The sequence below is a fragment of the Hyperolius riggenbachi genome, chromosome 4, assembly GCF_040937935.1.
Source record: "Hyperolius riggenbachi isolate aHypRig1 chromosome 4, aHypRig1.pri, whole genome shotgun sequence".
In the NCBI taxonomy this organism is placed as follows: domain Eukaryota; kingdom Metazoa; phylum Chordata; class Amphibia; order Anura; family Hyperoliidae; genus Hyperolius; species Hyperolius riggenbachi.
In genome coordinates, this window is record NC_090649.1 from 46,692,943 (window position 1) to 46,837,121 (window position 144,179).

At 45.5% G+C, this 144,179-nt stretch overlaps 2 protein-coding genes across 2 annotated transcripts in view; one reads left to right on the plus strand and one right to left on the minus strand.

Moving 5' to 3' along the window:
• Positions 1-3,087, minus strand: part of LOC137504639 (allurin-like) — a 98,349-nt gene extending 95,262 nt beyond the window's left edge. The window contains exon 1 of the mRNA XM_068233220.1: positions 3,031-3,087. Coding sequence (XP_068089321.1) covers positions 3,031-3,087 — 57 coding nt within the window. The remainder of the gene's footprint in view (positions 1-3,030) is intronic.
• Positions 3,088-29,069: 25,982 nt separating this feature from the next.
• Positions 29,070-111,859, plus strand: LOC137570340 (cysteine-rich secretory protein 1-like). Its single transcript, XM_068278988.1, has 9 exons — positions 29,070-29,094; positions 36,345-36,425; positions 42,932-43,015; positions 50,699-50,833; positions 57,988-58,078; positions 64,290-64,432; positions 92,278-92,375; positions 94,021-94,115; positions 108,333-111,859. The coding sequence occupies exons 4-9, from the start codon at positions 50,822-50,824 to the stop codon at positions 108,461-108,463; spliced, it is 570 nt and encodes a 189-aa protein (XP_068135089.1). The 5' UTR covers positions 29,070-29,094; positions 36,345-36,425; positions 42,932-43,015; positions 50,699-50,821; the 3' UTR covers positions 108,464-111,859.
• Positions 111,860-144,179: the final 32,320 nt, after the last annotated feature.

A 144,179-nucleotide genomic window follows, 5' to 3' on the forward strand; every position in this document is an offset into this window, starting at 1 on the left:
CATTGCCAATCAGCAGGCAAAAGTTTGTAGCACTCGCTGTGCTACTCTGATAAGGCACATTAACTCTGATAAGGCACATTAACTCTGATAAGGCACATTAACTCTGATAAGGCATGTTAAGTCTGATAAGGCACAATATTTGTTATAGTGAATCAACCCCCATGTGTTTCCTTGGTCTCAGGATTACTTTAAGTTAAAGGACCACTCCAGCGACAGGTTTTGGACTAGTCCATGCCATCATGGGGGATTCTCAGGAATTTTTTTTGTAAATAGTAAGATACCAGCCAGCCTCCCTAATCACTGGTACACTATTTTGTCAGTCAAGACTGAGCAACTGCCATTCAGGAAATGCTTTTGAAAACAAAGAAAACTCTTAGAATCTCCCATGAGGAGATGGACTAGTCCAAAACCTGTCGGTTCTGTCACATTTAAATTTCTTGATTTTATCACTGGAGTGGTCCTTTAAATAAAGAGAAATAAACCATGAGTTAAGTAATTTAAGGAGAGAATACATTATTATTATTATTTATATAGCACTGACATATTCTGCAGCTCTGTACAGAGTATATTGTCTTGTCACTTAACTGTCCCTCAGAGGGGCTCCCAATCTAACCCCTGCCATAGTCATATGTCCATGTATATATTGTGCAGTGCATGAATCATAGTCTGGGGCCAATTTACGGGGACGCTAAATAACTTATCTGTATGTTTTTGGGACGTGAGAGGAAACCAGAGGGCTCAAAGGAAACCCACGCAGACACAGTGAGAACATGCAAACTCCTTACAGATGTTGACTTGGCCGGAATTCAAACTGGGGACCCAGCGCTGCAAGTTGAGAGCGCTAACCACTACACCACCACGCTGTCCAGAAATTGTTAATACTTACCATTTATCAATCAATTTAAAGTTACCGTTATACAGAAATGCTTTGTAAATCAACCCCTATGTTCATGGCAATGATTCTTAAAGGAAGGGAAACCACCCTTTAATGGGAACCTAAACTGAGAGGGATATGTTCCCTTTTAAGCCCCTTGCCGGTCCAATTCTTGCGGCAAGGGGGCAGCGCAGCACTGGTTTTTTATTTATTTATTTTTTAAATCGTGTAGCTAGCCTAGTGCTCAGGACGGCGGGTACCGGCAAATCGGCGGGTAGCGGCGGCGATGGCGTACCACACGTAGCTAGCAAAGTGCTAGCTGCGTGTAGTGAAAAAAAATTGCAAAAATCGGCCCAGCAGGGCCAGAGCAATTCTCCTGCGCGAGTTACCCCGAGCTCAGCTCGGGATAACCGGCAAGGAGGTTAAAGGAAACCTGAACCCTATAAAAAAAAGAGTTTCACTTACCTGGGGCTTCTACCAGCCCCCTGCAGCCCTCAAAGTCACTCCCGGATCCTCTGGTCCCCCGCCGCACGCTAGTTTCATTTTTGCCGAGTCGTAGTCGGCTGGCCGCCACACGTATCATTACACGCATTACCGCAGTTACAGGATGTTATAGCGGATGTCAACATGTACAAAGATACATGTTGACACCCGCTATAGCATCCTGTCACCGGAAAAACCTGTGCAATGATACGTGTGGCGACCCGCCGACTCTGAGTCGGCAAAAGCGAAACTAGCTGGCGGCCAGGGGTCAGAGGATCCGCGTGTGACATTGAGGGAACAGGCTGGCTGCAGGTGGCTCATAGAAGCCCGAGGTAAATGAAACTCATTTTTTTTAAAGGGCTTAGGTTTCCTTTAAACAATACCAGTTGCCTGCCAGTCCTGCTGATCTCTTTGGCTGCAGTAGTGTCTAAATCACACACCTGAAACAAGCATGCAGCTAATCCAGTCTGACTTCAGTCAGAGCACCTGATCTGCATGCTTGTTGAGGGGCTGTAGCTAAAATTATTAGGGACACAGGATCAGCAGGAGAGTCCAGCAACTGGTATTATTTGAAAAGGAAAAATCCAAATCCTTCTCAGTTTAGGTTCCCTTTAAAGTCCTTAAATGTTCAATATTAACTTAGTAGGTTAAACTATTTTGGTTCCTGGACATAGAAACTACGTCCAGGAACCATGCGTGCTACCGCGCGCTCCCGCGGCCGATCGCGCGCGTGCACGCGCACTCCCGGCCGCGGATTCGGTAGCCACGGAATCAATGTATTGGGCTATGGTGCCCGATCACTGATTCCTCTCCCTCGCTGAAAAAGCGACAGCTTCTCTCGGAAGCTTCGCTTTTTCTGGCCGTTCCCTCCCCGATGCGTCACTCTAAGCGTGTGTTACGCTTAGAGTGACGTCATGTAAACAAACTCATGGCCACCATCTTGTGGCCAAAAAGTAAAACTACAACAAAAAGTAAAAAAAATTAAAATCAACACACATTTACATTAAAAAAACTTTGGTTTACATCCCACCCTCCCAAAAATACCCACATAAAATGTTTAATATTAAAAAAAAAACCATTACAATAAAAAAAAACATGTAAATATTTACCTAAGGGTCTAAACTTTTTAAATATCAATGTAAAGATGAAATATTTCTATATATTTTTTTTTATTTTAAACATGTAAATAGTGATAGATGCAAAACGGAAAAAATGCACCTTTATTTCCAAATAAAATATTGTCGCCATACATTGTGATAGGGACATAATTTTAACGGTGTAATAACCGGGACATATGGGCAAATACAATACGTGAGTTTTAATTATTGAGGCATGAATTATTTTAAAACTATAATGGCTAAAAAATGCGAAATAATGAATTTTTTCTGTTTTTTCTTATTCTTCCTGTTAAAATGCATTTACAGTAAAGTGGCTCTTAGCAAAATGTACCCTCCAAAGAAAGCCTAATTGGTGGCGGAAAAAACAAGATATAGATCAGTTCATTGTGATAAGTAGTGATAAAGTTATAGGCTAATCAATGGGAGGTGAACATTGCTCAAGTGAAAACAACGGAACGCGAATGGGTTAAAAAGCCACACAAAAAAATAAATAAATAAAACCCTATTAAATATACCTAACAGAGAAAAATATCTGCCTATGCTAAGGTTACTTACGAGTGCAATAGTGAAGTGCAGGCAGATGGTCAGGTATAGGATATTTGTCGCTAGCATTGCTCGAGACATTTCAGACTCCCAGAAGGTCCGGTTCACAGAAACAAACGGCAATAAAGTAAAAAAGAAAAAAAAGTCTTTTTCTGGCCATTATAAAGCCACGAAGCCGCCTCTGATTGGCCGCCAGGCTTCAGATGCAGAGCGTGTAAAATTGGCCGCCCATCAAGCCTGTTTGTTTCATATGTCACTTTGATCACCGCAGCCTGAAACACAAGATAAAGCAAATTGTACAAGTGATGCAAACCGAAATCTGGAAGAACAACGGCCTGGCAAACACCGAGAGTATAGAGATGTGGTTTGCAAGTAGAGCAGAAACAGTGATCAGGTGCAGAATAAACTATATAAAGCTGATGTCAAGGCCCAGATCAAAATATTGTAACCACGGGATGGCATGCTAAGGAGAGCATCCAAATGTTATCCGCTTATATACAGCTTGTGCGTTTCCCACAGAGCTGAAGCAGCTCAGGTGGAGGAAAAAATCACTGCAGGCTCTATGGAAAGGGCTGATTGGCTCAGTATTATTGATATCATACAAACAAAACTCAGGCTCTCCTGATCTAGGCCACATGACGGCGTAGTTGACAGCGTTCTGCTTTTCAGCATTAGCATTTCTGGTAAGCTGAAGTGGAGAAGGGTCAGAGAAGGTCACAGGTGGGCCCCTTGACACCCACCAGGCACCTGCCTAGGCTGCCTAGTGGATGATTCTGCTCTGTAGGGATTAGATTGTGTTAATGATAATAGCACTTGAAAGGACTCAGAACTGATTATACACTCAGCTACAGTCTGGAACAGCCAGCAATGAACTATAACCATTGTTGCTATAAATACTTTCTAGGCATCTGTGTTTTGCAAGTTCATCATTGATATGAATGTTTGTTTACACATATTTTATACGCACCTGTATGTTGCAGCATCAAAACAGTGAGTGTGACCAGATTCTGGGGTGAGTCTGGAAGATGTCCAACCAAGCGGAACCCCAACCTCTTCTCTGTCCAGCAAAGAGCAATGATGGAACATTTTCCCCAGCCTAGCGTGTTGCATGAACCTTATCGCCTGACTGGTACGGACATAAGTTCTAACTCAACGGACCTGGTTTTGGGATTACTTGCTGCCCCTACTTTTTAATCAAGTTCCCCCAACATTCTTTTTTTCCCATCTGTTCCTCTTTTACTGGTGATGAAAAACATCACTGAACTTGACTCCACTTAGGCAAGGTCAGTGAGAAGCTAAAAATGTCAAGTTAATTGTGCCACTTCCAAGCAGGAACAAAAGGGGGAAGATAATGGAGAGGCCTCTAAAGCAGCCTTTCTTAACCTTTTTACCCTGGAGGAACCCTGAAAATAACTTTTGGATCTCAAGGAACCCCTGCAAATAATTTTTTTAACTTCAGGAGCCCCTGCATTTATTTTGCAGGAGGCATGGTCTTAAAAATAGATGAGGTTGTTTATTTCTCTACCTCCTATTACAGTGCCACTTTTTATAATGTCTCCAAAGTGCGTCTTTTTAATAAGCTAATTATTATTCTGACCCTCAATTTAGTGCTTCTTTTTTACAGTACCCCCTATCAGAGCAGGGACAAGGTCCTCCAGCACCCAAGGCTGAGACACCAAAGTGCGCCCCTCAATCCCTCCCACCCCAGCCATCACACCCTGATTGCTATTAGACTAAGAGGGCCACAGGGCCCACAACCTCCCCAACACCTTAATATCTAGTTATCTGGCTTGCAGTCACTGCTATGTATCCTCTTTTATTTCTTTTTGCTTCATACACAATTAGGAATGACAGCTGAATGAATTGTGCGCCCCCCCCCCTACACTGCGCCCTGAGGCTGGAGCCTCTCCAGCCTATGCCTCGGCCCAGCCCTGCCCCCTATTATAATGTGCTCTGTTATACTTCCCCCACCGATGGGTGGAAATGCCAAGGAACCCCTGCAGAGTCCTCAAGGAACCCTGGTTGAGAAAGCCTGCTCTAAAGTGTAGTTTATTTAGTGTAGAATGAAATGTGTATAATATGAGAATACTACTCACAAGGATGGGCTACCTCCAAGGCAGATGGGGAAAATATCCTGTCCCTTTCTGTAGTTTTAGAAAAACGGACAAAAACCCTTTCACCAGGGTGGATAATCGGAATTTTTGGAAACAGAGGCACCAGTATAGTATAAAATATCTTAGAAACACTTTAAAAAAAGGGGGGAGGGGAGGTTGTGGTGGACTTACCTCCTCACAGAAGACCAATCCTTTATTTATTACTCCAAAAACTGGTGCAACGCGTTTCCCGGGTCTACAGCCCGCTTCGTCAGGCGCCGAACACAAAGGGTGCAACTTAAAAATGTTTGTTTCATCTTGACAGATACAAAGTTGCTCCTTGTGTTTGCCTGAGGAAGGTATAGACCTGCAAAACCCATTGCAGTAATTTTTTGAGCAAGAAATAAATGATTGTTTATAAACTGATTAGGATCTGTTGAATTTTCTGTGGGGAAGTAAGTCTGCCACTACACCCCCCCCCTCCCCCCAACCAACACCACAATCCTTTTTTAAATTATTTTTAATATATTTTATAGTACCACTGTTTCCAAAAATTAAATTTCCAAGCAGCATATGTTTGCATAAAATTTGCATAGTTTCTGAAGTATTAGCATCTCATTAACCACCCCTGCACACCACTGTCTCTGTACTCCACTATTTCATTCTAAAATCTTGTACACATGCTAGATGTTTCTTGGTGGAGCATCAGGACCACCTACGGGTTTTAAGCAAGGTAGTCCGGCCAGTTGAGTTTTGCTTGGGGTGCTGCTGGGATCGGTGTGCTGACTGGTTATAACTCATTACAGGATCGAGTAGTTTTTACAGGTCACCAGAGGTTCGCATTATTAAGGGCCTATTCCCAACTTCCTGTACACAAAGAACATACTGCTCCCCTATAACATTCTGCCAATAAAGTACAATTTCATGAAGTAATTTGCTTAAAGGACTTACGAGGTCAAAATACGAAATTTTGATGATTACCTGTTTCATATTTGATTCCACGGGCGAGTTCCTCAGTGCCCTTCGTTCAAATGCGTCGCAAAAGTATCCTTTTTATTTTCCCCATGCTACGACCCGACCCCACTGTACGGGTCGTCTTCTATTCCCCTGCGGGTTCGTATCGCTCGCTGTGCTACTCTGATAAGGCGTGTTAACTTTGATAACGTGTGATATCTTTGATAAGGAGTGATTGTCATGAATGATACGGACGTCGAGACGATCAGCGATTCTGTATCATTCCGCACAGCAGAGCAGAATTTCACTTTCTGTTCAAAAGTACAACAGATGTCTTTTCCTTCTTTTCTGAGTGAAAGCAAACCCATCACCCACACCTCCCTTTCCTGGCCAGTGACAAAGAGGTTTGACACCTAGCCAGAATCCTGGTGTAATACATCAAAGGTTGTTCTAGCTGGTCACACTCAGATGATAATTAACACCCCAAAAGGTCCTTTCATCCAGGGGAAGCCAAAGGAAGCTAGCTCCCCAGGGGTCCACTGCCAACCTCAGACACATTGGCACCGCTGGGGAACAGATTTAAATGCATATGGTTTATGATTTTGGTCTGTTAAATGAAAACAGTGTATAGCACAGCTATGAAATAAAGATAGTCTTACTCATTAAAATTCATAACCATAACCCATCCGGTTATTGGTGTACGACCCTTCTCGGGGACAGGACAGCCTAATGCACTCATGCAAGATGTCATATTAATTGGTATTTTCTGACAATTATGAATCTGCTATCCATCTACATATGACATGTATAGTTTATGAGTTACAGTGTTTTACAATTTAAGCTCAAAATCCTCCTAGGAGGAGGTGAACTGTCATTGGTGGGTAATTCAGAGGAGGCAGGCGTTGCCACACCCCCAAACCAGTTTCGACAAAAGCACATTGCCAGCAGGCGGACTTTAGTCCCCCAAATCCCATCTTCACTAGAGATGGGCCGAACGGTTCGCCTGCAAAAGGTTCCAGGCAGGCTTTGGGTGGTTCGCGTTCGCCGGCGAAGGTGAACTTTTGCGGAAGTTAGGTTCGCCCCCATAATGCGCCATTATGGTCAACTTTGACCCTCTACATCACAGTCAGCAGGCACATTGTCGCCAATCAGACTACACTCACTCCTGGACCCCCTCCCCCCCCCCCCTTATAAAAGGCAAGGTTCTCCGGCCATTTTACTCACTCGTCTGCCTACAGTAATTAGTGAAGGGACAGCTGCTGACAGACTCTGCTAGGGAAAGCTTAGTTAGGCTCTTGTAGGCTTGTTAGCTTGCTCCTGGCTGACTGTTATTCCTTAAATAGCACCCCACAACAGCTCCCTCCTCCCTTCCTCCCCCTCCTGAGGAGGATCTTGTCTTCCAGGGTTTTGTAGGATGTCAAAAGCACACTCACATACATTGGCCAGGAATCAAACTCAGGTCAAGTGCTTGGAGAGCAGCTATGCTCACTACTATACTACCACCAACACTACAGGCTGAAGCCAGCCTAGCTGGCCTGGGAAGGATGAAAAGCTAGGTGGCCATGCAACTATTCCTGCTAACCTAAAGCTTACTTGTGTCTTACAACACATTGGCTTAAGACTTTACCAAATCCAATGCTCCAATATGGGGAAGCTTCTCTGTTTGCTGTTTTTTTTTTTTTTTTTTTAAGTGTGGTGTCACAGTTCACTCATCTCTTCAACTACAAGAAAGGCCCAGGAGTAGTCTTAGCTACCGTAATATCTATGTTACGGCAGGGCCCTTATTACACTTTCTCTTACAGGGCTATGGAAACCGTTTTGCCCATACGATAAAGCGAGGTGCAAAAATGAAATCATGCCTAGCAGATGATGGTTTTGATCCATCAACCTCTGTGTTATGGGCCCAGCACACTTCCACCGCGCCACTCTGCAGTCTGCTTACATTTGTATACAATCTTCAAGTTTAGGAACTTAAGAGAGTACATTAGTTGAAATAGTTACACTACAATCTATGTTACAGCAAGGCCCTAAAGACACTTTCTCTTAAGAGGCTATGGCCGCCATAGCCCCTCTGCTAGGTGTACTTTATTTTTTACAAAGCAATTTTTTACAAATAAAAATATGAGACTCTTTTAGTTGCTGCTAATGTTCTATTCATTATCCGTACTACAGCATGCATACAAAAAGGGCTGGCACCACAGAATAAAAATAAGCTCTTTATTGAAATGCCTTTAAAATGACATAATAGTCAAAAAAATAGGCTTTGGCGGCGACAGGCCGCTGTTTCGATAGCTCTTTCTCAAGCCACTCAGCCAAGCTATTCTGTGGTTTTCAACACCAGAACAACGAGCAAGCATCACTAAGTAACTAATGTTACTCTAAATGCCATAATAGGCTATATGGGGGAAAATAGGTCACCGACACAAAACAATATACTACAACAAACAAGGAAGCTAGAAATCCCCCTTAAGTATACTGGTAGCAAATGAGCGAACTACAATGAAACAGGATGTAAAGAATATACAAAAATCTTTATTTGTAAGCCAACCACAGATTTAAAAACAATTAAAAACAAAGCAGCCAGACCTGGACCATAAGCCTCTAGTTATACAATAATATGTGCAAAACCCTGCATATATAATACAAATATTATAGTATGTGGCTTGTCCAGGAGTCTCTACAAATAGATAATCAGGGCCACAAGCTTTATGTTTCAAAAAATGCAATGTAATGTGGCACTGTATTGCAGAAAAAATCCCTGGAGAGTCTCACACAAACATTTGAAAATAAGCCACTTTTGTTTGTTGTTTTCACCTAACATCCTATATCTTTATGGATGGTTATGAAGGGATCAGTGAATAATGGCGCACAGCGCCTATGCATAAAAATGGCGCACAGCGCCTATGCATAAAAATGGCGCCGCATTAAAAAGATACATTTATCGCTATTTATCGTTAGTACTGCATAATAATGGCGCACAGGGAAAAAAGAAGAAAAACGGTACACACTAACGTTATTTATCAATAGTGGCACACACTAACGTTATTTATCAATAGTGGCACACACTAACGTTATTTATCAATAGTGGCACACACTAACGTTATTTATCAATAGTGGCACACACTAACGTTATTTATCAATAGCGCCCTACATAAGCCAAACTGCAGACGTTATTTAACTGCAAAACTGTAAATGGATTTAATGTAACACTGTCAAGGTTAGGGTTAGGCACCACTGGGGGGTCTTAGGGTTAGGCACCACCAGGGGGGTCTTAGGGTTAGGGATAGGTACAGGGAGGGTTCTGTGTGAGAGTAGGGTTAGATTACGTATAGTTACAGTACAATATACACCACCAGGGGGGTAGTTAGGGTTAGGCACCACCAGGGGGGTAGTTAGGGTTAGGCACCACCAGGGGGGTGGTTAGGGTTAGGCGCCACCAGGGGGGTGGTTAGGGTTAGGCGCCACCAGGGAGTGGTTATGGGTTAGGGATAGGTACAGAGAGGTTTCTGTGTGTTAACGCTAAATAACGATAAGGCTTTTACGTTAAATAACAATAAGGCTTTAACGTTAAATAGCGATAAGCGGCAAATGGATTAGCGGCAACACTGTGCGCCATTATTCACAGGCGCCATTTTCAGATGGATGCGGTTATGAATTGTTGTATGCACATGCACCTTATTGTATTAGTGGCAGTCAGTAAATGTGAATGCTTATTTTCAAATGTTTGTGTGTGACTCTCCAGGGATTTTTTCTGCAATACAGTGCCACATTACATTGCATTTTTTTAACCATAAAGCTTGTGGCCCTGATTATCTATTTGTAGAGACTCCTAGGCAAGCCACATACTATAATGTTTTTTATCATATATGCAGGGTTTTGCACATATTATTGTATAACTAGGGGCTTATGGCCCAGGTCTGGCTGCTTTGTTTTTAATTGTTTTTAAATCTCCGGTTGGCTTACAAATAAAGATTTTTGTATATTCTTTACATCCTGTTTCATTGTAGTTCGCTCATTTGCTACCAGTATACTTAAGGGGGATTTCTAGCTTCCTTGTTTGTTGTAAGCTATTCTGTGGTGCCAGCCCTTTTTGTTTGCATGCTGTATGGGCCTCATTGGTACTGAGACCTTTGTCTTGGGCATGCATGAATTTCTCCTTATACAGAGTGCTCCTCCACTCCACGATTTTTGCATTATCCATACTACACAAACAATTCATTATCTCAAATGTTTTTTTTTTTTTTTTTTCATCATTTCAGGTTTGCTTTAAAATAATTATTTTTTTTTTACCTTTTTTGGGAGGCTTAGGTGTCCCTGACATCATTGCACAGATACTGTCCTCTGTTTGTTGTCCTAAAGCGTGTCACCTGATTTAAGCCTAATGATGCCTCTCTGCCTTTCTGGACAGCGTGGTGACATTCTATGACTGGAGGAAGGCCAACTCACACAGCACGGTGCAGCGAGTCTGTTTAACTAGAAGGATTATTCGCGCCTGCCTCCCCTCCTTAGCTAAACAAGTCTGTCGTTCCTGCAGGGAGTGCGCAGCGCTGTAATTACATTTCTTCTATTCTGGCACTCGCTGAAGGTCAGCACGGTATTTCACAGCACCTGCCTTTATTTTCTCTACTTTTATTAAGAAAAGAAAACTACTTTAGGATTATTAAACAAAAATAGTTATGGCCTTCTGTAAAGTGTTTCGGCCAAGAGATAGGTGCACAGGGGAGCTCCAGGTACTCAAGCAACTCTCCCCCTCCTTTTTGTGCCCCACTACCCTCGGACCTCCTCCTGTCAAGCTGTGCTCGGCTGCATGGTAATGTGGTGATATCTGTCATGTATACATTTTCACACCACGCATCTGTTGCAAAAATTGCCGATTACGTTAAGACGCATGCAAAAATGTGCAGAAAAACTTGCATGCAATAATCTGAAAATTTGCATATGGATAATAATTTGCATGTGATTTGAATGCCCTTGCAGGAAACTGGGCCTGAGGCATAGATCGCACTAGCAGCACTTTTCTAAGCACTTGTGTCTTTAAAAGCTCTTGGTTCACACTACTAGACCAGTGTAATTTACTTCTTAAAGAGAACCCGAGGTGTGTTTAAAGAATGTTATCTGCATACAGAGGCTGGATCTTCCTATACAGCCCAGCCTCTGTTGCTATCCCAAACCCCACTAAGGTCCCCCTGGACTCTGCAATCCCTCATAAATCACAGCCGTGCTGTGAGGCTGTGTTTACATCTGTAGTGTCAGTCTCAGCTGCTCCCCCGCCTCCTGCATAGCTCCGGTCCCTGCCCCTGTCCCTTCCCTCCAATCAGCAGGGAGGGAAGGGATGCAGGCGGGGACTGGAGTTCTGCAGGAGGCGTGGAGAGCAGCAGACTGACACTATAGACATAAACACAGCCAGCTCTGACAAGCTGTTTGTCAGCAGCGTGGCTGTGATTTATGAGGGATTGCAGAGTGCAGGGGGACCTTAGGGGGGTTTGGGATAGCAACAGAGGCTGGGCTGTATAGACAGATCCAGCCTCTGTATGCAGATATTCTTCAAACCCACCTCGGGTTCTCTTTAAAACAGAAGTTATTTTCAACTGTGAGCGACTGTGGTTTCCCATGATGCATCACTACTGAATATGCAAATTATGTCATTATGCCCATGAACAGAGATGAGCAAAAATGCTGATATTCTTTTCACAATAATAATCACGGAAATAATTAAAAATTCGACTTTCGAGCAAAAATGACACCAAAACCATTTATGTTTTTTGCATTTTTCACAAATTTCTGTACTAAAATAAAAACGATTTTCAACTCACTGCCCATATATAAAGGGAAAATGTTTTTTAAACTCAGAAAAATTACAGTTTAAAAAACATTGTTCCTTTGCATATTTAAAATCATTTTTTTTTTCAAATTGCAAGGTCTTTTTGAAAAAATTTTTTTTTGACTTGTATGATATCCACTATTCTCCTCGTTTGAAGATAATGGTCTGCACCACGTCCAAATTAAGAATCAGCTTTTTTTGAGGATCCATTAAAATGCTCTTTAGCAGCTACAGCCTGCTGTTTCGGGTTACATGCCCTTTTACAAGCAGATTAGCATTATGCTGAGCGGGCCGTAGCTGCTACACAGCATTTTAATAGATCGTCAAAAAAAGCCGATTCTTAACCATTTCAGCCGCCCGGACGTGATTATCACGTCCAGGCGGCTGCTCTGCTGCAGAGGCGCACTTCGGCGCGCTCCTGTGTCCCTGTGCTGTTCCACGGTAGCCCACCAATCTAAGTGGCCAGCAGAAAAACCGATGGTTTCTTATGAGAGACCGCAGTTTTTCTAAAAAAAAAAAAATTCTCCCGTCCACCTTGTGCTTCCGGTAAGCGAGAAGCACAAGGAGAAAAAAAAAAACTTAAGGTGGCCATCTTGTGGCCAAATAGTAAAACTACATCTACATACATTTTTCATGCCAATTTACACATATTATAACATTAAAAATTAACTGTTTTTTTCCCAACACCAAAAATTTACCCAAATAAAATTTTGAATGAAAAAAATAAATAAATTACAATAAATAAAAAAAAAAAAAAACTTAAATAGTTACCTTAGGGTCTGAACTTTTTAAATATGCATGTAAAGGGGGTATACTAGGAATATTTTTTTTAATTATAAGCTTGTAAATAGTGATGGACGCAAAACGGAAAAAATGAACCTTTATTTCCAAATAAAATATTAGTGCCATACATTGTGATAGGGACAAAATGTAAATGGTGTAATAACCGACACAAACGGGCAAATAAAATACATAGGTTTTAATTATGGTAGCATGTATTATTTTAAAGCTATATTGGCCGAAAACTGAGAAATAAATGATGTTTTTCAATTTTTTCTTAATATTCCTGTTAAAGAGCATTTATGAAAAAATAATTCTGAGCAAAATGTACCACCCAAAGAAAGCCTAATTAGTGGCGGAAAAAAAACAGATATAGATCAATAAATTGTGATAAGTAGTGATAAAGTTATTAGCGAATGAATGGGAGGTGAAAATTGCTCTGATGCATAAGGTGAAAAATCCCCGCGGGCTGAAATGGTTAATTGGATATGGTGCGGACCATTAAAGGGGCACTATGGCGAAAAATTGTAACATTTAACCACTTGAGGACCTACCCTTTACCCCCCCTTAAGGACCAGCGCTGTTTTAGCTGATCTGTGCTGGGTGGGCTGTGCAGCCCCCAGCACAGATCAGGGTGCAGGCAGAGCGACCAGATCGCCCCCCTTTTTTCCCCACTAGGGGGATGATGTGCTGGTGGGGTCTGATCGCTCCTGCCTGCCTAGGTGTTGCGGGGGGGGGGGGGGGGGCACCTCAAAGCCCCCCTCCACGGCGAAATTCCCCCCCCCCCCTCCCTCTCCTCCCTCCCTTCCCCGGAGATCCGAGGCTGCACAGGAACGGATCTGTCCCGTGCAGCCTCTAACAGGCTCCTGCCTGTCATGTGACAGCGATCCCCGGCCGCTGATTGGCCGGGGATCGCTGATCTGGTACAACGCTGCTACTGTTAGCAGCGTTGTACGAATGTAAACAAAGCGGATTATTTCCACTTGTGTTTACATTTAGCCTGCGAGCCGCGATCGGCGGCCCGCAGGCTATTCACGGAGCCGGCCGCCGTGAATTGACAGGAAGCAGCCGCTCAGGCACAGTGGTTTCTAGACTTTAAAGTCTGAAATTCCAGAAGTGAACAGGAGGCGGGGCCGGAGCATCGGTGAGTGGCTACGCGGGCACAGGATGTCTGCGGGGGACCATTAGAAGCCCCGAGTAAGTTCAACTCATTTTCCCCCCGACCCCGCTACAGTATCCCTTTAATGTATTTTACTTTGTTTTTCTTTTGTGGCGTCTACTGGGAGGGCTGGCAGCCAACAGTGTCTGAAATTAAAAGAATTTAATGATGTGTGAGGTGTTTTCATTTGTTATTGTTTGGCTGAGGATGTAATGTGTCACGTAAATCTCTGTTAATAAAGGATGAGGTGCGTTACGGTGTTTGTCGCAGATATATAAGTCTGCATCGGTAAGATTTTACGCTTTCAGTCTTCTGTTTACCCGCTATTCAATTAGGTGGCGAAAGGTAAGTTTTTCCTATGAGATTTTTGTTCACCTACTAGATATCCTAAAACACGCTCCCTCTTTCAAGCCCCATCTACATGATACGATTCTTTATACGATTCGATTACGATTCTATTTACGATCTGATTAAATCCAACATGTCCGATCGGGATTCGATTCGATTCAATTCGATTTGCTATTGCAAAACAATGGCAAATCGAATTGAATCAAATCGAATCCCGATCGGACATGTCGGATTTAATCAGATCGTAAATAGAATCGTAATCGAATCGTATAAAGAATCGTATCATGTAGATGGGGCTTTATCCCTCACATTCACTCCCTAACCAGCTCCTGTCATCTCCAGCTCAAAAACATATCTCGCATCCGACCTTTTCTCACTCAAGACACTACTAAATTGTTAATACATGCTCTTATAGTATCTCCTCTGGACTATTGTAACCAATTACTTTGAGGACTACCAACTAACAGACTGGCACAGCTCCATTCTGTACTGAACTCAACAGCTTGTCTCATTCTTCTTTACTCTCACTCTTCCTCTGCTCCTCCTCTCTGTCAAGCTTTTCACTGGCTAACAATTAACCAGAGGATGCAGTTCAAACTTTTAACTCTAACCTACAAAGCTCTCCACAATCTCTCTCCCCTGTACATCTCCTCACTAGTTTCCAGATACCAACCCAATCGCAATCTCAGATCTGCACATGAGCTGCTTTTGACCTCCTTTACAATTACCTCCTCGCATTCACGTAGACAAGACTTTTCACGTACCTCACCCCTCCTCTGGAATGCCCTTCCACAGCACATTCATCATTCTCCAACCTTTGTTACCTTTAAACGTTCTCTCAAAACTCACTTTTACCAACAAGCATATGCTCTCTTAGGCCAGTTCTCCTTCGACCTCGGGGCAAGTTGAACGCCCACTAGATATCCAAAAAGACACTGCCTATAGGTATCTTTTTTGTATACTACCCCACCTCTTGTTTCCCCCCTATTTCTTTAGATTGTAAGCTCACAAGGGCAGGGCTATCTCCCCCTTTTGTGTCTTGGAATTCATTATACATTTTACTCATTTTTGTTACTGTCATTACTATTTCTGTATTTTGTATCAATTCTGTATTTTGTCACCAACTCTGTATTTTGTATATTGGTATATACATTTGTCTGAATTATTATATACCCCATGTTCGTTTCTTACTGTGTACAGTGCCAAGGAATATGTTGATGCTTTATAAATCAATAATAATAATTATAATAATAATATATGGAAACTGTAAATTCCTCCCCTGGTTTTCGGGTCTTGTGTGAAACACACTTCGTTCTCACCTTTCTTTGGAATTTTTCTGTAGGATGTGGGTACCTGTTTCTTAATACATTATATTAATGTGTTTAATTTGATTTTTTTCTGTCTGATTTTTCTTGTAGAAAGTGCTTATACAGTGGCCTGATGAAGGGTATTGTATGCCCGAAACGAGCGTGTCGTTGCCAATACATTTTTTGCTGAATGCATTAAAGAGACTCTGTAACATCAAAAACATCCCCTGGGGGGTACTCACCTCGGGTGGGGGAAGCCTCGGGATCCTAATGAGGCTTCCCACGCCATCCTCTGTCCCACGGGGGTCTCGCTGCAGCCCTCCGAACAGCCAGCGACAGACCCGACTCTAAATTCAATATTTACCTTTGCTGGCTCCAGCGGGGGCGCTGTGGCTGCTTTCGGCTCCGAAGTAGACGGAAATACCCGATCTCAGTCGGGTCCGCTCTACTGCGCAGGCGCCGGAAACTTGTGCCTGCGCAGTAGAGCAGACCCGACGGCGATTGGGTATTTCCGCCTACTTCGGAGCCGACAGCTGTCAGAGCGCCTGCGCAGGAGCGGGAAGGTAAATATTGACATCATCTTGTACGGTGGGCTGCAGCGAGACCCCTGACGGATGGAGGACGGCGTGGGAAGCCTTATTAGGATCCGGAGGCTTCCTCCACCCGAGGTGAGTACCCCCCAGGGGACGTTTTGACGTTACAGATTCTCTTTAAGCCTTTGCTATTATTGATTATTGAAATTCCTGTGATTACTTATGCAAGTGAGGAGCAGAGACCTCTTTTTTTAAGGATTTTTGTATTTGTGTCAATACAGATTTTTGATATTTTTGTACCACAAAATTTGTAAGACTTTGTGCTTTATATTCATGCTGTAGTCCTTTCTACAAATACAGCCTAGATAACAAGAACCTCAGTTTTGTCAGCATTAAGTTTTAGCCAGTTGTTATTCATCCACTCCTGAAGCTCAGCTAAGCATGCGTTTATTTGTGGAGTAGGGTCTGTGACGCCAGGTTTGAATGACAAATCTAGCTGGGTGTCATCAGCATAGCAATGATATGTCAGGCCATGTTTTTGTATGATTTCTCCAAGTGGCAGCATGTATATGGTAAAAAGTAAAGGGGATATTATTGCGCTCTGAGGTACACCGTATTTTAGTGGTACAGGGTTGGAGAGGAAGGGCCCTAAGGCTACCCTTTGTGTTCTGCCAGCCAGGAAGGAGTTGAACCACCGGAGAACAATGCCATCTATGCCACAGTACTCTTGTAGCCTGTTGAGCAGGATTTCATGATCGACTGTGTCAAAAGCCGCTGAGAGGTCGAGCAAAATCAGGATGGAACATTGACCCTTGTCTCTTGCAATGAGCAGATCATTGCAAATCTGGGTGAGGGCTGTTTCACAGCTGTCATATTTCCTGAAGCCAGATTGTAGAGGGTCAAGGATGTTGTTTCTGGAGAGCCTGGCTTCAAGTTGGAGGTAGACAGCCTTTTCAATAACTTTTCCCAGAAAGGGGAGGTTTGAGACAGGTCTGTAGCTGTTTAAAGCATCTGGGTCTAAGGATGGTTTCTTGAGTAGTGGCCTGACAATTGCTTCTTTCAGAGTAGAGGGAAACCACCCTACATAAGTTAAGTTCACAGTGGGGGGTTGCAGTGAGACGCAACAGAGGCATTTCAACGCAAAGTCGCACGACCGGACAGTAGCACCTATGAGTCTGTCATCATGTCTGTTGTCATCTGTTCTTTGAATCTTACTGTTTTTGCCTGTAGCAATAAACCTACACTAAAAACAATATCTTGTTTTACAACACCATGTCGTGGTGCTACTAGGGAACCGCTAGTCCGTTATTAGATCATTTTGGTGGAGAATTGGAAATCATGGAGCATATTAATATTGCATAATATTGCATCTAAAACCTTTTATTATTTTACAGAGTAGGGACACCAAGAGCCAAATATAGTGTAGTATGTACTGGTAGTTGAAATGAAGTATGATAGAGTAATAAACTATACTCACAAAGCAGGGTTACCTGTCATACAGAGGTGCCTGGCTCTTCTACTGACCACATATGCTATGCCTCCGTTGTTATTGCCTGATGAAGTGGGATCAAACCTGCGAAACGTGTTGCATTGTCCCCTAAAGCATGTAAATAAACTTGTTGAATTTGACAAACACATTGGCAATTTTTATGTCTGCTTGGAGGTGGTAAGTCCAACACTGCCTCCTCATGTTTTAAACTTTTTAGATACTTTTACCTTTCTGGTGCCTCTGTATCCATATATGCTTCTATTATTTTAGTTTCAGTAATAATTTGATCAGTGTAGATGATTAGTAGGGATGGGACGACGAATCCGGCGAATCCACGAATCCCTCGAATATTAGGAAATATTTAAGATTCGTGGATTCGAATCCCGACGCCATTTTCCACTTTGCGAATCCGCCGAATCCCGACGCTGCATCGCCGCGCATCCGCCGCTCGCACTCGTTCTCCTCCGACCCCCCCCCCCCCCCCGCGTCTCCTCCGCCCGCCTCGCGCCTCCTCCGCCCGCCCGCATACATTGTATCAACTCACCTGTCCAGTGGAGCGCAGAGCGGCAGACCTCTCGCTCACTTCCTGGTTCCCTCTAGTGACGGCTTTTACAATGACGTCATCAGTAAAAGCCGGTCCGGCCACTAGAGGGAACCGAGAAGTAACGACGAGGTCTGCCGCTCTGCGCTCCACTGGACAGGTGAGTTGATACTTATGCAGGGGTGAGCGAGGAGGCACGGGGGACGGAGGAGGCCGTGGGGGTGAGCGGAGGAGGCACAAGGGGGGGAGGGGGAGCGACACCTACCTACCTACCTACCTACCTACCCCTATACCTACCTAAAGGCCCCCTATACGTACCTACCTACCTACCCGCCACTATACCTACCTACCTACCTACCTACAGGCCCCTATACCTACCTAAAGGATACGTACCTACCTACCACTATACCTACCTACCTACAGGCCCCTATACCTACCTAAAGGCCCCCTATATGTACCTACCTACCTACCTAAAGGCCCCTATACCTACCTAAAGGCCCCCTATATGTGCCTACCTACCTAAAGGCCCCTATACCTACCTACCTACCTAAAGGCCCTTATACCTACCTAAAGGCCCCCTATACGTGCCTACCTACCTAAAGGCCCCTATACCTACCTACCTACTTACCTAAAGGCCCCTATACCTACCTACCTACATACCTACCTATACTTAAGGCCCTATACCCTGCTACCTATACTGAAGGTCCCTTTAACTACCTACCTACCTACCTAAAGGCCCCTATACGTACCTACCTACCTACCTACCTACCTACCTAAAGGCCCCTATACCTACCTACAGGCCTCTATACCTACCTACCTACTTAAAGGCCCCCTATACGTGCCTACCTACCTACTGGCCACTATACCTATCTACCTAAAGGCCCCTATACCTACCTACCTACATACCTACCTATACTTAAGGCCCTATACCCTGCTACCTATACTGAAGGTCCCTTTAACTACCTACCTACCTACAGGACACTATACCTACCTACCTACTGGCCACTATACATACCTACCTACAGGCCACTATACCTACCTAAAGGCCCCCTATACGTACCTACCTACCTACCTAAAGGCCCCTATACCTACCTACCTAAAGGCCCCTATACCTACCTACATACCTACCTATACTTAAGGCCCTATACCCTGCTACCTATACTGAAGGTCCCTTTACCTACCTATAATTAAGGCCTCTATATACCCTGTTACCTATACTGAAGGCCCATACACCCTGCTACCTATACTGAAGGCCCATATACCCTGCTACCTATACTGAAGGCCTATATACCCTGCTACCTATACTGAAGGCCCATATACCTTTCTACCTATACTGCAGGCCCCTATACCTTGCTACCTATACTGAAAGCTACCAATATTGAAGGCACCCATACCTAGCTAGCTATACTGAAGGCACCTTTACCTCGCTACCTATACTGCGGGCAACTATACCACGGATCGCACAATTCTTATGTGCAGGATTCGTTAGATTCGGGATTCGAAAGGTTCGAGATATTCGAGAACCTTTTCAGATTCGGATTCGGATTCGAAAAAATTGTGGATTCGTCCCATCCCTAATGATTAGCCTTCAACATCCAATCCTGTTGGTAGAGCTGCCACCTAAAGCTTCCAGGCACACTGCTTTTCTGTTGGACTTTTTTCCTTTAGCCTTTAGAATTCGACTTAACGCAAGGCAGCGGTGCTAGTTTTGGTAGACCCTGGATAGCACTAGTATGTGCTATATCTAGCCAGCGTTTCTTGTTCTGTCACCCAAGGAGGCTTCTGATGGAAGACCAGCAACTACACACAGTCTTTACTTTGCTTTGGCCATCGTGTTCAGGGTTCCTGTCAGGACCTCGTGGCTACAGTAGCGGTTTGAGGTCTACAAAGTCCACCCCATATTTTACTTCACAAGAAATCCCTTACTTGACAATTGCCCAGGTCCCACCGCAAGGAGGTAGTGAGCTTGGAACCCCTTCATAATTTAAAGCTTTATTCTCTGGTTACTGTACTATTTTATGCTAGAATGACCAGCTTTGAAGTAAAATGTACTACTTCACCAAGTCTTCCTATCATTTGTCTCCTCACGCAATTTACCCTGACGTCATCTCTAGCATTGACTGACTTTATTGAGTCTAACGAAAAGGTTTCCAAAACAGTAATGTCCAGGAAAGATGGAGAGATAGGTAATGGAAAAAAATGGAACCACTATGCTAGATATAACCTGTCTTGATGTTGGTGTATATTGATAACTTGCCTTCATATTTGGGCAATATAGGATTCAGCATGGTGCAACCAACATACTGTAAGGCACATATATATGAAACCCTTTCCAATCCTATGTTAAACTATGCCCAACATTGGCCTTTCCCAATTTAAGAAAAATGGTTGCTGCTTGGTGGAGCTGTTGCCAGATAAAATCCAACATCATCAGCCCCTTTGGATCAAAGGGTTGGCCAAAGTCCTGTCCTCCGCCGCTCTGCCACATCATTTAAGTATTAGGCCTTTTTTCCACGGACTGGTGATAGGAAGGGAAATGCCTCTCAAACTCTCACAACTGCTCACTGCTGCCTGGTAACTGCTCGTTGCTGCCTGGTAACTGCTCACTGCTGTCTGGTAACTGCTTGCTGAGCACACAGCTCAACAGCCTTTTGAAAAGAGGCCTAACATGCACATTTGAGCTCACCACTAGGGGCAGTGTTGCCAGATCCAGTCCATCATAACGTCAACTTATGTGTATCAAAGTTTTAGACTAGATGTGCTCATTCAGATTTTCGCAACATTTCCGCATTTCCGATCGGAAATCGGATTCCTGCTGAAATACTGCATTACCGCAATTCGATCATTTTAGCCCAGCCACAGAACTTGGAAGCATTGGACCAATCAGAGAATTCAGAGTCAGCTCTGAAGTATTAGGCCAATCAGAAAATGCAAAAACAAAAAAAAAAATCCCACCACTTGGAAAACGGTAAACGGAGATCAGAAATCCACGCAATCAGTAATCGACATTGGTGGAAATCAGAATTGCCGCAGAATTAGAAATCAGCATTAGAGATGGCCCAAACCTCCGATTTTTGGTTTGAGAACCACAAACGCGAACTTCCGCAAAAGTTTGGTTCGCGCGAACTTTCACGAACCACATCAGACTTCAATGGGGAGGCGAACTTTGAAAACTAGAAACACTTATGCTGGCCAGAAAAGTGATGGAAAAGATGTTTCAAGGGGTCTAACATCTGAGTTTTTGCATGGATGAGTGGAATAGACGCCGAAAGTCCCTGGGGAAAAATCTGGATGTGACGCAAAGCAGCGTTTTAAGGGCAGAAATCACATTGAATGCTAAATTGCAGGCCTAAAGTGCTTTAAAACATCTTGCATGTGTATACATCAATCAGGGAGTGTAATTAGAGTACTGCTTCACACTGACAGAGCAAACTCACTGTGTAACGCACCGCAAAAAGCTGTTTGCGTAGTGACAGCCTTGCTGGACTGGTGTGTACCATGGCCAGAGTGCAGGCCATGGCGGTTTTCAAGCCCATATGGTCGCCGGGCTGTGGTAGCTCAATGATAGAACAACAGTGACTGTCCAGCTGATCAAATTTGGTCTGTCCACAATGAAGCAACAACCTTATTATCTTATTATCTTGAGTGTGCACTCCCCCTCCCCCCGGAATACTCATATAGCCGGCGGTCATTGCTTCATTGTGATTCACAAGCCCCTTCACCATGGCAAGGTAACAATCACGAAGGGGAATTGACACATGTACATGCCTTTTGTGTTGTTGCAGCTGCAGCCAGAAAAATTAGGCAGGCATGGGGAAGACCCAGCTGTCATGGTACACATTGGCACCAATGACAAAGTTAGTGGGAGATGGAAGGTCCTCAAAAATGATTTTCAGGTACTTGGAGATAAACTTAAAGCAAGGACCTCCAAGGTGGTGTTCTCTGAAATACTGCCAGTGCCACGCGCTACATCTGAGAGACAGAGGGAGCTTAGGGAGTTAAATAAGTGGCTGAGAAATTGGTGTAGGAAGGAAGGGTTTGGGTTCCTGGAGAACTGGGCAGACTTTGCAGTCGGCTACAGGTTCTACAGCAGGGATGGGCTGCACCTTAATGGGGAGGGTGCAGCTGCATTGGGGGAGAAGATGGCTAAACGGTTGGAGGAGATTTTAAACAAGGATCTGGGGGGAGGCGGGAGGATAAAGTCTCAATATGTAGACAAGATAAGGTAAAAAGACAGTGGGAGCCTAACATTATGGGGGGTGGAGACAGTGTAAAGATTAAGGAGGTTGGTAAAACTTCAAGTAGCCCATTTCGTGTAAACAAAATTAGTAAATGTGTTGGTAAAAATATAAAGTGCATGGTAACCAATGCTCGGAGCCTTGCAAATAAAATAGACGAACTAGAGTTCATTCTGAATGACAAAGGCTATGACATTGTGGGAATAACCGAGACATGGATGGATGAAAGCCATGACTGGATAGCTAATTTAAAAGGATACAATGTGTTTAGGAGGGATAGAACAGGGAAAAAAGGTGGAGGGGTTTGTCTCTTTGTTAAGAATTCTTTTACAGCTGTCCTCAACGATGAGATGGAGGAAGATTGCGAAGATGTGGAGTCCGTTTGGGTAAATATTCATGGTGGAAATAAAAGTTGCCAATTGCTTATTGGGGTATGCTACAGACCACCTCTTATTAATGAAGCTGCAGAACTGCGATTACTACAGCAGATTGAAAAAGCTGCAAGTAAAAACGAGGTCATAATTATGGGCGACTTCAACTTTCCAGACATTGACTGGGGTATTGAGGCTACCCATTCTGGTAAAAGCAGCAGATTTCTTGCAGCACTACAGGACAATTACTTGACTCAAATGGTAACGGAACCAACTAGGGGGAATGCGTTACTGGATCTGATCATTTCTAATAGACCAGATAATGTATCAAATGTGCAGGTTCAAGAACATTTGGGAAATAGTGATCACAACATGATAACGTTTGATCTGGTGACTGATAGGCCACGGGGCAGCGGGACCACTAAAACTATGAATTTTAGAAAAGCAAAGTTCAATCAAATTAGGCAGGCACTAAGTTTGGTGAACTGGGATAATGTACTACAAGGGGACGACACTGAAGGGAAATGGCAAGCTTTTAAACGTATTCTCAATCAATATTGTAGTATGTATATCCCATATGGAAACAAAATGTCTAGGAATAAAAAAAGGCCTCTATGGATGAATAGAAAGGTTAGGGATAAAATGAAGAGGAAAAAGAATGCCTATAAGGTCCTAAAACAGGAGGGGACTGAGGCTGCACTAAGCAATTATAAGGAGTGCAATAAAAATTGTGAAAAAGAAATTAGGCTGGCAAAGATCGAAGCTGAAAATCAAATCGCTAGGGATATCAAATCTAACCCAAAAAAGTTTCACAAGTACATCAACTCTAAAAAAAGAAAGGTTGACTGTATAGGAATCCTAAAGGATGAGGGTGGGAACTCAATGGTGGACGACCAAGGTAAGGCAGAGTTATTAAATGCTTTCTTTGCTTCTGTCTTCACAAAGGAAACAGCACTGTTGCAAATTACAGAGGCAGAAGAGTCTCAATCTTCTAACTGTAATATTAAATACTTAACGCAGGAAGAAGTAAAGGCAAGACTAAATAAATTAAAAATAGACAAGGCACCTGGCCCGGATGGCATGCATCCTCGGGTCCTAAGAGAATTAAGTTCAGTTATAGCTAAGCCCCTTTATCTTATCTTTTGTGACTCTCTTGCAACTAGCAGAGTCCCAGTGGATTGGCGTACAGCCCACGTTTTCCCATTATTTAAGAAGGGCAAAAAATCTGATCCAGGAAATTATAGACCTGTAAGCTTAACATCAGTTGTATGCAAACTATTTGAGGGGTTACTAAGAGATACTATACATGACTTCATAGTAGAAAATAATCTTATTTCTCAGTATCAACATGGGTTTACTAAAGACAGGTCCTGTTTGACTAACATGCTCAGCTTTTATGAGGTAGTGAATGCTAATATGGATATTGGGAATGCTGTAGATGTGATATACTTGGACTTTGCAAAGGCCTTCGACACTGTTCCCCACAGAAGTCTGGTGCAAAAGTTGAGGATGCAAGGACTGGGGAAGAGTTTGTGTGCATGGATAGGGAACTGGCTAATGGACAGAAAACAAAGAGTTGTGGTCAATGGATCGTACTCAAAATGGGAGACTGTTAGCAGTGGGGTCCCACAGGGGTCTGTACTGGGTCCAGTGCTCTTCAATTTATTTATTAATGACCTAGTAGATGCAGTAGTGAGCAATGTTGCTATTTTTGCAGATGATACAAAATTGTGCAGAATCATCAACTCTCAGGAAGATAGTGTCATATTGCAACAGGATCTGGATAGGATGGCTATATGGGCACATACATGGCAGATGAAATTCAATGTTGACAAATGTAAAGTCATGCATTTTGGTCGTACCAATGGTCTAGCACCATACAAAATAAATGGGATACAGTTGGGAACATCAAACTTGGAGAAGGACTTAGGAGTACTCATCGACAACAAGTTAAATAATCGTACTCAATGCCAAGCCGCTGCAGCTAAAGCGAACAAAATTTTGGGATGCATTAAAAGGGAAATAAAAACTCGAGATGCTAGCATAATATTGCCCCTGTTTAACTCTCTAGTAAGGCCACATCTGGAATATGGAATTCAGTTCTGGGCACCACATTACAAAAAAGATATTGCAGTTTTAGAGCAGGTGCAGAGACGAGCTACAAAATTGATACGTGGGATGGAAGGTCTCGCTTACCAAGAAAGGTTAGATAAACTGGGTTTATTTAGTCTAGAGAAAAGACGCCTTAGAGGAGATCTAATTAACATGTATAAATACATTAGAGGGCAATATAATAGCTTGGCGGATGAACTTTTTGTCCCTAGGCCTTCTCAAAGGACTAGAGGACATGAGCTGCGCATGGAGGAAAAACGTTTTAGCCATTTATTTAGGAAAGGGTTCTTTACAGTAAGAGTGGTTAAGATGTGGAATGCATTGCCACAGGAAGTCGTTATGGCAAACTCTATACCTGCATTTAAAGGGGGCTTAGATGCTTTCCTTGCGTTGAAAGACATCCATGGCTACAATTACTAGGTTATGCCTAATGTTGATCCAGGGATTTTATCTGATTGCCATCTGGAGTCAGGAAGGAATTTTTCCCATTTGGGGCTAATTGGACCATGCCTGGTGGGGTTTTTTTCGCCTTCCTCTGGATCAACAGGGGTATGTGGGGGACGGGCTGGAGTTGTACTTTGTACTGGTTGAACTCGATGGACGTATGTCTTTTTTCAGCCAAAATAACTATGTAACTATGTAACTATGTAACTATGTACACGCACGCACCAGAAAAAATATTATAGCGGCCACTGCTAGCAGCGGCCTTAAAAATTCAGGAATCCGCCTGGAGTCCTGGACCCTGTTGGTGGTGGTGGAGTAGGCAGTCAAGCGGCCTGCAGGCAGAGATGCTGTGTGGGAAGCGACTTAGTCTTGGGGCAGGCAGTCACACGGCGTGCAGGCAGAGATGCTGTGTGTGGGGACTGACTTAGTCTTCTGGTGGGCAGTAGCCTTCTGGGATCCATGCCTCATTCATTTTGATAAAGGTGAGGTACTGAACACTTTTGTAACTTAGGCGACTTCTCTTCTCAGTGACAATGCCTCCAGCTGCGCTGAAGGTCCTTTCTGACAAAACGCTTGAGGCAGGGCAAGACAGAAGTTGGATGTCCTGAGGTAGTGACAAAAAATAACAATATAGGAGGACTTTCGGGGTCCTGCTGTATATGAGACGAATCAATTTTAAATCCTTTAACGAGAATCTGTTATGGAGGGCAAGTCTGCCATCCATTCAAGTGAAAGGTATGCACTGACTGCCAAGTATAATACAATGTGCAGTCACAGATGCAGTGAAAGGTATGCAGTAACTGGTATTACAATACAATGTGCATATATATATATATATATATAATATATATATATATATATATATATTACACATACATCACTTCCTGGTTAGCAAACATGTTTTGTGTTTGTAAACACTGCCTAATGCTGGGAATACACATTAAGTTTTTACTTTAGATAGATGGGTTCGATAGATAAATTCCAACCTGTCGGATCTGGTCGATTCTACTTTCGTTTCGATTCTCCTCATTCAAGTGAATGTAATTGATAAGAAAAGATAAGGAATCGAGAGGGGAATCGAGCAGTGAATCGAGAGTATAATCTATCGAAAGCGAAAATGACGGCAAAAACGAACGCAAAAACGCATCGTGTATTCCCGGCATAAGACTGGCGATTAAAAGCCAGGATCGCGGCAGGGAGTGGCGGAAACAGCCAAGAGGGACCCACGAGATCACAGTGACTCGATTGGTATGTTTTTTATTGTACAAATCGGACAGTACAGATTCTCTTTAAAACACTCAAACAATTGATTAGATCTTTTTTGAAATTGTTTTAAAGATGAATAGTGTAAGACGATTGCATGTATATATCTATGCATATGTGGTCATCATTAGGGAGTTTTAGAATTATTTTATTGTGAGAGATCATTAAAAACAACCCACTGCTGATATGTATGTGTTTGTTTACAATTTAATTTATCTTTATTTTTATAAACAGACATGAAGACGTTTTCGAACATTCTTCTTGTTGCGCTTCTGACAACCTTTTTACTGCAAATCTCCCTGGAAGATGTAAGTTTGATTATAGGATGAGGCCTATTATGACAGTAGGGACCTAATGCAGAGATGAGTGAAATTGTCAGTATTCTTTTCGCACAAATTTTTGCAAAAATAATAAAAAGAATGATTTTCAAGCGAAAAAATCTAATTTGAAAAAGATTTTGGAACTGCAAGTTTTGAAAAAAATATAGCAAAATGTGTGCAGAAGCAGCACAAATGTGAAAACATGTTTGCAGACATACTCAGGGGGTTGTCTGTTGTCTGAGTGGTTGATAGTGGTGAGGTTCCTGGGCCAATAGTATTGCAAGGAATCATGGGAGTCCTAATATGGAGTGAAAGGAAATTGGTTTCTGTCTATTTTCACATTAGCAAGAACATTTTGAATATGGTGCTTATTTTCATTAAAGGACAACTGAAGTGAGAGGGATGTCCTATTTATATCCTTTTAAGCAATACCAGTTGCCTGGCTGTTCTGTTGATCCTCTGCCTCTAATAATTGTAACCACACCCTCTGAAAAAGCATATGCAGATCAGGAGTTTCTGACTTTTTTTGTCAAATCTGGCAAGATTAGCGGCATGCTTGCTTCTGGTGTGATTCAGACACTACTGCAGCCAAATAGACCAGCTGCCACAATATACCCCCCTTCAGGACATCATTTCTGGCTATCCCAGCCTGTATCGAACACAAGGGGTTAAAGAGGCTCAGGAGCGGAGACCCCACATCATTTGTGTTTTATTTCCCAGACTCTGAACATATAAGAAATATATACATCAATACATTTATTTACATGCTAATATATTATCTCTCATTTTACAGCATGTCAATTTAGAGTTGTTTCCTCTTTTTCCTGTTTTTTCTCCTCTTGTCTGTTAGTGATCTGACTTGTTCCATCTTCTCTCTGAGGAACATTTACCAGCTTACGTACAAAAAGGGCTCCCGGACAAAAAGGGCGCGGGGTGTAAACGCTAATTAATAATTAATTATTAATAGCGTATATAAAAATAGTGTGCTATATTTCGTTTACAAATAATGTTTTACAAAATTATAAATCATTAAATAATGTGTATGAAATCGGCAATTGTGAAAACGTTAATCTTCCCTGTTTCAAAAGTGAAACTTATAATTACGTTTATTAAAAAAATGATAATATATGTTTAATTGTTATAATTGTATATTATTGTGAATAACCTTCATTTATGGTTTGTTCTTATAATAAAATCTGAAAATATTCTTGATAACAATGATATAAATATAACTACGTTCGTAATAAGTGTTGTAAAACATTAGTAACTATTACAAACTATTATAAAATTTTACTAAAACTATACCTAAGCCTACTCTCACACAGAACCCTCCCTGTACCTATCCCTAACCCCAAGACCCCCCTGGTGGTGCCTAACCCTAAGACCCCCCTGGTGGTGCATAACCCTAACCACCCCCCTGGTGGTTTATAATGTACTGTAACTATACTTAACCCTACTCTCACACAGAACCCTCCCTGTACCTATCCCTAACCCCTAGACCCCCCTGGTGGTGCCTAAACCTAAGACCCCCCTGGTGGTGCCTAAACCTAAGACCCCCCTGGTGGTGCCTAAACCTAAGACCCCCCTGGTGGTGCCTAACCCTAAGACCCCCCTGGTGGTGCCTAACCCTAACCACCCCCCTTACTGATCGCTTTATTATGTGGATGATAATGTTTTACTAATTGTGGCTGCAAAAAAATATATTGCAATTTACGTTACGTACTGATCGCTTTATTTTGTAAATAATAATGTTTTACAAACAGTAAGGGATAAAACTTTAAATAATGTTTTAATTAGTTAAATAAGATAAATATGTTTAGTATTTTTATAAACGTTATTTGGCACGGGTGCATTTTATAAACGTAAATCACCACAAGCACAGTTATAAATCATTAAAAATCTCCGGGCGCCGTTTGTAAACGTTATTTATCTCCGGCGCCCTTTTTTCCTGCTCGGCGCCCATTAAACGTTATTTATTATGAGAGTGAATGGCGGCGCCCTTTTTGTCAACTAGCTGCCTGCGCCCTTTTTTCCCGCTTCCCATTTACCAGTGCCATAGAAATGTATAGTTACAATTATTACTTATGTGCCAGCTAATAGATATTTTTATAATAAATGCAGGCCAGGCTTGCTGGATGTTCTTTAGTGTTTTCAAGCTTACAAAAACTTCTGTTACTCTGGAATTCAGTGCCAGTTTGTGGTTGCAGTTTAACTGTCACACATAAGTAAAAGTGTATGTGTAAAAGGGGGCGCTGGAAATAGTCGCTAGCGGAGTATCTGTGAAATGACCCATATTCTACTATGTAATTATTACTATCACCTAACCTGACTCCATCCTAACTTGAACCATCCCTCTATCAATGTCTAACACTAACCCAGGACAGTTTCTAGATTAAATTGCTTTCAGGATGAGGGTGTAAAAATGTGTGCCTCCCCCTTCCTGAGCTGGAGAACAGTATTTTTGATGCAGTATTTAGCCCCCAGTATAGATAGTCAGGTATAGGTGCCTCCAATATAGGTATCCAGGTATAGGTGCCCCCAATATAGGTATCCAGGTATAGGTGCCCCCAATATAGGTATCTAGGTATAGGTGCCCCCAGTACAGGTAGCCAGGTATAGGTGCCTCCAGTATAGGTAGCCAAGTATAGGTGCTGTAGTATAGGTTAGCCAGCTATAGGTACCCCAGTATAGGATAGCCAGCCTTAGGTGCCCCCAGTATAGGTTATCCAGGTTAAGGTGCCAAAGTATAGGTTAGCCAGGTATAGGTGCCCAAGTATAGGTTAGCCAGGTATAGGTGCACCAGTATAGGTTAGCCAGGTATAGGTGCACCAGTATAGGTTAGCCAGGTATAGGTGCACCAGTATAGGTTAGCCAGGTATAGGTGCACCAGTATAGGTTAGCCAGGTATAGGTGCACCAGTACAGGTTAGCAAGCCATAGATACCCCAGTAAAGGTTAGCCAGATATAGGTGCCCAAGTATAGGTTAGCCAGCCATGTGTGCCCCAGTATAGGTTAGCCAGGTATAGGTGCACCAGTATAGGTTAGCTGGTTAGCCAGGTATAGGTGCCCCAGTATAGGTTAGCCAGCCATAGGTGCCCCAGTATAGGTTAGCCAGCCATAGGTGCCCCAGTATAGGTTAGCCATCAGCTATAGGTGCCTCCAATATAGATAAGCCAGGTATAGGTGTCCCAGTATAGTTTAACCAGCCATAAGTGCACCAGTATAGGTTAGCCAGGTATAGGTGCCCTCCCCAGGTTGGAGTATTACAGTGAAGGAGGGGGGAGCAGCGGCACACTCTCGAGGGTCCGACTCCTCCCTCCCTCTCCTCGTGTCCCCAACCCAGTGATCCCCCTCCATTGCAGAAATGTTCGGCAGAGGCAAGGGTGGTCCTAGTAAAAACTCACCTTCTGGGCTCCATACGATGATGAAATGCTGCAGTGCTGCTCTGTCTCCAGCGCTGCTCACTACTTCTGTAGATAATCCGCAAATAATCAAAATGAAAAAGACATCTTTTGCATCAGAAAATCTTTTTGTTGTTGTTTTTTTTTGTTTAAAGAGAACCCGAGGTGGGATTTAATTATGTTACTGGGGCACAGAGGCTGGTTGTGCACACTAACACCAGCCTCCGTTGCCCCATGGTGTGCCTCCAGGACCCCCCTGCGCGCCGCTATACCCCCCGCAGTGCTGGCGACACGCAGCTCGTCGGCAGCACAATGTTTACCTATGCGCTGTCAGTCAGCGCCGCTCCCCCGCCTCCTCCGCATCGGCGCTACCCGCCAATGTCCCTTCCCTCCCGCTGATAGGAGGGAAGGGACACGGGCGGGTAGCGCCGATGCGGAGGAGGCGGGGGAGCGGCGCTGACTGACAGCGCATAGGTAAACATTGTGCTGGCGACGCGCTGCGTGTCGCCAGCACTGCGGGGGGTATAGCGGTGCGCAGGGGGGTCCTGGAGGCACACCATGGGGCAACAGAGGCTGGTCTTAGTGTGCACAACCAGCCTCTGTGCCCCACTAACATAATTAAATCCCACCTCGGGTTCTCTTTAATAGCTAGCATAAAGCTGACCTTGAATGATGACACATCCACTAGGTGTCACTGTTGAACTAGAAGTTGCAATACACATACAGTATAAGACACACTAATACACAATTCTATAGCAAAATAATAATTCTGCCTTGATTGTTAAAATGATCACATCTCATTTGTTGTGTGAATTAGTTCCTGTACTATCGGTTGCAATGCTAGCGAGATAAAACGTTCTCCACCTGTGTTAGATATTTTGGTGGGTGCGCTGCAATACTGACTTTAGGTATGTTAGTGCTTGATATTATCATTTTTCATGTGAATTTTACATCTTTTATTTATTTTTATTTTTGTTTTATACTAGTGAGCTTCCACCTGATTACGTGTCATTTTATGCCAACTTTAGAAGTTAGTAACAAATCCCCCATACAAACTACCGTGTAGTTTTTGAGAAAATAGATTTTAATAATTAAAATAAAAATAGTTTTTAAACTGTGCAAAAATATTATTTTACCGAACTTAAAAAATATTTTCCCGTAACCACTTGAGGACCAGGGGATTTTTCCCTGCACTGTGCTGGGTGGGCTCTTCAGCCCCCAGCACAGATCGTGTTGTAGGCAGGGCGATCAGACTTCCCCCCTTTTTTCCCCAGTAGGGGGATGTCCTGCTGGGGGGGTCTGATCGCCGCCGCCTGTTTGTGCCTTGCGGGGGGGCTCCTCAAAGCCCCCCTCCGCAGCGATATTCTGCCTCCCTCTCTTTCCCTCCCTCCCCTTCTCTATACGGACGGTACAGGACAGCGATTCGTCCTGTACTGCTTCTGATAGGCTTCAGCCTATCAGATGCCGGTGATCCCCGGCCAATCAGAGGCCAGGGATCGCCGATCTCCTTGACGGCGCTGCTGCGACAGCAGCGCCATACGCTGTGAACACCGGGGATTTTTTCCCCGGGTGTTTACAATTAGCCTGAGAACTGCGATCGGAGGCTCGCAGGCTGTTCACGGAGACACCCTCTGTGAACTGACATGGAACGGCCGCTCGTTTCCATGGAAACCCACTTACGACCAGCCGCCACCTATCGGCGTTAGGCGGTCATTAAGTTTAAAATGTTTAAAATCGATTTTCTCAAACTAGAAGGTCTTTTTGAAAGGAAATGTTTTAACTTGTTCCCACTGTTTCCCTTAACATATGTAGTAATTTTGGTGACAATAGCATGTTGTATGGGGACTTTGCTATAAACTGCTAAATTTGGCACAAAATTAGGCATAATTGCAAAATTACAGTTCCTGATTAAGGTGGCAAAAAAATGAATGATTGTATGATGATGTAATTTTGCATTGGAATTGTGAATTATGATGCAAACTTACGTGTGTGCAATATGGAGAGGCAAAGACTGGCACTAGATGAAACAGAGGCAGTGGGTTCTTTATCTGCCTCTGAAGAAGCTTTCTTAGCGAAACAGCTGTCAGGCATCCCCTCACCCCCACTGTGTACCCCGCTGTCTGTTACACCGTGGATTAAAGGTACCATATATTTTTGCTACTACAGTGCCTCTTTCTCCTCCTTCTCATCATGATGCAAACTTACGATTATGTGAAGTTTGAGCTCATTGGTAGCGGTGATGCAAGTTTTTTTTTTTCTTCATTGTTTGTTTATTTATAAATTAACTACTTTGGGATCGGATGGCTCTGGCCCCTTTAAGACCAGAATCCTCTGTGCTCTTTTAAGACAAGTGATTGCTGTGATTGACTCACAGCAATCACTGGGTCAGGGCCCAATTAAATTGGGCATGTTCAATATACAGAAGCTCTTCTGTTGGCATAACAGCGGAAGGACACGGACAGCAGCGGGATCGGTGAGAGCGAGCTGATGGTGCTGTGGCCGTGATTGAAATCTACGTCCCGGCAGGAATATGTGGCCACAAAAAGGGTGGAGATTGCTGTCACTGCTGTCCTGAAGCGGTTAATAGAAACAAATATGGAAAATAAAAATCAAACTCAATCAGTGAACAAAAGTCTCTATACTGAGATGACTGAATATCTTAAAGAGAACCCGAGGTGGGTTTTAAGAACCCTATTAGCACACAGAGGCTGGTTCTGCATACAATGACCAGCCTCTGTTACAATATTGTCCACCCCAATGCACTCTGCAATCCCCCATAAATCAAACAGCCGTGCTAGCGACACGCACCGTTGTGAGCAGGCTGTTTACATGCAGACTGTTACTCTCCGCCGCTCCCCCGCCTCCTCTATAGTGCCATTTACCGCCTGCGTCCCTCACCTCCCTGCATCTGTAAGCTGATTGGAGGGAAGGGACGCAGGCAGGGTGCGGCGATATAGAGGAGGCGGGGGAGCAGCGGAAAGTGACAATCTACAAGTAAACACCTGGCTAGCGACATGCTGCATTTCGCTAGCATGGCAGTTTGATTTATGGGAGACAGAAGAGTGCAGGAGGGGGGCCTGGAAGGGAACAGTCTAGCAACAGAGGCTGGTCATTGTATGCAGAACCAGCCTCTGTGTGCTCTAATAGGATTCTGAAAACCCACCTTGGGTTCTCTTTAATGCACTGGAAGCTAGTGGTGGCATAACTCAATGTCAGTGGGTCTGACTAGCAAAACCTTGGAGGAAGCCCCACTTCTTGAAGAAGAAAAAAAGTAAGTCAGCAGAATGCCCCTCAACATAAATGGGCAGAGTCCCCTCCAAATCATAGTTTAACCGCCCCAATAATAAAAAGGCAGTGTCCCCTCCAAATCATGCAAAGTCCCTCCTCTTCTATCATAATTAGGCATAGCCTCCCCCTAAATCATAACTAGGCAGAGCCTCCTCCTAAATCATAATTAGGCAGAACCTCCCCTAAATCATAATTAGGCCGAGCCTCCCCTAAATCATAATTAGGCCGAGCCTCCCCCTACATCATAATTAGGCCGAGCCTCCCCCTAAATCATAACTAGGCAGAGCCTCCCCCTAAATCATAACTAGGCAGAGCCTTCTCCTAAATCATAATTAGGCAGAGCCTACCCCTAAATCATAACTAGGCAGAGCCTCCCCCTAAATCATAACTAGGCAGAGCCTCCCCCTAAATCATAATTAGGCAGAACCTCCCCCTAAATCATAATTAGGCAGAGCCTCACCCTAAACCATAATTAGGCAGAGCCTCCCCCTAAATCATAACTAGGCAGAGCCTCCCCCTAAATCATAACTAGGCAGAGCCTCCCCCTAAATCATAATTAGGCAGAACCTCCCCCTAAATCATAATTAGGCAGAGCCTCACCCTAAACCATAATTAGGCCGAGCCTCCCCCTAAATCATAATAAGGCAGAGCCTCCCCCTAAATCATAATTAGGCAGAACCTCCCCCTAAATCATAATTAGGCAGAGCCTCCCCCTAAATCATAATTAGGCAGAGCCTCACCCTAAACCATAATTAGGCCGAGCCTCCCCCTAAATCATAATAAGGCAGAGCCTCCCCCTAAATCATAATTAGGCAGAACCTCCCCCTAAATCATAATTAGGCAGAGCCTCCCCTAAATCATAATTAGGCAGAGCCTCCCCCTAAATCATAATTAGGCAGAGCCTCCCCCTAAATCATAATTAGGCAGAGCCTCCCCCTAAACCATAATTAGGCTGAGCCTCCACCTAAATCAAAATTAGGCAGAGCCTCCCCTAAATCATAATTAGGCAGAGCCTCCCCCTAAATCATAATTAGGCAGAACCTCCCCCTAAATCATAATTAGGCAGAGCCTCCCCTAAATCATAATTAGGCAGAGCCTCCCCCTAAATCATAATTAGGCAGAGCCTCCCCCTAAATCATAATTAGGCAGAGCCTCCCCCTAAACCATAATTAGGCTGAGCCTCCACCTAAATCATAATTAGGCAGAACCTTCTCCTAAATCATAATTAGGCAGAGCCTCCCCTAAATCATAATTAGGCAGAACCTCCTCCTAAATCATAATTAGGCAGAGCCTCCCCATAAATCATAATTAGGCAGAGCCTCCCCTAAATCATAATTAGGCAGAGCCTTCCCTAAATCATAATTAGGCAAAGCCTCCCCTAAATCATAATTAGGCAGAACCTTCTCCTAAATCAAAATTAGGCAGAGTCTCCCCCTAAATCATAATTAGGCAGAACCTCCTCCTAAATCACAATTAGGCAGAGCCTCCCCATAAATCATAATTAGGCAGAGCCTCCCCTAAATCATAATTAGGCAGAGCCTCCCCTAAATCATAATTAGGCAGAGCCTCCCCTAAATCATAATTAGGCAGAACCTTCTCCTAAATCATAATTAGGCAGAGCCTCCCCCTACATCATAATTAGGCAGAGCCTCCCCCTAAACCATAATTAGGCAGAGCCTCCCCCTACATCATAATTAGGCCGAGCCTCCCCTACATCATAATTAGGCAGAGCCTCCCCTAAATCATAACTAGGCAGAGCCTCCCCCTAAATCATAACTAGGCAGAGCCTCCCCCTAAATCATAATTAGGCAGAGCCTCCCCCTAAATCATAATTAGGCAGAGCCTCCCCATAAATCATAATTAGGCAGAACCTCCCCTAAATCATAAATAGGCAGAGCCTCCCCCTAAATCATAACTAGGCAGAGCCTCCCCCTAAATCATAACTAGGCAGAGCCTCCTCCTAAATCATAATTAGGCAAAACCTCCCCTAAATCATAATTAGGCAGAGCCTCCCCCTAAATCATAACTAGGCAGAGCCTCCCCCTAAATCATAACTAGGCAGAGCCTCCCCCTAAATCATAATTAGGCAGAACCTCCCCCTAAATCATAATTAGGCAGAGCCTCACCCTAAACCATAATTAGGCCGAGCCTCCCCCTAAATCATAATAAGGCAGAGCCTCCCCCTAAATCATAATTAGGCAGAACCTCCCCCTAAATCATAATTAGGCAGAGCCTCCCCTAAATCATAATTAGGCAGAGCCTCCCCCTAAATCATAATTAGGCAGAGCCTCCCCCTAAATCATAATTAGGCAGAGCCTCCCCCTAAACCATAATTAGGCTGAGCCTCCACCTAAATCAAAATTAGGCAGAGCCTCCCCCTAAATCATAATTAGGCAGAGCCTCTCCCTAAATCATAATTAGGCAGAGCCTCCCCCTAAATCATAATTAGGCAGAGCCTCCCCTAAATCATAATTAGGCAGAGCCTCCCCTAAATCATAATTAGGCAGAGCCTCCCCCTAAATCATAATTAGGCAGAACCTTCTCCTACATCATAATTAGGCAGAGCCTCCCCCTACATCATAATTAGGCAGAGCCTCCCCCTACATCATAATTAGGCAGAGCCTCCCCCTAAATCATAACTAGGCAGAGCCTCCCCCTAAATCATAATTAGGCAGAGCCTCCCCTAAATCATAATTAGGCAGAACCTTCTCCTACATCATAATTAGGCAGAGCCTCCCCTAAATCATAACTAGGCAGAGCCTCCCCCTAAATCATAATTAGGCAGGATTGTAGCTACAACATAAATGGTATATTGATAGAATTGACCAATCAAAAACATTTACCTGGATATATTTATCTTACAGGATGAGCAGCCAGCCAGTGATGGTGATAGTGACCATGACCATGGACAAGGGTCAGACAGCTCTCAGGAGTTGAGCAATGACGTAAGTTGCTTTTTCTAAAATAACTATCATGTCTGTAATATCTTCACCTGAGTGAAATCTCTAATTCCCCTAAAAAGATTTGTTATTGTCACTAGAGACATTAGTTCACCAGGGCACGCTTCACAACTGGGTAAATGTCCATCCCATAATGCCCAGTATGATCTTTGGCCTGAAGACAGCTGGCCAATAGGTATGGAGTTTGTCATGGTGATAGGGCTTCCATTAGAAAAGTCAGTCACATGACCCAGAAATCCCTCCAGAAAGCATGGTCCTGGCAGGGTATTCTATGTTTCCAAGCTATGGACCAGCTCTCCCTGCCCCTTCTCCTTCTACTTGTGTCTAACACTGTCTGCATCTACAGAACATTTCTGTTGTTATAAAATTCTGATAAGCTGCAGTGCTGGCCAGAAAGAGTTAATATCTCAGCAGCATAGCAAGGAGGTGGGCTGTAACTGGTGATCTGCGCTGACAGGAAATGCATAACTCCCAAATGTTCCTCTTTTGGAGGGACAGTCACTCTTTGGGAGCCCTGTCCCTCTGTCCTCCTCATTTGTCCCTCTTTCAGGACTTTGTCCCTCTTTCTATGTATATATATATATCCTACTAATATAATACATGGGAAAGTTCGGATGTTTGGATGTTTGTTACTCGATCACGAAAAAAACGGCTGAACGGATTTGAATGAAATTTGGCACACACATAGTACATTACCTGGAATAAAGTATAGGATATTTTTTATTCTCATAACCAAAAAGAGACAAATACAAATTTCACTGGAAAATGTAAACTGCAGCCATTCTTACACTGTTACACTGGAGGTGTGTTTAGCTTCTAAGGGTAGAATGGTTAATTTGCATATATTCAGCAGTGATGCACTGGGAGACATCTCAAGCTCATTCCAACCTGAATTATCGCAAATTATTTCTGTTTTAAGAAAGCAAACTTTTGTTTTTCTTAACATCTTAGTAAGGGGGCTTTTAGGACCATTGTAGTCCCTTACACACTCCAATGAGTTCTGGGTCACCATGAGCTTGCTGGTTAGTCTGTACCTTTCGGTGTTACAAGCCCTACTGCATAGAGCCAAATTAATCCATGCCATGCACTGATGAGGATCAAACAATCCAAAACAGTCTGTATGCATGTTGGATTTTTATGGCTCTGTACAAATTAACAATCTGACACATCATTGCATTCCAGCAGTTCTGGAGGTGTGTTTAGCTTCTAAGGGTAACAATGGTTAATATGCATATATTCAACAGTGAAGCGCTGGGAGACATTTTAAGCTCACTCCAACCTGAATTATCAAAAATTCTTTCTGTTTTAAGAAAGCAAACTTTTGTTTTTCTTACACTGTTAATGGTAGAGTTCTCAAACTTTGCACAGTTGGTCGATTTTCAAGGGGAATATTTCTGCCATTCTTGCACTGTTAATGGCACAAGCCTCAAACCTGGTATAGTTGATCATTGGGTGACTGGGGTTCAATTTCAGAAAGGGGGTGGAGCCACAAATAGCCAATCAGATTTGTTTCATTACAATGCAAATTATTGTTGCCAAACACCGCAAAGCTCACAAACTTGGTAATTGAGTAATTGATTAATTGTGTGTTAGGGTTAGGAAAGTGGGCACAGCCAACACCAGCCAAATACATAAGCGGGCAACGCAGGGTCATAAGTGGGCGGAGACAAATACAAATTCTACTGGGAAAATGTAAACAGCAGCCATTCTTACACTGTTAATGGTAGGGTTCTCAAACTTTGCACAGTTGGTTACTGGGTGACTGGGGTTAATATTCAGAAAAGTGGGTGGAGCCTACGAAAAACAATCAAAAATTACCTATTGATTTTCCAGGGGAATATTTCATTGCTGCCATTCTTGCACTGTTAATGGCACAAGCCTCAAACCTGGTACAGTTGATCATTGCGTGACTGGGGTTTAAATTTATATAAGGGGGTGGAGCCCCAAACAGCCAATCTGATTGGTTTCATTTTAATGCAGGTTATTTATGCCAAAGACCGCAAAGCTCACAAACTTGGTCATTGAGTAATTGAGTAATTGTGTGTTAGGGTTAGGAAAAGTGGGCACAGCAAACACCAGCCAAATACATAATCGGGCAATGCCGGGACATCTGTAGGCGGAGACAAAAACAAATTTCACTGAGAAAATGTAAACTGCAGCAAATCTTACACTATTAATGGTAGGGTTCTCAAACTTTGCACAGTTGGTCACTGGGTGACTGAGATTAATATTCAGAAAAGTGGGTGGAGCCTACAAAAGCCAATCAAAATCCACCTATTAATCTTTAAGGGGAATATTTCATTGATGTCATTCTTGCACTGTTAATCACCTGTACCTGGTACAGTTGGCCATTGGGTGATTGGGGTGCAAATTCAGAAAAGGGGTGGAGCCACAGCCAATCAGATTTATTTTATTTCAATGCAAATTATTGATGCCAAAGACCGCAAAGCTCACAAACTTGGTCATTAAGTAATTTTGTGTTAGGGTTAGAAAAAGTGGGCGGAGCCAACACCAGCCAAATACATACCTGGGCAATGCCAAGTCATCAGTGGGCGGAGACAAACACAAATTTCACTGGGAAAATGTAAACTGCAGCCATTCTTACACTATAAATTGTAGGGTTCTAAAACTTTGCACAGTTGGTCACTGGGTGACTGGGATTAATATTCAGAAAAGTGGGTGGAGCCTACAAAAAACAATCACAATTTACCTATTGATTTTCAAGGCAAATATTTAATTGCCGCCATTTTTGCACTGTTAATGGCACAAGCCTCAAACCTGGTACAGTTGATCATTCGGTGACTGGCGTTAAATATTTAGAAAAGGGGTGGGGCCACAAACAGCAAATCAGATGTGTTTCATTTCAATGAAAATTATTCATGCCAAAGACCACAAATCTCACAAACTTGGTCATTGACTATTGACAATTGTGTGTTCGAGTTAGAAAAAGTGGCCACAGTCAACAGCAGCCAAATACATACCCGGGAAACATTAGGACATCAGTGGGTGGAGAAAAATACAAATTTCACTGCTAGAATGTAAACTGAAATTTGACACACACATAGTACATTACCTGGAATAAAGTATAGGATACTTTTTATTCCTATAACCAAAAAGGGGGCGGAGACAAATACAAATTTCACTGGAAAATGTAAAATGCAGCCATTCTTACACTGTTACACTGGAAGTGTGTTTAGCTTCTAAGTGCACAATGGTTAATTTGCATATATTCAGCAGTGATGCACTGGGAGACATCTCAAGCTCACTCCAACCTGAATTATTGCAAATTCTTTCTGTTTTAAGAAAGCAAACTTTTGTTTTTCTTAACATCTTAGTAAGGGGGCTTTTAGGACCATTGTAGTCCCTTACACACTCCAATGAGTTTTGGGTCACCATGAGCTTGCTGGTTAGTCTGTACCTCTCGGTGTTACAAGCCCTACTGCATAGAGCCAAATTAATCTATGCCATGCACTGATGAGGATCAAACAATCCAAAACAGTCTGTGTGCATGTTGGATTATTATGGCTCTGTACAAATTAACAAACTGATACATCAGTTCTAGAGGTGTGTTTAGCTTTTAAAAGTAACAATGGTTAATTTGCATATATTCAACACTGATGCACTGGGAGACATTTTAAGCTCACTCCAACCTGAATTATCGCAAATTCTTTCTGTTTTAAGAAGGCAAACTTTTGTTTTTCTTACTCTGTCAATGGCAAGGTTCTCAAACTTTGCACAGTTGGTCACTGGGTGACTGGGATTAATATTCAGAAAAGTGGGTGGAGCCTACAAAAGCCAATCAAAATCCACCTATTGATTTTCAAAGGAGTGGAGCCACAGCCAATTAGATTTATTTCATTTCAATGCCAATTATTGATGCCAAAGACCACAAAGCTCACAAACTAGGTCATCATTGAGTAATTGTATGTTAGGATTAGAAAAAGTGGGCAGAGGTAACACTAGCCAATTACATACCCGGGCAACGCCGGGCGACCAGCTAGTATATATATCTCTAATTATATATATATTTCTCTACTTAAAAATGTGTTTGATTCATATCCTTTAAATTGATATATTACTAACTTTAAAATGTCAATATGATGGAAAATTAATCAGGAAAGAAAGGGCCAGTGTGGTTTGAATTATAAAACTACATAATTTTCTTATGAAATCTTTATGGTATGCGTGGCTAGGGGTGTGCCAGGAGCATGGTTATGGGTGTAGCAGGGGCGTGGCTTAAGTGTCCCTCTTTCTCATCTCAAAAAGTAAGCAAGCATGGGAAATGACTGGCTGCTGCCATGTCCAAGACTTTCTGATAATTGAATAGGAGGAGGAGTCTGACCAGCTTTCTGTCTGAATATTGCAGTGATATCGCAACAGAAAATGGTATATAGGATTATAGGCACTGTTACTATATTATTAGGGATAATGAAACCTACTGTATCATCTGCCTTGGGATGAGGCCTGCTGTACCATCTGATTAGGGATCATGTGGCCTCCTGTACCAGAATATTTGGAGCGATTAGGCCTCCTGTACCATCTGTCGAAGACTGGTGAGGCCTCCTGTATAGTTTGATCAATGCTGCCTCTGTTATCATCTCTGTAAGGATGATGAGGCCTCCTGTTAGATGCCTGCAGCGGGTCGGGTACCCGTGGGTAACCCAAAATGCGGGTCAGGCACCCGAATTGACTTTTGCTGCAGTTGCGGGTCGGGTGCGGGTAGCGAGTTACGGGTGCGGGTAGGGTTGCGGGTAGCGGCCTGCAGGTGTGGGTAGTGAGGAGGGGAAGCAGCGCCAGGAGGGGCAGTTGGGACAGCGACAGGGAGGGGGGCCAGAACTCCCTCACCTGGGTCCCCTCCTTCATCTCCCTCCCCCTCCAGAATAGCGGCGGCGCTGCGGGTGGTTGTCCCACCTTCTAACTTCCGTTCCAAGCGCTGGCAGCGTCCCCTCGTCACAGGTCTCCGCCTTCAATGCCACCCACTGTGCTTCCTGATTGGCGGAAGCACAGTGGGCAGCATTGAAGGCGGAGACCTGGGATGAGGGGACGCTGCCAGCGCTTGGAACGAAAGTTAGAAGGTGAGTAATCCTCCTCCCGCAAACCCGCAGGGAGAGAGGAGGGGGGGCTCTGGCCCTGACTGGGGACAACTATGCTAGCTACACTGGGGGGCAGCTATGCTAGCTACACTGGGGGACAACTATGCTGGCTACACTGGGGGACAACTATGCTGGCTACACTGGGGGACAACTATGCTAGCTACACTGGGGGACAACTATGCTAGCTACAATCGGGGACAACTATGCTGGCTACACTGGGGGACAACTATGCTGGCTACACTGGGGGAAAACTATGCTGGCTACACTGGGGGACAACTATGCTGGCTACACTGGGGGACAACTATGCTGGCTACACTGGGGGACAACTATGCTGGCTACACTGGGGGAAAACTATGCTGGCTACACTGGGGGACAACTATGCTGGCTACACTGGGGGACAACTATGCTGGCTACACTGGAGGACAACTATGCTGACTACACTGGGGGACAACTATGCTGGCTACACTGGGGGACAACTATGCTGGCTACACTGGGGGAAAACTATGCTGGCTACACTGGGGGACAACTATGCTGGCTACACTGGGGGACAACTATGCTGGCTACACTGGGGGACAACTATGCTGGCTACACTGGGGGACAACTATGCTGGCTACACTGGGGGACAACTATGCTGGCTACACTGGGGGACAACTATGCTAGCTACACTGGGGGACAACTATGCTGGCTACACTGGGAACAACTATGCTGGCTACACTGGAGGACAACTATGCTGACTACACTGGGGGACAACTATGCTGGCAACACTGGGGGACAACTATGCTGGCTACACTGGGGGACAACTATGCTGGCTACACTGGGAACAACTATGCTGGCAACACTGGGGACAACTATGGAAATGTGCAATTTAGAAAATTTGTTTTTTAAAAAGCGGGTCGCGGGTAGCGGGTCGGGTAGCGAGCCTGCGGGTCGCAGGTCGGGTGCGAGTAGCGGTTCTGCAGGTGCGGGTTGGGTTGCGGGTTTCAAACTCACCAAAAAGCGGGTCGCGGGTCAGGTGCGGGTAGCGGGTCACCGGTCGGGTGTGGGTATGAAAAAGTGGACCCGCGCAGGCCTCTACCTCCTGTACCGTTTTTCTCTTTAGCACAGTAGTGCACCTCCCATGATCAGAAATGAATGTGGACTAGATCACTGCACATAAATCCACAGCTAAGTCACACTGACAACTCATGAGGTTGACTTCTGGAGCCAATTTTGTTTGGCCACAGTCCATAAATCTCATTCTTGATTCCCTCAAACTCTCATAAGATTTCTAACACAGGCTGCAGTTACTGCTTTCTATAAGAATATTTTCACTCTGAGACTGAGGTCCAGCAAAAGCCACACTTTAAACTTGACTACAGTATTTTCTAGCAAGTATTTCTCTATATATTTATCTTACAGGGAGAATCGTCCGATGCACATGACTCTGTAGGTGGATCTGACGAACAGCAATCAGATTCAGGTGATCAGCATCAACCTGGTGGGGTATGTTGCACTTTGTAAAACTTGCTACCATACATTCTGTTAATTTTTGTTTTGTCTCGTAAGCTTAAAAAATAATCATGTTTTTATTGAGTCAGCTGAATGACTCAATCTTTTAGACACGGTCCACACTAGCACAAAACAGCAGATGCACTGTCACCGACCTGCATGGCATTAACCCTTTGTCACAAAGACTCTGTTCTGTTCTGTCTGTTCTGTCTGTTACAGACACATAGCTCTTAAAGAGGCACTGAAGCGAAAAAAAAATGATGATATTATGATTTGTATGTGTAGTACAGCTAAGATAAAAAACATTAAGATCAGATACATCAGTGTAATTGTTTCCAGTACAGGAAGAGTTGAGAAACTCCAGTTGTTATCTCTATGCAAAAAAGCTATTAAGCTCTCCGACTTACTTAGTCGTGGAGAGGGCTGTTATCTGACTTTTATTATCTCAACTGTAATTGAACTGTTTACTTTTCCTCTGCTAGAGGAGAGGTCATTACTTCACAGACTGCTCTGAAAGACTCATACTGATGATATAATATATATGTATGAAATTATAACCAATAGAAAGGGGAGCAATAAAGCAAAGAAGCAAGTAATTGACATTACGATTTGACTTAAATAAATACTACTACAAGCCAGTTGAATGATGGCTAGAACTTCACACATAAAATGGTTGATGTGGTTTGGATTACACAGAGCCGTTGGCATTGCAAGCGGGGGAATTATAAATATGACAAAGCTTGCTATCCAAACAAAGGCAGTGAGTCGATAACATACACTCCATCTCATGAGAATTGTATAACGTAGTGGATGACAGATGGCCACATAGCGGTCATAAGCCATGAGGGCAAGGAGCAGAGACTCTGTACCTCCCATAAGAAGTACAGTGAAGAACTGTATTGTACAAGCACCAAGAGATTGAATTATGACCAGTCAGAAGGTCGGAGAGTAAACGAGGTACAGCAGATGTTGAATTGCACAAGTCTACAATCGATAAAATACAAAGGAAAAAATACATTGGAATGTGTAACTGTGAGTTAATTAGGACTATGAACATTATCAGAATGTTCCCCAAAACCGAAATAAGATAGATAATCAAAAACAGCACAAAAAGTATAATATTTGTCTTCAAACTTTTTGAAAATCCGAGCAAAATAAATTCAGTCACGAGGGTTCGGTTGGTAGTCATTGGGCTGATCCTTTTAAAATCTAAAGTCAATTAATTGTTCACTGAAGAAGCTAATGTAAGATATTTTTTTTTTCTGAACAAGTCTGCAATGACTTGAAATGTTCAAAAATGTTGGTAATTTATCAAATGTTTAACTCTACTTGTGTACTTTGCTAAACTGATCTCATGCCTTGAAAGAGGTTTTTGTCTCTATCTTCTAGAGTATCTTGGTATGGCTATATTTATTGGCTGTCCCATCTATATTTCAATTGTACAAAGTATGCCGTACACATGTGTTTTCTTTTTATTGTGCTTGCTTGTCACAGAAGATGTTAGAAAAATAGTAAAAATAATAATTTCTAAAGAATTTATAATTCAATCCTAAGAATCAAAAAGTCAAAATAAAGATTGAATGCAGAGAAAAAAAACACTCATTTTGAATGCTGAGTGTTGTGTAATCTGCACATATTAGAGAATGATGCAATGTTAGAAAAAACACTATATACCTGAAAATAAAAATATGAGAATATTTTCTTTGCTGCTAATCTTCTAGTAATTATTCATAGTACACAACCAATTCATTATATCATATTTTTTTTTTCGCTTCAGTGTCTCTTTTTTTTGGGAACCAAATCCCTCTGTCGTTATTTCTTCCTCATTTGTCCCCTTTTCAGAGCTGATGTGCAAATTTATGAAAATATATGTATTTTTCTACTGAAAATTGTGTTTAATTGTCTCTAAACTTTATTCCCATACTTTAAATTAATATATTACTTATTTTAAAATTTTAAAATGAAGGAAAACCGCTAGTGCGGTTTGAATGATACAACTACACCTTTGGCTTTTAAATTCTTTGAATTCTTTGTGATATGCACGAGGAGGGGTGTGTTAGGGGTGTGGTTAGAGTGTCCCTCTTTCTTATCTCAAAAAGTTGTGGTTAGAGTGTGACAGGGGTGCAGTTGGCTGATGGTGTGATGGTTAAGGGCTCTGCCTCTGACACAGGAGACCAGGGTTTGAATCTCGGCTCTGCCTGTTCAGTAAGCCAGCACTAATTCAGTAGGAGACCTTTGGCAAGTCTCCCTTACACTGCTACTGCCAATAGAGCGCACCCTAGTGGCTGCTGCTCTGCTCTGGCGCTTTGAGGCCGCAAGGAGAAAAGCGCAATATAAATGTTTGTCTTGTCTTGTTTAAAGTGTCCCTCTTTCTTATCGCAAAAAGTTGTGAGGTATGCAGATGCGTGCATGAAAAAAGGGCGCAGTGAAAAAAGGGCCCGGCTGGATAACGAAATGGCGCTGGCTGATAACAAAATCTGATAACGATAAACATCGTTGTCAAACTTGGTTAACGATAAATACCATTGTAATTACAGACGGGAAATAATAATGAAAAGATATATTAGTGTTAAAAATGGTTACGTAATTCAACAATACAGCTTAAGCCAACCCTACCCTCACATAGAATCCTCCCCTGGTGCTGCCTAAAACTAACCACCCCCTTTAGTGGTGCCTAACACTAACCACCGCCCCGGTGTTGCCTAACCCTAACCCTCCTGGTGGTGCCCAGCCCTAACCACCCCTGTGGTGGTGCCTAAACCTAACCACCACCCCTGGTATTGCCTAAAACTAACCGTCACCCAGATGGGGCCTAACCCTAACCACTCCCCCTGGTGGTGCCTAACCCTAATCACTCCCTTTGCAGAAACACCCTTTTACACATAGAAACAATAATATCTTTGATAATGTAAAATCTGTACATATAAACGAAATGTGATAAAAATTATAACACTGCAAGCTTCTAAAACAAAAACTACTTCAAAAACTATAATGTTCTAATGACGTTAACGTTATTTTTTGCAGCACCTTTTTTTCGCCGTATTAACGATAATTGCATTAGAGTCAATGGCGGCGCCCTTTACATCCACCCTCAGCAGGCGCCCTTTTTTCCTGCTCCCATGTAGACTTGCCATACATAGCATGCAATGTATGACACATCTGTTCTTCAACATGTTCGTGTACCACACAACTCTGCAGTCCACTCATCGGAACGGAAGAGAATGGAAGCAGTAAACATGTACTGTATAGATGGATCCTATGCCTTCTGATCCAATAGAGCTATTAATTAGAGATGGGCCGAACCTCCGATTTTAGGTTCGCGAACCCTGTCGGTGAACCTACCGTGAAAGTTCGGTTTGTGCGAACTTTCGCGAATCGCAATAGACTTCAATGGAGAGCCGAACTTGGAAATTTAGAAAAAATTATGCAGGCCAGAAAAATGATGGAAAAGATGTTTCAAGCAGTCTAATACAAACAAACAAACACAGAACATTTATATCACGCTTTTCTCCTGGCGGACTCAAAGCGCCAGAGCTGCAGCCACTAGGATGCACTCTATAGGCAGTAGCATTGTTAGGGAGTCTTGCCCAAGGTCTCCTACTGAATAGGTGCTGGCTTACTGAACAGGCAGAGCCGAGATTTGAACCCAGGTCTCCTGTGTCAGAGGCAGAGCCCTTAACCATTACACTATCCTGCCACCACTATATACCTGGACGGAGACATGGTTGAGTGAGATACATGTCAAAAATCTCAATAAAAAACCTAGATTTGACGCAAACTACTGTTTTAACTAGGTCAGAAATCACATTGAATGTTGAATTGCAGGCCTAAACTACTTTACAACATCTTGCATGTGTATACATCCATCAGGAAGTGTAATTCTTCCTCCCTTTCCAGAGGAGGTTCTTGACTTCCAGGGATTTGTAGGATGTCAAAAGCATACTCACATACATTGTCGAGGAATTGAACCCAGGTCAACTGCTTAGAGGGCAGCTATGCTCACCACTATACCACCAACACTACAGGCTGAAGCCAGCCTAGCTGGCCTCGGAAGGATGAAAAGCTAGGTGGCCATGCAACCATTCCTGCTAACCTGAAGCTTACTTGTGTCTTACAACACAATGGCCTCAATTCACTAAGCTTATTTCCTGTCTTTAATAACTCTTCTAGAGTTGTTACCATGGTGATAAGGCATGTAGTATTCAGGAAACATTTTACCTCAGGCAAACCTAAAGTTAACTCTTCTGTCTTTAAGTTAACTCTTTAATCCTTAAAATAACGCCAGAGTTAAAGGCAGGCTGTTCATTAACTGCGTGTGAAAATAACTACAGAGGAGGTAACTTAACTACAGAGGAGGTAACTTAACTACAGAGGAGGTAACTTAACTACAGAGGAGGTAAATTAACTACAGAAGAGGTATTGTAAGGAATGAAGAGATAAGATAACTCTCTTACTGTGTGGAGGTAAGTTTTCTCTTGCCTTATTATCTCCAGCATGATCTTAGTGAATTGAGGCCATTGACTTAAGACTTTACCAAATCCAATGCTCCAATATGGGGAAACTTCTCTGTTTGCTGTTTTTTTGTTTTGTTTTGCTTTTAAGTGTGGTGTCACAGTTCACTCATCTCTTCAACTACAAGAAAGGCCCAGGAGTAGTCTTAGCTACAGTAATATCTATGTTACGGCAGGGTCCTTATTACACTTTCTCTTACAGGGCTATGGAAACCGTTTTGCCCATACAATAAAGCGAGGTGCAAAAATGAAATCATGCCTAGCAGAGGATGGTTTCGATCCATCAACCTCTGGGTTATGGGCCCAGCACACTTCTGCTGCACCACTCTGCAGTCTGCTTACATTTGTATACAATCTTCAAGTTTAAGAAGGGTACATTAGTTGAAATAGTTACACTACAATCTATGTTACAGCAAGGCCCTATTCACACTTTCTCTTAAGGGGCTATGGCCGCCGATTGGCCCTTAAAGAGACACTGAAGCGGAAAAAAAAATGATGATATTATGATTTGTATGTGTAGCACAGCTAAGAAATAAAACATTAAGATCAGATACATCAGTGTAATTGTTTCCAGTACAGGAAGAGTTGAGAAACTCCAGTTGTTATCTCTATGCAAACAAGCCATTAAGCTCTCCGACTAAGTTAGTCATGGAGAGGGCTGTTATCTGACTTTTATTATCTCAACTGTTCCTGGACTATTTACTTTTTCTCTGCTAGAGGAGAGGTCATTACTTCACAGACTGCTCTGAAAGACTCATTTTGAATGCTGAGTGTTGTGTAATCTGTACATATTATATAATGATGCAATGTTAGAAAAACACTATATACCTGAAAATAAAAGTATGAGAATATTTTCTTTGCTGCTAATCTTCTAGTAATTATTCATAGTACACAACCAATTCATTATATCATATTTTTTTTTTTCGCTTCAGTGTCTCTTTAAGTGCCCCTTGCATATTATTAAAATGTATTTAGAGTAAAATAATTCTTAGCAAAAAGTATCATCCAAAGACAGCCTTAATTGTGATGATGATAGTATGTATGGCGGCTTTACTATTAACCTCTAAAATGGACATAAAACTATTTGAAAATTGTGCAAAATTATGAACCGATTACATAAAATCAATAGATTCTCCAAATTGTAATTACATATGACCATGATTTCGAAAATGTACGCAAAATGTAACATACATCACTACAGCCACTTTCTAGGGGTGGTTGAGGCGGATGTCCACTTGGGGCGCAGTGAGGGAGGGGGAAGCAGCGGGCACAAAGGAACAGAGCAGAAGGGAGGGGGGCCCCGACTCCTCCTTCCCTCTCCTCAGGACCCTCTCCATTGCAGAAATGTATGGCCAATGGTAGCGGTCTTTTACTCACCTTTGGGTGCGAATGCGAAGATCACATGCTGCCAGGCTGCTCCGTCTCCAGCGCCGCATGACTTCCTGAATAGCGGAAGTAGTAAGTGGCACTGAAGACAGACAAGCCCGGTGTCACATGATCTTCACATAGAGCACGGAAGGTGAGTAAAAGACAGCTATCGCTGCCCACAAATTCCTGCTATGGAGAGTGGAGCACGGAGGGGGTCCTGAGGAGAGGGAGGGAGGAGTCAGACACCCCTCCCTGCGGCTGAGTCCCTATGTGCCTGCTGTCCCCCCCCCTGCATCTATACCTGGCTAACCTATACGGGGGGCAGCTATACCTGGCTACCTATACTGGGAAAAGTATACCTGTCTAACCTATACTGGGGGCACTTATATCTGGCTACCTTTAATGGGGTAAACAATACTTGGTTACCTGTACTGGGGTCACCTATACCTGGCTACCTATCCTGGGGTCACCTATACCTGGCTACCTATCCTGGGGTCACCTATACCTGGCTACCTATCCTGGGGGCACCCATACCTGGCTACCTATCCTGGGGGCACCCATACCTGGCTACCTATCCTGGGGGCACCCATACCTGGCTACCTATCCTGGGGGCACCCATACCTGGCTACCTATCCTGGGGGCACCCATACCTGGCTACCTATCCTGGGGGCACCCATACCTGGCTACCTATCCTGGGGGCACCAATACCTGGCTACCTATCCTGAGGGCACCTATACCTGGCTACCTATCCTGAGGGCAACTATACCTGGTTACCTGTACTGGGAGCACCTATAACTGTATACCTAATTTTTGGGGCATACCTGGCTACCTATATTGGGGGGCTAAATATTGCATTGCAAATAATGTTCTTGAAACTGCCCTGCATCACTATTTTATTACTATATTATTTTTAAAATAATTTTTCAACGGAAGGATGGCTTGGGACTCACATGTGCTTATGGGGCAGGAGGAAGCCCCGCATAAGTATGGATTCTTTCTTAACTATGAACTCTGGTTTACTTTATCCGCTACAGGACCGATGCAGTTGAAAGTTATGTCCTGCATGTGGCAGTGCAGATCTGACAGGATGTAACTTACAAAACCCGTTGCCGCGCGGTTTCACTGCTTCCGCCAATTGCCCCGCTTTTTCCCCACCGCAGTCGTAGATCAATCGCTCTGCCGTCTATATGACGGCAGAGCTCTATCTGTGTGCCGGTCAGGAGCCGTTTTCATTGCCTCCTGGCTCGGTCATTACTGTAAGCCAATCCCATTGGCTTACATTGATTGACAGGGTCAGGAGCCAATGAAAGCAGCTCCTGACCGGCACACAGTGCTCTGCTGTCATAGCGACGGCAGAGAGAGGAGCCTGCGGCAGGGAGCGAGCTGGGTGACCGGCGAGAGAGGCAGGACTGAGCGAAGATTCATCGGTAAACGGTGTTTTCGGCTGCTTTGCTTTACCAGCAGTCTCTGGTCCTTGAGGGGGCAGAGACTGCTGGTCTGGAAATTGTTAATGGCTGTGTGTTGAGTTATTTTAATGGGACAACAAATTTACACTATTTATACAAGCTGCCTACCGGCTTTGTGTCGATGTGTCCGATCTTCAGTGTTGTCCCATGAAAAGATAGAATAAAATATATAAAAAAGGTGAGAGGGATACTGAGGTTTGTAACATACTGCCGTGATACTGCCCAGGCTTGCTGGATGGGTGCTTTTTGTTTTTCAGGCAAACTATGCAGTTATATAACTGCAGTAGTAATGATAAATATAGACAAGCGTAACAAAATTGTTCCTATTTCAGGTCATTTTTCAGAGTGATATTGTGGATTGTGCAGACCTTTCAACAGATGACAGTGAGCACCGGGACCACATAGTGGACTGCCACAATGACCACAGGAGAAATGTGGACCCGCCAGGTGGCAACATGCTCAAGATGGTAAGGAACAAAAAAATCGAAAGTCACATCCAGTGCTAGAGATTAAAGCGTACCTGAGATGGGCTTACTGAAAGAATTTGATACTTACTCGGGGCTTCCTCCAGCTTCATAAGCACTGATGCCTCCTGTCCCTCGCTGTCATCCCGAGGACCTCCATTCTCCGGCTATTAGTCCCGGTAATCAGGCTCAGCTACGCTAGTCGGGCTCTTCTGTGCATGCAAAGAGTCGACTGGCATGACTGAGCAAGATTGCCGGGACTGATACAAGGAGGAACGTAGCCACCAGGGAGGACGCTCGGTGCTCATAGGGCTGGAGGAAGCCCCAGGTAAGTATCAAATTATTTTAGTAAGCCCATCTCAGGTTAACATTAATGAGATATAGACAATTGGTTTCTATTCAAGAACAGATCCGCCAAATTGGGCTCGATTCTTCATAAATCAGTAATGCATGAGATATGAGTGACATGGCTTGAAAACAGCAAACATTTAAAAATGCTGCACTCTAATTTGGGCACGGCATTTACTGAAAATAAATGTTAGGTTAACAGTGCATAATATAGCGGTGGTAGAAGAATATCGGTAAAGTTAACCAGTATTCTACTACTTAGAGAGAAACCGTGACCAAGAATTGAACTTCATCCCAATCAGTAGCTGATACCCCCTTTTCCATGACAAATCTATTCCTTTTCTCAAACGGATCATCAGGGGGCGCTGTATGGCTGATATTGTGGTGAAACCCCTCCCACAGGAAACTGTGAGGACCATTTTCCTGGCAGTTTCCTGTCTGTGAACCCCATTGCATTGTGGGAAATAGCTGTTTACAGCTGTTTCCAACTGCCATAAAAGCAAGCAGCATCTCCTTCCACTGACATCACCAGCCAGCAGTAAAAATGTCACCGGGTGATAAATGTCAGAATGTAAATCAGGGAGAGGGAAGCTTTTACAATGGGCAAACACTGACTAAATCCTTTATACATAATTATTGTGAAAATGAAGCACTTTTCCTCTTTAATTGATATAGTGAAATGCCGATAATATTTGCAGATATTTTACTATGACCAAACCTGTCCCTACTGTCAGACAGAGTCCTCCCCTTGTGGGCAACTAACAAACCCCCTAGACAACTGAGACATACCCCCCCCCCCCCCCCTTGAGCTTCACACCCGCTATTAACCTGCATGTGCAAAAGGGGTTTAAAAGTTACATGAGGAATGACTGGCCAATACTGACATCTTGTGGTTAAAGTGCTAGCTGCAGGTTATTATCCTTACCCTGGGAAATACATGTCTGGGGGCAAACTATGCTAAACATCAGTAGGATTGCCATGCACTTGTAGTGCAAATATGGTTGTGTAGTGTGCATTACCTAGGTAAGTCGTATTGCACCAGTTGCGTAACACATGATATTTAGACAGTGTTAAAAATGGTAAACTTTTTATTTCTATTAACACTGGGGAGAGAGATGGAACAGTAAATACTTTGTTACACACTGAGCAAGGAGGGAATGGATAAGACTCTGCCGAGCTGCAGAGCTGACTACAAAGAGGTGATCTCTCAGCAGCTCAGAGGAGGGGGTGGGGGGCAGCGCTGGGTTCACAGTGAAGGACTAGCAGATTAAAATAATCAATAATTTGATAATTGTACGAACCTGATGCAAATTTTGTTGCAATTTGAATGCAGCCTGGAACCAAGAGAATCAAAACTCAGCAACAAGCTGCATATCAAAGTTGTAAAAAAGAAATTAGGCTGGCAAAGATTGAAGCTGAAAAACAAATCACTAGGGATATCAAATCTAACCCAAAGAAGTCTTTCAAGTACATCAACTCTGAAAAAAGAAAGGTTGACTGTATTTGACTCCTAAAGGATGAGGGTGGGAACTCAATGGTGGATGGCCAAGGTAAGGCAGAGTTATTAAATGCTTTCTTTGCTTCTGTCTTCACAAGGGAAACATCTCTGTTGCAAATTACAGAGGCAGAAGAGTCTCACTCTTCCAACTGTAATATTAAATACTTAACGCAGGAAGAAGTGAAGGCAAGACTAAATAAATTAAAAATAGACAAGGCACCTGGCCCGGATGGCATGCATCCTTGGGTCCTAAGGGAATTAAATTCAGTTGTAGATAAACCCCTTTATCTTATTTTTTGTGACTCTCTTGCAACTGGCAGAGTCCCAGTGGATTGGCATACAGCCCATGTTTTCCCATTATTTAAGAAGGGCAAAAAAATCAGATCCAGGAAATTATAGACCTGTAAGCCTAACATCAGTTGTATGCAAACTATTTGAGGGGTTACTAAGAGATACTATACATGACTTCATAGTAGAAAATAATCTTATTTCTCAGCATCGACATGGGTTTACTAAAGACAGGTCCTGTTTGACTAACATGCTCAGCTTTTATGAGGTAGTGAATGCTAATATGGATATTGGGAATGCTGAAGATGTGATATACTTGGACTTTGCAAAGGCCTTTGACACTGTTCCCCACAGAAGTCTGGTGCAAAAGATGAGGATGCAAGGACTGGGGAAGAGTTTGTGTGCATGTATAGGGAACTGGCTAATGGACAGAAAACAAAGAGTTGTGGTCAATGGATCATACTCAAAATGGGTGACTGTTAGCAGTGGGGTCCCACAGGGGTCTGTACTGGGTCCAGTGCTCTTCAATTAATTTATTAATGACCTAGTAGATGCAGTAGTGAGCAATGTTGCTATTTTTGCAGATGAAATTGTGCAGAATCATCAACTCTCAGGAAGATAGAGACATATTGCAACAGGATCTGGATAAAGTGGCTATATGGGCACATAAATGGCAGATGAAATTCAATGTTGAAAAATGTAAAGTCATGCATTTTGGTCGTACCAATGGTCTAGCACTATAAAAAATAAATGGGATACAGTTCGGGACATCACACTTGGAGAAGGACTTAGGAGTACTCATCGACAACAAGTTAAGTAATCGTACTCAATGCCAAGCCGCTGCAGCTAAAGCTAACAAAATTTTGGGATGCATTAAAAGGGAAATAAAAACTCGAGATGCTAGCATAATATTGCCCCTGTTTAACTCTCTAGTAAAGCCACATCTGCAATATGGAATTCAGTTCTGGGCACCACATTACAGGAAAGTTATTTCAGTTTTAGAGCAGGTGCAGAGGCAAGCAACAAAATTGATACGTGGGATGGAAGGTCTCACTTACCAAGAAAGGTTAGATAAACTGGGTGCACGGAGATAGGCGAAAATAGCCAATCTCTGTCTGGTCCGCTCTACTGCGGAGGCGCAGGAGATTTTCTCCTGCGCAGTAGAGCGGGCCGACAGCGAACGTCTAATTCCGCCTATCTCCGAGCAGAGAGCCGATACTGCGCCTGCGCAGTTGCCGGGAAGGTAAATATTTACATCCCTGCTGTTTGGAGGGGCACAGTGAGACCGCCGTGGGACCGAGGAGGACGGCGGAAGCCTCAATAGGATCCGGAGGCTTCCCCCACCCCAGGTGAGTACCCCCCAGGGTATTTTGGTATGCTGGAGAGAGGTCAGAGAAGGTGGCAGGTGTACTCCTTGATTCCCACTAGGCCCCAGGTACCTGCCTAGGTTGCCTGGTGGATGATCCTGCTCTGACATGCACGGATGAAGGCTAGCACCAGTGGTGTAACTACAATTCATGGGGCCCCCCAGCGAAACTTTGATGCCTCCCCCCCAATGTCCACACCCCTTTCCTTGCCTCCCTTGGTACCCTTCAAGTCCTTGGGGCCCATCTCACAAGGGTCATAAAACAAGTGTGGCCATCATGATGAGCAAAAGTGTGGATAATCTATTCGCAAACACTTTCGCAAAAATAATGTTAAATTTGACTTTTGAGAGAAAAAGCATGTAGCAGTAAGGCCTCTTGCACACTGCAAGCAATTCAGATTCAGATTCCGCTTTTTAATCTGTTTTTACTTCCGATTCAGATTCAGATTTTCAGTTTGCTCCTTGCACACTGCAAATCTGAATCTGAATCGGAGGTAAAAACTGATTAAAAAGCGGAATCTGAATCGGAATCGCGTGCAGTGTGCAAGAGGCCTAAGATTGAGCATTTTCACGCTAAAAATAAACCACTCCGCACTTTTCGCAAATTTTCACTTCAGAAGGAAAAAAAGCTGTTTCCCTTTACCATGCTGTGAAAATACAGGGTACTTTTGCAGTCATTGTCTCGAAATAGAAAATAGCATTTTCGATGGGAAAAATTACTGGCAAAAATTCACATGCGAGTCTGGGCCAGATTTATCAAAGCATTACTGACAGTTTTTCCTTCTTAAACTGTCCTTGCCAGAAGGGGGGAGTGTTCTGCACGTTTGTAAGTAGCTTCCTAATGCTTTCTTAAGTGAAGGGAAATTGCGTCAGTTCTGAGAGTTTTCCTTAGATTAAGAACAGCGCAGAACTGTCCCTGAATAAGAAGTGGCTAATACCACTTCTTAACCCCGCAGAGCAGGTTTACAATGACACCTCATAGCTTCCTTTTTAATTTACTGCCATCTACCAACCTTCATTTGTTACTGAGGTGAACCCCCCTTCACCCTGGTGATGTTTATTTGTTTAAGAGAAGGAGGGGAATTGCGGACGTGTGTGTGTGTGTGTGTGTGTGTGTGTGTGTGTGTGTGTGTGTGTGTGTGTGTGTGTGTGTGTGTGTGTGTGTGTGTGTGTGTGTGTGTGTGTGTGTGTGTGTGTGTGTGTGTGTGTGTGTGTGTGTGTGTGTGTGTGTGTGTGTGTGTGTGTGTGTGTGTGTGTGTGTGTGTGTGTGTGTGTGGCCCAGAATCCCCCCTCAGACCAGGGTTGGTGCAGTGTCTGGGGACAGGCACAAGTTGAGACACCAGAATATCAGCAGGTATCCTGCAGCTCACAGCACTGCCCCCTTGGGGAACTTAACAGAATTAGGTATGAGCACAGCCCTGTGCCCCTGCTGTGTGAATGCTTCACTTTCCCCTTCATTCGCAATGTTGGCTGTCCTCATTATTATCTGTATCTAAACTGCTCCTGATCGATCCAGTTGTCGTTTGGGATCAGATCGGACATTTAGGAAATAATTGTCAGATCCTGTCAGTCGGATGGGAAATTGCATTAGGTGTACCCAGCATAAAGTCCCACTATATTATTATACTGTATTGTGCGTGGCTGAGGGAGACCTTTCAGGAATCCCCCCCTTGAATATCCTGGGTTTGCCCCTGATGGGGATTATTTAACCCTCCTGGCGGTTTGCAAAAATCCGCCAGGGGGCAGGCACTGATTGGCCAGGCAGCGCACGGGGTCTGGGGGGGGGCGGCTGCGGCGTGACGGTTAGCGGCGGATCGTCGGGTAGCGGCGGCGATCGGGCACTGCACGCAGCTAGCAAAGTGCTAGCTGCGTGCAGCAAAAAAAAAATTATGCAAATCGGCCCAGCGGGGCCTGAGCGGTGCCTCCCGGCGGCATAGCCCGTGCTCAGCACGGGCTTACCGCCAGGGAGGTTAAGAATGGAAGTTTAGGAGAGTAATTACAACCTGGGCTGCTAGTGTCCCAGATGGATAAACAAACAAGTCATCCACTGTTGTGTTTGTTTGTCTGAGACACTGTTCTAGCTTCTCCTCACTTAGAACAGGTTAGGAAGGGAACAGCACCATCTAGTGGCTTCTTAAAGAGAATCTGTATTGCTAAAATCGCACAAAAGTAAACATACCAGTGCGTTAGGGGACATCTCCTATTACCCTCTGTCACAATTTCGCCGCATTAAAAGTGGTTAAAAACAGTTTTCAAAAGTTTGTTTATAAACAAACAAAATGGCCACCAAAACAGGAAGTAGGTTGATGTACAGTATGTCCACACATAGAAAATACATCCATACACAAGCAGGCTGTATACACCCTTCCTTTTGAATCTCAAGAGATCATTTGTGTGTTTCTTTCCCCCTGCAGCTATCTTCCACTGAAGTGTCAGGCTGTTTCTTCCTGCAGAGTGCAGACAGCTCTGCCTGTATGTAATTCCTCAGTATGTGAAAGCCCAGCCAGATCAGAGGAGGATTTATCCAGCTTGTAAAAGATAATAAAGCAGAGAGAAGCTGCACTAATCTAAATAACACACAGCAGTGTGCAGAAAGGAGCCAGGAGGGGGGAGATGCATCACAGAACCACAACACTGAAGAACTTGGCAGCCTTCCAGACACAGGCTGACAAGTCTGACAAGAGAGAGATAAGTTGATTTATTACAGAGATGGTGATAGTAGAACGTGCTGCAGTAAGCCAGAACACATTAGAATAGCTTTTGGAACTTGTAGGATGATAAAAAACAGGATGCAATTTTTGTTACGAAGTCTCTTTAAGGTGCCTGAGACAGTTCTGCACGGAGTTCTACAAACCTACCAGCATTTTGTCTCAGACACTCTTGATAAATCTAGGCCTCTGATCTTTACACCTATAACAAGTGTAGAAACAAAAACACCTGATTTAAAGCAGAGCTAGTTTAGGGGCCCCGTGGTGGCAAACTAAATTTGGGGCTCCCCAGCGGAAAGCTTCCCTCCCCCACACCGCCATTACCCATCAGCTCCCCGGGGCCCTGCAAGTATAATGATTAATTACCTATTAGTCCCGGTGGGTGAGCGGACAGGCAGCGGCTGCACTCTGAGACGCTGTCTCCTTCGTGTTTACACATGACGCGCCGGGTCATAGAGTGGGAGGGAGGCAGAGTGTCTCAGAGTGCAGCATCTGCCTGTCCGCTCACCTGCTGGGTAATTATGGCTGCTATTATACCTGCAGGGCCCGGGGGAGCAGGCAGAATGTAGCAGGGTCGGTGTTGTGGGGGCCTCAGCAGAAGTCGGGGCCCCCTTTGCCTCTATGGTAGCGCCGGCCCTGATTTGAAGGATAGTCCCCTGTATCAGAGGAAGGGAAGGTTGATAGTTGCCCCCGCCCCCCAGCTCTGGACACCCTACATTTGCAGAGGCTGTTCCCCTTCCCCTGTAGTTAAGCCCCTGGTCAGAAACACCTGATCGGAAATATAGTCCACTGTATGCGAGGAAGGGAAGGTTGGTGGTTAGGCCCCCCCACAGCTACGGACCCCCCTGTGATCACAGGAGCTGCTCCCCTCTAGTTACTCCCCTGGCTAGCACTTTGCTACTTTAGTAACTTGACCCCTATAATCTCTCGTTTTTTTGCATATTGGAAGGTATGGAGCACAGAACTACAGAAAGCAGCACAACACTGGGCAGACCTTTGTTACAGAAACCACAGCCTTCAGGAACAAAGGCTACATAATGGTAAGAATATTAGTAACCACCTGCATTTTTTTAAAAGCTTTGTTCAATGATTTGATCTGCATTGCACAGGGTGTGGTTCTATCCTATTTTTGGTTCGCACGCATACATAGCCCCATCTGTATTTGCTCTGCCATGTTCTTGATCCAGAACCACAGGTACCACTGCTTGAGGTGCTCCTCCCAGCATGCATAGCTGTGGCTAAGGATGTGCGCTATTGCCACTGGTGCTTTAACCAGTGGTATTGCAAAGGAGTTATGGGGTCCCAGTGCGAGTTTTGCATTGGGCCCCAGTGTTCTCTCCAGAATTTTTTTTCCAGCCGGGTGGCATGAAAACGTAGCTGGGTGGGGCGAGATGAAAGAATGCAGGGCCAGTGATTCTGTGTGCCTCTCTGCTTACAGAATAGGAGGAGAGGAGCCGATGACAGCCGGGGGCTCAGCAAAGCTAAACGGGTGGAGCACCCGGCTAAAAGACCCTAGGGAGAACACTAGGCTCCTCCAAGCACTCTAAACATACAATTGATACGGTGCACCAAAACCTGCCAAGGACAACACTGTGTCAGAGGTGCAAGAAGGAGATGGGGAACAGCTAGTTAATGATTGCATGTAAGAAGAGAAAAAGTGAGAACCAAGAGCCTAATATTGTGTAGTACCTTCGATATTCACAAAGTATTAATAAGAGTGTTAAATTATACTCACAAATATGGGGTACCACATAGGCAACCACTGAAATCGCAGGTGGGGAGAATTGTTACCTGACCCCACTCAGGTTTAAGAAGTCGCGCTCTGTAGATAGGAAGAAAAATGGGGTAGCACCCCTCCACCCGGGGTGCACTAGACCCTAGGTTCTCAACGTGTGGTACGCGTACCCCAGGGGGTACTTCTGATGGTTCCAGGGGCTACTCGGGCTTCATATACTTAACCAAGAATAACATATTTGAAGTTTTAGAAAATGATAAATCTTATTTAAAAAACACCAAATTAGTGTTTTAGCTAATTAAAAGCAATAGTAAATGCTTGGAAATTGTTTAGAATCAATTATCATGTAATACGATTAAATATATATTGGTCAAGGGGTACTTGTGATAATGTTTATTATGTTAGGGGGTCCTTGGTGAGTAGAAACACAAAAGAGAGGAGGAGCGCTCTCTGGTGCATTAACCTTTTTTAATTATCCACCATTTTTTAATTAGACACCATCCCCTGGGCACGGTGATATACAACTTGAGTGTCTCCAGGAGACACCATCCCCTGGGCACGGTGATATACACCTTGAGTGTCTCCAGGAGACACCATCCCCTGGGCACGGTGATATACAACTTGAGTGTCTCCAGGAGACACCATCCCCTGGGCACGGTGATATACACCTTGAGTGTCTCCAGGAGACACCATCCCCTGGGCACGGTGATATACACCTTGAGTGTCTCCAGGAGACACCACCCCCTGGGCACGGTGATATACACCTTGAGTGTTTCCAGGAGACACCATCCCCTGGGCACGGTGATATACACCTTGAGTGTCTCCAGGAGACACCATCCCTTGGGCACGGTGATATACACCTTGAGTGTCTCCTGGAGACACCATCCCCTGGGCACGGTGATATACACCTTGAGTGTCTCCAGGAGACACCATCCCCTGGGCACGGTGATATACACCTTGAGTGTCTCCAGGAGACACCATCCCCTGGGCACGGTGATATACACCTTGAGTGTCTCCAGGGGACACCATCCCCTGGGCACGGTGATATACACCTTGAGTGTCTCCTGGAGACACCATCCCCTGGGCACGGTGATATACACCTTGAGTGTCTCCAGGAGACACCATCCCCTGGGCACGGTGATATACACCTTGAGTGTCTCCTGGAGACACCATCCCCTGGGCACGGTGATATACACCTTGAGTGTCTCCTGGGGACACCATCCCCTGGGCACGGTGATATACACCTTGAGTGTCTCCAGGGGACACCATCCCCTGGGCACGGTGATATACACCTTGAGTGTCTCCAGGGGACACCATCCCCTGGGCACGGTGATATACACCTTGAGTGTCTCCAGGAGACACCATCCCCTGGGCACGGTGATATACACCTTGAGTGTCTCCAGGAGACACCATCCCCTGGGCACGGTGATATACACCTTGAGTGTCTCCAGGAGACACCATCCCCTGGGCACGGTGATATACACCTTGAGTGTCTCCAGGAGACACCATCCCCTGGGCACGGTGATATACACCTTGAGTGTCTCCAGGAGACACCATCCCCTGGGCACGCTGATATACACCTTGAGTGTCTCCAGGAGACACCATCCCCTGGGCACGGTGATATACACCTTGAGTGTCTCCAGGAGACACCATCCCCTGGGCACGGTGATATACACCTTGAGTGTCTCCAGGAGACACCATCCCCTGGGCACGGTGATATACACCTTGAGTGTCTCCAGGAGACAACATCCCCTGGGCACGGTGATATACACCTTGAGTGTCTCCTGGAGACACCATCCCCTGGGCACGGTGATATACACCTTGAGTGTCTCCTGGAGACACCATCCCCTGGGCACGGTGATATACACCTTGAGTGTCTCCAGGAGACACCATCCCCTGGGCACGGTGATATACACCTTGAGTGTCTCCTGGAGACACCATCCCCTGGGCACGGTGATATACACCTTGAGTGTCTCCTGGGGACACCATCCCCTGGGCACGGTGATATACACCTTGAGTGTCTCCAGGGGACACCATCCCCTGGGCACGGTGATATACACCTTGAGTGTCTCCAGGGGACACCATCCCCTGGGCACGGTGATATACACCTTGAGTGTCTCCAGGAGACACCATCCCCTGGGCACGGTGATATACACCTTGAGTGTCTCCAGGAGACACCATCCCCTGGGCACGGTGATATACACCTTGAGTGTCTCCAGGAGACACCATCCCCTGGGCACGGTGATATACACCTTGAGTGTCTCCAGGAGACACCATCCCCTGGGCACGGTGATATACACCTTGAGTGTCTCCAGGAGACACCATCCCCTGGGCACGGTGATATACACCTTGAGTGTCTCCAGGAGACACCATCCCCTAGGCACGGTGATATACACCTTGAGTGTCTCCTGGAGACACCATCCCCTGGGCACGGTGATATACACCTTGAGTGTCTCCAGGGGACACCATCCGCTGGGCACGGTGATATACACCTTGAATGTCTCCAGGAGACACCATCCCCTGGGCACGGTGATTTACACCTTGAGTGTCTCCAGGAGACACCATCCCCTGGGCACGGTGATATACACCTTGAGTGTCTCCAGGAGACACCATCCCCTGGGCACGGTGATATACACCTTGAGTGTCTCCAGGAGACACCATCCCCTGGGCACGGTGATATACACCTTGAGTGTCTCCAGGAGACACCATCCCCTAGACACGGTGATATACACCTTGAGTGTCTCCAGGAGACACCATCCCCTGGGCACGGTGATATACACCTTGAGTGTCTCCAGGAGACACCATCCCCTGGGCACGGTGATATACACCTTGAGTGTCTCCAGGAGACACCATCCCCTGGGCACGGTGATATACACCTTGAGTGTCTCCAGGGGACACCATCCCCTGGGCACGGTGATATACACCTTGAGTGTCTCCAGGAGACACCATCCCCTGGGCACGGTGATATACACCTTGAGTGTCTCCAGGAGACACCATCCCCTGGGCACGGTGATATACACCTTGAGTGTCTCCAGGAGACACCATCCCCTGGGCACGGTGATATACACCTTGAGTGTCTCCAGGAGACACCATCCCCTGGGCACGGTGATATAAACCTTGAGTGTCTCCAGGAGACACCATCCCCTGGGCACGGTGATATACACCTTGAGTGTCTCCAGGAGACACCATCCCCTAGGCACGGTGATATACACCTTGAGTGTCTCCAGGAGACACCATCCCCTAGGCACGGTGATATACACCTTGAGTGTCTCCAGGAGACACCATCCCCTGGGCACGGTGATATACACCTTGAGTGTCTCCAGGGGACACCATCCCCTGGGCACGGTGATATACACCTTGAGTGTCTCCAGGAGACACCATCCCCTGGGCACGGTGATTTACACCTTGAGTGTCTCCAGGAGACACCATCCCCTGGGCACGGTGATATACACCTTGAGGGTCTCCAGGAGACACCATCCCCTGGGCACGGTGATATACACCTTGAGTGTCTCCTGGAGACACCATCCCCTAGGCACGGTGATATACACCTTGAGGGTCTCCAGGAGACACCATCCCCTGGGCACGGTGATATACACCTTGAGTGTCTCCAGGGGACACCATCCCCTGGGCACGGTGATATACACCTTGTGTGTCTCCAGGGGACACCATCCCCTGGGCACGGTGATATACACCTTGAGTGTCTCCAGGAGACACCATCCCCTGGGCACGGTGATATACACCTTGAGTGTCTCCAGGAGACACCATCCCCTGGGCACGGTGATATACACCTTGAGTGTCTCCAGGAGACACCATCCCCTAGGCACGGTGATATACACCTTGAGTGTCTCCAGGGGACACCATCCCCTAGGCACGGTGATATACACCTTGAGTGTCTCCAGGAGACACCATCCCCTGGGCACGGTGATATACACCTTGAGTGTCTCCTGGAGACACCATCCCCTAGGCACGGTGATATACACCTTGAGTGTCTCCTGGAGACACCATCCCCTAGGCACGGTGATATACACCTTGAGTGTCTCCAGGGGACACCATCCCCTGGGCACGGTGATTTACACCTCGAGTGTCTCCAGGAGACACCATCCCTTGGGCACGGTGATATACACCTTGAGTGTCTCCAGGAGACACCATCCCCTGGGCACGGTGATATACACCTTGAGTGTCTCCAGTAGACACCATCCCCTGGGCACGGTGATATACACCTTGAGTGTCTCCAGGAGACACCATCCCCTGGGCACGGTGATATACACCTTGAGTGTCTCCTGGAGACACCATCCCCTGGGCACGGTGATATACACCTTGAGTGTTTCCAGGAGACACCATCCCCTGGGCACGGTGATATACACCTTGAGTGTCTCCTAGAGACACCATCCCCTGGGCACGGTGATATACACCTTGAGTGTCTCCTGGAGACACCATCCCCTGGGCACGGTGATATACACCTTGAGTGTTTCCAGGAGACACCATCCCCTGGGCACGGTGATATACACCTTGAGTGTCTCCTAGAGACACCATCCCCTGGGCACGGTGATATACACCTTGAGTGTTATAAGCTTTACTGTTATTATACATTGTGAGTTTTATTTTTTACCTTGTGAAAGAGGCCTAATTAAAAATGGTTAATGCACCAGAGAGCGCTCCTCCTCTCTTTTGTGTTTCTGTTTTTCTACCAGTATTAATACTTTGGTTCCAGAGTATTTTGGAGCAGCACCTGGTGGAAACCTCGTGTCGTTGTGGCATTTCACTTAATCGAGCGCAGTGGAACTGTGTGTGTGGGTCCTTGGTGAGTACAGGGTTTTAAAAGGGGTACATGCCAATAAAATGTTGAGAAACACCGCACTAGACAATGTTGAACATTTTGAACACAGGCACCAAAATAGAATAAAAACATCTAAAAACAGTTTAAAAAGGGGGAAGTAGTGGACTTACCTCCCTCAAGGAAATACAGACAGGGATACATTATTTTATATCAAAAATAACATTTATTAAAAAAGCTCCACTCTGCAATGCATTTCACGGGCACAGTCCCGCTTCATCAGGCAATAATCGGAGAAACTCCAGAAAGTCTGTAGCGTGGCCGAGCGCCTCCTCCTTGAGGGAGGTAAGTCTACCGCTTCCCCCTTTTTGAACTGTTTTTAGACTTTTTTTTCTCTATTTTGGCGCCTCTGTTCAAAATTTTCAATCACAATTGCATGTGTGTATGAGCATTTAGGGGGAGACTAGTTGTATGAATTTTATAATATCAATGATGAGATGCCTTTAATCTTCAGCCTGGAACCCACTAGCGGTATATTACTAAGTCATGACTAAGCAGTTGTGATTTGAAGGGCTCTTGCTAGTGTAATGCTATGGGTGTGATCCCACTGGAGCGATGTGATTTTATAACGATCCCCCATAGCATGGCATTAGCAAGAGCTTTTTCAAATCACTAGCACTTAGAAAAGGCTGCTAGTGGGTTTGAGTTCTTCCTCTGCATTTATCTGTGTTTTTCCTTGAAGGGGAGCCTTGTGGAGAGAATATAGTGACATCACCGGAGTGTATACATTGGACCAGGGCCATTCAAGAGTGGATGGATGAGGCAAAATTCCTAGACTTTGGCAAAGGAATTATAGGAGATGCTGCAGTGGGACATTATTGCCAGGTACGCTCTGAATAGGACATGAATTTGTCACATAAATTTTTTTTTTAAAAAATGCAGTGTTGACCCACTGCAATGCAGAAATACACATTACAGTTCTTCAAGGAATACGAGCAAGGATGGGCGGTGACATTCTGATATCCTGAGTATCAGGCTGCTACATACAGTGCTGCCCATAATTATTCATACTCCGGGAAAATTTTGACTTAAAGTTACTTTTATTCAACCAGCAAGTAATTTTTTGACGGGAAAGGACATAGGTGTCTCCCAAAAGATAATAAGATGATGTACAAGAGGCATTATTGTGTGGAAAAAAACACATTTCTGAGCTTTTATTTACATTTGAGCAAAAAGTGTCCAGTCCAACATTATTCATACCCTTCTCAATAATCAATAGAAAAGCCTCCATTGGTTATTACAGCAATCAAACGCTTCCTATAATTGCAGGCCAGCTTTTTGCATCTCTCTACAGGTATTTTTGCCCATTCATCTTTAGCAATGAGCTCCAAATCTTTCAGGTTGGAGGGTCTTCTTGCCATCACCCTGATCTTTATCTCCCTCCACGGATTCTCAATTGGATTCAAGTCAGGACTCTGGCTGGGCCACTCCAAAACGTTAATGATGTTGTCTGCTAACCATTTCTTCACCACTTTTGCTGTGTGTTTTGGGTCATTGACATGCTGAAATGTCCACTGGTGCCCAAGGCCAAGTTTATCTGCAGACTGCCTAATGTTGTCTTTAAAAATTTAATGCATTGCTCTTTTTCATGGTGCTGTTTACTGTGATTAGGTTCCCTGGTCCACTGGCTGAAAAACACCCCCAAAGCATCAGGTTCCTACCACCATGTTTGACGGTGGGGATGGTGTTCTTTGGGTTAAAGGTTTCTCCTTTTTTACGCCAAATAAAGGAAACATCATTGTGACCAAACAATTCAATTTTTATTTAATCTGACCATAACACAGAAGATCAGAAGTCTTCTTCATTGTCCAAATGAGCATTTGCAAACAGGGCTGCTCGGATACCCCTTTTCAAAATCCGAATTGATCGGGATACACAGATGTCCAGGTCCGAATTGGATATCCGAATCCGAACTTTGTGGTATCCGAGTAAACTCGGATATCCGAACCCAATATCCTGGATATCCGGCCGGATTCGGATCTCTCTCTCTCTCTCTCTCTCTCTTTCTTTTTTGCCATTGAAGGTGATTTTGGCTTCTGCTCGGATATCTGGACTAACTATCCGCCCGGATTTCGGATTTGAGATGGGAAATCCAAGTTTGCTCAGTTAGGGCCTGTTTCCACTACACGCAGATTTTGCATGCAGAAAACTGACTCCAATGAATGCCTATGGGCCTGTTTCCACTGAATGTGATTTTTCTGATGCAGATTTCCCATAGGCATTCATTGGAGTCAGTTTTCTGCATGCAGAATCTGCGTGTAGTGGAAACAGGCCCATAGTCTATTCGGATTTTAAAAAATATCCGAATTGATATTCAAAGTTCGGATAGTGGAAAAAGTTCGTATTATCTGGGTAGTTCGGATATCCGAAATCTTGCTGAACACCACTGTTTGCAAAGGCCAAGCAATTTTAAAACATTTAGAAATGGCTGTGTAGCCCTTTCCTGACTTGTGAGCAGCCACAATGCACAGCCGAAGGTCCTCACTGAGCTCCTTTGTCTGTCTTAGCCATGACTGTCCACAAACCAACTGCAGAGAGCTGCTATTTTTCACCTGTTGAGTTGATTAAAACAGCTGTTCCAAATTAATCACGGTAATTATGATGTTTTAGAACAGCTTGGAATGATATAGAACTTCGGATTTTTTCACAGACTGTGACAGTTTGTGAAGGGTATGAATAATTTTGGACTGCACACTTTTTGCTCAAATGGAAATAAAAGCTAAGAAATGTTTTTTTCCCCCCACAATAATGCCTCTTGTACATTGTCCTATTATCTTTTGGGAGACACTTATGTCATTTTGCGTCAAAAAAATTAGGCAGCAATGTGACAAATAAAGTCAGCTCCTTGGCTCTGGCTACTCCCCCTGGCCACCTCCTATTCAGCTCTGGAAGCCGGGGACATGCGTGGCCCCCAGAGTCGTCCGTAGCAGCAGGGAAGCAGAGTGGAAGGCTTCTGCCGGCACCCGCTCAGCAGGAATGAACGGCACTATTCCCGGCCACTACGAACTACTTTAGGGGACACGTGTGTCCACAGCTGCCAGAGCTAAATAGGAGGTGGTCAGGGAGAGGAGCCAGAACCAAGGAGCCGGGTTCATTTGTCATTGGCTGCAGTGAGACGGCCGCTTCTAGACTTCGGGTTCTGGCCGTAACATATACACCAATTGGCCCAAAAATGAGAGACACCCCTTATTTGAAAGTAACCCAGCCCCACGATGATGTAGAGTGATGTAACAACTCAGAGTTGCTTATATAAGGAACGCTCAGCTTCAGACAACGGAGTTATCAGGGAAGTTAATTCCAGAGTTCTCCCGAAGACAGGCTGTTCTTGCACTGTGCATGCCTTAGCGCACTCTCGTGTGTACTCGCACATGCGCTGTATGAAGCCACCTCTCTTCGGGAGTACACGGGGTCCCGAAGCCTTCATAAGCCTCCCGTGGGAGCAGATTTAAATGGGGGCGACAGCGCTGGAGTGAGGGGACCGTGAGAGGAACGGGAAGGCTCTATAGGACCCAGGGGAGCAGGAAAAAAATGGCACAGAGAAAAAATGGCGCACTGAGCCGCTGCTAGTGTTTAGCATTTTAATGTTAAAACGATATTTAATGTTTTAACATTAAAACGCAAAATAGCGTTTTGAACACTTTAGTGGCGGCTCCTCCACTTGTTATTAAAGTATATAAATAAAAATAATAAATATTAATAATGTGTATATATGTATATATATATATATATATATATATATATATATATATATATATATATATATATATATATATATATATATACACTAGCTGGTCGCCCGGCGTTGCCCGGGTATGTAATTGGCTAGTGTTAGCTCTGTCCACTTTTTCTAATCCAAACACAAAAGTTTGCTTTCTTAAAACAGAAAGAATATGCAATAATTCAGGTTGGAGTGAGCTTGAGATGTCTCCCAGAACACCACTGCTGAATATATGCAAATTAACCATTGTACTCTTAGAAGCTAAACACACCTCCAGAACCGCTGGAATGCAATGATGTGCCAGCTTGTTAGTTTGTACAGAGCCATAATAATCCAACATGCATACAGACTGTTTCGGATTGTTTGATCCTCCTCAGTGCATGGCATGGATTAATTTGGCTCTATGCAGTAGGGCTTGTAACACTGAGAGGTACAGACTAACTAGCAAGCTCATGGTGACCCAGAACTCATTGGAGTTTGTAAGGGACTACAATGGTCCTAAAAGCCCCCTTACTAAGATGTTAAGAAAAACAAACGTTTGCTTTCTTAAAACAGAAAGAATTTGCGATAATTCAGGTTGGAGTGAGCTTGAGATGTCTCCCAGGGCATCACTGCTGAATATATGCAAATGAACCATTGTACCCTTAGAAGCTAAACACACCTCCAGAACCGCTGGAACCATTGTAGTCCCTTACACACTCCAATGAGTTCTGGGTCACCATGAGCTTGCTGGTTAGTCTAATCCTAACACACAATTACTCAATGATGACCTAGTTTGTGAGCTTTGCGGTCTTTGGCATCAATAATTGGTATTGAAATGAAATAAATCTAATTGGCTGTGGCTCCACTCCTTTGAAAATCAATAGGTGAATTTTAATTAGCTTTTGTAGGCTCCACCCACTTTTCTGAATATTAATCCCAGTCACCCAGTGACCAACTGTGCAAAGTTTAAGAACCCTGCCATTGACAGACAGTGTAAGAATGGCTGCAGTTTACATTCTGGCAGTTAACTTTGTATTTTTCTCCACCCACTGATGTCCTAATGTTTCCTGGGTATGTATTTGGCTGCTGTTGGCTGTGGCCACATTTTCTAACCCTAACACACAATTGTCAATAGTCAATGACCAAGTTTGTGAGATTTGTGGTCTTTGGCATGAATAATTTTCATTGAAATGAAACACATCTGATTTGCTGTTTGTGGCCCCACCCCTTTTCTAAATATTTAACCCCAGTCACCCAATGATCAACTGTACCAGATTTGAGGCTTGTGCCATAACAGTGCAAAAATGGCCGCAATTAAATATATGCCTTGAAAATCAATAGGTGAATTGTGATTGGTTTTTGTAGGCTCCACCCACTTTTCTGAATATTAATCCCAGTCACCCAGTGACCAACTGTGCAAAGTTTTAGAACCCTACAATTAATAGTGTAAGAATGGCTGCAGTTTACATTTTCATAATGGAGCAGCGTTTCCCCAAACAATTCGCATAATGGTGCAGCGTTTCCCCGGACGATTCACATAATGGCGCAGCGTTTCCCCGGACAATTCACATAATGGCGCAGCGTTTCCCCGGACAATTCACATAATAGTGCAGCGTTTCCCCACACAATTCACATAATGGCGCAGCGTTTCCCCGGACAATTCACATAATGGCGCAGCGTTTCCCCAGACAATTCACATAATGGCGCAGCGTTTCCCCGGACAATTCACATAATGGTGCAGCGTTTCCCCAGACAATTCACATAATGGCGCAGCGTTTCCCCAAACAATTCGCATAATGGCGCAGCGTTTCCCCAGACAATTCACATAATGGCGCAGCGTTTCCCCAAACAATTCACATAATGGAGCAGCGTTTCCCCAAACAATTCGCATAATGGCGCAGCGTTTTCCCAGACAATTCACATAATGGCGCAGCGTTTCCTCGGACAATTCGCATAATGGCGCAGCGTTTCCCCAAACAATTCGCATAATGGCGCAGCGTTTCCCCAGACAATTCGCATAATGGCGCAGCGTTTCCCCAAACAATTCGCATAATGGCGCAGTGTTTCCCCAAACAATTCACATAATGGAGCAGCGTTTCCCCAAACAATTCGCATAATGGCGCAGCGTTTCCCCAGACAATTCGCATAATGGCGCAGCGTTTCCCCAAACAATTCGCATAATGGCGCAGCGTTTCCCCAAACAATTCACATAATGGAGCAGCGTTTCCCCAAACAATTCGCATAATGGCGCAGCGTTTCCCCAGACAATTCGCATAATGGCGCAGCGTTTCCCCAGACAATTCGCATAATGGCGCAGCGTTTCCCCAGACAATTCACATAGTGGAGCAGCATTTCCCCAGACAATTCACATAATGGCGCAGCGTTTCCCCAAACAATTCACATAATGGAGCAGCGTTTCCCCAAACAATTCGCATAATGGCGCAGCGTTTCCCCAGACAATTCACATAATGGCGCAGCGTTTCCCCAAACAATTCGCATAATGGCGCAGCGTTTCCCCAGACAATTCACATAATGGTGCAGCGTTTCCTCGGACAATTCACATAATGGTGCAGCGTTTCCCCGGACAATTCACATAATGGCGCAGCGTTTCCCCAAACAATTCACATAATGGTGCAGCGTTTCCCCGGACAATTCACATAATGGCGCAGCGTTTCCCCAGACAATTCACATATTGGTGCAGCGTTTCCCCAGATAATTCACATAATGGTGCAGCGTTTCCCCGGACAATTCACATAATGGTGCAGCTTTTCCCCGGACAATTCACATAATGGTGCAGCTTTTCCCCAAACAATTCACATAATGGTGCAGCGTTTCCCCGGACAATTCACATAATGGTGCAGCTTTTCCCCGGACAATTCACATAATGGTGCAGCGTTTCCCCGGACAATTCACATAATGGTGCAGCGTTTCCCCGGACAATTCACATAATGGTGCAGCGTTTCCCCGGACAATTCACATAATGGCGCAGCGTTTCCTCGGACAATTCACATAATGGTGCAGCGTTTCCTCGGACAATTCACATAATGGTGCAGCGTTTCCCCAAACAATTCACATAATGGTGCAGCTTTTCCCCGGACAATTCACATAATGGCGCAGCGTTTCCCCGGACAATTCACATAATGGTGCAGCATTTCCCCAAACAATTCACATAATGGTGCAGCGTTTCCCCAGACAATTCACATAATGGCGCAGCGTTTCCCCAGACAATTCACATAATGGCGCAGCGTTTCCCCAGACAATTCACATAATGGTGCAGCATTTCCCCAAACAATTCACATAATGGAGCAGCGTTTCCCCAAACAATTCGCATAATGGCGCAGCGTTTTCCCAGACAATTCACATAATGGCGCAGCGTTTCCTCGGACAATTCGCATAATGGCGCAGCGTTTCCCCAAACAATTCGCATAATGGCGCAGCGTTTCCCCAGACAATTCGCATAATGGCGCAGCGTTTCCCCAAACAATTCGCATAATGGCGCAGTGTTTCCCCAAACAATTCACATAATGGAGCAGCGTTTCCCCAAACAATTCGCATAATGGCGCAGCGTTTCCCCAGACAATTCGCATAATGGCGCAGCGTTTCCCCAAACAATTCGCATAATGGCGCAGCGTTTCCCCAAACAATTCACATAATGGAGCAGCGTTTCCCCAAACAATTCGCATAATGGCGCAGCGTTTCCCCAGACAATTCGCATAATGGCGCAGCGTTTCCCCAGACAATTCGCATAATGGCGCAGCGTTTCCCCAGACAATTCACATAGTGGAGCAGCATTTCCCCAGACAATTCACATAATGGCGCAGCGTTTCCCCAAACAATTCACATAATGGAGCAGCGTTTCCCCAAACAATTCGCATAATGGCGCAGCGTTTCCCCAGACAATTCACATAATGGCGCAGCGTTTCCCCAAACAATTCGCATAATGGCGCAGCGTTTCCCCAGACAATTCACATAATGGTGCAGCGTTTCCTCGGACAATTCACATAATGGTGCAGCGTTTCCCCGGACAATTCACATAATGGCGCAGCGTTTCCCCAAACAATTCACATAATGGTGCAGCGTTTCCCCGGACAATTCACATAATGGCGCAGCGTTTCCCCAGACAATTCACATATTGGTGCAGCGTTTCCCCAGATAATTCACATAATGGTGCAGCGTTTCCCCGGACAATTCACATAATGGTGCAGCTTTTCCCCGGACAATTCACATAATGGTGCAGCTTTTCCCCAAACAATTCACATAATGGTGCAGCGTTTCCCCGGACAATTCACATAATGGTGCAGCTTTTCCCCGGACAATTCACATAATGGTGCAGCGTTTCCCCGGACAATTCACATAATGGTGCAGCGTTTCCCCGGACAATTCACATAATGGTGCAGCGTTTCCCCGGACAATTCACATAATGGCGCAGCGTTTCCTCGGACAATTCACATAATGGTGCAGCGTTTCCTCGGACAATTCACATAATGGTGCAGCGTTTCCCCAAACAATTCACATAATGGTGCAGCTTTTCCCCGGACAATTCACATAATGGCGCAGCGTTTCCCCGGACAATTCACATAATGGTGCAGCATTTCCCCAAACAATTCACATAATGGTGCAGCGTTTCCCCAGACAATTCACATAATGGCGCAGCGTTTCCCCAGACAATTCACATAATGGCGCAGCGTTTCCCCAGACAATTCACATAATGGTGCAGCGTTTCCCCGGACAATTCACATAATGGTGCAGCGTTTCCCCAGACAATTCACATAATGGCGCAGCGTTTCCCCAGACAATTCACATATTGGTGCAGCGTTTCCCCAGATAATTCACATAATGGTGCAGCGTTTCCCCGGACAATTCACATAATGGTGCAGCTTTTCCCCGGACAATTCACATAATGGTGCAGCTTTTCCCCAAACAATTCACATAATGGTGCAGCGTTTCCCCGGACAATTCACATAATGGTGCAGCTTTTCCCCGGACAATTCACATAATGGTGCAGCGTTTCCCCGGACAATTCACATAATGGTGCAGCGTTTCCCCGGACAATTCACATAATGGTGCAGCGTTTCCCCGGACAATTCACATAATGGCGCAGCGTTTCCTCGGACAATTCACATAATGGTGCAGCGTTTCCTCGGACAATTCACATAATGGTGCAGCGTTTCCCCAAACAATTCACATAATGGTGCAGCTTTTCCCCGGACAATTCACATAATGGTGCAGCGTTTCCCCGGACAATTCACATAATGGCGCAGCGTTTCCCCGGACAATTCACATAATGGTGCAGCATTTCCCCAAACAATTCACATAATGGTGCAGCTTTTCCCCGGACAATTCACATAATGGCGCAGCGTTTCCCCGGACAATTCACATAATGGCGCAGCGTTTCCCCAGACAATTCACATAATGGCGCAGCGTTTCCCCGGACAATTCACATAATGGCGCAGCGTTTCCCCGGACAATTCACATAATGGCGCAGCGTTTCCCCAGACAATTCACATAATGGCGCAGCGTTTCCCCGGACAATTCACATAATGGCGCAGCGTTTCCCCGGACAATTCACATAATGGCGCAGCGTTTCCCCGGACAATTCACATAACGGTGCAGCGTTTCCTCGGACAATTCACATAATGGTGCAGCGTTTCCCCGGACAATTCACATAATGGTGCAGCGTTTCCCCGGACAATTCACATAATGGCGCAGCGTTTCCCCGGACAATTCACATAATGGTGCAGCGTTTCCCCGGACAATTCACATAATGGTGCAGTGTTTCCCCAGTCAATTCACATAATGGTGCAGCGTTTCCCCGGACAATTCACATAATGGCGCAGCGTTTCCCCGGACAATTCACATAATGGTGCAGCTTTTCCCCAGACAATTCACATAATGGTGCAGCGTTTCCCCGGACAATTCACATAATGGCGCAGCGTTTCCCCGGACAATTCACATAATGGTGCAGCGTTTCCCCGGACAATTCACATAATGGCGCAGCGTTTCCCCGGACAATTCACATAATGGTGCAGCTTTTCCCCGGACAATTCACATAATGGTGCAGCGTTTCCCCAAACAATTCACATAATGGTGCAGCGTTTCCTCGGACAATTCACATAATGGTGCAGCGTTTCCTCGGACAATTCACATAATGGTGCAGCGTTTCCTCAGACAATTCACATAATGGCGCAGCGTTTCCCCGGACAATTCACATAATGGTGCAGCGTTTCCCCGGACAATTCACATAATGGCGCAGCGTTTCCCCGGACAATTCACATAATGGTGCAGCGTTTCCCCAAACAATTCACATAATGGTGCAGCGTTTCCTCGGACAATTCACATAATGGTGCAGCGTTTCCCCGGACAATTCACATAATGGCGCAGCGTTTCCCCAAACAATTCACATAATGGTGCAGCGTTTCCCCGGACAATTCACATAATGGCGCAGCGTTTCCCCAGACAATTCACATAATGGTGTGTGTGTGTGTGGGGGGGGGGGGGGTTTACAGACTGCAAAATGAGAGGGGAAGAGAGGACTACATGGCAGAGAGGGGAGAGGAAAAGACTATGATGGGACAGAAAACAGTGTAGACTAGAGAGATCAGAGGGACAATAATTGCAGAAATGCAGACTTTTAGCTGCACTGTTTGTTTTGGTGGTACCACTGGGAAGAAAAGACAGTCAGCAGCAGCCCCATCCCCCTTCCCTCCCCTAAGTGAGCTTATCTCTAAAGTAACTGAGGGCAGGCAGATATCTTTATAACTGCTATTACTTGTAAAATAAATACCTGGCTGGCTGCCTGTGACAGGTTCAAAGCTTCACTGGTCACAGCGCAGCTCTCCAAGATTTGAATCTCCAGGCAGTGAGAGTATAGCAAGCAGCCCGGAGAAGAAGGGGGCGGGGCTGCAGAACACACAGCTCCGTTACAGGGGGAGAGGAGAGGGAGGACTCGGCGACAGGCTTCAGGTATAGACGTCACTGGGAACAGCCTGCAGCCAGGTCATCACCTCCCACTGCCTCGCCTCCTTACATCCCCGACAGCCAGACCTGTGTCCGTGGCCGCCCGCAGCTATAGGGAGCAATGAGCAATCTCTGAAGCAGGGCGGCCCGATCGGGTCTGGCTGGCTGCACAACACACTGCCCTGTGTTACCAGTGTTCAGTGGTGTAAGTGCAGACTAGTGCCACAATGCAGCCAGCAGCATCTGTTTTAAACAGAGGAGAGACACAGATATGTGGCTCAGTTGATGTCCAACTTTAATATCTCATATCTCTATCAGCATAATGCAATGATATACAGACTAGAAAAACCAATAGGCTGTCACAGTAAAGAACAAGTATATTCTATCTAGACATACATATTCTGCCTATAGTTATAAGAACTAGCATAGACAAACCCATAGGCTAAGACTGGGTCCACACTAGACCCAGTTGCAGGACGGATGCTGCAGTCCGTGCTAAGGGGAACTCCCGCGGACCGCAAACGGATCCGTTTTACCAAAAAGTGCATCCGTTTTACATCCGTTTCCGGTCCGTTTTTAACCCCAAAAAACGGACATAAAACGTTTCTATGCTTTTCAATGGAATTTAGGCCAAAAGGGAGGAGTTTTGGGGACAATAATCAATCAATTTGAATGGTAATTCAATGGGCAGGACATGGGTGTGGTCAATTCAGTGGGCAGGACATGGGTGTGGTTAATGTTTTCCAAAAAAGGTTAATTAACCTTTTTTGAGCATGGGGAATGTAGTTGAGGTGGCTGTGGGAGTGGATTTGGAACAATAGCCGGGAAGTGGGAGTGGTTTTTCTGTAAAGAAAGTAGATTAGCACCATGTAAGGATATTTTTAATGTACAGGGGAGTGTTTTGGGAGTGGCTTTGATGTCTATTGTGTGAAACACCTGTTTTCAGCACATTCCAGCAGGAGAGCACTCCAGCCACTCCAGCACTGCTGCCCACCCAAGGCCATGGACCCCATTGTCTTTATGTACTGGCTTAACCTAGCCTGGCTGGGTGTCCTGCTGTACTATGCCGGAAACCTCCTGGAGTCAAGTCGGAGACGGTGGTGGGTGCATCCCCTGTTACAAGAGAGGGAGAGGAAAGGGCAGTTCTCTCAGCTCTACAGAGACCTCAGACGACACCCACCAAAGTTCTTCAACTACTGCCGGATGTCTGTGAGTGTGTAAGTACCCTTGATTAGCAATTTTACCTATACTTTACCTTGTCCTGTTCCCATATTTGTCACATTGCTAATGGTGATATCCCTTTCTTTTTGAAGCTTTGATAAACTTCTGGAGATGTTGAGGCCCCATCTTCAGAAGAAAGACACCAGGTTGCGGAAGTCCATCACCCCAGAGGAACAACTTCTGATCACCTTGCGGTATGTAATGTCTGCTTTACCTATACCACTTTTCATTTTGTATTGATGAGGAGACAATTTTGTAAACAAACAAAAACTTTATTTTTTTTTGAGTTTTTATTGAAAAACTACCAACATGGTAGGTTATAAAGTTCTCCTTCCAACCTGGAAGAGACAGGTTTAGAAAATGTACTTGCTGTTCAGGCATTCAAGTCTTTACATTTGTCTTTGTTTTCCCCTTCCCCCCAGAACACATGTCTTGCACATTACCGGGGTCAGCCCAGCTTGGACAATAGACAATTGTCTTTGCTATCTGCTGTTCAGGGAGAAAGATTCGCTCTATTGACCCAGGGGGTGTGGGACAGTGGCCATGAGCAGCAAACATCTGTAGTGCAAAGTAATTTAAATGCAGTAGCTAGAACACATCTTAAAATTTCTATAAAATGTAAACAATGTTGCTCACAAGGTGGATCCCACACACTGCCTGCCTCAGTAGATTGAGCTACCTGCCATTGAAGGCCTAGGATCATCATCATCCCTTTGTCGTGTTGATGGAAAGCTATGTTGGGCATGTGTTGATCACAAGGCCTTCAAAGGCAGGTAGCAAATCTAGTGACCCAGGGGGTGTGGGACATTGGCCATGAGCAGCAAACCTCTATAGTGCAAAGTAATTTAAGTGCAGTAGCTAGAACACATCTTAAAATTTCTATAAAATGTAAACTATTGCTCACAAGGTGGATCCCACACACTGCCTGCCTCAGTAGATTGAGCTACCTGCCATTGAAGGCCTAGGATCATCATCATCCCTTTGCCCGTGTTGATGGAAAGCAACGTTGGGCATGTGTGGATCACAAGGCCTTCAAAGGCAGGTAGCAAATCTAGTGACCCAGGGGGTGTGGGACAGTGGCCATGAGCAGCAAACATCTGTAGTGCAAAGTAATTTAAGTGCAGTAGCTAGAACACATCTTAAAATTTCTATAAAATGTAAACAATGTTGCTCACAAGGTGGATCCCACACACTGCCTGCCTCAGTAGATTGAGCTACCTGCCATTGAAGGCCTAGGATCATCATCCCTTTGTCGTGTTGATGGAAAGCTACGTTGGGCATGTGTTGATCACAAGGCCTTCAAAGGCAGGTAGCAAATCTAGTGACCCAGGGGGTGTGGGACATTGGCCATGAGCAGCAAACCTCTATAGTGCAAAGTAATTTAAGTGCAGTAGCTAGAACACATCTTAAAATTTCTATAAAATGTAAACTATTGCTCACAAGGTGGATCCCACACACTGCCTGCCTCAGTAGATTGAGCTACCTGCCATTGAAGGCCTAGGATCATCATCATCCCTTTGTCGTGTTGATGGAAAGCTACGTTGGGCATGTGTGGATCACAAGGCCGTCAAAGGCAGGTAGCAAATCTAGTGACCCAGGGGGTGTGGGACAGTGGCCATGAGCAGCAAACATCTGTAGTGCAAAGTAATTTAAGTGCAGTAGCTAGAACACATCTTAAAATTTCTATAAAATGTAAACAATGTTGCTCACAAGGTGGATCCCACACACTGCCTGCCTTAGTAGATTGAGCTACCTGCCATTGAAGGCCTAGGATCATCATCATCCCTTTGTCGTGTTGATGGAAAGCTACGTTGGGCATGTGTTGATCACAAGGCCTTCAAAGGCAGGTAGCAAATCTAGTGACCCAGGGGGTGTGGGACAGTGGCCATGAGCAGCAAATCCTACTTTTTAGGATCTTGTTCAGGGAAAAAAGAGTAGTTTCCACCTATTTGCTGGGAAGACGTATTAGGGGGGCTGGGTTGCATGCCGCCACCTAGCTGAGTATAAACGGGACGTTCTTCTGCTTGAGAGGGAGGGAAGGAAGGGCCTTGCTGATAACTCTGGTATGACTGAGAGGGAGATGGACCCTGGTATGGCTGAGTGTGAGAAGGTTGCCATGCGCTAGGTGGCCTACTTGGTGCAGTTGAGAATTCAAAATGACTTTTGATACACTCAAGCAAACTACACTGGCACTGTATTAAACGATGTCGCGGCACTTGTTCCATTAAAGGCAAAAGTGACATCACCGAGTAGTACACTTGGCTGTTCTGGTGTTGCATTATCCGGTCAATCTCGTGGCGATGCTGCATGTGTAGAGATTGAATCTGCTCCTGAAACATCTGCCTTTCCTTTTGGAGTACTTGGTTGGATTCATCTAATTGTTTTTTTAGCATTTCTATGTGTTGCAAATATTGTTGTGATAGACCAGAACTTGTATCCTGTAGTCTTCGTGAAACCATACTTTCTTGATTGCGCATCATTCCCACCAAACTTGAAACAGCTCCAGCCATCTGAACATTAGCTGTTCTGCTCTGTCCACGAGCAGTTGTAGGGCGAGCAGCTGGTCGTCTGGCTTCTGAACGAGTGGTTTCAGCATTTGCTTTGTCGGTGGCAGGTTGTGCGTCTGGCCGTGGAGTAGATGTGGAAGGGGTTGGTGACTCAGATGTCATAGAATCATCCTCTGCTATGTCATCCACGTTGATGGTTGTCAAGTCTTCAAAGGAATGTTCAGGAGATGAATCCCTATTTGTCGCGGCAGGTGCTTCATTAGAATCATCCATGAGTGCGTCAAAGTTATCTTCAGTACTGTGGGTAGAAAAGAAACAGCAATGGTTACATGTGTGAAAAGTAGAGGCGCATCGGTGTTTACAAAAAAAAAAAAAGGAACTAGAAAGATTAAACTGTTGTGGGAGAGCATACACATAACAGCAATTTCAAGTTGCAAACGTCACTCACTCACCCTCGCGCTTGTACGAGTGGTCGTAAGAATGAAAGAAGACGAGTGTGGCAATATGGAGTCCTTTTCGATGCACCACTTCCACTCCTTTGTTCATCTTTCTCCACCTTAAGTTCCTTGACAAAACTGTCCCGTATACTTCGCCATTTTGTCTTCATTTTTTCAACTGTGTAAACAACAAACAAACAATATGTTGTCATTTCATTTCAGGTTCCTTGCGACGGGACAAAGCTATGCAAGTCTACATCTAACATTCAGAGTGGGCAAAAGCACCGTCGCCAACATCGTGAACAGGACAAGCCGGGTGATCTGGAGCAAGCTCGTCGAGAAGTACATGCCGGTTCCCGACTCTAAAAAGTGGATGGAGGTTGCTGAACTGTTCTGGGATAGGTGCAACTTCCCGAACTGCCTAGGAGCCATTGACGGCAAACATGTGAGGCTACAGAAGCCAGCGAGGAGCGGGAGTCTGTATTTTAATTATAAAAAGTACTTTAGTTTGGTACTCCTTGCTGTAGCCGACGCAGACTACAAGTTTGTCTACGTCGACGTTGGCTCCTACGGCGGTTCAAGTGACTCGGGGATATTCCAGCGCTCCAGGTTACATGGACTACTGAATGAGGACCGGCTGGACATCCCCGGGGACAAGCCATGGCCTGGAAGAACATCGCCCAGCTACCCCTACGTGTTTGTTGGCGACGAGGCCTTTGCCTTGTCACACCATGTCATGCGGCCGTATGGGATGAGAGGCCTCGGCCGCCAGCAACGCGTGTTCAATTACCGGTTGACAAGGGCTCGTAGGATGGTGGAGTGTACATTTGGCATCATGTCGAACAAGTGGAGGATGTTCCACTCGCCAATACAGCTGAGCCCTGCCAACGCCACAGCTGTAGTTAAAGCAGCTTGCATCCTCCACAACTTTGTTCGACAGGAGCAAGGGTACAATCTCCAGCATGCCGCCATGGACTACTTGCCCCAAATTCGCCGGTATGCGACTAGGGGTAGGGTTCAGGCCCAGAGGAATCGGGATCGGTTGGCACAGTACTTCTTGTCGCCGGAGGGGTACTTCCCATACCAAGACATTATTGTGCCTCTTTAAAGGAATACTTAAGGCAAAAAAAAAAATGACATTTACTCACCTGGGGCATCCCTCAGCCCCCCGAAGCTGGATGGTGCCCTCGCAGCCCCGCTCCGATCGTCCTGTCCCCGCCGGCGGCTACTTCCGGTTCGGCGACAGCTGCCGACAGGCTGGGAACGCGGCTGATTTTCCGCGTTCCCAGCCGCTGCTATCACCCTCTATGCTTAAGTATTCCTTTAAGTGGACATTTTTGTTGCTGTACTTGTTTTGTTTTTTTTTATTGGGGGGGGGGGGAAGATTACGCTGTTTTTAGTTATAAATTTTATATGTACATTTTTAATTGTATCTTTCTTTGTTTAATAAACTTTTTCTAAACTTTTTACAGATGAGTGTTCTTATAAATGCAACATGTGTGGCACTGGGGAAGGCAGTTTAGGAGACACTTCAGGGGGGCAGAGCATTTTTGAGACACTGAGGGGGCTAGATTGAGGGGGGGGGGGGGACGGTGGGGGGCAGAGAGTGGCAGTTTAGGAGACACTTCAGGGGGCCAGAGCATTTTTGAGACACTGAGTGGGCTAGATTGAGGGGGGGGGGCTAGAGAGTGGCAGTTTAGGAGACACTGGAGGGGGGGGCAGAGAGTGGCATTTAGATTACTGAAAAACATGTATTTCAAACCACAGAGATATGTGGGGGCACACTTACGTTCCGTGGCCTGCTTCCTGGCTGGAAACTTGTCATACTCAGGAACAAATTGTTTTGTGATCTCCTCCCATACCCTCCTGGCATGCTGTAGGTCACTATAGAGGTCATTCTTCTTATCATACAGCTCTGGCCGCTCTTGGACGGCCATAATGAAGTCCTCCACATTGATGAAGCTCCTGGGCATGATGGCTGCACTCGTGTCTCTCCCAACTCGTAAACAGGAAGCTGTCAGAGATGACGTTGAGGGGAGGAGAAGGAAGTTCAGGCTTTCCGTTTTGTCATCCGTTTTTGGTGCTATTTTGCCTGTGGAGATGGAGTTGCGTTTTCCCATTGCTTTTCGCTACCCATCCGTGTATCCGTGGTCCGTGAAAATGCAGCAGATCCGGACCTTCCGTTCAGGTTTTGAAAACGGGTCCCCGCAAACGCAGACGGATCCGTTTTTTACTTGGGTGAGGCTGGATGCTATTATCAACATTAGTATCCGGGACTCCGTTTTTCATCCGGTTTGAAAAACGCAGGCACGGATACGTTTCCGGACCTAGTGTGGACTAGGCCTAACATAGCAACAGGAACAAATATATCTTATCTAGACCTTAATATTCTGCCTATAGTTATCAACACTAACCTGTTTTAAACAGAGGAGAGACACAGACATGTGGCTCAGTTGATGTCCAACTTTAATATGAGCCTCAGGCCCTGGATCTCCTCAGAACATTGCAATCCTAGCAGAGCTCCATCTAGTGGCAGCCTTATTATTGTGCTGTTTGGAGGTCTGAGTTTAATCCTGTCACACACTCCCCCTCTTTAAATAAATGTCTCCTGACATTTCATGAATGGAATTTAATCATAGTTCAGATCATAGCAATCTGCATATGTTCCTGGCAAAAAGTATGAACATGAGGGCATTGTTAAAGGTATATCGATAGGCCTCTCTGTCTCTGGGGGATTACAGTGCTGTTCGATCACATTTGCATGAACATTCCATTTTTGAAAAGAGGGTTTCCCAAGGGTCTCATATGTGAGAATCTCCTTTGGTTTCCTTGTTCTTTGGGGATAGTCTGATTGTCGTGGAGGACTGTCATTTCTCTGTTCTTCAGGGACATTTGGTGTAACTGTGTCCTCGTCACATTGTGAATCTGCTTTTTGTAAAGATGGTGCTCTAGTCCCTTCTGTTAATTCTACAGGCAAGTCTTGGATTTCCTTATCTGATAGGCAGTGGCTTTCCAGCTGTTCTTCTGTAAGTTCCAGAGGCAGGTCTTGAACATTTTCCTCTGGCAATTGATGGTTTTCCAGCTGTTCTTGTGGGGTATTATGGTCCCTAGGATAAAATTCTTCAGCCTCAGCTCGTAACTGAGGAGTAACACATTGCTCACTGTATTGGAAAAGTTCAGGACAGTAGTAATAGCCTTCATCTGAGGAATCTGACTCTGTGCTCTCTGAATTGTTGTTTACTTTAACTCTAGCTGCTGGCCTGGTGTGAGTTCTCTTCTGTGATTCCTTTGGTTTGTTTTCTAGGGGTAAATCTCTGACAGGAAGCAGCAAATGCGATGAATCACCCTTGTTGGTTTATTACCTTTCTCTGATTCAACTTTATAAATATGTTCTGGGCCTATCTGTTCAATTACCCTGCATACTTCTTTTTCCCAGTAGGTGCGGAGTTTCCCTGGCCCTCCCCGCTCTGACAGATTTCTTACAAGAACACGGTCACCAGGCTGCAGAGCAATTCCTTTGACATGCCTGTCATAGTACCTTTTCCCCTTTTTAGATGACTTTTGGCTATTCTCAGAGGCAATTCTGTAAGCTTCCTTCATTTTTAACGCCCATTTCTCAGCATAGTGTTGAGGTTCTCATCATCCAGGTCAAATATTAAATCTATTGGTAGACGAGGTGCCCTACCATATAGCAGGTAGTAAGGGGCGTAGCCAGTAGCATCATGCCTGGTACAGTTATATGCATGGACAATGTGTGGTAGATACTCTTTCCACTGAGCTTTCTTCTCTTCTTCTAAAGTCCGGAGCATTTGTAAGTGTTCTGTTCAGTCTCTCAACTGGGTTGCCTTGTGGATGGTACGGTGTTGTCCTAGAATGGGCTATTCCAGACAACTGTCTCAACCTTCTAAAAAGGTGGTTCTCAAATTCTTTACCTTGATCATGATGTAATTTTTCAGGATATCCAAATATAGGGATGAAATTGTCGAAAATCTTCTCTGCAGCTGTTTTTCCTGCTTTGTTTCGAGTAGGATATGCCTGGGCAAAACGGGTGAAATGATCCTGACTACCAGTATGTATTTATAGCCACCTCTGCTCTTCTCTAGGTGAAGGAAATCCACAGAGACAAGTTCAAAAGGAGCACTTGTGTTGATAGAACCCATAGGTGCCCTGTCCGGTACTGTCGGGTGCTTCTGTTTGAGGCAGCTACATCTTTTAGTAACATAGTCTGTTATCTGTTTCTGTATGAAAGGCCAGTAGAATCTTTCTCTTGCCAGCTGCATCACTTTGTCTGCTCCACAGTGGCCCATGTCATTATGTAAGTGTTTCAACACTATCGGAGTTAATTTCTCTGGAACCACTATTTTCTTCTGTCGTAGTAAGATGTTATCTTTCACACTCAGTTTGCCCCAATCATGTATGAGTTGTTTTCCTCTCCTGTCCAGGCCCCTTTTGTCTTCCTTTGAGGGAACTTTCTTCTTCATTTTTAGATCCATTACCACTTGGATAGCTTTGTCTTCTGACTGAGCACTTCTGAGCTTATCTTTGTAATAATTTCCTGAGTGTCAATATCTTGAAATTTTTCTTCAACTTGTGGTTCTAGGGCTAGTGACATGGCCCAAAGATCTGCTTCATCAACCCCTGCCTTGCTTCCTTTCCATATAGCAGAGATAGTCTGTGGTGTCATCACATTTATGAATTCATCTTCATCTTCAGCAGTGTTTAATGGCATTCTAGACAACCTATCAGCATCTGCATTTTTCTTACCTGGACGATATTTAATATCAAAACGAAAATCAGCTAACTCTCCTACCCATCGGTGTCCCACACTATTTAGTTTTGCTGAGCTGAGAACATAGGTCAGTGGGTTATTGTCTGTAAATACAGTGAAAGAGGGTGCATAGTACAGATAGTCCCGAAACTTATCACAAATGGCCCACTTCAAGGCTAAGAATTCCAGCTTCCCTGAGTGCAGGTGATAATTTTTTTCAGTGGGCGTCAGTGTCCGTGAACCAAATCCAATAATACGTAGTTTATTCTCCTGATGTTGGTAAAGCACTGCACCTAGCCCATCTTGTGATGCATCAGTATGCAAGATAAATGGCAGATTAGAGTCTGGATAAGCAATAATTGGAGGTTTGGTTAATAACACTATTATCTTGTCAACAGTTTCCTGATGCTTTGCTGTCCACTGAACTGAAGTTCCTGAGGGTAACTGCTGTGTTCTTCCTGCCTTCACATGCTGTCTCTCATTTGCTAATTCATTTTTACTTATTTTCTTAGATTCATTCTTTGTTTGCAGCAGGTCATACAGAGGTTTAGCAATTCGGGAGAAGTTTTGTATAAAGGAGCGGTAATAACTCAGGAACCCTAATAGTTTTCTCACATCTCCCACTGTCCTTGGTGTTTTCACTCTGACTGCCTGAATTGCTTCTGTATCCTTTGGGTCCATTCGGATTCCATTGCCTGACACAAGTCTTCCTAGGAACCTTACTTCCACTTATTTGGTCTCAACTTGATTCCATGTGCACGCATCTTCTGAAATATCTTTCTTAGAACTTCAATGTTCTGGAAATGTCTTAGAATAACACAGAACATCATCTAGATAGGGGGAGCAACATTCATCTCTCAGACCTTCCAGAGTCTCTTCCATGCACCTTTGAAATGCTGCTGGGGCATTCATCAAGCCAAAAGGGATCCTTACCCATTCATGTAACCCCCATGGTGTACTAAATGCTGTCATGTGCCTTGATTCTTCAGAGATAAACCCTTGATGGTAAGCACTTCCCTGATCCAAAATAGAGAACCATGAGAATCCACTCAGATTATCTAGAAGATCTTGAACTCGTGGTAGGGGATGCCTATCTGGTACAGTCTTCTTATTTAACTCCCTGAAGTCGATGCACAGTCTCAAGCTGCCATCTTTTTTTCGGACACATACCACAGGTGAGGAGTAAGGTGATTTTGACTTGCGTATCCACCCCCTCTTCATTAGCTTCAGTATATAGTCTTTTACTTCCTGATATAAGGGTCTTGGTATGGAGTTGTAGGACTTCTGCACTGGGATCTTGTCTCTTAAATTAATCTGCAGATTCAGATTAGGAATACACCCAATCTCTCCCTCCTCTCTTGCAAAAATGTCAGATTCCTCGAACAACATCTGCCTAGCAAGTGTCTGCTCTTCTTCAGTGAGATGCTGTAAATCTACTGGAGGATTCAATTTCTTGCCCTGGGAGCTTTGGGCCTTTGCTTGCATCATGGATACTGCATTCTTACTTCTTTTTTGTACCGCTTGTTTTGCAGATTTAATATCATTCACAGAGATCTCTTCCATAATTGGGTAGATCATGCCTAACACAGTCCTTGGTTGAATATATACAGTATGCTTAGTGGTGTTCTGAACAGGAATCTTTATCTGTTTTGTTCGCCCCCTGTGCATCTTCACAAGTATAGGGAACGCTTCCAGACCCTCAGGACATTGACTGGGCAATAGTGGCTCAAACAGCACTGTATCCTCTCCAGGCCAGGAATGAATATTACACAGAATCTCACATGATTTTCCTTTCAGAACCCTAATGCTTTGGCTACCGGTATATATGCTACGTACTGTGATGATTTGCTCAGCTGCCTGTGCAGGCAGGCAGCTTTTTGACCATTGTGTAGGTTTGCATGCTGCAGGACTCTGGAAAGAAGAGCTTCTGTCAGTTTTGCAGCTTGTGCTTGCAGAGGAATTTGCATACGTTGTCATGCAAATAGCCTGGCCACATTCATTGGAGGCGTGTACTATAAGTACTATGTCTTTCCCACAATGCTTGGCTGTTCATAAGGAGACTTCCTGTGAAACACTCTGGAGAGTGTCAGCCATGCTCTTTGTTTAAAGATCAGCTTAGAGTATTCCTGGAAAACTGCACTAGGCAGGTTTCCCTAGTGCAGTTAGGATTGTTTATCTGTTTGTTTGTTCTGTTGCTGTTGTCCCTTCCCAGTGGTGGTCGACAGGAAATGGTTCTGATCTCTGTTCTTGGAGTATAGCTGGTGCAGCGGTTGCTACCAGCTATCTCTTCTGTTCTGTCTCCTGGGATCGCGCTAGCCACTTTTCGCTAGCGCTGTGGATCCTTCTGTTCTGTCTCCTGGGATCGCGCTAGCCACTTTTCGCTAGCGCTGTGGATCCTTCTGTTCTGTCTCCTGGGATCGCGCTAGCCACTTTTCACTAGTGCTGTGGATCCTTCTATTCTGCTACTCTGTACCTGGATCGCACTCGCTTCGCGCTAGTGCTGTGGATCCTTCTGTTCTGTCCTCCTGGATCGCGCTAGCCACTTTCGCTAGTGCTGTGGATCCTATCTCTCGCTTGTCCCTGTTTTCGTGTGTCTGTCTTGTCTGCTACGGACGCTTGCTGGAGGCTCGGTGAGGTAACCGTTAAGCAAGCGTTCGCGTCTTCTGTTTCATGTTTGTCTGTCGATGGTTAGTTAGGCGTGCTTGTCTCTATTGTGCTTATCACGTGGAGACCGCGCATAACCGCGTGCACTGTTGCGAATGAGTGCAGTGTTCGCAGTTAGCTAGCGTTTGTTATTTTCCGTATCTCCTCATTGTATGATTTGCTGTGCCTTTGCTACTCTCGTGCTCCGCCTTGCTGTAGCCTTGTGTCACGTCTGGCGATCGCACCTCTCGCGATCGCGTTCCTGCTTCGTATCTGCTGTGGTGTGTGCACAGTCGCAGGTTGGCGCACACACATACAAATCTGTCCCTTTGCTCGTTCTCATTCGCAATCGCTTCTCTTGCGATTGCATTCTGTGCTTCGTACAATTCCTGTCTGGCATTTGTGGAGGTACAGAGGATAGGTTCCTCTGCACTCCTCAGCGCCATCTGCCGACAGGAAATTCCCTCTGCAGGTGCATTGCACCCACTGCTGGGTTCCTGCAAATTTATACGCTTGTGGAGGAAATCCGCCGTGTCAGCACACGTCTGGTGCGCTGACCACGGAGACGAGTCCACATTCGTTACACGTACCAACTTATTATCTTTACTAGTGGATGACAATACAAGACCCACCAAAGCATTTGCTTTACATTTCCTTACATGCAATGCCTCACTTAATAGTATTGTGACGCTACTTTGATCAGAGTTACGACTGTCAGCATTTTCTTTAATAATTTCTTCAATTGCATTAAACCCTATGATTGGGGTGAACGAGCAGTGTTCGCTAACTAGCATGGGTACAAACATAGTTACCTTTTCCCCATTATTCTCAATATTCAGTTCAAGCTCAACCCACCCATCATAAGGAACAACAGAACCATTTGCAGCTTTAATTGTTAAGCATTCATTTTCTCCTAACAATTTTTCAATAGGCTGTACTGTAGTGTGCTTTTGGTATTGTTTTATCCAGCTTGCAGCCACAATACTTATTTGGGACCCTGTGTCAACTAGTACTTTTGTGGACACACCTCCCAAACTACAAGTAAGCAAGCATTTATTTCCTATAAGCCTGGCTACTTTTCTTCTGTCCCAACTCTTTGGTGGGTGAGGCATTTCACTGGGTTTTGTACTGATTTGGGACTTGTCTTGAGAACTGGTCACTGGTTGTCCCTCTCCTGTGACCATTCCTCGTTTCCCAAGAGCCTTTTCTGTTTCATGCAGCCACGTGCACTATGACCTTCCTGACCACATTTAAAACAGTGCCAACATTTATCTTTCCCTTCATGCACACATTGTTTACATTTATACACAGTCTTGGTTTTAACACTGTCATTTAAAACCTTCACAGGTCCAGGTTCATTCTTTTTTACTGCACCTGCCTGTAGCAGAGATTGTACATTCTTTGTAAGAGCAGCAACTTGTGCTTTTAATTCTACCAATGAGGTTTGATTGTCACTAGCATGGTTTATGGGCTCTCTTACATCCTGTGCCTGAATGCCATTTGTGGTAGTCAGCTTGGAACTGCTTATGCCACTTAATCTGACTTGCCTCTCTGCTTCTATTCTGGCTAGTTTAGTGACAGTTTCTAGGAGCACATCATCACTTGTCGATAAATCTGAAATATACGGCTTAATCTCTCTTCTAATGTCACTATATTTCTCACTTAACCCCTGATATAGTGTGTGCAGAAACACTCCTTGCACCAAGTTCTTGTCATAAGTAACTGCAGCACCAACTTGTTGAGAAGACCACAAAACTTTCTGCTTTAGTCCCATAATTCTATACACAAACTGCTGCGGAGTTTCTTTATCATGCTGTTTAGCATTCATCAGTTCCTGGAACAAATCAGTGCTGTTCCTGTCCTGGAGATGTGAGCGCAAAAACCTTTTAAGCTCTGCAACAGAAAGATCCTCCTTGTTTACCAACATTTCCTTAAAAGTTCCTGCTTTCACAGCTTTCAGCACAGTTCTGATGATTTCTGACTCTGAGTATCTTTCTTGTATACCTTCATCAATCTGTTTGCATACACTGCTATATGTAAGTTCAAAGTCCCCGTCTGAAATCTGACCACCATAAATTTTAAATTATTTTCTTGGCAGGTAAGCTGCTAACATACCTCCCAACTTTTTGAGATGAGAAACTGGGACACTTAAGCCACGCCCCCGACCACGCCCCCAACCACACCCCCTGACACACCCCTAGTCAAAAAATTTATATATATATATATATATATATATATATATATATATCTCGCCATACAGGGGGACACTGGGGGGCACATTCGGAGGGAGGGGGGACAAGCTTGACCCGCATCCCGCACACCACAGCCGCGGCTGGCGCCTCGATCCTTCTTTTTTACCGTTTACCTCAACACCCATGGGCACCCTCACCCTTCTCCTATATATATATATATATATAGATATAGATATAGATATATATATATAGATATATAGATATATATAGGAGAAGGGTGAGGGTGCCCATGGGTGTTGAGGTAAACGGTAAAAAGAAGGATCGAGGCGCCAGCCGCGGCTGTGTTGTGCGGGATGCGGGTCAAGCTTGTCCCCCCTCCCTCCGAATGTGCCCCCCAGTGTCCCCCTGTATGGCGAGATACGAGCGCAGCAGAGCGGCAGTCTTACCATTCCTCTTCGCATATGGGCATCTCGTCTTCTCCGGCCGCTTCCTGTGACGTCACAGGAAGTAGTTGGAAGCAAGAGATGCCAGTACGCGAGGAAGATGGTAAGACTGCCGCTCTGCTGCGCTCGTATCTCGCCATACAGGGGGACACTGGGGGGCACATTCGGAGGGAGGGGGGACAAGCTTGACCCGCATCCCGCACACCACAGCCGCGGCTGGCGCCTCGATCCTTCTTTTTCCTCCGCTGCCTCCTCTGCTGCCAGCCGGGACAAAGGGGGGCTATCCCGGGACAGCGGGACCCCTCCCCCAACCCGTGACGGTCCCGGCGAAATCGGGACGGTTGGGGCCCCTGTGCTAAGTCCTTTAATGTAAAGCCACTTTCTGTCATTTGCAGTGTTCTGTCTTTTGTGTGAATTATGCTGTGCTCTCTGTCCCCACTTACAGGAGGAGTGTCAGAGTTTATTTCTCCTAGCAAAGACTCAGACAGTTCTTTTATCTGCAGCAGATATGCCTTCCCACTGTCCTCCATGCTGCACACTGCTTCTCCCTGTAAGTGTTCCAGAATGTACTCATAGATCTCCTGCTCACTTGAACCTGTAGCTTGGGGAACTTCTTTTCCAGCATCTCCCTGAATCTGCACAGCAAGTGAGAGCAACTGATCCTCAGACAAAGTGTGCAGAAGCTTCTGGATCTGCCACTGCAGCTTCTTCACTGGAGTAGTGTCAGCCATCTCAGAGCCTGTGTAGCTTGCTTGAAGCCTTCCCTCTCACTTTACTGTAATGGCCAGCTTCTCCCTGTGACTGTCTTGCACGATGATTACACCACCCCAGGCCAAGCCCCCAAATGTTACCAGTATTCAGTGGTGTAAGTGCAGACTAGTGCCACCATGCAGCCAGCAGCATCTGTTTTAAACAGAGGAGAGACACAGACATGTGGCTCAGTTGATGTCCAACTTTAATATCTCATATCTCTATCAGCATAATGCAATGATATACAGACTAGAAAAACCAACAGGCTGTCACAGTAAAGAACAAGTACCGTATATACTCGAGTATAAGCCGACCCGAGTATAAGCCGACCCCCCAACTTTTCCCTTAAATTCCAGGAAAAAGTGATTGACTCAAGTATAAGCCGAGGGTAGGGAATACAGCACAGACCATATAGACCGTGGGGGCTGAAAGAGGCCCAGGTAAGTAAATTGCAACGTTTTGGTGGTGCTGGCAGACTGTAGCAGCGATGCTTGATCAGATTGGTTGCTGTAGGCAACATTCAGAATGCAGTTTTGATGAATAAGGTCCACAGTGCCTTTACATCTTCTAATGTGGAGTGGCCCTGACATACGGTATGCAGAGCGGTGGCAGGCAGAGTGTAAAACTGATCATTGTGACTCGCAGAATTGCATTGCAGAATGTGCATAGGGAGCTGGGCTTTCACCTTTAAGCTGACGATTCATATTACACATTCATGCCCTCATCGCCATGACTCCCCCGAGTGCCACCAGGGCATATGCAGAGTGGTGTGGGCAACACAATTAACCCCCAGCACATGTAGACAGTGCACAGGGAGCTGGGCTCCTTTACTCACATGTCAGCACAGCGCGCCTGGTTTGCTCATCATCACCATGCCTCACTCAGCCACGGAACAAATCACACTCTGCCGCTGTGTAGTCACAGGTGTGGGCAGCGCAATTGACCCCCAGCATATGTAAATAGTGCACAGGGAGCCGGGCTTCCTTACTCACGTCAGCACCGCACGCCTGGATTGCCCGTCATCACCATGCCTCTTGCCAACCACGGAACAACACAGCGCAAAGACCGGAGCCAATCAGGAAATCCCACACTCTGTCGCTGTGTACTCGTCACATAATGAGAGATGTTATCAGCTGTGAACGCAGTTCGGGCAATGCTTTCCCTTCAGAGAGCGGGACGCATCTCCTAGGTTTCAGTTTCGTCACGCGGTATGTTCCCACCCTTCAGGCACCTGATTGGCCGGCTGTGTTGCTGACAATACAGCCGGCCAATCGGGAACATGCCTCGTGACGAAATTTGAAACATAGGAGATGCGTCCCGCTCTCTGAAGGTAAAGCAATTTCCCGAACTGCGTGCACAGCTGATAACACCTATCTTTATGTGACGAGTACACAGCGGTAGAGTGTGTGATTTCCTGATTGGCTCCGGTCTTTGCGCTGTGTTGTTCCGTGGTTGGCAAGAGGCATGGTGATGACGGGCAATCCAGGCGTGCGGTGCTGACGTGAGTAAAGAAGCCCGGCTCGCTGTGCACTATTTACATATGCTGGGGGTTAATTGCGCTGCCCACACCACTCTGCATATGCCGCGGTGGCACTCCGGGGAGAAGGTGACTCGAGTATAAGCCGACACCCCCACTTTTGGGCCACTTTTTTGGACCCAAAAAGTCGGCATATACTCGAGTATATACGGTATATTCTATCTAGACATACATATTCTGCCTATAGTTATAAGAACTAGCATAGACAAACCCATAGACTAACATAGCAACAGGAACAAATATATCTTATCTAGACCTTAATATTCTGCCTATAGTTATCAACACTAACCTGTTTTAAACAGAGGAGAGACACAGACATGTGGCTCAGTTGATGTCCAACTTTAATATGAGCCTCAGGCCCTGGATCTCCTCAGAACATTGCAATCCTAGCAGAGCTCCATCTAGTGGCAGCCTTATTATTGTGCTGTTTGGAGGTCTGAGTTTAATCCTGTCACACCTGCATACCGACAGGAGCTAGGCTGAAATCCGGCCAAGTCTATGAGAGGGGCTGGCGGCGGGCGGCATCGGGGAACAGGCACAGAGCGGAGTGGAATGTATACACTCCGCTCCCTCTCCGTCATCCCCCGCAGCCAGCCTGGTCAGCAGCACTGTGAGGCGGGGGCGCAGGCATCGTGACCACAGGGGGGGAAGGCGAGCAGCCAGGCAAAATAGTCCTACTCCTTGCGCCCGCAAAGACTGTCAATGACTTCCGCCCTGAGGCTGGAGCCTCGTCGGCCTCTGTGTCGGCACGGCCCTGGTCACTCACTCACTGGTCCTTCCTACCTTCAGCCTGAGACTCCACCCCTTGGAAGATCTCAGGCTGCTGGTAGGTTCTCGTGCTTCTCAAAAGAGCAGTGTTGCCCACACCGCCAAGGACCACCTGCTCATCAGGTGGATTACTCAAAGTAAATACTGTTGCACCAAACACTCACGATATATACAGGTGTCCAGAGGTTAGTACTATATCTGTATTATTGGTGATTCTGCAGATCATTAATAATCAGGTATATATCTGTATTCTTGGTGATACTGCAGATCACCAATAATCAGATTCTCTCTGTGTGCTGACACCGATCGTTACAGATATGGAGGCTGCCATATTTCTTTTCTTTTAAACAATACCAGTTGCCTGGCAGCCCTGCTGGTCTATTTGGCTGCAGTAGTGTCTGAATTACAACAGAAACAATCTTGTCAGATCTGACGATAATGTCAGAAACACCTGATCTGCTGCATGCTTGTTCAGGGACTGTGACTAAAAGTATTAGAGGCAAAGGATCAACAGAGCTGCCAGGGAACTGGTATTGCTTAAATGGAAATAAATATGGCAGCTTCCATATCCCTCTCACCTCGGGTTCACTTCAACAGTGCTTGGGGAGGGGAGCCAGACAAGTAACACATTCTTGCAGGCTGTCGATAGAGTACAGGGAAATCACACTGACTATCTATAATGATAATAAAAACAAAAAATCATGCCTTGCTATTAGCAATGTTAACAATAAAGTTTTTCTCTTACAGGCAATGACTGATTACACCTTTCAGGTCGGCTGCGGCGTGAGCAAATGCAAAACTGGCAGCCAAGAGGAAATGTTTTACGTCTGTCGCTATTTCCCTGCGTGAGTATTTTCTCCCTGCATCAGTGTGTCCTCCCTGCGTCAGTATGTCCTCCCTGTGTCAGTATGTCCTCTCTGTGTCAGTACGTCCTCCGTGCATCAGTATGACATCCCTGCGGCAGTATGTCCTCCCTGCATCAGTGTGTCCTCCCTGAGTCAGTATGACCTCCCTGCGTCAGTACGTCCTCCCTGCATCAGTACGTCCTCCCTGCGTCAGTCTGTCCTCCCTGCGTCAGTGTGTCCTCCCTGCGTCAGTGTGTCCTTCCTGCATCAGTGTGTCCTCCCTGCGTCAGTGTGTCCTTCCTGCGTAGTGTGTCCTCCCTGCGTCAGTGTGTCCTCCCTGCGTCAGTGTGTCCTCCCTGCGTCAGTGTGTCCTCCCTGCGTCAGTGTGTCCTCCCTGTGTCAGTGTGTCCTCCCTACCTTAGTGTGTCCTCCCTGCATCAGTATGTCCTCCCTGCGTCAGTATGTCCTCCCTTCATCAGTATGTCCTCCCTGTTTCAGTATGTCCCCCTGTATCGTTATGTCCTCCCTGCGTCAGGCTCCTCCCTGGGCTAGCTGCCTCCACCTTTAAAGAGACCTCTTACCCCCATCGCACATTTGTATTGGATGGCTCCTCCTTCCTGTCTTTTTAATCCTCCAGGACAAATCCATACAAACGGGGTAACATCAGTTCCACAATTTGTGGAACGCAGCGTGACCAAGCGTCCTGTTGGACGCGAAACGGCCGTCGCCGATCCCTTCACACCCTAGGCACCCACCAGACCACTGCTACCAGCACCAGTATGTATATGCAACTATACTAATGTGTACACTGATGTTACCCCGTTTGTATGGATTTGTCCTGGAGGATTAAAAAGCGAGATTCACTTGAGGACATTAGTGCACGCTTCTGCTTCTTTATGTGTATTGTTGTTATACCCTTCCTTCTATGGATATTGGCGGAGCACATGTCTTAGCATTCCTCGGATCCTTTTAAAGGGGTATTGGTAGCAAAGAGGTCAGCAGCTTCATTGTTTTCTCCTGCATACTGGTCACATCATTCAGGGAGTGCCACACTGAACTGCTTCTTTATCTCAAATCCTCCTTCCTGTCTCTCTGCACCACATTTACATGCCTCCCCCCCATGGTTTGGAGACCCATTTGCCAGGGGTCATATAAGAAAACAAGTGTGGCCACCACAAATGTTCCCATCCCATAACTGTATTGGGGTCCCGACATCCTTCCTGTGCAGTAACGCCTCTGCTGTACTAGTATGTGTCTTCCTAAAGGCCTGTACCCACATCACAATTTTTTTCGACAACCAAAGCTTTTTTTAGCGATTGTTTCCACGATCTAGGGATGAGGGTACAGGCGTGCGATTACATGAACGACGTTTGATGACGCGCTGCGTTAACAACCGTCACGGTGGATCTTTAAGATCCCCGATGTCAGTCATATGACATCTCGTGTTCCTGCCCGCAGGAGTATGGATCAGGGAATGCTGGTTGCCGAGGAACGTCGCTGGGATCAATCTTCCTGGGTCATCAGGTGAGTATTCAATTTACAATCATAGAACAGCAATCAAGATCCACTGCAAGATTCAGTGTTTCTAAAAAAAACTTTATAGTATATATGTATATTTTACAGATATACTCTCTATGTATTCCAGAGGGAATCGGGAAGAGTCGTTATACACGCCTTATGCTGTAGGGGAACCTTGCAGCATGTGCAAAGAGTACTGTGACACCAGCTTAAACCTCTGCAGTAAGTAATGGACCAAAATAATTGCCTTGATTCTGCCTTGACCTAAGCTTATGCCTTGATTCTTCCCAGGGGCAGACTGACAACTCATGGGGCCCCCGGGCAATAGCAGATTATGGGGCCCCGTACCAGTGTCGCCCACAGAGTAAGATCTAATAATTTACTGCTGACAGATATTTTATGCTGATAAAAAAAAAACAACCTGTGCCGCGCGTAGCGCGTCGCACTGAAAAATGGGTGTGGTCACACAACAGAATGTGGGCGTGGTCATGGGTGGGACAAAATATACATGACCTTGGCAGTGGTGTAAAAGGTCTGTCGGGGAAGTTTGAGCTCTGCCTTAGGGCCCTTTTCCACTAGCGCGTTTGCGCTAGCTGAATTGCAAAACCGCAAACTGTTCGCTACGGTTTGCTTTTTAACATAGGAATCGCGGTAGGTCATTTCCACTACCGCGATTCGTTTTTTACTTGATCGCGATCGCGCCGCGGAGCGACTTTTGCCGCGATTTTGCTATGCACTGCATAGCATAGCAAAATCGCGGCCGCAAACGTCGGGAAAACGGCGGAATTTCGATTCAGCAATCGCTAGCGTTCAGCGCGAACGCTAGCGACTGCTAGTGGAAAAGGGCCCTTAGTGTTTCCCTCCAAAATACATGTAATCTTGCAGCAGTGGTTCCCCCAAAATACACATAATCTGCAAGCAGCGGTTCCCCCAACATTCACAATCTGGCAGTGGTTCCCCAAAAATACACATAATCTGGCAGCTGTTCCCCAAAATACACTTAATCTGGCAGCAGCGGTTCCCCAAAAATAGTTAATCTGGCAGCAGGTACCCCAAAATAGGTGCCCTCAGTATAGGTAACAGGTCTAAAGGTATCCCCAGTGGAAGTAACCAGGTCTATAGGAGTCCCCAGAATAGATAACCAGGTCTATAGGTGTCCCCAGTTTAGATAGCCAGGTCTATAGGTGTCCCCAGAATAGGTAGCCAGGACTATGGGTGTCCCCATAATAGGTAGTCAGGTCTATGAGTGTCCACAGTATAGTAGCCAGGTCTACAGGTGTCTCCAGAATAGGTAGCCAGGTCTATAGGTGTCCCCAGTACAGATAGCCAGGTCTATAGGTGTCTCCAGTATGGATAGCCAGGTCTATAGGTGTCCCTAGTATAGCCAGGTCTATAGGTGTCCTCAGTAGAAGTAGCCATGTGTATAGGTATTCCCAGTATATGTGGCCAGGTCTGTAGGTGTCCCCAGTATATGTAGCCAGGTGTATAGGTATTCCCAGTATATGTAGCAATGTGTATAGGTGTCCCCAGTATAGGCAGCAAAGGTCTTAGGTGTCCACAGCATGTAGCTAGGTCTATAGGTGTCCCCCAGGCGGGGAGGAGCGCAGTGAAAGGAAGCGGTGTGCAGAGCGTGGGGAAGGGGGGAACTCCCCCCCCCCTTCCCTCACCTTGGGGTCCCCCTTCCTGGCTCTCCCCTCTGGTAACTCGGCGGCTAACAGCGGTCAGCGGGCAGGGACTTACCGCCGTTCTTCCAGCAGCCGGAGGGAGCTCTACTCTGTGCGCAGCTAGTCTGGTCTACTGAAGACCAGACTAGCCGCGCACAGAGCAAAGCGTCCCTTGCGGCTGGAGGAATGGCGGTAAGTCCCCGCCCGCTGTTAGCCGCCGAGTTACCCCCTGACCACAGGCTCTCGGTCCGTGCCCCAGTGCCGAATGACCTAAGCTTGTGCCTTGATTCTGCCCTGACCTAAGCTTCTGCCCTAACCTAAGCTTATGCCTTGATTCTGCTCTGACCTAAGCTTATGCCCTGAACTAAGCTAATGCCTTGATTCTGCCCTGACCTAAGCTTCTGCCCTGACCTAAGCTTATGCCTTGATTCTGCCCTGACCTAAGTTTATGCCTTGATTCTCCCTGACCTAAGCTTATGCCTTGATTCTGCCCTGACCTAAGCTTATGCCTTGATTCTACCCTAACCTAAGCTTGTAGCAGAGTGATTCCAGAATGGAGAAGAGCTTGTACTCTGGAAGGAAGTACCTCCTTAAGATGGAGGGGTCAGACTCCTTTAAGAAAGCAGAGAGGGGTGGGAACAACTCCTGAGGAGATAAAAGCTTCCTTCTCCCATCCCCACGTGTCCAGAAGTGCACAGGCTGATGAGAGAGTGGGAGTTGAGGCATGTTACACTCCTCCAGCCAGGCTGCACTTCCCAGCTAAGAAGCGTGCTTTCGGCTTCTGGACAAGACAGGGGGCAGCATTACTGAAGACCTCAACTCCTGATTCCTGCTTGGCAGCTCATCCAAGTGCTGTCTACAAAGTGGGGTGGAACTCCAGACAACAGGCCTGCCTGGAGACTAGTGTTGGGCGAACAGTGTTCGCCACTGTTCGGGTTCTGCAGAACATCACCCAGTTCGGGTGATGTTCGAGTTCGACCGAACACCTAATGGTGTTCGGCCAAACCGTTCGGCCACATGGCCGAACTAAGAGCACATGGCCGAACGTTCCCCGAACGTTCGGCTAGCGCTGTGATTGGCCGAACGGGTCACGTGGTTCGGACCCGAACGCGCTCTGATTGGCCGAACGGGTCACGTGGTTCGGGTAAATAAATACCCGAACCACGTCATTTCTCCGCCATTTGCCTGTGGGTTTAGCTTTGGGTAGGCAGGCAGGGTAGTTCTCTCTCCAGCCAGGCTAGCCAGGGTCCCCCCAGTCATTGTGTCGCTGCTGGGAACAGTAGTACACCGCTCACCCACACTATATAGCATTGTGTTTACTGCCACTCTGTGTACACCGCTCACCCACCACTGTATAGCATTGTGTTTACTGCTACTCTGTGTCTGCTGGGAACAGTAGTACACCGCTCACCCGCCACTGTATAGCATTGTGCTCTGACTCGCTGCTGGGAACAGTAGTACACCGCTCACCCACACTATATAGCATTGTGTTTACTGCCACTCTGTGTACACCGCTCACCCAGCACTATATAGCATTGTGTTTACTGCCACTCTGTGTCTGCTGGGAACAGTAGTACACCGCTCACCCGCCACTGTATAGCATTGTGCTCTGACTCGCTGCTGGGAACAGTAGTACACCGCTCACCCACACTATATAGCATTGTGTTTACTGCCACTCTGTGTACACCGCTCACCCAGCACTATATAGCATTGTGTTTACTGCCACTCTGTGTCTGCTGGGAACAGTAGTACACCACTCACCCGCCACTGTATAGCATTGTGCTCTGACTCGCTGCTGGGAACAGTGGTACACCGCTCACCCGCCACTGTATAGCATTGTGCTCTGACTCGCTGCTGGGAACAGTAGTACACCGCTCACCCACACTATGTAGCATTGTGTTTACTGCCACTCTGTGTACACCGCTCACCCAGCACTATATAGCATTGTGTTTGCTGCCCCTCTGTGTCTGCTGGGAACAGTAGTACACCGCTCACCCGCCACTGTATAGCGTTGTGCTCTGTGTCGCTGCTGGGAATAGTGGTACACCGCTCACCCGCCACTGTATAGCATTGTGCTCTGTGTCGCTGCTGGGAATAGTGGTACACCGCTCACCCACCACTGTATAGCATTGTGCTCTGACTCACTGCTGGGAACAGTAGTACACCGCTCACCCACCCTATATAGCATTGTGTTTACTGCCACTCTGTGTACACCGCTCACCCAGCACTATATAGCATTGTGTTTACTGCCACTCTGTGTCTGCTGGGAACAGTAGTACACCGCTCACCCGCCACTGTATAGCATTGTGCTCTGTGTCGCTGCTGGGAATAGTGGTACACCGCTCACCCACCACTGTATAGCATTGTGCTCTGACTCGCTGCTGGGAACAGTAGTACACCGCTCACCCACACTATATAGCATTGTGTTTACTGCCACTCTGTGTACACCGCTCACCCAGCACTATATAGCATTGTGTTTACTGCCACTCTGTGTCTGCTGGGAACAGTAGTACACCGCTCACCCGCCACTGTATAGCATTGTGCTCTGTGTCGCTGCTGGGAATAGTGGTACAACGCTCACCCGCCACTGTATAGCATTGTGCTCTGTGTCGCTGCTGGGAATAGTGGTACACCGCTCACCCACCACTGTATAGCATTGTGCTCTGACTCGCTGCTGGGAACAGTAGTACACCGCTCACCCACACTATATAGCATTGTGTTTACTGCCACTCTGTGTACACCGCTCACCCAGCACTATATAGCATTGTGTTTACTGCCACTCTGTGTCTGCTGGGAACAGTAGTACACCGCTCACCCGCCACTGTATAGCATTGTGCTCTGACTCGCTGCTGGGAACAGTAGTACACCGCTCACCCACACTATATAGCATTGTGTTTACTGCCACTCTGTGTCTGCTGGGAACAGTAGTACACCGCTCACCCGCCACTGTATAGCATTGTGCTCTGTGTCGCTGCTGGGAATAGTGGTACACCGCTCACCCACCACTGTATAGCATTTCTGTACTGCCACTGTACTGCTGCCAGTCAGCGTGTACTTTAAGGATAAGTGAAATGAGGAAGAAATCCGGTGAAAGAGGGAGGGGCAAGGGAAGAGGTGTTTCCCCTGACAGTTCACGTACAGGCCACAGGGGAGCACCGAAGAAAACCCACTCAATACCGCCCATGTTGTCCAGGACAACAACCCTCACAAATCCAAAAGAACAGGACCAGATAATTACTTGGATGACCTCTCAAGCATCCAGCAGTGGGTTAAGCAGCACCAGCACATCACGCACGAGGTCCGAGTCCTCAGCCAGTTACAAGGAGCCAGTGGGCACAAAGCTGACACAACCGGCAGCGGCACCACGCACACAACTGCCAGATAACCAGTCCGAAGAATTACCTCAGGACACAATGGGGTATTCGCAGGAGCTATTCCCAGCCCAACAAACTTCCACCTTTCAAAGGTCAATGGAACAGCCAGAAATTTTGTGCCCGGATTCACAACCATTAACTGTGGGAAATGCACCGCGCACTGAAATACAAGGCGAGTCCGAGGACTTTGAAACCCAAATCCCAGAGCAAGTTGGGCAGGAGGGGTTGCAATTGCAGGAGGTCGTCCGAGAAGATCTGGAAGACGACGTTGGAGTGAGCTGCGCAGAGGTTGTTCTGGGGAGCTCTACTCCACGGCGGCGGCCCCCCACAATGAAAAATGACGAGTTTGAGGAGATGGAAGAGGAGGGTATGGACAATGTGGACACAGACCCAGATTTGTATGTGAAGGAGAACCGTCGCCGTCGTAGCAGCACAGATGAGTCTGTTAAAGAACCCACTGCTGCACGAGTTCGCCTTGTGCCACAAGGTGGGCGGCGCGAAATTTCAGGCACCACAAGCCTGGAAGTTCCTTTGAGACGCAAAAGAGGCGCAAACAGAAATCACCAGCAAGGCAGGTGCTCCAAAGTCTGGGCTTTCTTTAAAGACTGCACTGAGGATGGTACTATGGCGATTTGCAAGGTGTGCAAGACCCGCCTGAGCAGGGGGAAAAGTATTAACAACCTCTCCACTACCAGCATGCGCCGCCACATGCTATCCAAACATCCCACTCTGTGGGCAAACGCGGCAGGACAGGGTACCAGCAACACTGCCTCCCTTGGGTTCACCAGACTCACCACCAGACCCGCCTCAGCAGCAGCAGTAGCCCAGCCATTGCGTGGTTCACAACATTCACAAACATCAGACGACGCTGACACTGTCACTTTCCGGACTAGTGCTCTTGAGGTCTCCCAGTGTTCTTCAAACACAACAACCAACAGCCCTTCAGTGTGCAGCCCTACGGTTCAGTTGTCTGTCTCGGAGATGTTTGAGCGCAAGAGGAAATTGCCAGCAAATGACCCCCGGGCCGTGGCAGTAACAGCCAGCATAGCCAAGCTTCTGGCCTGCGAAATGCTGCCATATCGAGTGGTGGAGACAAACAGCTTCAAGAGCATGATGTCAGTGGCCATCCCACGTTACGTGGTTCCCAGCCGCTACCACTTTGCGCGCTCTGCAGTGCCTGAGTTGCATGAGCACGTGGTCAGCAAAATAACCCGAAGCTTGAAGAATGCCGTTGCCTGCAAGGTTCACCTCACCACTGACACCTGGACGAGTGCGTTCGGCCAGGGTCGATACATCTCCCTTACCACGAACTGGGTGAACCTTGTGGAGCCTGTCAGCGATTCCTCACCTGCTACGGCGCGGGTGTTGCCCACGCCGCAAACAGCTGCACCGCCGTCCCTCCCACTGGATAACAACAGCAGCACCTACCTCTCTGACTACTTCTCCTCCAACGCATCTCAAAGCTGTACCTCATCCGGAAACGCTAACCCAGCAGCAGTAGGATCGTGGAAGCAGTGCAGCACAGCTGTTGGCATGCGTCAGCAAGCGTTGCTGAAGCTGATCTGCCTTGGGGATAAGCAGCACACAGGGGAGGAAATTTGGAGGGGAATAAAGGAACAGACGGATTTGTGGCTGGCACCGCTGGACCTGAAACCAGGCATGGTTGTGTGTGATAATGGGAGTAATCTCATTCGCGCTTTAAGGTTGGCTAAGCTGACACAGATCCCTTGCCTGGCGCACGTGATGAACCTAGTAGTTCAGCGGTTCCTGAGGACATACCCAGGCGTGGCCGATCTTCTGTTGAAGGTGCGATGAGTGGCCAAACATTGTAGAAATTCCAGTACTGCTTCGGGGGCACTCGCCAAGATGCAGGAGCGCTTCAATCTCCCCCACCATCGCTTGCTGTGTGATGTCCCTACGCTCTGGAATTCTACACTGCACATGCTAGCCCGCTTTTGCGAGCAGAAGAGTGCAGTGGTCCAGTACATGACGGCGCAGTACCGAGGCGCATCCGGACAGCTGCCAAGCTTCTGTGGATCTGATTGGGCCAACATGTTGGACCTCTGCCAAGTCCTCCAAAATTTTAAGCAATCCACATTGCTTGTGAGCAGTGACAACTCTTCAGTCAGCATTACCATACCACTGCTGTGTTTACTGAAGAGGTCAATGTTGAAAATCAAGGAAACACTCCAGGACCCCAACCAAGTAACATGAACAATGAACATCTGTGATGGGTTAGCGTTTCCGGTCCCTGTTTATTGAACCTCTCATCTGTATTACACTTATGACTGCATGGCGGCAAAAAGCATTGCTATATCCGCACGCTTTTTGTCCTCATGCAAGGCCTGGGTTGTTGTGTCTCAAAAAGCGTGGCCTTCTCCTCCTGCGCCTCCTCCTGTTCCATCACGTGTGCTGCTGCTGCTGCTGGGTTAGCGTTGCCGGTCCCTGTTTATTGAACCTCTCATCTGTATTACATTTATGACTGCATGGCGGCAAAAAGCATTGCTATATCCGCACGCTTTTTGTCCTCATGCAAGGCCTGGGTTGTTGTGTCTCAAAAAGCGTGGCCTTCTCCTCCTACGCCTCCTCCTGTTCCATCACGTGTGCTGCTGCTGCTGCTGGGTTAGCGTTTCCGGTCCCTGTTTATTGAACCTCTCATCTGTATTACACTTATGACTGCATGGCGGCAAAAAGCATTGCTATATCCGCACGCTTTTTGTCCTCATGCAAGGCCTGGGTTGTTGTGTCTCACAAAGCGTGGCCTTCTCCTCCTGCGCCTCCTCCTGTTCCATCACGTGTGCTGCTGCTGCTGCTGGGTTAGCGTTTCCGGTCCCTGTCTATTGAACCTCTCATCTGTATTACACTTATGACTGCATGGCGGCAAAAAGAATTGCTATATCCGCACGCTTTTTGTCCTCATGCAAGGCCTGGGTTGTTGTGTCTCAAAAAGCGTGGCCTTCTCCTCCTGCGCCTCCTCCTGTTCCATCACGTGTGCTGCTGCTGGGTTAGCGTTGCCGGTGCCTGTTTATTGAACCTCTCATCTGTATTACATTTATGACTGCATGGCGGCAAAAAGCATTGCTATATCCGCACGCTTTTTGTCCTCATGCAAGGCCTGGGTTGTTGTGTATCAAAAAGCGTGGCCTTCTCCTCCTGCGCCTCCTCCTGTTCCATCACGTGTGCTGCTGCTGCTGCTGGGTTAGCGTTGCCGGTCCCTGTTTATTGAACCTCTCATCTGTATTACATTTATGACTGCATGGCGGCAAAAAGCATTGCTATATCCGCACGCTTTTTGTCCTCATGCAAGGCCTGGGTTGTTGTGTCTCAAAAAGCGTGGCCTTCTCCTCCTGCGCCTCCTCCTGTTCCATCACGTGTGCTGCTGCTGGGTTAGCGTTGCCGGTCCCTGTTTATTGAACCTCTCATCTGTATTACATTTACGACTGCATGGCAGCAAAAAGCATTGCTATATCCGCACGCTTTTTGTCCTCATGCAAGGCCTGAGTTGTTGTGTCTCAAAGCGTGGCCTTCTCCTCCTGCGCCTCCTCCTGTTCCATCACGTGTGCTGCTGCTACTGCTGGGTTAGCGTTTCCGGTCCCTGTTTATTGAACCTGTCATCTGTATTACATTTATGACTGCATGGCGACAAAAAGCATGTTACCTGTGCAAAGAACATGACATTTTCCGCATTTAAAAGACAGTTTTTCCTTTGAAACTTTACAATCAATTTTCTCAAAAACTATACGCTCTTTTTCAAATATTTTTTTTCCTCTTGTACCCACTCCCAAGGTGCACATACCCTGCAAATTTGGGGTATGTAGCATGTAAGGAAGCTTTAGAAAGCACGAAAGTTCGGGTCCCCCTTGACTTCCATTATGTTCGGAGTTCGGCGCGAACACCCAAACATCGTGGCCATGTTCGGCGAACGTTCGCGAACCCGAACATCCAGGTGTTCGCCCAACACTACTGGAGACTCCTAGAGCTGCAGAGAACTGTGTGGAAGCTGTGTGCCTCAGGGAGAAAGTAGCAGCAAGTCCAGAGTCTGCAGCCCCAGTGACTGTATCACAAATGCAAGTACCTGGGAGATTCATCTCCACTCTTGAACTGCCCAGATTTAGGAGTAAATCTGTGTTTTGTAAATCTAGCACAGTCAGTGGATTAGTGAGTCAGCATTTTGCAGCTTACTTTTGTAGCTTTAGCTTCTCTAGCAAAACTATTTGCATCTAGAAGTTATTTTCAACTATTTTGCCATATTGCACTGTTATTTTTGATCATTGCACATAAATACTTATTGGTGCAGTGAAACTGTTTCACTTTCACTTTCTATTCCATATTCATAGTCCCCAACCGTCCCGTTTTCATCGGGATTCTCCCGATTTTGGGGGGCTCTCCCGCTATCCCGGTAAGAGCCCCCCAAGTCCCGGGCGGCTGTCAGTATTGACAGCCGCCTGTAGCAGGAGGAGAGCAGCGCAGTGGAGGGAAAGCGATGGGCAGCGGCGGAGAAGGGGGCCATCTCCCCCCCTTCTCTCACCTTAGGTGCTCTCCGTCACTCGCTCTCTCCTCCGATGTGTGTGTGGCTGACTGGCGGTGGCGCTTGGCAGCGGGCAAGACTTACCTTCCGTGTCGCTCCAAGCGCCGGCCAGAAGTTCTGGTGCCGCAGCCGCTGCTCTGGTCTGGATCAGGCCAGAGTAGTGGCAAATCATCCCGCGCCGGCGACGAGACCAGACGGAGGACACGGAAGGTAAGTTCCGCCCCTCTGCCAGCCACCGCACTTCATTCTGGAGGGGACAGCGAGGGAGGGAGAGCACCTTAAGGTGAGAGAAGGGGGGAGATGGCCCCCCTTCTCCACCGCTGCCCACCGCTCTCCCTCTTCTCTGCTCCCCTCCTGGGGGGGGGGGGGGGGGGGCACCTGGCTAACTATTTTTGGGACATATACACCCTGGCTACATATACTGGGGACATATACACCCTGGCTACATATACTGGGGACATATACACCCTGGCTACATATACTGGGCAAATATACACCCTGGCTACATATACTGGGGACATATACCCCTGGCTACATATACTGGGGACACATACATCCCTGGCTACATATACTGGGGACATATACACCCTGGCTACATATACTGGGGACATATACACCCTGGCTATACTGGGGACATATACACCCTGGCTACATATACTGGGCAAATATACACCCTGGCTACATATACTGGGCAAATATACACCCTGGCTACATATACTGGGGACATATACCCCTGGATACAAATACTGGGGACACATACATCCCTGGCTACATATACTGGGGACATATACACCCTGGCTACATATACTGGGGACATATACCCCTGGCTACATATACTGGGGACATATACCCCTGGCTACATATACTGGAGACAAATACATCCCTGGCTACATATACTGGGGACACATACATCCCTGGCTACATATACTGGGCACATATACACCTGGCTAACTATTCTGGGGACATATACACCCTGGCTACATATACTGGGGACATATACACCCTGGCTACATATACTGGGGACATATACACCCTGGCTACATATACTGGGCAAATATACACCCTGGCTACATATACTGGGCAAATATACACCCTGGCTACATATACTGGGGACATATACACCCTGGCTACATATACTGGGCAAATATACACCCTGGCTACATATACTGGGGACATATACACCCTGGCTACATATACTGGGGACATATACACCCTGGCTACATATACTGGGCAAATATACACCCTGGCTACATATACTGGGCAAATATACACCCTGGCTACATATACTGGGGACATATACACCCTGGCTACATATACTGGGGACATATACACCCTGGCTACATATACTGGGCAAATATACATCCTGGCTACATATACTGGGCAAATATACACCCTGGCTACATATACTGGGGACATATACACCCTGGCTACATATACTGGGGACATATACACCCTGGCTACATATACTGGGGACATATACCCCTGGCTACATATACTGGGGACATATACACCCTGGCTACATATACTGGGCACATATACACCTGGCTACATATACTGGGGATATATACACCTGGCTACATATACTGGGGACATATACCCCTGGCTACATATACTGGGGACATATACACCCTGGCTACATATACTGGGAACATATACCCCTGGCTACATATACTGGGGACATATACCCCTGGCTACATATACTGGGGACATATACCTCTGGCTACATATACTGGGCACATATATCCCTGGCTACATATACTGGGGACAACTGGCTGTCATTATGTGCATTTACTGGTGAAAAGCTGTCTCTTATTATGTGCATTTACTGGTGAAAAGCTATCTCTTATTATGTGCATTTACTGGTGAAAAGCTGTCTCTTATTATGTGCATTTAGTGGTGAAAAGATGTCTCTTATGTGCATTTAGTGGTGAAAAAATGTCTCTTATGTGCATTTAGTGGTGAAAAGCTTTCTCTTATGTGCATTTAGTGTTGAAAAGCTTTCTCTTATGTGCATTTAGTGGTGAAAAGCTGTCTCTTATTATGTGCATTTACTGGGGAAAAGCTGTCTCTTATTATGTGCATTTACTGGGGAAAAGCTGTCTCTCATGTGCATTTACTGGGGAAACACTGTCTTTCATTATGTGCATTTACTTCATATTTTTTTTATGTAACTACATTAGCTGGTACTACATTACAGTTAGCCCCACCCACGGGCAGGGTATATGAGGGATATATTTATTAAAAAATATAAGGGCATCAATATTAAAAAAAAAAAAATCTTCAAAAAACTTTATAGTAGGCGTGACTTGGGGGTGTGGTTAGGGTGTGGTTAGGGGTGTGGCCTGTGTCCCGATTTCTAATTTTAAAATGTTGGGAGGTATGCATATTAAAGCATTACTATTCTGGTGAACAGTTTATTTGTCTGCGTTCCTTAACACATAGACCTGCTGTTACAAGCTTATGCCTTGTTTCTGCCCTGACCTAAGCATATGCCTTGATTCTGCCCTGACCTAAACCTATGCCTTGATTCTGTTTTGACCTAAGCTTCGCTCTCACTATCTTTTCTTTACCTTGTTCTTTTTAAATCTTTTTTAACGTTGTTAGTGGGGTCTAGTCATTCTCAGTGTGGGCCATCACGTCACAGGGAGAAGCTATAAAATGGCTTGCCCAGTTCCTAAAAAAACTCTGGGCCCGCACTAATTCCCCCTCCGAGTTGTAGCAACTCAGGGGAACACCTAATTTAGGCACCAGCTGTTGCTGGCGGCCAAATTACTCTTGTTTTTTTTTTTTTTTTACTAAATTGTGCAGCGCCTGCTGAAATTGAGGGCGCCCAAATCAGACACGCAGATAGACAACCATTGGTCGATCAAAATTAAATGTGTGTAAGCATTTTTAAGCCTGGTGCACACATCCAAGAGACTTCCCACACGGACCCCGGAAACATATTTGACAAGAGCTGGTCAGATATGTTACATGGCAACACGAGCATGTCCTTGCTACAGCACAGGCGTGGCCTTATCCACGTGGGTACAGTACTGCCACACTAGTACATGGAGAGGAGTGCAGCTGCAATCTTCCAAAGGCTCACAGGCAGCGGAGGTAAGGGTGAGGAGAGTGCAAAAAGCCTCTGGAAAATCCACATTCATACTTATAAGAAGTAAATTTTTCCCCAGTGTAAAATGCACCGTATATTACTCTTCTCCTAAATGGCTGTAACTTACAGAAGGCACTACAGATCTGAGAGATTTTGGTCTAGTCCATCGCCTCATGGGGGATTCTTAGTATTTCCTTTATTCTTTAGAAAATCACTCTGTGTAAAGGATCTATAGAATCTATAGATCCTTTATGCTCTACCTCTCAAGCCCGCCGTCTGGGTGTCACCCTGGACTCCGCACTCCCCTTCACTCCCCACACCCAAAACCTCCCAAAGTCCTGCAACTTCCACCTTCGTAACATCTGTAATATCCGCCCTTTCCTGACCTCTGCCACCACCAAACTCCTCATCCATGCCCTCATAATTTCCCGCCTTGACTACTGTAATGCCCTTCTGTCTGGTCTCCCTATGACCCGAATAGCCCGCTGCAGTCCATCATGAATGAGGCAGCCAGAATTATCCACACCTCCCATTGCTCCACCAGGGCGGCGCTGCTCCCTGAATCCCTCCACTGGCTTCCTATCCAGTCCAGAATCAGATTCAAGATACTGGGCTTGATTCACAAAAGCACTATAGCTGCTAGCATGGCCGTTATCACGCTATCTGCCGCGCGCAAAGGATTACGTTCGCATGTAAACAAAGGGTTGCGTGCAATCACGTGCACTTTTGCGCGCGTTATCGCGAGCAAACCTTCATTTTCATGTGAGCATAATCCTTTACGCAAACACGGACCGATCGATTGATTCCGTCAATATGCCCAGGTGGAAAATTTTGCTGGATCGCTGGCGGGTTGGCGTGTGTTGTTAGCAGCGTTCGATACAGAAATGACTGATGCAGCAATACATCACCTGTCTGGCCGATGTGAGTCCCCGGGTCCCTGCAGTCTCTCTTCAATTCCTGTCTAGTCCTGTGAGAAAGTGAAGTTCAAACAGTAGAGGGCGCTCTACTGTTTGAACTTTCTGCTTGTGACAGGAAGGGGAACTGACAGGAAGTGAAGCAAAGATGGAGGAGACTGCGGGGACCCGGGGACTTGCGCCGGCGGACAGGTAATATATTGCGGCTGACCAGGGGAGCACACGAGGAGCAGGCGGCAGTCGAAGTTCCACAGGTTGTGAATCGATTTCATGCTGAAATTGATTCAAAATTGGTTTTTAGTGTATGGGTAGCCATTAGATCCCTCAGATTCGATCAGAGAGGGATCTATCTGTTGGTCGATCTGGTGGCAATCGAGCAGTGTATGGCTGCCTTTACTCTTCATACATTTGGACTGTTCATACTTTTCCATTGTTTGTAAATGAAAGCTGCAGATAATGAGGACAATTAAAGCGGACCCAAACCAAACATTTTTTTAATTAAAAATATTTAGTTGCACCACTCTGATACATACAAAGATAAATAAACACTCCTTCAAGCGTATGAGCATTTCAGTGCATGCTTTCCACCCTTCTCTTTTTATAGCTAGGGTTATACTGGGGGCAGCCATTAGCAATTCCTCCATTGCCAGACACCATCTACTCCTCCAGTCTGCCGGATTCTGTCCCGGCAATATGAAAGGAAGGGAGGGGTTCCTCCAATAAATGTAAAATATTTTATATTAGTCATCATGCAGCTGAAAAAAGGCTGCTATTTATTATTATAATTTAGAAAATAGATTTTATTTTTGAAATCTTGTATTTTTAATTTGGGTCCACTTTAATGACTATCTCTGTTTCCCAACAGCTAACTTCTGTGAGCACACCGACACGTTCCAGAACTGTGAGGAAGTGGCGAAATACCGGAAGGATTTATGCTCCGGTCCGGATAAGGACGGATGTAAAGCTAAATGTTTGTGCCCTAACAGAAGGTCGTAACTGCTGTCCGTGTGACTGATTCACTCATCTCCGATCCCTGCATGCAAATAACTACACAAACGCAGGCATACCTCCCAGCTTTTTGAGATGAGAAAGAGGGACAGTTAAGCCACGCCCCTGCCACACCCCTGATCACCTAGTGCCCCAGTATACTTGCCTGGTGTCCGCGATTCTCTCTGGATTTCTCTTCTGTGTTTGCACCCCACATGATTGTCTAAGTACTGCATATGGGGCACAGCTGTGACATCATTAGTGATGATGAGCTTAATGACCTAATCACGATTACACAAAATTTTGCATAGTTCGTAAAATTATGATTATGGCCGTCATCATAAAATCGTAATTTAGCAGAATTACGCAACATTTTGTGTTTACTAAAAATGTTGTAATTCTGATCATTTTTTGTAATTACGATCGTTTCCGTTACAGAAATGAATCGGAATTTCGTGTTTAACACGGAAATTCTGCCGTTCTCGAAATTGTGTTCCAGTCCAGAACCTCTTGATACATTTAAAGTGACAGCACATGCAGGGACCTTTCCATTATCAGATATTGCAAGGCCCAAAACCAAGTGTCTCAGTATGCATGACTGTTAAGTTCACCTTGACAAAGAGCACCTGTCTTAGAAGTGGCTGCAGGTACAGCCTCCTGATACATTTAAAGCGACAGCATGTGCAGGGGCCTTTACATTATCAGATACTAGCTGATGACCCAGCGTTGCACAGGTATGTATTTTACTGGTTTGGGCTCCGGCCACTTTTTCTAACCCTAGCACACAAATACTCAATGACCAAGTTTGTGAACTTTGGGGTCTTTAGCATCAATAATTTGTATATTCGCATAGTAATTAAATCAGATTGGCTGTTTGTGGCTCCTCCACTCTCCAGCATTTGAACCCCAGTCACCCAATACCGACTGTAGCAGGTTTGAGGCATCTGCTATTAACTGTGTAAAAATGGCAGCAATTTAAATATTCCCCTTAAAAATCAACAGTTGAATTTTGATTGGCTATTATAGGCTCCACCCACTTCCCTGAATATTAATATCAGTCACCCAGTGACTATCTGGGTAAAGTTAGAGAACCCTGCTATTAACAGTGTAAGAATGACTGCAGTTTATATTTTTCCAGTGAAACCCTTTTTTTGGCTCCACCCACTTTTTGTAACCTGGACACAAAGTAACTCAATGACCAAGTTTGTGAGCTTTGGGGTCCTTGGCTTCAATAATTTGTATTTTCCCAGTGAAATGAAACAAATCTAATTGGCTGTTTGTGGCTCTGCCCCCTTTTCTGAATTTGAACCCCAGTCACCCAATGACCAACTGTACCAGGTTTGAGGCTTGTACCATTAACAGTGCCAGAATGGCAGCAATTTAAATTTTCACCTTGAAAATCAACAGGTGAAAAATTGATTGGCTTTTCAGCTCCACCCACTTTTCTGAATATTAATCCCAGTCACACAGTGACCACCTGTGTCAAGTTTGGTTGCAGTTTAAATTTTCCAATTTAAATAGTTAGTTGTTTTTGGCTCCGCCCACAATTTCTAACCTTGACATACAGTCACTCAATGACCAAGTTTATGAGCTATGGGGTCCTTGGCATCAATAAGTTACATTTTTCCATTGAAATTAAACAAATCTAATTGGCTGCTTGTGGTCCTCCCCCTTTTCAAAATTTAAACCCCAGTTTTCCAGTGACTGACTAAGAGTGTAAGAATGGCAGCAATGTAAATATTCCCCTTGAAAATCAATTTGTGAATTTAGATTGGCTGTTGTAGACTCCACCCACTTTCTGGAATATTAATCCCAGTCATCCAGTGACCAACTGTGTCAAGTTTGAGAACCTTGCCAATAACAGAATGCCTGAAATCTATCTACCAAGTATGATTGGCTGTTTGTGGCTCCACCCCCTTTAGTGAATTTGGACCCCAGTCACCCAATGACCAACTGTACCAGGTTTGAGGCTTGTGCCATTAACAGTGCAAGAATGTCAGCAATTTTAATTTTCACCTTAAAAATCAATAGGCAAATGTTGATTGGCTTTTTTAGGCTTAACCCACTTTTCTGAATATGAATCCCAGTCACTAACTGTGCAAAGTTTGAGATCCCTGCCATTAATAGTGAAGAAGTGCTGCAGTTTACATTTTCCCAGTGAAATTTGTATTTGACTCCACCCACTTTTTGCAACCTTGACACACAGTCACTCAATGACCAAGTTTGTAAGCTTTTGGGTTCCTGGCATCAAAATTGTGTGAATGGAAACAATTTATCCAGCAAACAAATCTGATTCAATGTTTGTGGCTCCACCCCCTTAGTGAATTTGAACCCCGGTCACATAATGACCCACTGTAGCAGGTTTGAGGCCTCTGCCGTTAACAGTGTAAGAATGGCAGCAACGTAAATATTTACCTTGAAAATCAATAGGGGAATTTTGATTGGCTGTTTTAGGCTCCACCCACTTTTCTGAATATTAATCCCAGTTACCCAATGACCAACTGTGTCAAGTTTGAGAACCCTGCCAATAACAGAATGGCTGAAATCATTATAACTAATATGGTTAGCTGTTTGTGGCTCCACCCCCTTTAGTAAATTTGGACCCCAGTCACCCATTGACTGACTGTATCAGGTTTGAGGCCTCTGCCATTAACAGTGTAAGATGGTAGCAATGTAAATATTCCCTTTGAGAATCAATCGGTGAATTTTGATTGGCTGTTGTAGGCACCACCCACATTTCTGAATATTAATCCCAGTTACCCAACAGTGTAAGAATAGTTGCAGTTTATATTTTCCCATGTAAAAAAAATGTAGTTTGTTGGCGCCGCTCACTTTTTCTAACCTTGACATACAGTCACTCAATTACCAAGTTTATGAGCTTTGGGGTACTTGGTATTAATAATTTGTATCTTCCCATCGAAATTAAACAAATCTGATTGTCTGTTTGTGGCTCTGCCCCCTTTCTGAATTTGAACCCCTAGTTGTCCAGTGACCAACTGTACCAGGTTTGAGGCATCAGCTGTTAACAGTGTAAAAATGGCAGCAATTTAAATATTCCCCTTGCAAATCAACAGGTGAATTTTGATTAGCTGTTGTAGGCTCCACCCATTTTCCTCATTATTAATCCCAGTCACCCCGTAACCAACTGGGCAAAGTTTGAGAACCCTACCATTAGCAGTGTAAGAATGGCTGCAGTTTATATTTTCACAGTGAAATGTGTTTTTGGCTCCGCCCACTTTTTGTAACCTGGACACACAGTCACTCAATGACCAAGTTTGTGAGCTTTCAGGCTCCTGGCATCAAAAATGTGTGAATGGAAGCAGTTTATCCACCAAGGACATCTGATTGGCTGTTTGTGGCCCCGCCCCTCTAGTGAATTTGGACCCCAGTCACCCAATGACTGACTGTAGCAAGTTTGAAGCTTTTGCCATTAAAGTGAATGGGAAACGCATTTAAAAAAAATGAGGCAAATACTTACCTAACGAGAGGGAAAGCTCTGGGTCATATAGAGCCTTCCGTCTCCTCTCTCGGTGTCCTCTATCTTGTCCTGACCCCCCCCCCCACCCTCCCCCGTTTCAATCCCCTGCCTAAAGGGTATTTGGAGGTCTTTGTAGGCGTGTCCTCCCGAAGACGTGCTGCTCCATACTGCACAGACGTGAGCGTGCAAGAGAGCATGCTTGCGCAGGTGCAGTACAGGGCCGCCCTTCTTCAGGAGCACTCGGGCTCCCTGAAGACTTCTGAAGCCTCCTTCGGCCGGAAAAGCAGTATTTGACTAATTTAGTCAAATACTGCTACCGGGCGAGCCAGCACCAGAATGAGGGGACCAGGAGAGGAGCGGGAAACCTCTATAGGACCCAGAACCTTCCCTCTCCTTGGGTAAGTATCTGTCTCATTTTTTTAAAATGTGGTTCCCATTCACTTTAAGAGTGTAAGAATGGCAGCAGTTGAATTATTTCCCTTAAAATCAATAGGTGCATTTTGATTGGCTGTTGTAGGCTCCACCCACTTTCCTGAATATTAACCTCATTTACCCAGTGACCAAGTGTGCCAAGTTTGAAAACCCTGCGGTTAACAGTCTAAGAATGGCTGCAATTTTCATTTTCACATTGAAAATTAATGGCTGAAATGTGATAGGCTGTTTAATGATCCACCCCCTTTTCCTGGATTTGTAACCTCGATCACCAAGTGACCAACTGTGCCAAGTGTGGGGACTCTGATTTGATTACTGTGAGAATGGCAGCCTTTTACATTTTTTCCATTGACATGAATGGGTGAAATCTGATTTGCTGTTTGTAGCTCCGCCCAGCTGTGCAGGGGGAACGCGAGACCCCCAGAACATATCATCCCAGGTAGTAAGGGATCTGTATACCAAGTTTTGTTCAAATCGGTCAAGCCGTTTGGAGTGATCGCGGCACATACACACACACATACATACATACACACACATCCGATTTTAGATATATAGATTGCAAGGCCCAAAACCAAGTGTCTCAGCATGCATGACCGCTAACGCTAAGTGCACCTTGACAAAGAGGACCTGTCTTAGAAGTGGCTGCCGGTACATCCTCCTGGTGCATTTAAAGCGACAGCACCTGCAGGGTCCTCTGCATTACCAGTAATTGTAATCAATGAGTGACTTTGCTGAGTTTAGTAATTACTTAAATTTGCATAATAACTATTAGAAACAAAATTACGTCCATTTTCATAATTAAAATAACTTTGCTTCTGCAGAAAACACGAAATTACAATATTTCGCTTTAAACACAAATTTGAGGCGAAATGTGAAATTACGCAATGGAAAACTACTCTTATGGAATTCTGAATTACGGTTTGTATGGCAATTATGAAATTACGAATTTACGTTGTAGCGGCAACAGTCACATCCGTAATTACGGAAATGCAAAATTACGTAAATTTTGGCTCAACACTTAACGTCACACACTCGCCCCGCATGCAATGAGCCGGCAACCATGTGGGGCGAGAACCTGGAAGAGGAGTGCGGACACATTGGGGGATACCGGACATGTAAAGTATTAATGTAGGGGCACTGGGGGGTTCGTGTACATTAGGGGGGACAGCAGCCAGGGGATTCCATTGCGTTCGTCCTTCGCAATAAACGCACACCATTACCGATGTGCACCTGGTCTAGCATGTCACCCCAAGATTCTCCAGCTTGTCTGATTGACTCTTGCGACCAATTTCAGCCTGAAATTGGTTGCATCGTTGATCTGGCATGCTTTTGCCGACACAGATTTTCATCCAGGTCAATAATAAATATCAGATCAGATGGACGATCGGCCACCAAATCTACAGATGTATGACCACCTTTAGGTTTTCATGTCAAAATTATTTTTTTCTAATTAGGAATCTTATAATATAAGATCATTTTCAAATTGACTACTGTATTGTATTACCACCTTTAGGCCAGCAGGTGGAAATCTAAACAAATATTGTATTTTACTAGCTGGTGGCACGCACTGCGCTGCGCAGGCCAGGAGTGCATGGTCCATCTCTCTGGATGTTTCCCACCACCTCAGATTGCATGATTGGGCTTATCAGAGTGGACCAATCGCATTGCATGATTTGATTGATCAGATGAAACTAATAAGATTTGATCAATCACATTGCATGAAATGAGGAAGTGCATTGGACCAATCACATTGCATGATTGGATCAATCGCATTGCAAAATATTACCAATCACATTGGACCAATCACATTGCATGATTGGACATATCACTTTGCATGAGCAACACTGAGATTTACTACTTTGAAAAGTTTCAGTGAGATTTGTTGTTCCGTTTAGATCACTGAGAGTTGGTGCTATGCAGAGATGCCATTTAGTACTCTATGGAAAGACACTGAGATTTGGCACTCTGTAAAGATTCACGGAGATCGGGTGCTTTAACCACTTGATGACCTAGCCTTTACCCCCCCTTAAGGACCAGCGCTGTTTTAGCTGATCTGTGCTGGGTGGGCTGTGCAGCCCCCAGCACAGATCAAACACCAGGCAGAGCGACCAGATCGCCCGCCTTCTTTCCCCACTAGGGGGATGATGTGCTGGGGGGGTCTGATTGCTCCTGCCTGCGTGGGTGTTGCGGGGGGGGGGCACCTCAAAGCCCCCCTCCGCGGCGAAATTCCCCCCTCCCTCTCCTCCCTCCCTTCCCCGGAGATCCGAGGCTGCACAGGAACGGATCTGTCCTGTGCAGCCTCTAACAGGCTCCTGCCTGTCATGTGACAGCGATCCCCGGCCGCTGATTGGCCGGGGATCGCTGATCTACTACAACGCTGCTACTGTAGCAGCGTTGTAAAAATGTAAACAAAGCGGATTATTTCCGTTTGTGTTTACATTTAGCCTGCGAGCCGCGATCGGCGGCCCGCAGGCTATTCACGGAGCCCCCCGCCGTGAATTGACAGGAAGCAGCCGCTCGCGCGAGCGGCTGCTTCCTGATTAATTAGCCTGCAGCCAGCGGCGCAGAACTGCGTCGCTGGTCCTGCAGCTGCCACTTTGCCGACGCGCGTTATGAGTGCGCGGTCGGCAAGTGGTTAATGAGATCACTAAGATTTCATACTATACAGAGATTCACTGAGGGTTGTTACAATGCATCTATTTACTGATATGCCCAACTCTTCAGAGATTCACTGAGATTTCATACTGAACAGAAATTCACTGAGATTTGATACTCTGCAGAAATTCACTGAGATTTAGTGCTCTGCGGACATTTATTGAAATGAAGAAATGGCTTTGTAATATTTTAAAGAGATTCATTGAGATTTGGAACTCTACAGAAAGACATTGAGAACTGGCACTCTACAAAGAGTCAGTGAGATGTAGTGCTCTACAGAGATTCACTGATATTGGTACTCTGCCGAGATGACTTTGGTTTGGTGCTCTTTTTTTTTTTTACAACTCAGTTTTTATTGATTTTCAACTTAACAAAAACAAGTACAGATTAGTACAGTAGAGAGAGGCAATAAGTCATCATCCATACAGCTTATAGGGAAATACAGGGAGTGAAATACCAACAGTAGCAAATTGGAATTGAAATATAAGCTTGTACACAGAGTTATATCATATGTTGGCGATCAGCCCATAAAACAAAGATTAGACATGTGTCATAAACACTTGACTGACATTAGTTAGCTCCATATAGTTGTCGTTGATTCGAGCCAAATCGATAATTAGAAAATTAAGGTTGAGTTAGAGAAGAAGAGGAAGAAGAAAAAAGGAGGAAAAAGGGAGAGAAGGAAAGAGAGAAGGAAAAGAAAGAATAGAGAGAAAGAACTCCGGCGCACGCCTCCATCCCAGAGGATCTACCTTTGGTTTAGTGCTCTTCTGAGATCATTGAGATTCATATTTTACAGAGATTCACCAATATTTGGTTCTCTACAGAGGTGAACAGGAAATGAAGTACTTACTACTTACTACTCTGTGGAGGTTCTTTGAGAGATGGGGTTTATCTACAGAGATTCAATAGGAATCGGTACTCTACAGATTCACAAAAATGTAGTACTCTACAGAGATTCATTCAGATGTGGTGCTCCTCAGACCTACACTGAGATTTAGTACTCTGCAAGGAATTACTGAGATTTGGTGCTCTATTAAGATCACTGAGATGTAATATTCTTTAGAAATTAAGTGAGATTTGGGTATTCTTTGGAGATTCAATGAGATTTGATACCCTACAAGGGTTTGCTGAGATTTGATGCTCTGCAGAAAATCACTGAGATTTGGTGCTCTGCCGAGATTAAACTCCAAAATATTGGAGAAGGTAGTGAACATGAACAATGGGGCCTGGAGAAAAATTAACCCAGGGGGCTCCCTGACAGAACCCCCCCCCCCACACACACACACACCGATAGAAAAGGTGGTGTTAGGGGCCCTTTGTTGCAGATATATTTTCCCCCAGAAGATAAGAAAGAAGGCGAGCGGCTGGTGACGTCAGACGCACAGCCCGGAAATAAAGCGAGGCTTTGATCGAGCGCAGTTCACCGGCCTCTCTGCACCCCCGCAAAACCTCTGATGAGACAACCGATGTTGTGAAACAGCTGTCAGGTAGGGGGGAGCGCTCTCCACCGGGGGCCTCCTCTGCTTTTACCATCTGCCGCCAATAAATGTTCTTAAGGTAAAACGAGCACCAGTGCCCGCCTTCTTTCTTATCTTTTGGATGAATAGCAATGCTTGGGCAGGCTGCACGGTGTATGTGTACCTATGAAAATTAATGAATACCCGGGACATTTACAGATCATTGTTGTGCCAGTCATTTCTACCTTTTTGTTGCATATTTTCCCCCAGGCCCACCTGAGCCAGCTTCCAACTTAACTGTGCTCCCCGGAGCCCTGCAAAGTTTTAGGCAGAGTAGTATCTCACCTCCACCTCTTTATGCAATTAAAATTCAACTTCAATTTTAACCTACAAGCTTGTGCATCCTTACACGCTGCACCAGCAATTACTTGCATGTATGCACACCACCTACAAGTGCACTTCACAACAATTAACCTCCTGAGCGGTATGTCCAACACTGTGTCAGGCATGCCGCTCAAGAGGTATTGCTGGCCTCAGGAGTCCCCCAGTATAAATCTATTAGGTTATGTGGCTGCACAAGATGTTAGCTAGCACTAGGCTAGCTAGTATAGGTGCCCACCACCCCCGATCACCCCCATACAGCCGCTATATACATTACCTAGCCTCTATCCAGCGCTCGCCCGCACAGCCTCCCCGCACAGCTCCGGTCTTCTCTATGGGGAGGATCGGGACTGCGCATGATGTCATGACGTCGGTGATGTCATGTTGTCACGTACGATCTTCCCCATAGTGAAGACCGGAGCTGTGCGGGGAGGCTGCGGCAATCGCTGGATAGAGGCTTGGTATGTACAGTATTAGGCGGCTGGATTGGGGGTCATCCGGGGATTGCGGGGATGGGGGGGCTCTCCCCGGTGACCTGGCCCATGTTTCTGTGTAAGAATACGCCACGGGTCGCAGAGAGGATACAGCCAGCGAAGGATGAAGATGGGGAGTACGGAGCTACGGACGGACACGAGTGCGGCCACTGGGACAGGTGAGACTCTACTCTGCCAAAGACATTGTAGGGGCCTCGGGGAGCACAGTTAAGTTGGGGGAGAGAGACACCTTGGGGGCCCCTACAGGTTCTGGTGCCCTGGGGCATTGCCCCCTTTGCCTCTATGGAAGGGCCAGCCCTTCTTGGGATCGAGATTGTCCTGCATGCCCTATCAATACTTTTGACCGATTTTGGACGGAAATCGATCAACATGATAGATTGGGTATCCATGTTGCGGCACTGATATCTGCCGGATTCAGTCGTTATGATATTATGCAAAATTACGGATGAATTATGCAAAATCAATTGCATGTACAAACCGTAATTACGTATGGCTGTAATTGCAAAAATGATGCATAATTTCATGTAATTGTAACTAGCAGATTACAGTCATTGCTACCTAAGCGTAATAACACTGTAATAAGGCAGTGGGTGTTTTAACTTTGCAGAATTCATTTTGGGTGGACCTTTTACATAATATTAATACTACTACTACTTCTATTACTACTTCTATTACTACTTCTATTACTACTTCTATTACTACTACTACTACTACTACTACTACTACTACTACTACTACTACTACTACTACTACTATTTCTACTACTACTACCACCACTACTACTACTACTACTACTACTACTACTACTACTACTACTACTACTACTACTACTACTACTACTACTACCACCACCACTACTACTACTTCTACTACCACCACCACTACTACTACTACTACTACTACTACTACTACTACTACTACTACTACTACTACTACTACTACTACTACTACTACTACTACTACTACTACTTCTATTACTACTTCTATTACTACTACTATTACTACTACTACTACTACTACTACTACTACTACTACTACTACTTCTATTACTACTTCTACTACTACTACTACTAATAATACTAATAATAATAATAATCATCTAATAATAATAATAATAATAATAATAATAATAATAATAATATAACTTTATTCACCACTAACATTTTAATCGTCACATTGTGGCATTAGTGTACATTAAATTATACATTTCAAAATGTATTTGGGCTAAAATAGTTGTTAATAATAATAATCTTGAATCTAGGTTGATATGTCTATTCAATGTTAATGTAATATTTGTTGATTTGTATAATACATCGTCATGTATTTTCTTGAATAATACACAAATAAAACTATTAAACTCAACAAATTCTTGTTATTGTAAATTATTTATTATTTGATTTATTATTTTGATATCATTCAATCCTTTACATTCTTTGTTTTGAGTTAAAATAAAGTGTCTCAGACATCTAGGGGGATGGCAATTATATCTGTTTCTTTGAAAAATGTATAATGTAAAGCAAAGCATGATATAATGAATTGTATGTGTAGTGCGGATAATGAATAGAACATCGGTAGCAAAGAAAAGAGTCTCATATTTTTATTTTCATTTATATATAGTAGCTTTTTTTTATTTTTATTTTTTATAACTTTGCATCATACTGTTACAGTTCTAAAACCACACTCTGTATTTTGAGCTATACAAAAAGCAGAAATAATGACCCTTTGAACTCCCCTGCAGTAAAACCTTATCTCAAGCTGCCTCTCACTGTTTCTTGTCTGTTCAAGTGCTTTAGAAAACAGGACTGTATTCCACCCAGTGGCTCATAGACACTCTTTTGCATAGATAATAACTGATTTTTTTTTAACTCTTCCTGTTGTGGAAAACAATATGAGATTATTTTCTTTGCTACTCATGTTCTATTTGTTATCAGTACTACACATACAATTCTTTATATTATAATTTAATGTGCTTCAAGTTTGCATTAAAATGAGAGAAAATTATATCCTCATTGCTTTGGTCTGTTAAGTTACTTTTTAAAAATTCAGTTTTATTCCTCATGGAGGAAAATATCTTTCACTCAAACAATGGTGCTAGGCTGCTTTCACAGTGGGATGTTACAGGCGCACGTTAGGCCAGCCGGTAACGCAGCCCAACGCACAGCAATGAAAAATCAATGCGCTGTTCACAGTGCCCACGTTGCGTTACAGTGTAACGCTGGACGTTCTATGAAAGTGCAGCATGCTGTGCTATATGTGGTTTTAGCTGCCTTAGACTGTTTGCACATGCTCAGTAAGGGGAGAGTCCGCTATTGTTCCTAGCCACATGGCTAATTAATATTCACTGCACTGTAGTGTTGTCCAGATCATGAACGATTTGGTTCTTTGATCCGGATCTTTTTTATGAGTCGAATCATCCGGATCATCACAATGAAGGATTTGGTTCACAGTGGATGCCTGGAAGAAACAGGAACTGCAGCTCTTGTGCCCAAGCACAATCTTCCTGCTGCATATCTTTTTTCCCTATTAGCTACCTCAACGTGCCCTCATTCTCCTGCACCTCTCACTCTGCTGCACCCCTGCTTCCTGCTTCCCTAGTAAAATGGATTCAAAGATTCGGTTCAAAGATCCGGATCTTTTCAATGATCCGATTCAAATTTTCCGAATCATTGAAAAGATCCGGAATTCCCAGGATAGCACCAAGAGCCTCATAAGGCGGCTCAATCTAACGTCCAACTTCCACACCACCATGCGTTGCATTAGGGGCACGTTATGCGACCTTAACGTCCCCTAAAACGCAACGTCTTGGTGTGAAAGAGGCCTTGGCTGAGAATCATTTTCAGCAGTGGTGAAAGTTATTTTGGTCTAAAATAAGAATAGTTGTAGGCTCCATTGGACTTCCAACCAATGTTGCTATGTATTGCGCTATTGGTGACATAGAAAATATGCAGTGCAATGTTTCAGGCATGCCACTTAAAGCGGAACTGTAAATACTTTTTCAACACGCTGTTTCACTTACCTGGGGCTTCTGTAAGCCCCCAGCAGCCGTCCTGTCCCGCGCCGGTCCTCCACAAGCCTTCGTTCTCCTGCCACCAGCTACTTTCGGTTTCGCCACACGTATCCTTTCTTCAAGCTCCCCGCTATTGCAGAGGGGAACGCAAAGAAAAGATATGCTTGGCAGGGGCTGCGCTGGCCTCGACTTACAAGTCGAGGTACAGAACAGAGCAGTGGCGGGAGAACGGAGACTCGTGGAGGACCGGCGCGGGACAGGATGGCTGCTGGGGGCTTGCAGAAACCCTGGGTAAGTGAAACAGTGTGTTTAAAAAGTATCCACAGTTCCGCTTTAAGAAAGGACGGCTACGCCAGGAGTGTCACATTCAGTACATTCTGTGTAGCTGTGCAACTAATATGAGATAAAAAGTAACCCGCTGCAATTGGCGTGCGTTTGCGTTAGTACATGTTGGTAGTGGTACGCGTTTTTTCCAAATGTAATAGAAAACCTATTTGTTACAATCCCCACACGCTGGCATCTGCAAAAAAGAGTACAGTCCTCTTTTTTGCAGATGCCAGCATGTGGGGATTGTAACAAATAGGTTTTTGATTACATTTGGAAAAAACCGCGTAGCACTACCAGCGTGTACTAACGCAAATACATGCCAAATGCAGCGGATTAAGTGTAAAAGGAGCCTGACTGTTTGCAAAACAAGCTGAGCCTGTGACTGTTCAAAAAATATATATAAGTGGGTGCATCTAACGTATCATGCTAGCTCCTAACTGTAAAAACTCTCCAATATTTCGTTTGGTCTATAGGAACACTTAAAGAGCGTCCCAATCAGTAGCTGATGCCCCCTTTTCTAGGAGAAATCTTTACCTTTTCTAGAATCAGGGGGATCTGTCATCTGTGTGGCTGATATTGTGGTGAAACCCCTCCCATAGTGTGATGTCATGACCATGGTCCTGACAGTTTGCTGTCTGCAAAACTCATTGCACTGGGGAAAATAACATCTGTTTCCAACTGCCAAGCAAGCAGAACCACCTTCTGCAGACATCACCTGCTAGCAGTAAAGATGTCACCACCAGTGATAAATGTCAGAACGTAAATCAGGGAGAGGAAAGAACCACTAAATAATTCATTTTTTCTTATTTTTCCTGTTAAAACACTTTTAGAATAAAATAATTCTTAGCCAAAAATACCCTCCAAAGAAAGTCTAGTTGGTGGTGAAAAAAAACAAGATATAGATTGTTTTGTTGTGATAATTAGTAATAAAATTATAGGCGAATTAATGGAAGGATCGCTGACAGGTGTAAATTGCTCTGGTACAGAAGGGGAAAAACCCTTGGAGGTGAAGTGGTTAATCATTGCTGGATTCTGGGATCTCCTAATCCTCCCACCCCGCCCACATGTACCAAGCAGGAATGTAATTTGATCTCCTAGAGTCCTCTGGGGCAGAAGGCTGCATGACATCATAGCCTAGGCTAAACCTCACTGGGAGGTTGGGTTTACTTACTATTTTTTTTAATATACATTCACAGCACTTGTGTTGGCACACTTTTGCCCCCCAAAAAATGGAACCCTCCTTACTAGTGCTACGTTGTTCTAATTGCTGCTGTACAATGTGATGTTTTCATTTTACATTGCACATCTTTTTAGGCACTGTTAAAACAATGTTACAAGGAACTGTTAACTCGTGCCAACTGGCTGCAGGCAACCTGCCATTTGCCATTCACAGTATAAAGTTCTGGCTTGTCTCCCTAGCAGGATCAGCTGTAGGCAAACCTTCTGCACAACTGTAATCCTGGTAATAATGTTGTAAACTGACTTGCCAGGAAAGGCATAGAGGAATATCCACTCTACCCCCTCCATCCCTGCTGCCCACCTCTCACTCTTACCTTCCTGACATAGCCATCCCTGCCATGCATCGAGGAGGACCAATAGTCCAAAAATGTAAAGCTACAGACTTGCTATATACCAGCGGTTCTGGATGTAAGCCTGGCTTCAGGGGCATAAAGAGATAATTTGCATATTCAGCATAGTAGTAGTGCATTGTGGGAAACCACAGTCATTCACTTACAGCTGAATTATTGCAAATACCTTCTGTTTTAAAAAGGCAAAACACACTAAGCATTGCTTTTTAGTAGAAGGGTTATTGAGTCTCTTTTAGTCCCCTACACTTTTGTAGTGGTTTTAGGTCACCATGAGCTGCTTGGGTATTCTGTTGTTCCTGTCATAGGAATCTTTTTGAATTATCTCTCCTTAACTTTTTTTTTTATTTATATATAACTTATCATTTTTTAAAATTTCAAAATTATTACATACAATTCCAAAAAGGCACAATGCAGTACATGCTCAGAATAAATTCAACCTATAACTTACAATATCTCTTCTTATCTATCCTAACTCATGATTTGTCCAGTGGTGGAGCAATAGTTATTGCAGAGTAGCGATGAGCTAAAATGCCGATATTCTTTTCACATTCATTTTTGCAAAAATAATGTAAAATTCGACTTTCGAGCGAAAATGCCTCCGAAAATTCTTTTGTATTAAGTTTGTGGCTTTTTGCGTGTTCCAGAGTCTAAATCAGAGCACTATTCCTCTCACAGAGCACTCACTCACCACACAAAATGCATTATCAGGGCAACCCTCTGCGTTCCCCAAATACCAGAATTTTGTTCACATGGCAATGGGGACTGGCCCTATGTGAACAAATGCTGCTGCAGCAAAGTTAGGTTTGTTGCACCTGCTTTGGGGCAGGGGCAAACCTAGAAATCCCCGGGCCCCCCTGCAAAAAAAAAAAAAAATCCGGCCCCCCCCTCACCTCCCTAGGGCCCGCTCAGGGACTTTTGTGGGGCAGGAGGGGTCGCAGCATAAGAGGAGAGCGTGGCCACAGATCGGTGGGATTCACAGCGCTCCCCCTCCTGCAATCAATGGTGGCAGCGGGCGGCGGCGGCAGGCTGAACACATACCTCCTTCTCGCCGGAGGTCTTCCGATCTCTAAGAGCTTCATGCAACTTCCTGTGTAAACAGGAAGCTTCATGCAACTTCCTGTTCAAACAGGAAGTTTCTCTTAGAGATTGGAAGATGCTGCGACCCCTCCTGCCCCACAAAAGTCCCTGAGCGGACGGCCCCCCCCCCCCGCATCCCCTATTGTTACGCCAGTGCTTTGGGGGCTGGTATGGCACCCATGGCTCTGTGGCACCCCTGGCATAAGCCATGCCTGCACCCCTGTAGATATGCCACTGTCCAGTATACAAGAACTCAGACAGATATCTAATGGTCACTGGGGATGGTCAATGAGATACAAATAAATCTAAGTTGATGCAGGATAATTCTAATTATGTATGCAAATATAAGCAGCTTAAAAATGGATCAAAATCTGCCAAGGTGGAATTTGATTAGTCCATTTCCAAGCTGCAAACATTTCGATAATCCTGCATCAACTCAGATTTATTGGCATTTCATTGACCATACCGATTGGTTGTCAAACGTGTTTAATAGATACTGGTGTGCAAATGGCAATCCCTGCCCTCCAGAACTGTCAAGTAGTGGGCTTACCCAACTTTAGGAATGTGCTGCACCAAATCTCAGGTAGGCTTTGTGATGACTGCAAAAGAATAACTCAGTTCAGCAATTTGTAAGAAGGCTTTGCTTGTGTGCAGGATCGGATTTACATGAAGGCACTTTAGGCTCATGCCTACAGTCGCCTGATGATGGAAAGGCGGCTCACTCCCCTCCCTCAGTGCCGCCCTCCTTCTAGTCCCAAGTGAAGCATAAATGAGAGGTTACTCACCCATCTCTCTGCATTCCACTGACAAAATGTCCCTTCAGTCAGGGGCACCTCTAGATACCTAATACCTGGGGTCACCCCTAGCTATTTAAAGAGAACCTAAACTAAAAATAAAAAGTCAAAATACCCATACACAAGTCATACTTACCTCCTGTGTACTCTCCTCCTCAATCTCTCTCTCCTCTCCTGCTTTCCATTTGTCCACTGTGATCAATGGAATTCTCCATCCTCCATTTTGAAAATGGCCATTACCCCATAACAGCTTCCTGGTCAGCACACTGTTAAACTGTAATATCACCCACTTTAAAGAGGAACTCCAGTGAAAATAATTTAATAAAAAAAAGTGCTTCATTTTTACAATAATTATGTATAAATGATTTAGTCAGTGTTTGCTCATTGTAAAATCTTTCCTCTCCCAGATTCACATTCTGACATGTATTACATGGTGACAGTGTTACTGTGGGCAAGTTATGTAGCTGTTTCTAGCTGCTCTGGCTGTTACAGACAGCTTTAAACAGCCATTTCCTGTCTGTGAACATTGTTACATTGTGGCAGTTTGCCCAGAGTACCGCGGTATTCAGAGCCTCTTGTGGGAGGGGTTTCAGCGCCCCCTGATGGTCTGTTTGTGAAAATCATTGTATTTCTCATGTAAAAGGGGGTATGAGCTACTGATTGGGATAAAGTTCAATTCTTGGTTGGAGTTTCTCTTTAAAAGGAACTCCAGTGAAAATAATGTAATAAAAAAGTGCTTCATTTTTACAATAATTATATATGAATGATTAAGTCGGTGTTTGCCCATTGTAAAATATTTTAAATCCCTGATATACATTTTGACATTTATCACATGGTGACACTTTTACTGTTGGCAGGTGATGTAGCTGCTGCATGCTTTTTTGGCAGTTGGAAACAGCTGTAAACAGCTATTTCCCACAATGCAGCAAGGTTCCCAGACAGGAAACTGCCAAGAGTACGTACATTTTTTGTTTCCTGTGGGAGGGGTTTCACCACAATATCAGCCATACAGAGCCCCCTGATAGTCTGTTTGTGAAAAGGAATAGATTTCTCATGTAAAAGGGGGATATCAGCTACTGATTGGGATAAAGTACAATTTTTGGTTGAAGTTTCTCTTTAAGCCATAGACAAACGTGGACATTACCTTGCACATTCAGTTGTAACTGACAGCTGCTGATATTTAACTGACAGCAACTGGTGTATTTCAGTTCTGACAAAGTATTGTCAGAACTGGAAGGGATCACTGTAAGAAGGAAATGGTGAGCTTCTCAGAGGAACTGACGGTGAGGTTAGTATGTAATATTCATTTGCAGGTACGTCGTGTTAATAATTTTACTCGCTTCAGGTTCCCTTTAATATTAGGTAGCCAGAGATACACTCAGTATTATGGGGCACCTGTAGATGCTTACACAAGGCAGGGGAAGTAAAGAAGAAGTGACAGCAGGACCGACCAGCACATTTGTGGTCTGGTTCGGTTGGGGTTTGTAGATTTGTGGAGGGCAAAGTGCAGGGTGTCAGAACATCTGTGTCTATAGGCTCCTGTAATATAAATCCAGACATGTGTATCACACAGAAATAACAGATCTCAGCATGACATCAAATTTAGATACTTACATTGGAAAGGGGAATCCTCTTGGTCCTGCAGATGCTGACCCTGTAGCGTTGAGACCTCTGAAGTGTGACCGCACTGTGCCTGGGTAGTAGCACGGATACACTCAGCCTTCAGCAGAAAAAGCAGAGCCCAATTGGGTTTGTACTGCTGTGCAGACACAGGCGGCTTGTGCATGCGCAGTAGCATGGGCCTGATCAGGCTCAGCTTTTTTCGCTGAAGGTCAATCAGACCCATGCAATTGTACATGTGGGAGTTTGTTGAATGTTTTCATACATGGAGAGCAGGGCTGGATTTCTGGAAAGGCACAAAGGCCCGGGCCAGGGGTGTAACTAAGATCCACCGGGCCCCCTACTCCCCCCCGCTCAGGGTTGTTTTGGGGGGCTGGAGGGGTCGCAGTATGAGGGGAAAGCTATGGCCACACTCGGCGGGGGTTTAGGTTTATACAGGAAGTCGAGCAGAGGCTAGAGAGAGAAGCGTCTATGCTGGAGCGCACGTAAGGTATGTAGCTGCCGCTGCCCGCCGCTGCACACATATGGTTATTGAAGCTGGAAGGGAGCGCAGAGGGGAGAGCCAGAGGTGAGGGAGGGAGGGGACCGTCCTCCCTCCCCGCTGACTGTGGCCATAGCTTTACCCTCATGCTGTGACCCCTCCAGCCCCCCAAAATGGCCCCGAGCGGGCCTCAGGGGGGCCCCAGGCCCCCCCTTGGGCTCATGGGCTGCAGCCCCTATTGTTACGCCCATGGCCCAGGCGTTGGGATGTAGCAGCCCAGGAAGGGGACACCTGAACATGAAAGAGTGGTTGCTACATATGAAAGAGGAGGCTGAAAATGGGGAGCAACATAAGAAAAAGGGAAACTGATGCCTCAAGGGAGCTGTTCATAAAAGAGAGGGCTTTAGTATATGGATGATACACATGGAAGAGGGGGCTGCACATGGAATGGGAGGGGCGCTGCTGTACATGAAAGGCAAGGCACAACATACTTGGCCTGGGGGCACAGAAAGTATAAATCTGGTCTTAGTGGACAGTGTTGCAGTTGGCCCATGGACGAGGAAACGGAAAGCCTCTGGAGGATCCAGAGGTCTCCCTCTCTCGAGGTAAGTACCCAAAATGGGCACTTTTTTCACTACAGGCTTCCTTTAAAATTATAAGTGATTAGCACCACATTGTCTCAGCAACCATCCATTTCTACTTTAAATCAATAAAAAATTTTCTTATGGGTTTGATTCCACTTTAAATAAAAAACAACATTGGTAATCTATTCTTTTCGTATACGTGTTGTCCTTCAAAAGTTATCGGCTGTAAAGTTGTTTTTCGCACAGTCCCCAATGTGTCTCTCCAGTCATTTGTCTGACGACCCCTCCTGGAGGTAATTAAATGCCGGATTGACAGTTTCAGCAGTAAGTGGCGGGACCTGAGGACAGATTTGGAAAACACTGGCCCTAATGCTGTCATTAGTCTGGGAAAATCTGTTTTTCGGTAATCAGGTCTGGTCACCTACTGAAAGTCAATACAGTCCCAGATCTACAATGCCAGAGTTTGAAAGTAGTGCTAAAGTCTCAAGTAGAAAGAAATGCACGGCTAGTGCTAACTACCATGTTTCCCCTAAAGTAAGACATCCCCTGAGAATAAGACCTAGCAGCAATTTCAAGAATGCTTGAAATGTAAGACATCCCCCAAATATAAGCCCTAGCTAGCAGCCCACATGACACCAGCAAGTCACGCTGAATATAAAGCCTGGATACAGGAGAGCAGCAGTATAATGTGAGTTCTATACAGTTCTATATATGTGTCAGGCAATTTGTGTTTTTGTTGGAGCCAGCCCTGCTGATCTGTTGTGATAAGCATCATCAGCACTTCACCTCTTCCCAGGACACACAGCTTATCCTATCATAGCTCTGGGGAGCCTGACAGAGTTCTCTGCCTGCAAGAAATAGACTCTTACCCACGTGATCAGCAGAATCAGTTTCTTGTAAGTGAGAGCCAATATCTGCCAACCACAAGCTCTATGTATGCTGCTTGTGTTTCAGCATGGCATGCAGTATATACATTTTGTATAGGAAAACTACCAGTGTTTCCCCCCAAAATAAGACTTCCTCTGAAAATAAGCCCTAGCACATCTTTTGGAGCAAAAATTAATATAAGACAAATTTGATAACTTTGACAGAGTTTTCAGTGGATCTGCAGTTGTTTGTGTACAGGGAGAACAGGGCTGGTGACAGGACGCAGCCTTGTGGGGCCGCTGTGTTGGTGGTCCTTGTTTGGGAGAGGGTAGTACCTAGCTTGACGACCTGTGATCTGTTTGTGAGGAAGTCAGTTATCCACAGGCGCAGGGTGGGGTGGACTTTGAGCTCAGCAAGGTTCTCCTGAAGTATTTGAGGGCTGATAGTGTTAAACGCTGAGCTAAAGTCAAGGAGGAGGATCCTGGCAAATGAGTTTGGTCTATCCAGGTGCTTGTTGACTGTCTCCAGGCAGATGTTAATGGCGTCATCAGTGGACCTGTTCGCTCTGTACGCGAATTGGTGTGGGTCTAGCAGGGGCTCTGTTGAGACTTTTAGAAGAGGCATAACCATGCTTTCAAAAGCTTTCATAATGACAGATGTGAGAGCCACAGGTCTGTAGTTGTTGAGGTTGGTGATTCCCTGTTTTTTGGGGACGGGGATGATGGTCGACCTCTTGAAGCATGCTGGGACTTTGCCTTCCTGGAGGGATCTGGTAAAGATGGAGGAGAGAATAGGAGCTAGCTGATGAGCACAGGTTTTTAGGCATGCTGGTGACACTCCGTCTGGGCATGAGGCTTTCCTAGCATTTAGCCTTGATAGGTGGCACAGGACATCATCCTTGTTCACAGCCAAAAAGGGTGAGATTGGACATGGAGCAGATATGGTGGAGGAGGGAGCAGGTGGCTTCAGGAGACCTGCAGGTGCTGCTTGGTTCTCATTCATACAGGGAAACGCCTCAAAATTCACATACAGGAAATGCCATCATGCATGCGTATTCCTCTACCCATGCATGGAACAGCTTGAGGGTTTTGCATGCGTTCTTGCTGTAGGGCAAGTGCCAGCATGTGTCTCAGAGATGCAAATCAACTCAAAGTCCTAAGTGGAAAACCAATGGCTCTGTACTGTACTCCCAAACTTCCTAACCTGTGCTTAGTATTAACTGAGAACTAGTTAGTTACCCTGACAGGAAAACCTAACCGATATTCATCCTCTGCCATCTTCGTTACCTGGCATTTTGACTATATAATACAGCAGCGTAACACTAGCGCAGGAATAAAGAACCAAACACCAATCCAATAACCTGGTGCAACAGAGCCATTACCAAAATGAAGCACCTAACCTAAAGTGAACCTGAACAGAGTAAAATATTTAAATATTACATACTTGCCTTGCCATCAGTTCCTCTAAGAAGCTCACCATTTTCTTCTTACAACGATTACTTCCATTTCTGACAAGATTTTGCCAGAACTGCAATTTAGCAGCTGCTGTCAGTTATATATCAGTTGCTGTCAGTTATAACTGACTAGAAAGGTAATTTACATGTTTCCCTATGGCCCAAGTGGGCAATATTATAGTTTAAAGAGAACCAAACACAATTTTTAGCACCCAGCGCATCTCAGTAGCACATTTAGGGCTTGATTCACTAACCGGCGCTAAGTGTTAGCGCCGGTGTGAAAAGCCGTTTTTTGCCCCTAGTGCGCGCAAAGCTACTTTGCACACAGCCCCGCTCACTGCGCGCACAGCACGGGTGCGCCTATATTAGTGCGACGTGCGATGATAACGTCGCACCCGCTGCCCCTTAAACGTCGCACCTGGTGCAACGATAACGGCGCATCGGGTGCCCCCAAAGCGGCGCATTACTGCGCCATTTCAGGAGCACCCGATGCGCCGTTATCAAGGGGCAGCGGGTGCGACGTTATATCACTAATATAGGCGTGCGCAGTGAGTGGTACTAGGACTGATGTGTGGGTGCAAACTACTTAGTTTGCGACCACTAAGTGATAAGGCACACTAACCGCTTAGCGCCGGTTAGTGAATCAATCCCTTAATATACATGCTAAGAATGTGGCAAAAAAATAAAATTACCTCTTAGGTATAGATGTAAAGGTTTGGCAGTGTCCTTTATTATTCTACTTCCTAGGCCTGCGCGCCTCAGAAATTTCAGGCAGATAAGGACTGCTATAATCATTTTATTGCACACGTTAGTAGAGCAAATAGAAATCTTTCATCAGGGTTGGGGGGGATAGATTGGACACTGTGTTTCACAGAGTTTACAGGAGTCATAGATGCTAAAAGGAGATTACAGGAGTCACAGATGCTTTTGCCACACCTTTCCCTGGATAAATAATGGGCAGCTAGAAAGGTAGGGTAGGACATGACAGCTCCTATAGCTGTTACAAATCAGGAAATGGGTTTCCAATAGCTACTGGATGGCCACTTTTTAAAAGCAGGACAGAGAATTCCATTGATCACAGCGGACAAACAGGACACGGGAGAGGAGAAAGAAATTGAGGAGTGGACTACACGGGAGGTAAGTATGACTTTTGTATGTTTATTATAACTTTAATTTTCAGTTCAGGTTTGCTTTAAAGACCTGGTGAGGCGTCGAAATGTCCCGATCCCATTACAGGTACATGTTGTCTATTCGGCATCGCCTTCTATATCATACTTGTGGTCTATAAAGCTGATTTAGCGAGAAGAGCTTCTTACTTAGGAAAAAGCGAAACAAGAATTTAATTTACTTTTCATTATTGAGGATGACAAAATCTCATTACAGAAAAGATACCATGATTATGATCGTAAATTCATAGTTTACTTATGACAAAAAAAACTTTCAACTCCGCTTTCATAGTATGAAATATGAGGCGGCAATATCCAATCACACTCTTCTCACGGGAACTGAATGACAAAGCCATAAAACAGCAAATAGAACGCACGCAGTAGATTGTAATAAGGATTTAAATGGCAACACTCCATGGTCAAATAAGCAAAACAATATGTCTGGTGCTTTGGTCATAAGCCATTAAATGGAGGAGCAAATGACAGTATATTTTTTAAGGATTCAGCTAATCTGTACCCTAGTGTGATGGCAAACATTTCGGAGCCTGGGGCGAACAGACAAAAACCTATTCAGACGGAGGTTTATGTGCAGCACTGAGTCGGAGGAAATATATAATGCGACATCTTCACACATCCAATGCTTCCACTGGAATTCTTATATTTAATAAAAAAAAGTTTAAGAAACTCTGCACTGGGAGAAAAAATCACCTAAAGTGTGTGGAAACAGGTCGATATAAAAACAGAATTCCTGTATGCGTCTCCCTTGGGGAATGTTTTTGTCATTTCCCCTACCAATGCCAGATATCAAAAGGGTAAGATGTGAAGAGGGACACAGACAGGGGCCCCCTGGTGGATGAAACATTACTAAGAATGGAGATGATCCATAAAATGTAATTTCTCGGGAGTTTCTGTAGGCTGGTACAAGGCCTGCTATTTATCAGCATCCGTTATTCGATAACTTTAATAGGCGCCTACGGCAGTGGCCAATAAGTTATTATTTTTTTCTTGTAGTGGGGAGGGGGCTGAAATTGGTGGCGGGGGGGGGGGGGGCTAAGGTTAGGTGTGCGGGAAGTTGGTAGTTAGGCAGCAGGTAGGAAGTTTGTTCTGGGGAGGTGGTTAGGGTTATGCATCAGATAGGAAGTTTGTGTGGGGGGGTGGGGGGCGTAGTGGTCAGGTAGGAAATCAGTGTGGGGGAGTGGTTAGGGTGTTTAAAGTTGGGTGACAGGTAAGAGCTTTGGGGGGGGGGGGGGGTTTAAGCTTAGGCATCAGGTAGGAATTCTGTGCGTGGGGGGGTTTAGGGTTAGCATCAGGAAGGAAGGTTGTGCGTAGGGGGGGGGGGTTAGGGTTAGCATCAGGAAGGAAGGTTGTGCGTAGGGCGAGGTTTAGGGTTAGCATCAGGAAGGAAGGTTGTGCGTAGGGGGGGTTTAGGGTTAGCATCAGGAAGGAAGGTTGTGCGTAGGGAGAGGTTTAGGGTTAGCATCAGGAAGGAAAGTTGTGCGTAGGGGGGGGGTTAGGGTTAGCATCAGGAAGGAAAGTTGTGCGTAGGGGGGGTTTAGGGTTAGCATCAGGAAGGAAGGTTGTGCGTAGGGAGAGGTTTAGGGTTAGCATCAGGAAGGAAAGTTGTGCGTAGGGGGGGGTTAGGGTTAGCATCAGGAAGGAAAGTTGTGCGTAGGGGGGGTTTAGGGTTAGCATCAGGAAGGCAGGTTGTGCTGGGGGTGGGTTAGGGTTATGCATCGGAGGAGGGTTCTGTGTGATAGTAGGCTTAGGTTTAGCCATAGCCATAGAAAAATATTGGTATTAAATACCGATATTTTACACTTTAATAGTAAATTTTTTCTTTCTCATATGGCTAGAAAATGTTGGTCTGCCTAATAATGTGGAACATCCTCCTTTAGTAGTTGTCCCTTTAATTGGGCTCACCTGGCATACAATACTATCCATTTGTTTAATTGAAAAACAGGTTAGATAAACTGGGTTTTTTTAGTCTAGAGAAAAGACGCCTTAGAGGGGATCTAATTAACATGTATAAATACATCAGAGGGCAATATAATAGCTTGGCGGATTAGCTTTTTGTCCCTAGGCCTTCTCAAAGGACTAGAGGACATGGTCTGCGCATGGAGGAAAAACGTTTTGGCCATTTATTTAGCAAAGGGTTCTTTACAGTAAGAGTGATTAAGATGTGGAATGGATTGCCACAGGAAGTAGTTATGGCAAATTCTATACCTGCATTTAAAGAGGGCTTAGATGCTTTCCTTGCGTTGAAAGACATCCATGGCTACAATTACTAGGTAATGCCTAATGATGTTGATCCAGGAATTTTATCTGATTGCCATCTGGAGTCGGGAAGGAATTTTTTCCCTTTTTGGGGCTAATTGGAGCATGCCTTGTAATGGTTTTTTGCCCTCCTTTGGATCAACAGGGATATGCGAGGGAGCAGGCCGGTGTTGTACTTTGTTCTTTGGTTGAACTCGATGGACGTATGTCTTTTTTCAACCCAAATAACTATGTAACACTTATATACAATTTGCATAATAATTTGGAACACAGTGTAATGTAGCCTACAGCCAATAACCTTGAAAACAATTCGGGCAAAAGGTTAGGTATATCTGAAGAAGCCTCAGTGGGACTATGTTAATCCTATGAAGGGACTACACTCCATTACTGTGGTCTGAAACCTACCCTTAGAGAGTGTCTCAATCGACTGAGACCATTCTTCCCAAGAAAGGTACATACAGGTCTGACTTCCAAAGGTCCATGAAAGGAATTTGTCCTCGGGGTTGACTCTGGACTGAAAACAGAAAAGATACAATCCCTTTTGTTTCAGAGGGTCTACCTGACATATATACATTCAAAGGAAGTTGTCAGGGTCTTAACGTGCAAGTCATAGCAGCTGAGGCCGAGAAAGCCACAGTACCACCAGAGCAAACAAGATTAGGCAATTGGGTGATATTAGGTAGTAGAGCAGAATGCTTTAGTGGAGGAGGTTACACAGATCATACCAGGAGCTATGGACAAGGGAGTAAGTTTGCTCAGAGCGACCACCGCTCTGAGCTTCCGATAACCGCCACAAATAAACAAGACACAATGGTTGCACAGCGCGACCGCAGGACTGAGCAACTGATGTCTACCACACTGAGTAACAAGGACAGACAACAGACAGACAGACGGAATGCTTGCCAAACTAAATGCTGCCCCAGCAATAGCAAACATCCACACTGACACGGATAAGACAAACAAGTAGGAGCGTAACTAAAAGCAACCGCAGCTTATAGTTATGTCCACAGGAATAGGACTTTTATATTGTGAAGGATCAAAACACAGTCCTCTTTGAGGGCAGTCCACCTTGCCCGCTATAACTAGTGTATCACTTTAGAAAAGGACTCATGTAATCAATGCAATCTCTGGATTACAAAAAAGATTCCCAATAGAAAAAGCTTTATTGATACATATACAAAAGGGTATATCCAAAAATAGAAAGGTATAAAAACACACAATTCTTCAATATCAAGCAGTGGGTCCTCATAGAGCCAGAGACATAAAAACACTATCTGATGCCTTGAAAAATTTAATACCCACAAAGCAATAATCACTTACCAAGCTAAATCAGATAGTGTTTTTATGTCTCTGGCTCTATGAGGACCCACTGCTTGATATTGAAGAATTGTGTGTTTTTATACCTTTCTATTTTTGGATATACCCTTTTGTATATGTATCAATAAAGCTTTTTCTATTGGGAATCTTTTTTGTAATCCAGAGATTGCATTGATTACATGAGTCCTTTTCTAAAGTGATACACAGGAATAGGACTAACAGGAACAAACAGACAGAAGGATTGTTTGCCAATCTAATTGCTGCCCCAACAATAGCAAACATCCACACTGGCACAGACAAGACAAACAAGAAGGAGCGTAACTAATAGTAACCGCTGTTACAGTCACACCCACAGGAACAGGACCAGCAGGAATACTACCAATCACCAACGTGGTGATGGCAGAATCCAATCTATCAGGATTGATAGGACTTTACTGTACCCCCGCGGGTACAGTAAACATCCAAGCAAGAAAGACAAGGTTTAACAATGCAATACACAATTCACATGAAGGACCCAGCAACCAGCTAAAGCAGAGCTAAATACTATGAAGGGAAAGATCTGAAAGGAGGAGCAGGCTTTTCTATGGACATCAGCCAATGAGAGCAGACATGCAAATTCCCACACAGCTAAATGGTAATCACTCAATCCTATGTTAGTCTGATTGAAGGCTGCAAGCTGACAGCAGAAGGAAAGATTTCTCATTACAAATGCAAGCAATATTATGCAACAATATGCATGCAGGAAATTCAGAACTGCCTGGTTGCAGTGGAACTGTCTGCAACCAACAGGGCAGGCTACAGAAGGGATCCAGACAGGGAGGTAATATTTGCCATGTTCCACCAGAAAAATACTAGAGGTTCCAGTCTGGGCTCAAAGTTTGGGTTACTAAACAATTTTGTAAGTGGTGATAGGGAAGACTGCAAAGTGTAATGATCCGCTCAGCTGCCTGCGCAGGCAGGCAGCTTTTTGACCACTGTTCAGGTCTGCATTCTGCAGGTCTCTGGAAGAGAGGCCGTTTGTCAGTTTTGCAGCTTGCTGTTGCTGGGGAATTTGCATACGTTGGGCATGCAAATTTCCTAGCCACATCCTCTGGAGGTTTGTACTATAAATACCATGTGATATCACAGACCTTCGCTGGTCATAAGGGTTTGTCCTGTGAAACACTCCTGGAGTGTCAGCCTTGCTCATTGTTTAAAGATTAGCTTAGAGTAATTCCTGGGATTGCACTAGGCAGGTTCCCTAGTGCCGTTAGGATTGCATATCTGTTTGTTTGTCTGTTACGATTGTCCTGTCCCATCGGTGGTCGACAGGAAATCGTTCTGTGTGTCTAGGTGCTAACTGGAACAGTGGTTGTTACTGGTAGCCCCTTCTGATCTGTCTTGCCTGGATCGCACTCACCTTGCGCTAGTGCTGTGGATCCTTCTGGTCTGCAACTCTCTTGCTGTACTTGCTCTGGCGGAAAGATCAGTGGATCCAGCTCGCTCTGTTTCTAAACTTGGATTGCACTCGCTCTGGCGGAAAGAGCAGTGGATCGTGTCTCTCACTTGCTCCTGTTTTCGTGTATCTGTCTTGTCTGCTACGAACGCTTGCTGGAGGCTTGGTGAGGTAACCGTTAAGCAAGCGCTCGCGTCCTCTGTTTCATGTTTGTCTGTCGGTGGTTAGTTAGGCGTGCTTGTCTCTGTTGTGCTTATCACGTGGAGACCGCGCAGAAAACGCGTTCGCTGTTGCGAATGAGTGACGTGTTCGCGTTTAGTTAGCGTTTGTTATTTTCCTTATCTTCTCATTGTATGATTTGCTGTGCCTTTGCTACTCTCGTGCTCTGCCTTGCTGTAGCCTTGTGTCACCTCTGGCAATTGCCTCTATCGCGATTGCGTTCCTACTTCATATCTGCTGTTGTGTGTGCACCGTCGCAGGTTGGCGACTAGATTGGGGCACATACATTCTATCCCTGTGCTCATTCTCTTTCGCAATCGCTTCTCTTGCGATTGCGTTCTCACTTGGTTTCCTCTGTTGTGTGTCCGCCATCGCAGGTTGGCGGCTAGATTTGTGGACATACATACATTCTTCATCTGTGCTTATTCGGTCTTGTGTCGCTGTTAACAACCGCCATCTCTGGCGATTGCCTTCTCACCTTATCTTCCTGGTTGTGTGTTCATCGTCGCAGGGTGGAGACTAGATTGGTGGACACACATACCCTCTGTCGCTTTGATCTCTCTCTTTCAGGGCTATCTTGCCCTGCGTTTCTTCCCTTCGTACAATTCCTGTCTGGCGTCTGTGGCAGGGCAGAGGAGCTGTTCCTCTGCACTCCACAGCTCCACCTGTCGACAGGAATTTCCCTCTACAGGTGCATTGCACCTTTTGCTGGGTTCCCTCAAATTATACGCTTGTGGAGGATTTCCGCAGTGTCAGCGCACATCTTGTGCGCTGATCATGGAGAGAATTCCACAATCGTTACAGTATGACCAGCCAAACCGAAATTCCCAGTGTAGAGGGAATTTCCGATTTGTACAAATATGGGTCCTGTATCTTTAAGAGGTTTAAGATACTGGACTCTGAAACCAGAGATGAGTTCATATCAGAATGTTCCAGATTCTTGGCAAATCCTGAATTTCAGGCCACCAATATTTCCACTTGGAGTGGTCAGATTGCTTACAATCTTTTCCAAGGGGATCTGTTCGTGTGGGCTGATGAGTATGCCAGACACAAGAATCTGAGACATAACCCTCGCAGATTTCTGGCTCATGTGTTTTCTCGTAAGCTTGGAACTTGCATGCCAAGTTATTTCTATGAGTTTTTTCCTGCAGTGCATGATGCTGATCATATTAGGTTATGCAACATTTCTCTGTCATTACCATATGTTAATGAGTTGGTGCTTGCAGGCCAATCTGCTGATTCGGCTTGTCAGCCAAAAGATTTATTGCACATAGCAACCACAAATAAAGAGGTTATTTCTGTCAAGTCTGAAATGTGCAAAACCATTCAGTATGATAATCAGTTCAATGTTTCTCTTGCCACTTCAGCTTCCAAGCAGGTACAAGAGAACTGCCTGGATACGCTTCTTGCATTTAGACAGCAGACATGCAAAGTTGCTAAAAAGGAAAAAAATAAAAATCGCAAGCATCTGAATAAAACACTCCCTAATGATGTTTACAATGATGTTGCTCAGTCTCTGGGTTTTTTGCCCCAATCTAAAGCTTATGTGGATCCTATTATAGGTAGGATCACACACTATATTAAAGCAGTTAAAAAATCTGTTCTTGTTCCTGATCTCCACCCATATGGAGATTATCTTGATACTGGCTTGTTTGAACCTCCATTTGCCTCATGGGACATTGGGGCCTTGATGGAGGAATTTGATTTTGATTGGAAAGCCTTTTGTGATTTTTACATCGCAAAAGCGAAGATGTCTTGAATGATTGTCTCGATTCTATGTACCTTTTGATTGATTCCGATGAATGTGACGAGGGTGATGTGGATCTGGTGATTTATGTATGGCAGACGATTTTGGATGAGTTGCACACACACCAATCAATTGATTCCAATAAAGAGACATCGTTGTCGGATGATTGTCCCTGCCTTTCTGGGGTAAAGCATGTGAGTCTTGACATTGTGTGATCTGAAATGAATGGGTGTACCACTGTGGTTGATTCCTGTGCGAATCCTGAAAGATTCTCTCCTGACTGCGTGCAGTTTGAATCTATGTGATCTAATGCCTGTTTCTCGGATGTTCCTGCAGATTGTGATCAGCATGAATGTGCCAGTTTTCTCAAGGAAGTGTGGGACCCCTTGTCATTTAGAGACAGATCTTTAAGATCTTCCATCTGTGATCCTGCTATGGGGAAAATTCCTAAAATATGCAGCATCAAAAGTAAAATTAATATGTCTAATAAAGTTTTTCCTGATGTTGTCGCTATTTCTACTGCAAATGCGTCTTTGTCTCACCCTGTTCACACCTGTAAGGGCCCGTTGCCTGGTGACAGTTGCTCCAGTGTTTCTGTCCTGAACGCCTTACAGTCTGCCCCGCAGATCGCGGAGGTTTGCGCTATGGAAGCGTCAGTTTCACAACCTAAAGCTATTTTTGATTCGCAAGTTTTGCATTCTGACTCCTCGGATTTGACATTGTTAGCCGAATCTAAGAGTGAGACAGCGCTTCGGTTTTGCGAATCTGATGCTGAAGCTTCTTTGCTTTGCCCAGAGAAGCTCTCTCTGAATCTGCCCTGTACCATAAATGAAAACATGATCTCCACTCGCACTGACATTTGTGAGTCCCTTTCTTGTTCTGAAGAAAATGCTAATTCTGCACCCTGTACTCTGGATGAGTTAATATGGCCTTGTTTAGAGTCTCCTGCAGTGTCCCTAGAGGCTCGTCTAGGTATTGCTACTATACTCACGTGTTTTTCTGCAGTTTTGAAGTTGCAAGCTAGTTTGACTGCTACGCAGAATTCTGGGTGCAGTGAGATTAAAGTTAGGGAGTCAGTATGTGTTCCAGTAAATATTCCTGTACATTCCGCTCATGATGATGAAATTCAGTCTCAGTTTATGGTGGAACCTTCCCTGGGACATCTGCCCTGTCCACAAAATAAAGTTCCAGTTTTGCCCTGTGTCACGGACGATTGCGGGGACGCAGGCGCATCCTGGACGCCCGTGAAGAAAAGAACGATCGCACTCGATTCCTGCATCAAGTGCGCCTCAGATCAATAGAACCAAGATTTGACGTGTAGTATCCCTCTGCTTAAAACAGCTGGGGAATCTGTCTTAGCTGAGTGAAAGCCTGGGGGGAGGTGTTAATTAGCTTGGACATATTCCCTGTGGAAGGCCCAATTTCCCTTTTGGCTCTGGGAACCAGGTGACACTTAGCTGATCTCATGGAGATGTTAATTAACCAAAGGATGCCTAGGTGCAGCCAAGCAGGCTACGAATCCACGGGAGGTCTTGACACTCTGTTCTCTGCTAAAGATCAAAGGAAAGTCAGCTGTTAGCAGCTAGAACACCCTGAATAAACCTGAGTCTCATCCTGGCATAATCCATAACTTCCCAGATCTGTAATATTTCTGGGGTTCCTGAGATGGCAGCTTCACCAAACGTGGGGGAAGTGTAGCATGAGCCCCGGTGCTGGTTCTGAGGAAGTTTCAGAACCTTCGGAGGTAAGGACTGCCAGCTAGGCAGTTTCAAAGTGCCCTGATGATACCACAGGGGTCCCACCCCTCATGTCTGGTATCAGGGCGCTGGGTAAATCGAGACAGACCTGAAAATGTTAATAAATCTGCCCTGACCTGTACGGTTCTGTGAGATAGAGCCCATATATGGGTAGATATGATTTCTAGCCCCAGTACAAGGGGAGGGCTCATCTCATCTTTGAAGGGGGTGTATGGCTCCCTGCCCTCACTCCCTCCTACTGAAGCAGGGGCATAAGAATGGCTGAGGACCCAAACTCAGTGTCCTCCACACTGAACCATCTTGCACTCATCAGATGCCAGCTTGAGGATATGCTGGCATCCACCTGGTCTGAACTCTGAACTCTGGACTTTGAAACCAAGAACTTTATGATTCTTCCCACAATAAGGACATCTTTCCAGGAACTAAGTATTTTTCTCCCTTCTTTTATTTTTCATACTGGCTATTACTGTCTTAATAATTGTGATTTTTAATAATTGTCTGTATATATTAATTATTTATATTGCGTGAATAAACGACTTTCTCCAAGTCATTCACTTCCCGCTACCCTGCTTATCAGCACACACAGAAATGATCCCGGGTCTCTGAAGATACGCTACTGTTTGTTTGTTGTTGGCTAGACAGAATATCGTGTGTTTAACCGTTTTATTCGCAGGATTAGTCAGTCAGTTAGTGGGCCCCACGGTCCCATGATAACCGCGGTGGTGGCAGTTTACTCTGAACCAGTGGGTGAAGTGGTAATCACCCGTGTCTCACAGGCTCCCTTCTGAGTTGTCTGCGGCTAATTCTTAACGGTTCCTGCGCATTGACTGCGACCAGAGTTCGCACGATCTGTGCGCTGGCACCGTTTAGAAGGCTAAGTGCGGTCAGCCACAAGGGCTCCTGTGACAGTGTTAGGCAGCGGTTGGGACCTGTGTTGTGCTGAAAGTATCTGCGATAGCGCTAGCGCTATCGAGAAACGAACTAATTCGTTGGTGTAGCTGGAAGGCAATATATTTTTTATATATACAGAGAGACTGTGTAGCCAGTACCCCTCCCCAAAAGTTTTATTTTATTTGGCGTGGAAATGTCCGGGAACTACAAGAAAATGTGCCTGGCGGACCTGCAAAATCTTTGCCAAGAGAGAGGCATTGATGTCGGCCGCAAGAAACAAGGGGACCTGGTAACGGAATTGTTTCAATGGGATACCCAGCAACTGCAGGAGCTGGATGTGTCTGCTGAGGTAGACGCTGACCCATCTGACTCAAGGCAAGGGGAACCAGAGACTGAGACTCCTGACGGTACAGAGGTTGTGCATCCTGAGGGCCCTGCATCAACAGTTACGCAGGAGAATGTCAGTGTGGACCCCAACCCCAAAGTTTCTGAAAATACTCGCCCGGAACTGGCCAGTACTGGACTGTCCAGGGGTGCTGACCCGGTAATGCAGCAGGCATTACAAAAGCTGATGGAGACTGACCTGGACAAGTACATGCAGTACATGGAAGCCCGCGAGGAGCGGGAACGCCAATCTGCAGAACGCAAGGCTGCTGCTGCTGCTGCAGAACGCCACGCGGAGAGGGATGCCGCTGAGCGGGAACGCCAACGACAGCATGAGCTAAACATGGCAAAAGTGCAACAGGCCAGCCGGAGTTCACCGCCCAGCCTCCCTGCTGAAGGAGCTGCACCACCCGTAAGTGCAAAATTTAAATTTGCTAATATTGAAAAAGACACAGACATTGACTTGTTTTTGCGGTCTTTTGAAAAAGCATGCCGTCAGTATCGTCTGTCCCAAGACCAGTGGGCCAGACATCTGACACCTTTGCTGCGCTACAAAGCGCTTGATGCCTTCGCAGAATTGCCTGCGGAAAAGGATAATGATTATGCTGCTATAAAAGACGCTATCATTACTAAGTACCAGCTGACGCCAGAAGCCTATCGGAAAAAGTTCAGGGCCTGGCAGAAAAAGTCTTCTGATTCGTACCGAGATGTGGTCAGCAGCTTGCTCACCACACTCCGCCAGTGGACGCTAGGCCTCACCAAAGGGTCTTATGGCGTCCTGGAGGACTTGATAGTCCTCGAACAATTTCTGAACATTTGCCCTGCTGATGTACGACAGTTTGTGTTAGAACGCAGGCCGGCTTCAGCCACTGTCGCTGCAGACCTTGCTGAGACTTTTGCAACTACCCGGGTGGCTGATACCCGCAGAACTGTCCCATCCAGCTGGAGAGGAGGTCAGCCCAATACCTCGGCAGACCCTCCTGCCCCTGTGAGCCGTCCGCCACAGAGACCACCCAGCGCAGCTGCTGCACCCAGGCCTGCAGCGCCTGGAGAGGTCACCTGTCACTACTGCCGCCAGCCCGGACACATGAAATTCGACTGTCCGGAGCGGAGACAGACACCACCAGCACCTGGATCATCTGCATCACCTGTACCTCACCCACAGCAGAGGCAACCCGCCAGCGAACCACAGCCTGGATCATCAGATTTTGTCCTGTTTGCACGCGGAAAGGAAATCCGCGACCGAACCGACCAGCAGCAACTTGTTAGAGTGAACGGCAAAGTTGTCACCGGATTCCGAGACACCGGAGCTGACATCACGTTAGTTCACTCACATCTTGTGCCAAAGGAGAGCATCAGCTCCAGCCGATCCCTTGCCCTTACTGGAGTAGAGGGCACCCTTTTTCACATAGCCCACGCGACAGTGAAGCTGGATTGGGGAGTGGGAGGAATCCAAGAAAGGGTTGTTGGGGTTATGAAGGATCTCCCAGTCCCTGTGTTGCTGGGGACTGATTTGGGCAAGCTTGTGTCCTACTATGAACCTGCCACGACCGCCTTGTCGCTCACGGAAGGAGACGGACTCTCCACCCACCACCAGGTACTTTATACACTTGGGGGAGCACCAGGGGGAGGTGGGTTGAATGTGCCCAGTTCAAGGGTACCAGGTTCAATAGTGCCTGCTTCAAAGGCACCTGAGTTTGATGTACAGACTGTCTGTTGTGATGATGCTGTAGCTGTACCTGAGTTTACTGTACAACCTATCTGTAATGAAAAAATGTCTATACCTGTCAATGTCATTACTGCATGCAATGATGATTTGAGTAATGTCCGTCTGTGCCATTCTGACAGTGTACCTGTGCTAGCAGTACCGCGCAGCTGCACTGCTCAGAACCCGAGCTCAGAACAGGTGGAGGGGGTTCCGGCCTCCTCCCCCTCCTCTGACCGCAGGGATGAGACCTTTCAGCCGCTGGCCTCGTGTGACATGAGCCAGTTGGCTGAAACTGACAGCGCCATATTCTCAGCCGCACTACAAAGTGACCCAAGCCTGGAGGTGCTCAGGCAGCAAGCCGCTGAGCCCCTCGCAGACGGGGCCGCTTTCAAGGTGTACTGGGAAGGTGGGAGACTGTACAGTGAGTCTGTACAGCCCCCTACAGGTAGATCCCACGCGGATACCAAGTGGCTTGTGGTCCCGAGTGCGTTCAGGGGACATGTGCTGAAATCCGCACATGGTAATCCTCTGACAGGGCACTCGGATGTCCGCAAGACACTCGCCGGTATTCGGAACCAGTTTTATTGGCCCCGGATGAACAGGGATGTAGCAAACTACTGCAGGGCATGTGCCGTCTGTCAGGAGCTGGGAAGGTCCAGGGATTCCCGCGGGGTTCCCTTAGGTCCACAGCCACTCAGCAGGGGAACCCTGCGTGGGCTGGCTGTTGACCTAACCAACCCACTGCCCGTTGTCAGCAGTCCCGGCAGATACCACGTCCGACTGCAGTGGCGCAAACGCCCTGTCCAGAACGGTCCATGTTGGGTCAACCCTGAGGGTAGCAGACCGCGACCGGTCCAGGGGAACCGAGCCACAGGCTCCAATAGGTTTTCCCGCCGTACCGGCAACTCGAGGCCCGTCAGCCAGGTTAGCGGCGCCGCCACACATCTTGCGGATGAGTGGCTAAGCCACGGACAAGGGCTGTCACGGACGATTGCGGGGACGCAGGCGCGTCCTGGACGCCCGTGAAGAAAAGAACGATCGCACTCGATTCCTGCATCAAGTGCGCCTCAGATCAATAGAACCAAGATTTGACGTGTAGTATCCCTCTGCTTAAAACAGCTGGGGAATCTGTCTTAGCTGAGTGAAAGCCTGGGGGGAGGTGTTAATTAGCTTGGACATATTCCCTGTGGAAGGCCCAATTTCCCTTTTGGCTCTGGGAACCAGGTGACACTTAGCTGATCTCATGGAGATGTTAATTAACCAAAGGATGCCTAGGTGCAGCCAAGCAGGCTACGAATCCACGGGAGGTCTTGACACTCTGTTCTCTGCTAAAGATCAAAGGAAAGTCAGCTGTTAGCAGCTAGAACACCCTGAATAAACCTGAGTCTCATCCTGGCATAATCCATAACTTCCCAGATCTGTAATATTTCTGGGGTTCCTGAGATGGCAGCTTCACCAAACGTGGGGGAAGTGTAGCATGAGCCCCGGTGCTGGTTCTGAGGAAGTTTCAGAACCTTCGGAGGTAAGGACTGCCAGCTAGGCAGTTTCAAAGTGCCCTGATGATACCACAGGGGTCCCACCCCTCATGTCTGGTATCAGGGCGCTGGGTAAATCGAGACAGACCTGAAAATGTTAATAAATCTGCCCTGACCTGTACGGTTCTGTGAGATAGAGCCCATATATGGGTAGATATGATTTCTAGCCCCAGTACAAGGGGAGGGCTCATGTCATCTTTGAAGGGGGTGTATGGCTCCCTGCCCTCACTCCCTCCTACTGAAGCAGGGGCATAAGAATGGCTGAGGACCCAAACTCAGTGTCCTCCACACTGAACCATCTTGCACTCATCAGATGCCAGCTTGAGGATATGCTGGCATCCACCTGGTCTGAACTCTGAACTCTGGACTTTGAAACCAAGAACTTTATGATTCTTCCCACAATAAGGACATCTTTCCAGGAACTAAGTATTTTTCTCCCTTCTTTTATTTTTCATACTGGCTATTACTGTCTTAATAATTGTGATTTTTAATAATTGTCTGTATATATTAATTATTTATATTGCGTGAATAAACGACTTTCTCCAAGTCATTCACTTCCCGCTACCCTGCTTATCAGCACACACAGAAATGAT

Bases quoted from the DNA above. Each gene is read 5' to 3' on its own strand.
- LOC137570340 (XM_068278988.1), top strand. The intron at 92,376-94,020 runs GTGAGTATTTTC...TATGTATTCCAG, and splicing joins GTCTGTCGCTATTTCCCTGC to AGGGAATCGGGAAGAGTCGT. The intron at 94,116-108,332 runs GTAAGTAATGGA...GTTTCCCAACAG, and splicing joins CACCAGCTTAAACCTCTGCA to CTAACTTCTGTGAGCACACC.